General features: G+C 30.6%; 6 protein-coding genes, 2 long non-coding RNA genes and 1 pseudogene across 19 annotated transcripts; 2 read left to right on the top strand and 7 right to left on the bottom strand.

Annotated features, from left to right (window-relative positions):
* Window positions 1-2,529: 2,529 nt before the first annotated feature.
* Window positions 2,530-7,014, bottom strand: LOC149885867 (uncharacterized). The gene is made up of 2 exons (XM_090094465.1): window positions 6,550-7,014; window positions 2,530-4,881 (listed from the first exon to the last, which is right to left on the bottom strand). Exon 2 carries the CDS (start codon window positions 3,491-3,493, stop codon window positions 2,993-2,995), a length of 501 nt encoding a protein of 166 aa, XP_089950591.1. The 5' UTR covers window positions 3,494-4,881; window positions 6,550-7,014; the 3' UTR covers window positions 2,530-2,992.
* Window positions 7,015-7,220: 206 nt separating this feature from the next.
* LOC149885866 (uncharacterized) lies at window positions 7,221-9,012 on the bottom strand (annotated as a pseudogene).
* Window positions 9,013-12,547: 3,535 nt separating this feature from the next.
* LOC149885865 (uncharacterized) lies at window positions 12,548-17,690 on the bottom strand. The gene is made up of 2 exons (XR_016454614.1): window positions 17,432-17,690; window positions 12,548-12,887 (listed from the first exon to the last, which is right to left on the bottom strand). It is a non-coding gene; the product is annotated as an uncharacterized LOC149885865 (long non-coding RNA).
* Window positions 17,691-23,910: 6,220 nt separating this feature from the next.
* LOC145183994 (kinesin-like protein KIF19) lies at window positions 23,911-39,753 on the top strand. Of its 4 annotated transcripts, none has more exons than XM_090094461.1 (18): window positions 23,911-24,145; window positions 26,486-26,566; window positions 26,761-26,868; window positions 34,373-34,460; window positions 34,575-34,711; window positions 34,793-35,008; window positions 35,189-35,296; window positions 35,418-35,496; window positions 35,693-35,757; window positions 35,905-36,160; window positions 36,359-36,443; window positions 36,579-36,656; window positions 36,810-37,291; window positions 38,075-38,166; window positions 38,313-38,346; window positions 38,441-38,552; window positions 38,660-39,087; window positions 39,279-39,753. In XM_090094461.1, exons 1-18 carry the CDS (start codon window positions 24,071-24,073, stop codon window positions 39,548-39,550), a joined length of 2,796 nt encoding a protein of 931 aa, XP_089950587.1. In that variant the 5' UTR covers window positions 23,911-24,070; the 3' UTR covers window positions 39,551-39,753. The 4 variants fall into 4 exon arrangements, with proteins under 4 accessions (XP_089950587.1, XP_089950588.1, XP_089950586.1 ...); XM_090094462.1 differs by having other exon boundaries at window positions 24,056-24,145; window positions 26,490-26,566; XM_090094460.1 differs by lacking the exon at window positions 23,911-24,145 and adding an exon at window positions 25,198-26,393.
* Window positions 39,754-44,843: 5,090 nt separating this feature from the next.
* On the bottom strand, window positions 44,844-76,857 carry LOC145184810 (unconventional myosin-XV-like). Of its 6 annotated transcripts, none has more exons than XM_090092392.1 (61): window positions 76,582-76,857; window positions 75,931-76,035; window positions 75,682-75,761; window positions 75,393-75,456; window positions 75,085-75,194; window positions 74,853-74,927; window positions 74,311-74,407; window positions 74,004-74,107; window positions 73,753-73,816; window positions 73,545-73,658; window positions 71,837-71,920; window positions 71,508-71,585; window positions 71,257-71,370; window positions 70,889-71,080; window positions 68,921-69,016; window positions 68,635-68,766; window positions 67,831-67,956; window positions 67,671-67,748; window positions 67,203-67,393; window positions 67,022-67,067; window positions 66,745-66,869; window positions 66,387-66,519; window positions 66,141-66,227; window positions 65,893-65,981; window positions 64,475-64,637; window positions 64,211-64,286; window positions 63,970-64,103; window positions 63,471-63,569; window positions 63,141-63,215; window positions 62,851-63,011; window positions 62,464-62,627; window positions 60,158-60,230; window positions 59,848-60,057; window positions 58,630-59,602; window positions 58,353-58,536; window positions 58,050-58,234; window positions 57,387-57,584; window positions 57,088-57,144; window positions 56,393-56,468; window positions 55,996-56,114; window positions 55,271-55,380; window positions 54,763-54,850; window positions 54,548-54,598; window positions 54,280-54,459; window positions 53,869-54,002; window positions 53,416-53,518; window positions 53,226-53,298; window positions 53,028-53,104; window positions 52,334-52,416; window positions 50,177-50,304; window positions 49,712-49,806; window positions 49,547-49,624; window positions 49,291-49,387; window positions 48,959-49,119; window positions 48,722-48,796; window positions 46,519-46,589; window positions 46,217-46,350; window positions 46,085-46,134; window positions 45,584-45,667; window positions 45,343-45,477; window positions 44,844-45,244 (listed from the first exon to the last, which is right to left on the bottom strand). In XM_090092392.1, the coding sequence occupies exons 1-61, from the start codon at window positions 76,588-76,590 to the stop codon at window positions 45,170-45,172; spliced, it is 7,422 nt and encodes a 2,473-aa protein (XP_089948518.1). In that variant the 5' UTR covers window positions 76,591-76,857; the 3' UTR covers window positions 44,844-45,169. The 6 variants fall into 6 exon arrangements, 5 of the variants coding, with proteins under 5 accessions (XP_089948518.1, XP_089948519.1, XP_089948520.1 ...); XM_090092393.1 differs by lacking the exon at window positions 55,996-56,114 and adding an exon at window positions 55,590-55,669; XR_016453952.1 differs by lacking the exons at window positions 44,844-45,244; window positions 45,343-45,477; window positions 45,584-45,667; ... (13 more) ...; window positions 53,869-54,002; window positions 54,280-54,459 and adding an exon at window positions 55,590-55,669 and having other exon boundaries at window positions 54,560-54,598.
* A 3,766-nt stretch (window positions 76,858-80,623) lies between these two features.
* Window positions 80,624-118,586, bottom strand: LOC145184698 (uncharacterized). Its single transcript, XM_090094283.1, has 10 exons — window positions 118,474-118,586; window positions 118,022-118,306; window positions 117,751-117,915; window positions 117,235-117,473; window positions 90,542-90,841; window positions 83,823-84,122; window positions 81,882-82,023; window positions 81,430-81,714; window positions 81,161-81,325; window positions 80,624-80,880 (listed from the first exon to the last, which is right to left on the bottom strand). The coding sequence occupies exons 1-10, from the start codon at window positions 118,508-118,510 to the stop codon at window positions 80,624-80,626; spliced, it is 2,175 nt and encodes a 724-aa protein (XP_089950409.1). The 5' UTR covers window positions 118,511-118,586.
* LOC149885864 (uncharacterized) lies at window positions 83,559-84,921 on the top strand. The gene is made up of 4 exons (XM_090092629.1): window positions 83,559-83,663; window positions 83,831-84,115; window positions 84,220-84,384; window positions 84,665-84,921. The coding sequence occupies exons 1-4, from the start codon at window positions 83,627-83,629 to the stop codon at window positions 84,919-84,921; spliced, it is 744 nt and encodes a 247-aa protein (XP_089948755.1). The 5' UTR covers window positions 83,559-83,626.
* On the bottom strand, window positions 89,604-110,230 carry LOC145184811 (uncharacterized). Of its 3 annotated transcripts, XR_016454014.1 has the most exons (9): window positions 109,955-110,230; window positions 109,747-109,818; window positions 109,119-109,154; window positions 108,949-109,023; window positions 108,793-108,860; window positions 108,562-108,635; window positions 107,955-108,440; window positions 107,201-107,327; window positions 89,604-91,853 (listed from the first exon to the last, which is right to left on the bottom strand). XR_016454014.1 is itself a non-coding variant. In XM_090092627.1 (8 exons), the coding sequence occupies exons 1-8, from the start codon at window positions 110,009-110,011 to the stop codon at window positions 107,314-107,316; spliced, it is 882 nt and encodes a 293-aa protein (XP_089948753.1). In that variant the 5' UTR covers window positions 110,012-110,230; the 3' UTR covers window positions 107,142-107,313. The 3 variants fall into 3 exon arrangements, 2 of the variants coding, with proteins under 2 accessions (XP_089948753.1, XP_089948754.1); XM_090092627.1 differs by lacking the exon at window positions 89,604-91,853 and having other exon boundaries at window positions 107,142-107,327; XM_090092628.1 differs by lacking the exon at window positions 89,604-91,853 and having other exon boundaries at window positions 107,142-107,327; window positions 108,565-108,635; window positions 109,955-110,229.
* Window positions 113,869-115,925, bottom strand: LOC149885863 (uncharacterized). 2 transcript variants are annotated; one of them, XR_016454016.1, is made up of 4 exons: window positions 114,931-115,925; window positions 114,378-114,435; window positions 114,152-114,220; window positions 113,869-114,061 (listed from the first exon to the last, which is right to left on the bottom strand). It is a non-coding gene; the product is annotated as an uncharacterized LOC149885863 (long non-coding RNA). The 2 variants fall into 2 exon arrangements; XR_016454015.1 differs by having other exon boundaries at window positions 114,378-115,925.
* Window positions 118,587-121,892: the final 3,306 nt, after the last annotated feature.

The following is a 121,892-nucleotide window of genomic DNA, read 5'->3' as shown; positions in this document are numbered from 1 at the left end:
ATTGCGTTATGTTAAATTAAAAATAAAAATCTGCTTTTTTCAAAAACAAATTAAAAAATGCTAGTTGATAATTACAATTACTGTTCTCTGAAGCTTCTTTAAGTTGAAGAACAGCTCCAGTGAACCGTTATTATTGTGATTGTCAACATTTTTGTCTAAGTCATTCGAACGTTCAACACAAAGTAAGGTTTTAAATTAATCAACATCACTCTTTTCGTTTTCTTTTTTTTTTTTTTTTTCGGTTTGAATCTATTTTTTAAGTTAATTTCTAAAAAAATACAGGACAAATATGAAAAAACTCAAAAATTTATTGGTGAAGTTTATCAAATGTTAAATTTGAACTTGAACAGTTCTAAAACTGTTTGTATTTTTTGTCGATAGCATTATTACTTTAAAGGCTTCGACACGCTAGAAAACTTTTTCAACTTCATGTAGACATGTTGAAAAACTTCGTAATGTCCGTCATAACATTGATTAAAAAAAAAAAAAAAAAAAATAGTAATTCAAATTTTTTAGGTTTATTCTTGTTTTTGTTCGGAAAATAAAATTAATTATTCTTGTAAGAGTAATTAAAAGTAGGAAAACAGAACTTTTTAACAATAAAAAAAAAAAAAAAAATTTGAAAAACTCGAAAAACTCAATGAACTTGATTAAAACACATATCAATTAAAATGGTATAAAACTTGAGAGTCAAATTTATGGAGTTTTTAAAAAACAATTAACTTTTTTTTCAAGTTTTGCGAGTTCAAATATTTCAAATATTTGATAGTCAAATAATTCAGGTTTACTCGAGTTTTTCAAATTTATCAAGTTTTAAACTCGAATTCGCACGTCCCTTATCTTTAACTCGAATCAAAAGACGTAAACAAAAGGCTTTTAAGTTATATCGCTCAACATTCCTTCAAAATTTTCTCTATTTATTTTGTTAAATCCACTTAACATTGATTGTTAAAATACGCACAATATTATTATTATTATTATTATTATTATTATTATTATTATTATTATTATTATTGTTGTTGCTGTTGTTATTATTATTATTATTATTATTATTATTATTATTATTATTATTATTATTATTATTATTATTATTATTATTATTATTATTATTATTATTATTATTATTATTATTATTATTATTATTATTATTATTATTACTATTATTATTAGTACGCACGAGTAAGCAATTTTAAAATGAATTAAAACTTGAATAGTGATAACTGAATAAAAGTAATGCAAATAGCTTGAGTTTAAATCATTTACATATTTCATTCCTTATAATATATATCATATTTTTTATATTTATCATAACTTTTTATTTTTTTTATTTTTTTATTTTATATATACTGATTATACTATTCGTGATATTATATCATTTGTTATTGTATTTTATATTTATGATTATATGTATCATTATTATATTTAGAGATTATCAGGTAATTGTTTTAATTCTTACTTTTTTAATTACTTGTTGTAATAATTTTTAATTGAGTTATTAAAATCAAACAATAACAAAACATTGATAAATGTTAGTATTAACTATATGCTCGTTTTAATAACAAAATGACATGCAAGCTGGGCAATTTTTAGACGCCCTGCTTTGAAATATGTTTTAACTTTATAATTTTTAAATGTTCAGTTAATATATATATATATATATATATATATATATATATATATATATATATATATATATATATATATATATATATATATATATATATATACTGTATATACATAGCAGCCGAGAGAAATTTCGAGGAGCCCTGGTTAATGATCAATTATATACCCAGGACCAAAAGAAGCGTGCTCTGGTCATTGAAAATTAAAAATAGAAGTTAATTAAATCTTTTAAAAGTCAAAGCTATTTAAATATTTTGAAAATTATTTTAAAAAACACACGGCCCCGGGAATCTTCCCCGTCCACCCCCTCCCCCTTCTCGGCGGCCATGCGTATATATATATACACTGCCGCTCATGGAAGTTAGGACAAAAAATTATTTTTCAAAAGAACAATATTAAAATGTAATTGCGTTATAAGATTTTTAAATTATATTAGTAAAATTTATGTTTATATAAAAACAAATCAAGTTATATAAAATTTCTATAAAAAAATTCTAAATTAAGTTGTTTTAATGTAAATACATTAAAGTAACATAAATTGTACACGCAAGTGAAAGTCTCATCATTTTAAATTAATAAACAGAGAACCCAGAAACATACTAAAGGTATGAACTTATGAAAAAAACGTATGAAAAAAAAACAGAGAACCCAGAAACATATTGTATGAGCCTGTATTTTACATTTTCGATTCAAATTTTTTGAGTTTGTCATTTAACAAGTATTTCTATTGTTTACTGTGTTTTTATATGCAGATATTTTGTGTATTTTGTACTAGTGTTTTAAAAATTTCAAGTGCAGAAGTTAAAAGGTAAAATTAAAATTTTTTTTAGAGTAAATTCAAAATATTGAAAAAAATATGCCTAAAGGTAAGCCAATAAATGTAGAAAAAAGGGGAGCAATACTCACTTTGCTTCAAGAAGACTAAACAGTTAGAAAAGTAGCTGAAAACTTAAATCTGAGTAAATCAACAGTTAGCTATACAATTCGTTGATATCGAGAATCTGGAAGTTTAGAAGACAGAAACCGTTCAGGTCCTTCTCGCATAACAACAAAAACTGATGACCGACGTATAAAATTTATCAGTAAACGTAATCGAATGTTAAATTAGGGCTGCCAATTCGAACTTTTTTTTAGAAGTTCCAACTTGAACATGTTTGAACTATTTGTGAAAAAAGTTCGAACATTTTCGAACTTTTTTTAAAGTACTAAAAGACGCAAAATAAATGAGTACAAGTTATAAACAAAACCGTTTATTTATCTATTAACAAAACTGTTTATTTATAAAAACAAAACTTTTTATTATTGAGACCCGCTTCTCATTTTCACTACATTTAACTTGAAAAAATTGTCTATTTTAGAATAAACAACATCACACAGTATTTTTAAGTGTTTGTTTTAAAAAAGTTAATACATCTAATGTATCATCCCGAAACGAGCTCCTTATTTTTGTTGCAAATAATCCTAGGCTAGAGAAAGCCCTTTCAGCCTCCACAGATGTCGGAGGAATAGTTTTAAGAGCATTAAAAAGCATTTTTAAATTTTTGGGTCTTGATTCGCTGGCTCCAAAAAGAGCCACTTCCTTTTTAATGAGGTTAGATCCAAGTTCACCTTTGTCTACTGTCATTTGAAAATCAGATGTTTTAATTAAAAAATTATGTTCTTGAGCTAAAGTCAATTTAATGTAAGTATTTTTCGTATCATCAGTTATATCACTGTTATTGACTTCTCTATCAGCATCAGAGTCTTCCTCATTTGACTGGAATAATCTTTGGATAAGATTGGTAGCAAAATTTGCTATAGAGTTTCTTTTTATTTTATTCCCAAACTGATTATCTTGGTTCAAAACATCTGGGTTTGATAAATATTTCATTAGATGTATTAACTTTATGTTTCTCCTTTCAACAATTCTTTTTTCAAATTGCTGTTTTACAATTTGACTAATTGGTTATTAACTTTTTCAAGTTCATTCTTAGAAAGAGGAAAATCAGTGTTTTTGCTAATTAAATCTATTTTTATTTCTTTTTGGACTTCCAAAAACCGTTCTAACATAGCAGGGGCGGATCTAGCTTTTTTTTTGAGGGGTGCTGAGCAAGTATGTACTGCGAAGATATGTTCATTACCCCCCCCTACCCGCAAGCTTTGCGAAGGGGGGGGGGGGTCATTAAAAAAAGTACGGGGGAGAGAGTCACCCAAAAGTGTACAAGTTTGTTTAAGAGGTGTTCAAGGCAACGAATACGTACGTAGTTTGACTATATTTTTCATCAATTTTTTAAATTTTCAACCTATTTTTTAACAAAAGAAAAGGCTATATCCCTCTGGCTCTTTTACCTGTCTGCCCATCTTTTTATACCCTTTAAACTGCCTGTATTTTGATTAAATAATCAGATAAGAAAGGTTACAATTCTTATAAACATATCTATTTTATTTCCATAATAGTATTTTGTATGCAAAATAATGCAGCAACTTAATTTTATTAGCAGTAATTGACTTTTATATCATTAACAATTCAATAACAGAGTTACAGCTAATAAAAATGATGATAAAAATAATTACTCTCGCCTGCCGAATAAACGGGGTTTAATTTCGTGAACCCAAACATTGAATACACAATTATTATCATGGCATATAACATAAACTAGGAATGACATAAGAATTGAACAATAAAACCCAGTTTTGAAATGTTAAAAGTAAACAAATTTCTTACCATAACTGTGCTAAATTTCTTTTTCTAAACTGTTAGCTTATGACTAATATAGTAAATTTCAAATCATGAAACTTTACTAAATTAAAACCATATTTCAACAGTAGGAAAACTAAAATAAACTAGTAGAATAGTTACAAAATGTAGAACTGATAAAAGAAACTTTTAATAAAAATCTAGTTTCAATGGAACTATCCAAATTTTGCTTCTAATATGATTTTTAAACAGAAACTTAGAAATATATAAAGTAACCATCTAGTTTAACTTCTAAAAACATCTGCGCCATGCACATTATATTGCAATTATAACACAATTGTATTACAACTCACTATTAAAAATAATTATTAATACTATGATATAACATATTTGTGTTTTCATCAGTTCTTCGAAATTTGGTAACATCAGTTTGAGAAAAAATAATTTGATGGTTTGAATAAAAATCTGCATTTGTATATAATTCGATACTGGTCAAATATCTAAAGTATTCTGACAAAGATTCGTTTCCAATTAATGATATAGAACAAGCATTAAATAAACAGTTTCCGTTTGGAGAAGTTCTAATAAAAAAACAAAAAATTAACATGAGCGAGGTAACATAATTTAATAATGTTATGCCACAAAATAATTATTACACAATTTTAAGTCATAAAATAACTTACTGGTAAATCATTTACTAAATGTAATTTTGGTATTATTTAAACATAAAATAAGTTATAACATAATTGATTATTTTCTCCTTGAAGTATGATATAAATATATTATACTTAAGCATGAACAAAATTTTACTAGAAAAATATATTTTTAAATTTTAAGCACCTAGGACAAAATTTTACATATCTTTCAGCTTAAAATAAAAATAAGTTTGTAGTAAAATGTTTAAGCCAAAAAAGTTATATATGATTTCTTTATTTGCTATTATTTTAACTATTAATCAACACACACACACACACACACACACACACACACACACACACACACACACACACACACACACACACACACACACACACACACACACACACACACACACACACACACACACACACACACACACACACACACACACACACACACACACACACACACACACACACACACACACACACACACACACACACACACACACACACACACACACACACACACACACACACACACACACACACACACACACACACACACACACACACACACACACACACACACACACACACACACACACACACACACACACACACACACACACACACACACACACACACACACACACACACACACACACACACACACACACACACACACACACACACACACACACACACACACACACACACACACACACACACACACACACACACACACACACACACACACACACACACACACACACACACACACACACACACACACACACACACACACACACACACACACACACACACACACACACACACACACACACACACACACACACACACACACACACACACACACACACACACACACACACACACACACACACACACACACACACACACACACACACACACACACACACACACACACACACACACACACACACACACACACACACACACACACACACACACACACACACACACACACACACACACACACACACACACACACACACACACACACACACACACACACACACACACACACACACACACACACACACACACACACACACACACACACACACACACACACACACACACACACACACACACACACACACACACACACACACACACACACACACACACACACACACACACACACACACACACACACACACACACACACACACACACACACACACACACACACACACACACACACACACACACACACACACACACACACACACACACACACACACACACACACACACACACACACACACACACACACACACACACACACACACACACACACACACACACACACACACACACACACACACACACATAAATATTTCGTTTGTTTTTTTATTTTTAAATAAATATAATTATTTAAGAAACAAATTATTACCTCACTGGTTGAAAATCGCTTTCTGCTCGAAATCATTGAGATGGGAAACTGTATATTTGAAACTTTGCATATTTTATGCAATACACTTAGTTTAGATTTTTATTAAACAAAAATTTTTCTCTAATAGTATTATGAGCTTTGACAATAACATTAGATAAAAACGATACCTTTTTTGATTGAACCCTATTTTCATCTAAAATACATTTTAAAATAATTTGAAGAATTGAATCCGCCATTTTCATCTAAAATACATTTTAAAATAATTTGAAGCATTGAATCCGCCATGTGTAGAACACTTAACCTACGAGTTAACCAAAAGCTTAGTGAAAATCCATTTTTCTGATTTATGCGTGATTGGCTTGCACCCTTCAGAGATCTTTCTGATTGGGTCAGCACCCCTCAGAACCAGTTTTGATTAGCTTAAGAAACCAAGCCAATCAAAAATAGCTTCTGAGGGGTGCAGGCCAATCAGAAATAATTCTGAGGGGAGCAGGCCAATCAGAAAGCGACTATACTGGAGTTTCCTAGTCGAAACATAAATATATATAAAATACGCTAGCGCTAACTAAGGGTCTGCGTATCGTTATTATTTTGAACCGATAACGATATGAAACGATAACGATATGAAACGATATGAGTTTGTCTATGAAACGATAATATCGGTTTAGTTATCGTTTGAACCGATAACCAACCGATAACTTATCGGTTGAAACGATATTATCGGCTTTTTTTATCGGTTTATCGGAATACATAAAAATAACGAGAATACCGATATTTATCGGTATAATAACGATATTTTTCACAATATTCCAATTTATTTTTTTTTTTAAATGCCAAATTTTAGTTCAAATATTTAATAAATCTTCAAGTCGAGTCAAGATGTCGTTTTGCCTATCTTTACCGGTTTTACAAGTTAATCCTTCCCAATTGTATATATTATCTAGATGTCTAACTTCACAAAAATTCTGTAAAGAAAAAGTGAAGCAACACTGTTCTCCAAAATGAACCCCAGGTTGAAACTCTCCCCACTCCTGATTTTTTTACATTTAATCAATCATATGCATTAGTAAACACAATATATGTTGTCAAAAAAATCTGAACTAAGTGCTAAATATGTATACTTCCAAAATTAAAACGCATAATTTTTGGCTTTTTTTCTTCCAAAGTTTTAATAAAGTCAGCCATTATGGTAGTCAAAATAACCCATTAATATTTATTTATTTCATTTACAAAAAAACCATAAAATAAATACATTTGTATCACAAATGATATTTAAGTTAATGCTTGTTTAAATTAAAATTTACCACAGCAGATTTTAGCTTTTCTCCATAACTTTTTTTGTCCTATGTTTCTTTTATAGTTCATCCAAGGTTTTTTTAAATTTGTGATGAACTGATTCACCAAATTGTTCTGTATAGCTACCTAAGCTAATATTATTGCAATCTACTAAGGTGAGAATGTGACACACTAAAATATGTATTTTCCATTAAACTGTTAAGTCATAGCCAAATACATCTTGTATATAGTTAAGAAAATGAACTTTTGAAATCTTCAATTTTAACAGAAATATCTGTACCCATTTCCAAACCAAACACAGCTGATTTCACTAGTGAAAACTTACGCAAACAATTATTGGTAAAATATTGATTGTTAAGGTAAAACCCCTCTCCAAAATATCTAACAGGGGCATAAATCAATTATCATTGTTTCCATCTAAACCTACACCATGATACCCACTCATTAATATGTAATGTGTTTTCAACCAGCTTTGAAAAGCTGACCAAACATATTAAAGCAAAGTACAAAGTTTATCCACAACTCCCATCATAATGTGAAGCTCAGGTGGAGGAACAATTTGTTGAAGAAAAGTTTCTTGATCTTCTTTTAAGTAAATGAAATGAGGATTTCTTACATTTTTGTATTCCTGCATTTTCAATCTTTTTTTTCCACAATATACATATTGATCATAACAGCCCAACATTCTTAGTTTCCCTGCTTCAAGGGAGCCCAACATTCTTAGTTTCCCTGCTTCAAGGGAGCATTCCCCTTCACAATACAGACAGGCATATTTACCAGAGTGACTTGAAAGTTCTAAAAACACTATTTGCACACTTTAGGTCAAATGCCATACTGAAGTTTACTTCAAGTTGAAGAAGTGCCAATAATTTTTGGAGATTGCCATTATCCTCTAAGACCATCTCCACAATGGCAAGAATATAGCATTCCTTGACACCAGAATCTTCATATATTTCAAAGGAAGAATAATGATTTTTTGGATTGAAAACATTAATAATAACTTTTAAGAAGTTTTGACCACCATTTAAAGATATTCAGAGTTTCCTGCAATTCAGTCATTTTAACATTAATAATTGGTTCTACAGTACTTGTTAGATTCCTGTGTAAAGTAGAACATGATTTTTTGGTTTTATTTTTAGAGAGTTCTAATGCATTTGATAGCTCCATAATATTTTGGAACAAAATATGATTTTCTTTCTTTTTTTTTGACTTAATTTCATTTACTCCAACTGTAACAGAGAGAAGGTTTCCACCTGTAGACATCTTGAACTGCTCTACACTTAAAATGCTTTCACTCTCCATTTTATGCTTTAACAATCCAGATGCTACTTGTTCCGCATGTTTATTTCTAAGTGATTCACTAATATCTACGATATTGGTTACAGCTTTACTTTTGCAACAATCATGAGAAACTCCTCTAAAATTAATAGTAAGAATTTTATAACAGTTTTTGAAATAAGTAAAAACAGTAAAAAATATATTGAATCAAACTAGAAAATAACATAAAGAGAAAAAATGTTTTAACTGATCTTATTTTAAACCTTATTTTTAAATTATAAAATCATAAATATAAATAATCTATACTAAGATTTAAATAGCAGAGTCCACACATTTTTTCAGCTACATTTAAAGTATTTGACCCTGGCTAATTATTTGTCTGGATACATATCAGAGGTTCGCCTAATAGTACTCCTATTTACCTGAAATACATTCTTTTTATCAAATACATTATTCTACCTGAAGTATATTATATAATACCAATATGTATGTGTTTGTGTTATAGCCATATATATATATATATATATATATATATATATATATATATATATATATATATATATATATATATATATATATATATATATATATATATATATATATATATATATATATATATATACATATACACACACACACACACACACACACACACACACACACACACACACTGGCTAGAGAGTATATCAAAGGTACTTTGATCTATACATATATTAATGGGTTATTTTGACTACCATAATGGCTGACTTTATTAAAACTTTGGAAGAAAAAAAGCCAAAAATTATGCGTTTTAATTTTGGAAGTATACATATTTAGCACTTAGTTCAGATTTTTTTGACAACATATATTGTGTTTACTAATGCATATGATTGATTAAATGTAAAAAAATCAGGAGTGGGGAGAGTTTCAACCTGGGGTTCATTTTGGAGAACAGTGTTGCTTCACTTTTTCTTTACAGAATTTTTGTGAAGTTAGACATCTAGATAATATATACAATTGGGAAGGATTAACTTGTAAAACCGGTAAAGATAGGCAAAACGACATCTTGACTCGACTTGAAGATTTATTAAATATTTGAACTAAAATTTGGCATTTAAAAAAAAAAATAAATTGGAATATTGTGAAAAATATCGTTATTATACCGATAAATATCGGTATTCTCGTTATTTTTATGTATTCCGATAAACCGATAAAAAAAGCCGATAATATCGTTTCAACCGATAAGTTATCGGTTGGTTATCGGTTCAAACGATAACTAAACCGATATTATCGTTTCATAGACAAACTCATATCGTTTCATATCGTTATCATTTTATATCGTTATCGGTTCAAAATATCGGTTCATACCGATATACCGATAACGATACGCAGACCCTTAGCGCTAACACAACAAAGATAATTATTTTCGACATCCTTCACAAAAAATTAAATCGCAAATTTTGAGTTGAATAAAATATTTTAACAATTTAATTTTTATATATAAAAAAAATGCAACAAAATAGTAAACTTTGATTGTTGAAAGTTGACGGGTGCTGGAGCACACTTTGAACCCCTCTGGATCCGCCCCTGCATAGCAATTGTGCTGCTCCACCTTGTCCTGGAGTCACAAATCAAAGCTGTCTAACGATCAGTGGTCTAACGATCAACAGTGGTCTAACGATCACTGTTTGTTTAATTTTTAACGCGAAAAAACTGACACATTATGAAAAGTGCAGCAGATTAGCATTAAAAATGACTGAAATTGTGCACAAGTGGATAAAAGTATAAATTTTCACCAAAAACTCAGAAAATTATGCTGATCATTTTAAGATATAGTGGCATAGCATGACCAGAATTATCTTGAATCCATGATGGCAGTTACCGCCATCTTTAATTTATAAAAACCTTATTAAATTTTAATCCATTTAACTAATCTTGGCCAAAATTTAAGGGATGGTAGATCATTCGAAGTATATATTTATCGCATTTGCGCCAATGAGGGAGAAAGGGGCTTGGGTACGGCCCTCTTTCCCAAGAAATAACCCCTCATTTATCAGCTTCAGGAAGCGTCATCCATATTGGATGCCAATCACTTTCTTCTAGCTTCCAACCCCATTCACTTGGGCTATGTAAAGTTGGGGATACTATCAATGCTTGACTCCAAATACGCTGCACGCTTCACATGCTGCATTAGTGCGTCACGCGTGGGTGAAATGTTGTCAATCTGCCAGTTCTTTTGACTAAAGAAATACTGCCTTGCAGAATTTACACTTTTTTGCTCAGCAGTTTAGAGTTTTAATGGTTGAAAAATACTCTGATGAACAAGCAGTTTTATTAGTGAATAAAAGAGAAAAAGTAGAAGGAGTTTTTAACAAACAGAAGAAGTAAAGATTTAAATAGAATTCAGAAGAAATATTGGTAAAAGAAGAATAACTAGAAGTTTCAAATAAAGAAGAGATATTAAAAAGAAGAACCAAAAACAGGAGTTATTGACAAAAACAGTGTTGAACACTACTAGGAGAGTAAGAGAGCATTATTTGTATTTTTAAACTTAATGAATAAACGAGTGCTAACCATTACACACTAATAGAACGGTTATTGAAATATATTGTGAGGTAAAATATATTAAAGACGGCAAACATAACCTTAACCTTTTAGATTAAATCTTGCCCATCCCTAACCAAACTATCCACAAACCTTGCCTTTCCTAACCAAGTAATCTCCAGACCATCAACCTTGATCTCAATCTTCCAAATACCCCTTCCACATAACCTTTGAACCAACCTCGCTAATCCCTTGCCTTCATCATTTTACTCATATTCACACAAATGAAAATTAAATAAAATAAATATTATTGATAAAATAAAAAACGCCGCCTTCACCATACACACAGTCTTAACTTGTTTGTCGTCAATTCTTGCTTTGCGAACGTTTGCAACGGCTCACCATCCTTTATCCACAATACTTTACGCTTCTGTTAATTTGGTTAAAGTTAATTTGGTCGTGTTTTTCACGCTCAAATGATGAGGAATCCGTATCAGCTTCTTTTTGTAGGGAGTTTTCCGTAACTGGTTTAAAGCAGTTTTATGGTCAATGCCTAGCTCCATACCAACATCGACACTTATAATATATCTATTTTGCCGGACTTTTTTAAAAACTTCATCAGATTTTTATCTGATTGGATAACCTGAGCGTAAGTCGTCTTTTATATTAAAGATTATATCCGCGCAGCAGATATAATCTTTAATATTAAACTCCGATTAATATAAGCAAAGGAGGATATCAATAAGACAACGTACGGACGATGCATGCCCATTGTGTATCAAGGTAATCGAAGAGATTTCAAAAAATCACTTATACAAAAATTTAACAAAGTTTTCATAATTTATATTGTTAATTTTATGTTCGATAATAAAATTTTTGTTCAAACACATTTCAAGTCTTTTTTTGTGTGTAAGGAAAGAATCTCATTAGTGCTAAAGTTGAGACTTGGTTTAGTTAAAAGTGTTAATAGTAAATTTTTTAAAACAAAAGATTTTTTTTAACAATACAAACTTCTTTCGTTTTGTTAATTATGAAAAAAATTTACTTTAAATAAAACCAAACACCGTGTACATGCAGAAAAAACTTAATATAATGTGAGTTACAGGAGTAATTAAGAAAATAGTTTCATGACAAACGCACTTGCTTTCATTTTAAGGGGTAGGTGACAACCCAGCTGCTACACAAGCTGCCATGCATGTTCCTTGAGCAACGTTACAGGCAATAATTGCTGCAGGAACTGCAGCACCACCAGTTGACACTCCTGCAACTCCGCCTGCAGCTGATACACATGCTACCCACAAGGCATTGCAACCTGATTGGCATACCGCGTATCCAAGTAATCCAGATTCAGTAGAGGAAAAGGAGATCAGAAATACGAACATAGTTAGAAGAAAAAATCCCATGATGTCTGAAATAAAAAATCCAATACTGTATTTGATATTTCAATGGAGGATGGTGCTATTTGATTGTTGCACTTTTCTATGTATATAGGAAAATAATGTTTAAAATAGAGAAAAGTTTAACACATTTAAAGTTAAGTTCTCATATTTTACTTTTTGTAATAAAAAAGTAATAGTTTTCGAGAGTTAAGTTTTATAACTGAAGCTGACTTTTTTTGTGTATGTGTATGTGTAGCTTTACTTGTTCGTTTTGTGAGGAAGCTAATTCTAATCGGAAATATAGAGAAGATGCCATTTGTTGCAATCTGATCACCGAAAATGGACATTTAATATTTTAGACACTAACAAACCAAAATTAAAGATCTCAACGTCCAAAAAAAAAGTATCTATTTTAAAATGGTGAAACCAATGGTATTTATAAAAATTATAAGATTTTAAAAAGTCAAATCATATTAAAATGAAAGAGAGAATGGGCACTGTGGCCAGAAAACCTCTGATGTGTGAATTTAGAAAAAATCATAGAATAAATTTATTTTTCATGTATCCCTATTGACTTTGTATAAAATAATAAAACGATAACAGAAATGAATTTTAACTAAATTACAACATTTCTGCGCTACTTTGATGATTTATGAAATTAGATAAAAAAATTTAGAGTGAAATTTGCCATTATTTCAACAAACATGTAAAATCTAAAAACTTTTTAACATTTTTCAGTGAGGACGATGCTTAAAAGGTTTTAAATCAAATATTATTTAACTTTGAAAAAATTTGGCAACAGTGGTATGCGCAAGTCATGACTGTCAGATGTTAAGAACTAAATTATAACAAAAGATCTGAGAAAGTAGAAAACATTAAACTGTCACCATTTGCCAAAAAATGTTTATAAAGGGCAAAAAATGATAAGCTTTCGAAAACAGCATTAAATTGTAATATTTTTTGAAAAGCTTTATGTCCATTTAGTATCTTTTGTTCGAGGTTATGAATATTAGTTGGAATATTAAAAAAAATTATAAAATAAAATTTACTTCATGAAAACAGTCAAATCATCAAATTTTTTGTTTTGAGATGAAAAACTACTTAATGTTTAAAAGATTGATTTGAAATTTTGCGTAAAGTTTGCGCTTTTTTCAAAAAATTTAAATTTAAAATTGTTTTGGAAAAACTTGAGAAATTAAATGGCGCTGCAACTGGCAATCAAAAAGTTAGCGCACGATATGTTGCCAATAAATGAATATTTTACTAATGAAAAATATCTTCAAAGCTGGAAAAATACTGTAAAAATGATGCTCTAAGATGAAGCTCAAGTTAAGAACCTAGGAAAAGAAACAATAAATTTCTAAGAAACATTCCTCAAAATCATACTAGAAAATCATCATGGTAGAGGATTTATATGGTAAGTTAATGAGTAATCCAAAGATTCATGAAGTTTCTAGTCAAGAAAGAAAAAAGCGCAAAAAACAAATTAAAAACTTTCACCAGAAATCAGTGCACTTTTAAAGGAACCATCAATCCATCGTTTGGAGAACAAGGTCATTCAGAAAGTTCATCGATTATGAACTATAACAAAATTGTTTATTACTTCATTTTAAATTTGTGTTAACTATTTTGTTTGAACTTAAATAAGTTTGTGCTGTTTTTAATAAATAAATTGGTTTTTGAGCGAAATCCACAAAAAGTAACCAGTGTGAGAAGGAGGGGGTGGGGGGGGGGGGGAAGAGTTTCGAAGGAGAGGTTAAGAGTCAAATTACGAGGAGGTTACACTGATCTCTATAATAACTTGATAGAGTATCTTAAGTGAAATTATAGAAAAAATTGATGTCAAACGACGCAATGTTGGAATAGCCCAGAAAGGGTTCAATAAATATAGCATAAAGCTTCAAAAAATATACCCATATTTCAAATATATATAGGTTTCAGTAAATAATTTTTAAAAAAACATCAAAAAATTATGACGTAGTAAAAGAAATTTACAAAAAAATTTTCAATAAAAATTCTACAAATGCAATTTTATTTGATTGATGGGTACATAGCTGGCCTTAAACATTAAAATGGAAAAGAAATCCACACAACAAAAAGAAAAACTTCCTTTATTGGATTTCTTGTTATCATAGAAAACACAACGCAAGTACGCACATTAAAGGACTCATGCATACTTACACAAACATACTTGTATATATTTTTTAATACAAACTCATATAAAATTTTTAGTGTTCTTTTTTCTTTGTTTTTCACATAAATAATTGAAGCAAATTAATTATTAAAATAACTTTTATCAAAGAAAAACTGATAAGTGAGAGCTGAATTAATAATAACTTACTGTTTTTAATTCTTCTCTTTTAACTGCAATTAAACCATACCTGTTTGCATCTGTTTGAAGTGATTCCCTCATCTAGTGGGTTTAACAACAATCCAACTGCTCAACATTTTACTGCTGCATACAAGACTTTTTCTTAGAAGCAGCATTGAGGGTGGGAGGGTTTAATGTGAAAAAAGAAACCCAATTCATATAACTCATGTGTTAGATGATGTCAACATTAAAAGCAATAAGACTATTGGTACTATTGTAAGAAAGTATGATCTGTTAGAAAACATGAAATCAGCGATTACTGAATATAATTTTTTCGAAGCACCAGATAAATATATTATCAGAATGTAAAAAAGCTGTTTTTGTCACAAGTTATGTGGCAAAAAGACAGCAAATATGTGTGCTTTTGGGTCTAATAGATTTCATTATAAATCTGCTTTTCTTGCTCTAAACTTTCACTAGGTGTAATCAAAGATTGCGAAATAGCAGAACAAAAACTTGTTAGAATAAGAGATGGTATAATTGATGCTATTGCTATTTCAGTTTTGGAAGAAATAAATTTGTCTTCAGTATATTAGAACTTAGAATACCATATTTTTGATACAACAACTTTATGAAAATCATGTTTTTATAATAACCGATAAAACTTTCTCAGTGCTATTGTAAAATAAAATTGTATCTGCTAGGGAAAAAAAAATCTGTTAAATTATCCAGAGCAAATGTAAGAAAGACTCTAAGCAAAGTTTTGGTTTTGTAAAAATTAAATAAATGAAATAAATACATCTTCCGGCGCAACCCCTAATTTGTTTAATTGCATTAAGAGTTTTGAGTCTTTCCAATATGGCATCTGACAAAAGTGTTTACTTTACTTTCTATATATGACTTATCTAGTTATCGAGTTATTATAGAGATAAGGGGGTAGTTTAAAAAGAGTCATTCCGATGCTAACTTACTGTTTTTAAGCGAAATATATATTTCACATTTGGTGAAAATATGCAACTGACCCTTTTAATCAGAAGTATATCATGTTCCTGATACCATCAGATCAGCTTATAAAGGTGAGCGCAGGGGTACGGTTTTTGTCAGAGACTTGAGAATGGGCGCTAAAGAGTATCTAGACCAAATCTTAAAGATTCATGCCCTTCCCTAGATTTTTGCCACCTTCCCTGACAGCAAAAAGCTCTCTCAACTGTGGGTACTCATGATGGCACTTCCTGTAACAGAGACAAGACTGTGCAAACTTAGCTATCTAAGACAATGATTTTTTGACTAAACCACTTGAAGACTCCACGGGAAGAAACGGCAGGGTCACATTTTGAAAGTTTCGACTTTTCACACTTTCTAGCTTTACTAACCATGATAGCATATTTTGTATTTGAATTCAAATCAAATAAACGATTTGATGCATATTTAAAGTTTTTCTAAATTTTCCTAAAACTTTGAAACTTATAAAGGTTTAAAAGTTTAACAATGATTTATCTCAAAATGAAAAAATGTGACCCTGCCGTTTCTTCCCGTGGAGTCTTCACTTCTAACCACTCTTCGACTAATTTGAACCATCTCAGTTTCTCAGTATTGGCGTACATTGACATCAAGGCCCTGACATCGTCACCATCCCAAGATTGGTAATCCATAAGACTGCCATCACTAATCACTATTTTGAAATGCCAAAGTCATATTTAAGGCTTTTTTGGTCAATTATCTGGGCCAGGATTAAAGCTATGATCACAGCTAATGGCTGTTAAAAGATTTACAAAATGCGAAAGCCTAATTTACATGTTTAAGAAAAGTTACCAAAATAATAAAAAATTCTTTTGATAGGTGATTATGAAAATAAATACTCAGGAAAATTAAAAAACGGTTATTTTTTATAACGCAATCAGTACAAAAAGTAAATTTTCTTAAAATTGAGAGTTTATAAATTAAACCTATAGGTCTAATTTATAAACTCTTAATTATAAACTCTTAATTTTAAGAGAATTTACTTTTGGCACTGTATACAATCAAAACCTCATAAGCACGAATTTATAAAGAACGTCAAAATATTTATAAGATTATATGAGTTCTTATGGTTAAATCAAGACTTACGATGTTATGTGAAGCAAAAAACTTTGCAATTTTTCAGAGATCATCGCTTGATTGATTTCTAACGACAATTTTAAGCGTTTTTGAATTCATGCTTGTGATGTTTTGTTGTAATTACCTATCCAAAAAGAATCCAAGAAACCGCTATTAAAAATATACCTTTATCCAGCTAGAAGAGTCTTTTAAGCGCTTTTCAACGCGTTGGAATTGCTATAACAAGTTGGTAAAACGCTCGGAAGTTTTTCTCTAAAAAAAAAAATTCTTTAAATAATTGCACTTGACATTCCTTTTAATTTTTAATTACTTTAATTCCTATATCCGCTCAATAATGTTTGTTAAAAAATCGATTGTGAAAAGAAAATACTAAAAAAAAATGGTGGCTTAAATTTTTGAAAAAGGTAAATCTTCGTAAAGTGTGGTAAAGTGAGTAAAATAAGAAAAGTGAGGAAAGTAATTAATTTATATAGTGTAGAAACAGCCTGGAGAGTAAAGAAGTTCATTTATATAGTAAGCATCCCAGCAAACATAAGACGTCTTAAGACCGTTTTATTCAGGTCTTTGAATGGTCTCGTCTTCGAATGACGTCTTTTAAAAGACTACATCATCATGAAAAATTCCGCGTCTTCGTAAGACGTCTTTACTTTTCGAATAATTTCAGCAAACAAAAAGACATCTTTTAGTCTTAAAGACATTTTTAAAAAGAATTTCGGCGTGAATAAATTTCATGTCATTTAAAGAGTTGAAATTTTTCATATGAAGTTTTACCTCGACCAATGTAAATTCGGCGCTACTGCAGTTTCTCCCTCCCTCCCTCCCCCCCCCCCCCTTTTTTTTTTTTTTTTAATGATTGATTATGATAGAGAATTTTATGCTGATTCAGAAAAATCTAAAAACATAGACCTGAAAATTAACGGAAAGTGCCCTAATTCGAAGTAAAAGTTTTGAAAAATCCCACTAAAAACCCGAACAATCCCACTAAAAACCCGAATATTTTGAGAACAACAATGATCTTTTAGCTTACAAAAGCAATACTTTAACAGCATGATTTTTACGTTAAAAAAGTCGTTAAAGTATGTTTATCTTGCGCAATTTTTTGTGTCTATGAAAATAGCCATTTTTTGATTTATTAGAGAATAAATTGAATGCAAGTAATGTACTTTTGTAATGAATTTTAAAAAAGAATTCAACCGTTTTGTTTTCTAAAAAGAAGAATTTTTGAAATTTAGTTCACAATCGTTTTATCACGTTTAAAATTTATTAAACATAACCCTCAAACCGTTTTCTTAATAAAAAAAACCGCGTACAATACGATGATAGTTATTCATCAATTTGTCTACATTCTCATATTCTACATTCAACCTTTATTTGAATTCTTCCATTAATTTTATTTCGTTATAACACTTTCGTTATAATACTTTTAAAATAATAATGCTAAGGCTGATGGAAACCAGCTCTGCTTCTTGCGCAATCTAATGGTAATTAGTTTTAGTTAAAAAAAAGCATTTTGAAAGATTTTTAAAAAATTGGATTTTTTAAAACTTTGACTTCGAATTAGAGCACTTTCCGTTAATTTTCAGGTCTATGTTCTTATATTTTTCTGAATCAACATAAAATTTTCTAGCATAATCAATCATAAAAAAAAAAAAAAAAAAGGGGGGGGGGGGAGAGGGGAGGGGGGAGAAACTGCAGTAGCGCCAGTATGTTGAATTTTATTATAACATTAGAAGATGAAGATATTAAATTAGTACATCAGATTTGAATTATGAATTTTATGCTTCTCAGGCTGAGTCTGAAAATCCTTGTAAAGCTCTAAATAATGTTTTAATGTTTGAAAACAAAAAGTCTTCGAGTTGTAACTATGATTAATTAAAAAAGTTGCATCATAATTAAATGTTATGATGCAACACCACTATTGACAACAGAAAAATTATCCGAAGATTTGTCTAAGATTATCTATAACTGATAATGTTAATGGGATACCTCTTTTTAAATCTTCTAATCTTCAATTATGGTCAATACTTGGTCTAATATAGAACTATATTTTCATCATTGCACTTTTCTGTGGAAATGGTAAACCAAACTGCTTAGATAATTTTCTCAAAAATTTTCTCAAAAAAAACTTTATTGCTAAGTAAAGAAGGTTTATAATATAATAATATAAAAAATAGATGGTACAGATAAAGAATTCATATGTGATGCACCTTTTCGCTCTTTTCTTAAATGTATACAAAGTCATACAAGATATTACTCCTGTAAACGATGCCTAGTTAAAGAATTTTACAAGATACATAGAGTGATTTTCATCGATAACAACTCGTCAACTCCAAGATAAACTGAGGAGTTAATACCTATTTTTCACTGATCATCAGAAATCTCTTACTCCTTTAGCTCAACTTAAAATATCTTGTGTTTCTGATTTTATTTTGGATTATATTCACATGGTTTATCTTGGTGTAGTAAGACCCATGCTTACTTTTTCAGTCAAGTTCAAAACATTGTAGACTTTTAAATGCCAAAATAAAAAAAATATCTGATAATCTATTAAGCTTAGTTTTAAAGGGTTTTGTTACCAAAGATATTTACAACCATTTTCTAACATTGCATGTTGCAATTGTGATTCTCTTTAATGAAGTCAATTTATGAAACATTAACTAATCAATTATTTTGTTATCAATTCGAAACATATACAAGTTCATTCTTTGTTTATAATGTTCACTGTTTACTTCATATTTGTGACGATGTTGTTTAATTTGATTGTTCACTAAATGACATATCTTATTTTCCCATTTAAAATTATACGTAGATACTAAAAAAAGCAGTAAAAAATTCAAATACTCCTACTGTTTAAATAAGTTAAAATCAGTAAATTAAATACCTGATTACCTGATTTTCCTTTGCCTCAGTCAGTTTTTAAATCTGTGCTGAAAAAACTATTAAAGAGATCTTTTGACTCTAATTTGTCAGTTGGAAGCAAGCTCTTTTGCATTTACTTGGTCTTTTTTATTTGGAGTAAATAAAATGTGGGGAGTTTTTGTACTCACATTCAGATTTTTTTTCGGTATAAAAGTAATTGTTGTAGATAATCTTGAAATTGTTTTAACTAATGTTATGCATTCTATATATTTCTTTTTTTATTTTTTTAATATAATTTAGAATACCAGCATACGATGTTCAAGATAGTTTCAAAGGTTCTTGAAAACCAGGAGCTCATTTTAGCAATAAAGAAACAACCCCATAGTAATTTTGCAATCAAGAAATTAGAACTGTATTATATGTACATTTTTAAATTATTTGCGTTTTTTTCTTTTACTAGTTTTCTTTTTCTTTAACAACAATGTTTGTGTAAAACACAATAAGAACTTGAACTTGCTTAATGGTGTGTTTAATGTTGTTAACACCCATTATAATCGGTAGTTGCAACGTAAATATATCATTACTTAAAGTATAATTAAATAAACATTTTCTTAAAGTATAATTAAATAAACCTTTAGGCCCTCTTGAGTTCGACATCTTTAATCATTTTAAGCAGTTTTTTGTAAAACGTCTTTTCGATGGACAACGTAGACCATTTTAAGACATCTTTAAGACGTCTTTTTTCATCTTGAAAAGACGTCGTTTTGTTTACTGGGATGAGTGAGCAATTTTGAAAATGAACTGAAGCTTGAAAGTTTGTAGTTTATTAATGTTTTCTTTAAAAAAATATAAATAGACTTACTGATGCTTTGAGAGCGTACCAGAAACACTCGATAATTTTTTTCCCTTCATAAACTCGATGTTTGACATTTTCAAAGTTTTTATAATGACATTCAAACATTATCGCATTTGTAAATCATTTAAATTGAAAGTAATATTAGAATATAGTGTTCCTAAAATTATATTTTTATTTGTGAATTTCTGTTTATAAAATTGTAATAAACTTTCTACCGATTGTTCTCTATTTGTCCAAATAACATTCCCAAGCCTGGCCATACACACACAATAGTGATCATAGAAATAGCGCACCCTATAATATTTTCTTTTAAATGCAGATTTTAAAGTGTTTCTACGTATTTAACATTAATGGTATATCTTATGATGATTTACAAGTTGGAACTTGCATTATTGTTTAGACGTATTACAAAAACGTGACAATAAAAAGTTTTATTTTTAAAATTCGTTATGTAGACTGCTCAAAGAAAAAAGCACATGTGTAGAATCCCATTGTTATTAAATATTGAAGTTTTTCAAAAAAAAAGAAAGAACTGGAACAAGGCATTGTAGTTATTATTTGTAATGTACATATAATTTTCTTGTAGCAACTGAACGTGGAACGAAACAAACATTGGTCTGTAGAAAAAAGAAAATAATCTTATGTAAGTTGTTAAATGGGTTTAACACTTTTAAATTGGTTCTTGAAAATTGGTTAAAAACTGTCGCCAACATATTGTGAGAGCGGCGTTTTTTTGTTAAATAATTTTTTACTAGTAGTGTTTGTGTTAGTACTTGCTTTGAAGAAGTATTACAACCTTTTCTTCGCTTACTTCTATCATGGCCTACTTTACACACGGCCGGATATGTTGCATAAATAAGCCGAAAATTAGAAGGCCATGGACGTCGCACAGTGACTCAGGATGATCAAAAACACCAAAAACTCAATAAAATTTGATAAAAATTGTAAATAAACATATTGTATGTAAAAATAATGGTTTTTTGGGTAAAAAAACTCAAATTTGTTAATGAAATCATTTTTTACGCACGCCTTTGATGCGTATAACGCGTGCATACGCGTTCACGCGCGCGTAAGGTTTGGCTGCACGCGTAAAAAATAGTTTTATTTAAAGTTTTAGAATTTTCAAGCCAATACGTAACATCTTGGAACTTTACTCTACTTGTTATTTTCATGATTCAGACAGAATTACCTTCACTTATTTCAGCTACTACTATTGGTATTGTTATACCATCTACATAAACACAGCTTTAACAATATTAATGGTAACAACTGAAATCAGTGAAAAAAAAAAATTTTTGGATTGTATTTGAATTCTTCCACTAAAATTTTGTGCAAGAAGGGGATAAATATGTGTCCAAAGGATTAAGTTTTTGATGATTTAATATTGTTTATCACTGAGGTCAGTATTCACTTTTAAATCAAGAGCTTGCTTTACACTCATATTTAAAGGAAAGGTTTTATCCAAAGCATCTTTAAACTTTTTGAATTTTCTTTAAAAAATTTAACTTTTTTTTTAAAAATGTACTTCTTGCAGAGACTAAAAATAGAGGATGATATTCAACACCTAGTTCTTTGATCTTTTTCTCTATTGCTTCGCTCTCCAAGTACCACCCATCGGTTATGGGATTTTCCAGAACCAAAGCGGCTTCTTTTATTAGTCATGAAATTTTCTTGAAGCCATTGATATACTTTTTCTATAAATGAATCATAATTTCTACCACATTGTTTTAGTTTTGTCTACACTTTTGAAATAAATATAGCTAAAGTAGCCTTTACTTTATTCATATTCTTTTTGCTAATTTCTTCAGTTTTATATGATTTCGTTAAGTAAATCCTTCCATAATCCAAATTTATCCACTCCTAATTCATGTATATTCGGGATAAGATCTAACCACTGATCTCTATAATAACTGGATAGCGCATCTCTAATATCAAAATTAACGCCAAAATCGCCATATTGGAAAGCCCCAGAACGCTGAAATCTGATATGTGCGATAAAGCGATAAGCCGGAAAACAGAACTTAAAGCTTACGGGATTAAAATTTTTGGGGCTTTCCAATATGGCGATTTTGGCGTCAAAAAATAAGAAGTTTTGCTCGGAGTTTCGCTACACTAAATAATGAAATGGGAGTAAAAAATGTTGGTAACACTGTTCAAATTACTTAAGGGAAGTGCCGAATTTTATATACGAACATATCTAGATTTGTAGGTTAAAATAACATATCTGTTGTTTCCTATCAATTTATTTATATTAGCTTTTTGTTTATTTGGTTTTAGTAAGACTAATTAAAGGTAAGATTAATTTTAGTGTTAATTTAATGAAATATATAAAATAATCGCCTAAATTTATTTTATAAATAGAAGTTATAGGTCATGCAAAGCATTGTAGTGCAGAAAAGAGACAACTAATTATTAAATTAAAACGAGAAGGGAATTTTAGTCAATAGTTTTACATACTTTGAAAGCTTGTATGGTGTTTTATTGGTTTACTTTTCTGATTAAAGATAAATCTTAGTCAGCACAATTTATCAAAAGCTTTTTTCTGGAAGGCTCCCTGAAAAGTTTCCCTTAAATAGTGCTTACTCTAAACAGAAAAGTTTTCTGTCAGTGGAAAAATTTTCCTGACTTGAGATTAATAAATACTGATTACGAGGACGGATGGTTATTAATAATAATCGCTTTTTTCATGCGGACTACAGTAAAACCAATTTTATATCTAAAGTTCTTTTAAAAAACAACTTTCATAGCAACATTTTAATTGAAATAATCATAAATTATAGATCTCTCAGTCAGAATACATTCATTATATGGCGATTCAGCGACTCTAAAATATCCATTAATTATTCTATTAATTTAAGTTGCTACAGAAAAATACCAAAACAAAAACACTTTGACGCTCTTTCTTCAGGGTTTTTTCTAAATCTTTCTTAGTTCAAGCTTTTTCTAAATCTCACAGCTTGTGGGGAATAATGTCGACATGGGAGGGATACGTTTTGTTATATATTTTGTAGAATAAAAACGTTTGAACACGTAATTACTAATTTGCGATACGCAACTTTTTCGCGTAGCGTTCTTCTTTTAAATAATGCATGCCAAGCGCATATGTTTTTCTTCACATGAATAAGAGATCTATGAAAGGAAACATGACGTCCGAAAATCTTATGGTAAGAACTTTCTAAGACCCTTTAGTACGTATGCACTTAAAACTTTCATTTTTATGTTGATATATAGAGAATGCTATATTCTAATAAGACCTGGGCGATACACATGTCGTAATATTGTATTACAAGGCTTAATAGATATCAAACGATTATTATGAACTCAATGAAAGATATTTAACATAACCGGTTCAGTGATGCGAAGCAGATGAGTGTGAGTCAAAATAAGTGTATAGGAGAAAAACGTGGGCATACAAAAACAAAACCACTATTATACACAAATTTAAACAAAAAAACACGATGTTATTTGCTTTGAAGTATGAAACTAAACGTTAACTATCATAACCAGAAGAAAGGTAGTATAGATATTTACTTAATTAACCCTTTCAACCTAATAAGTTTTCTAAAAAATTGACCTTTTATCCCGGGCGTTGCCATTTGGCAATATACTGTCATTTATGATAATTTGTGGTTGAAAATGGCTAAAGTTGTTGTGGTCAAAAATGGCTTAAAATAGCCTAGATTTTCAAAAAGAATTTCAGGTTTTTCAGGAAATTTATTTCTAAAACAATGTTATACCTAGATTTAAATAAGTTAATATATATTTGAATAAAATAAGATCTACCTTTTTTAACAGTTATCGTTTTTTAGGGTGATGTTTCCTAATGGCAACAGTTGTAAAAAGATATCAAAAAATCTTTATTGTATTTATAGAATATGTTGCCATATGGCCTTATCGGGGTGAAAGGGTTAACGTCAATAGGCGCAATAAAATTATTTTTTTTTGTTGCATCTTTACTTAACTTATATAAACACATACAAACCGAAATTAACACATAAAAACCGGAACTTAATTTAATGATTCTTTTGCAAACTAGCCTAAAGAATGAAATTTTTTGCATCAGAACTATTTTTAAAAAATAAATCTTATATATACTTTAAGTATTAATTGATTGTTTGAGGTCTTAAAGTTCAAGCTAAATATGAAAAGTTTTTTCAACTTAAAAAAATTTCCGATTCAAAATCACAATTTTAGTTTTGTTAAAAACACTCTGTAGGAGAAAAGTTCAAGTTTAACAAATGCGATGTACATAAGATGATTGGCGAAAGGTCATGCTCTGAACGTGATCCATTATCTCCTGATTACATTTGGTCGTGGTGGCTATTTACAATATTGTTTTTAAACAATCTTTCAAATGCACGCAATATCTAATCTACATAAAATCACTTTCTTTACTAATTCACTTTTTCTTCAGTCACAAGTCATTTGTGATTATTCTACTTGAGCCTAAAGTAGGATTGTAAAGATCAGCTTGGGATTCAGTACAATCATTAAGAAACCTTCTGAACAAACGAGTCAATACTATTAGTAATTATCATTAAGATTCTCGAAGTTCTCGAAGCTGGTAGTTGAACTTTAAAACTTCCTCCAGCAAAATCTTGCATTCAGAGAAAAAAAATTTTTCTGCTTGCATATACATTTAAAATCAAACAAACTTAAATAAATATCAGTGATTTTAAAGAGCTAATGGCTCCCTCAGAAAAGAAAAAAAGACCACCCAAAAATGGAATAGCAATTGAACTGGCTCAATAGCGCAGCTAAAAACTGCGTTAATAACCTTTGTGGAATCTTTAGTAAGTAATGAATATATGCCAAAGAGTCTACATAACTACGGTCCTAATAACAAAAATGAATTACTTTACTTGGAATGTACCCTGTCTGCAGAGTCTGATGATTGGGTGTCCACACCGTAGGTCTTGCAGGTACTTTGCACCATAATCAGAACTTGTTAAATTTTTATCATTAAAAAAGTTAAATATCCATACTTCCTTAGCTTCAAAAATTTGATTTATTAACTACAATCATGTGTGCGCGTGTACGTCATCAATAAACAATTTTTTGAATCTCTGGTACTTTTTTCTTGATAGTATTGCCGAACTTTGAAAAACCGAATGTAACTTGTTACATGTTAAATGGCAGGAATTAATAACTGAGGCTTTCAATAACATTAAAAAGAAAAGTCATGGAAACCATTTTGATGTAATTTTGTCGCATATTTTATTTAAAACGTTGCTACACGACTAAAAATCCAAAATCTGCTTTCGTATTCAAAGCATTCCGGGTTTCAGATGTGTATTTGGCATTACTTTTAAGGTAGTTGCATATTGGCTAAAAAACCAAATGAACTTTTAGATCTTCATTAACGAAACATACTATTACTTTAAAATGGAAAACATCGAATCAAATATCAAAGTAAGACCCTTCAAATACTATTTCCGCATTCTTCTGTTCTAAGCTTGTAATTTCTCTTTTTCAACATTTCTTTAATTTTTCTATTTTAAAAGGTAGCAGTTCGCGTGCGTCCAGCAAGCATATTCGAGATAACTAATGGATGCAAAACAATAGTTACTGTTCTCGAAGAAAACGTAAGTATGGTTACACACAAGTTATCTGAATTTTGATTTGCTTTTAACGTAACTTCTTTAAGTTTTTGTTTACAGCTAATTACTTAGACTACTGAAAAATGCGAACCTTTTGTAAGAGATCTGCCTCATTATTGTACTGCTAGGCGGAGCTAATAATAAAATTTCAGCAATCCTAATATTTTTTTGTCAATTAGATGGTCTGCCTGGAAGATCCATTCGAAAACGATGAATTGCTACGCGGAAACCGGTCTCGAGGAAAATCTTACGTATTTGATTATGTATTTGGTCCCAACACCACACAGGTACCAGTTTAAAACTATTTCTAAAAAAAAGTCAACAAAAGGAGTTGTATTATTGCTGTCTTTTTTGGGTCATCGATTGATATTTGAGGTTGAGTAAAATTTTTTTGATTTTAAGCTGATTTTAAAAATCATGACTAACTGATTGAAAAATTGATTTTAAAAATTATCATCAATCAAAACCTTTCCTCTCTCATTCTCTCGAAAATTTTCAAATTCAGCTGTTAGTTTTGAATTGTATATATGTTTCAAATACTCTTAAACAATGCAAATACTATACAAATACTGCTCTTAATTCTATTATTTTCAATCAGTTACAAGATATTCTCTTCCTCTTCTCACTTATGATGTTCCATCGTATTGTTCCTTTTGTTGCTTTTTTGTTTGTTTTTTTTTGTTTTTTTTTTTGTTATAATTGTTTTTATTATTCTTGTTGTCATCGTTATTGTTGCTGTTTTAAAAAACTATTCTTGTTTTTCTGATTTTTCTTGTCACTTCTTTTCTTCATGTTCCAGTCTTTTTCTTATCATTCCGATGTTTTTCTAGTGTTTCTCAACTTTTGTCTTCGTCTCGCTTTTGCCTCTCTATTCTTAATTCTTTTTTGACGAGCTTTGATACCAACATTTTCTGTAATAGAAATTTGTCTTTTAAGATTTTTAATCATTTTAATACTAAGATAACTATATGCTGTTAAAGCAAATTAATTTACTGGTGCATTCTTTGATCCTATTTTTATATCCTATTTATATCCTATGCCCTATTTTTTAATACTGAAATTTAATGACCCTAATACTAACTACTGTCCCAAAGTGCCATTGCTATAAACTTCTTTTCTAAACACTCGAACAGTTAAATGTTTTTATTCATTGACAATTTTTTAAAACAAGTCAATCAAAAATTTGTGCCTATAAAAAAACGATCTTCTCAATACGCACCACTTGAAAAAAACAAAATTACACAAAGATCTTCTTAGAAAAACACCTGAAAAAATTAACTTAGATTTTGTTTATCTATACTTTATTTTATGTAATCAAGTTAACTTCTGGAACATTCGCTATCTACTCCCTACCTACTTTAATTAATCCTCTAGCTGCTTTAATTATTCCTTTACTGCTGTTTCCTTACGTTACAGCCATCTATACCTCATAATATTTATTAAGAAAAATCTGTTGTATGGGAACTTTAATGTTATTAAAAGCGATATCAATGCTCAGAAGTAGTGAAACATCTTGGTTGGTACATGTCTTTAACTAAACAAGGAATGCGCTGAGGAAACAGCTTGACTAAAAACTTTAGTGCAGTCTAGTTATTTTTAGGGATTGCAATCCTGCATAAATTTAAGGCATGCGAGATCCCGCAAAAACTACTGCGGGATCCGCGGGATTGGCGGGATTTTGAAACTATTGCTTTTAAACAAAAAAGGTCAATTCTTTTAAACTAAAAAGACAAAAAAAATATCAAATTAAAAGTGTTTAATGTATTTGCGAAACAAATCCATTTAAAAATTTATCTTCAGCTATTAAAATATTTTTCTTAGCTATAAATATAAAAAAATCATTCAAAAATAAATAATTATTTAGCAAAACATTGGTCGAACTCGTTCAAATTTTTTTTTGTTTAATTAATGATTATGTTGAAATTTTCGCTAATGAGTATGTTGAAATTTTTGTTAATGAGTATGCTGAAAACATGAAATTGAAAACGTGCGTGCATAATTATAAAAAATATACTTTTAAAAACTACTTTTTAAAAAGTCTTTAAAAATTATTTACATTAAGATTTTAATACAAAAGTACTAAGCATGTCGCAAATTAAAACTATATGGAATATTTTAAAAAAAGTGATAAAGAAAATGCGAAGTGCATGCTATGTTCGGCTTTACATTTAATAGTTTTTGCACATCTTCAGATTTACGGTTCTTGTTTTCAAAGAGTGGTTTCCGGCTTCCTACTTCACCTAATACTATAAGATCGATGGTAGTTAAATTCTCAGATTCTGTAAAAGTCAATATAATGAAAAAATTCACATCACTAAAAAAGCAAAATCAAAAGTTTTCAATAACGTTTGACGAATGGACATCACAAAATAGTCAGAGATACTTAAACTTAAATTTACATATGGAGGCGAAACACTTTAATCTTGGATTGATTCGAATCCATGGATCGTGTAATGCAGAATATTGCGTCAAGTTAGTTGCTATCAACAACTATGTTATGCTCATGGAATACAACTTGCAGTTATTGATATCTTATACAAGAAAAACAGCGGAGAAGTCGAAGAATCGTTTACTACATATGAAAATTGTAAAGAAGAAGATGAATATGGTAAAACTGAGGATGATGAAGTTATAAATAAAGAATATGGTTTGACAATGATTTTGACCGACCATCTGCTGATTGGTATTTGGTATTGTATTGAAAAAGCCTTAATTGATATTGGGTCAGAAATTCGTTTCACCCAAGAAGAGTGGTCCCAAATCAATGACTTAATTATTTCCCTAGCACCACTAAAACTTGGTCTCGAACTTTTATGCAGGAGAGAATCGAACCTTGTCACGGCGGAAACAACTTGACAAACAACGAAACAAACTGCTAGATAAATTGCAAAAGCAATCATCACTTTTGAGCATAGATTTAGCCGCGGCACTTCGTGTGAGGTTTACACAACGTCGTAATAAGAATTTAAATGGACTACTAGTTTACTTACAAAATCCGACGAAGAAAATGAACTCAAAGAAAAAGAAGCTGTAGATTTTATTAACAGTTCCCAAATACTTACTCCTACAATTCTATCGCTGAAAAAAGAATTGGAAAATCAAACACAGAAAGACAAGAAAAGCTGGACAGAAAATGTAAAGGAGAGACCAAATTTAGATTCTTTAGACTTTGATAAATTATTGAAGCCGGAAATGTCTGCCTATAAAAGTAATGGAGTAAGAGGCAAGCTTCAAGATATAGCGCATAGTTACTTGATGACCATACCACCAACAAGCGAGAGGCCGAGCGAGCTTTTTCAGCAGCTGGTTACATATGCAGTCCTTTGAGGAATAGATTAAGTGATGATACCTTAAGTAGGGTCTGTTTCTTAAGAGCGCATTTCTTACAATGATTTTCTCATTTTGATATTTAAAAAAAAAAATAAAGCTAATAGACGTTCTACGTAAAGCTAAAAGATGTCCTATGTACTTTGGCTTGTCTTTTTGTTCATTAAATGTTAAGAATTATATTGATTTACAAATGAATTGTGTTTTTTGGCTTTATTTACCTTATTTTATCAATTTCATAAGTTGAGTATATTTTTTCTGAAATACTTGAAAGAAAAATACAATTATCATTTTGCCTTTTATAATGTGCATAAGAAACCTTCTAATCCCGCGCGGGATCCCGCGGGATCCGCACAAAAATTAAAAAATTCCGCGCGGATCCCGCGGGATTGAAAAGTGTGCGGGATTGCAATCCCTAGTTATTTTCTGTAGACATTGCGGATCGGTAGATTTTAGTTGTGCTCGGCCACCGAATTTATTTATTGAGAGGGGATTAAATTTATTACACATGGGTAATTTATTATTTTGTTACACCAATTTTCACACTTTTGGAATATTATGTTCAACACATAAGTTTTACTTGATAAATTTTCAAACTTTCATGACTTTCAAAAAAAAGTAGTTGAACGTGAATCTTTGCCGGCTCGAAATATAATGGTTTTTAATTTTTAGAAATTTTAGAAATAGGTATTTTAGAAACTTTCAAATTATTCTTAAATTTTCTTTAGAACCATTTTCTAACAACCATCTGATACCCAATAAAGTTAAATCGTTCGCCGTGTCAAAAACAATTTAAAACAGGCTCGCCTCCTTTTAAAAAAATATTCTTGCAAAACTGTCAGACGGCAATATTATCATAGACATTTAAAATTGGATTTGATGATACTGACTCCCATACAACCAGCCGCCTAATATCGACTAAATTTTGATTTAAATTAGAAGCAGATCATAAAAGAAGAACAGATCTTTTATAGCCCTTGGAGATTTTCTGTGAAACTCGACAGCCAGATAAACGAATTAAGACAAGAACATTTGTGCTGTAGTGCGTTTTATTGTTTTTTAAAAGAGTTTATATATTTGCTTACCCCCTGCAAATGCTAAAGTTCGGCTGAACTGGTCATAGTTATAAATATTAAAAAGCATTTTACTTCCGCTTACTTTCTTATCAATCATTTAAATCGGAATATTTTAGACAAAATTACTTTTCACAAGGCTTACTCTAAACCCGCCCCTCGTTAATTATTCTCTGTTTTAAAAACGTCGCGTGCAAAAACCAACACAAAGACGTTGATTTCACTGATCAAGAACAGTTTAACTCCCTGTTACCAAACAAAGTTCAAAGATGGTCCCAAATTTTTCCATCAAGATGCAAATCAGATGAGATGAGAGTGAACTAGATTTTCTCTAAGTTGGAGTTAGAGACATCTAAAAGCGGATTATACTTAGATGATTTCGTAGATTCCAAAAACTCTCTCTCCTATGGTTTGACTTATCAGTCCAAATATAAAAAAGTTTGTGTACATATGGTTGGGGCCAGGGTCACATAAAAATTTAAAAATTTCATAAGAGTTCTTTTAATAACACTTGTTTCTTTTTTGAGTTTGATTTAATTTAATAATGTCAACTAGCAAAAGCTTGATAAAAATGTCTCGTTGTGAAGTTTTACTTATCAGAAAAAGAATTGAAATAGTTCCAGTGACCCGATTACCATCTATGAAAATTGTTTTACAATACAGCTATTCACGAAAGTTTAAACGACTGCAGAATTTTCAAATCTAATCTTCGGTTTTTCTTGAATAAAAATCTAACGGAAACAGATATCAAAATAGTTATTTTTCCAAATTGGTAAATAGGTTATTTGTTAATAGAATAAAAAAAAGTAGGTTTTGTCTCATTACCGTTTACTCAGAAATTTCATTAAAAGGTAGGTGATACAAATTAAGAGGTTTCACAAAAGTTTAAACGATTTTATTTAGGATCAATTATTTGCTAATTAATTAATAAATCCGCTGCGAAATTTTTTTTCACAGCGAATTTATTAATTAATTAGCAAATAATTAAGTAGTTTTTCAATCAAAAAATTCATCACAGCATCATCAGGGAGCTTTTAATTCATTAAAAATCAACTTAAAATATTGTGAATTTCAAATTAGTTTCCATTGCGTGCAAATGGGTCGAAAATCAGTTTCTAGTGACATCAAATGGCAGATTATTGGTATGGCGCGGACAAAAAATCACACAAACGTTCAAACAGGCAAAATACTTAACATTTCTGAATATTGCGTTAGAAAAACCATCAAAATCTAGGAAATTACCAAGGACGTCTCCGACATGCCGCGTACTGGGAGACCATCCAAACTCAGCAACCGTGACAAAAATGGTATATTCAGAATGAGCAGAGAAAACCCCAGACTCAGCTACAAAAAGCTAGCACAAATCTTCAATGAGTCAAAAAATAATCCAAAAGTTAGCAGAGAGCTCGTGAGACGAACATTATCGGACAAAGGTATTGGAACGTACATAGCTGCTAAAAAACCTATTCTTTCAATCACGGATAAACATAAACGACGAGTGTGGTCCAAAGAAAGGCTGGACTGGTCTGTAGAACAGTGGGCAAAAGTTATTTGCAGTGATGAAGCTAACTTTCAAGTTGTAAACCGCAAGGGAAGAATCTATGTCAAAAGATTTGCAACTAAGAAATATTCAGACAGGTTTTTGCAACATCGTCGACAAGGCGATGGAGGTTCGGTTAGCATCTGGTGATGTTTTTCTCACAAAGGTATAGGCTTCTGTGAGCTGTATGAAGGCCGAATTAATCAATACACCTACAAGAACACATTGGAAACGTGTTTAGTTCCATCAATCAGACACTTGTATGGCAGAAGCAAGCAATTCATCTTTCAACAAGACGGGGCTTCAGCTCATACAGCACACTCAATCAAAGAATATTTTTTGAAAAAAAAGTTCAATGTGATGCCCTGGTGCCCTAGATCACCAGATCTCAACTCAATCAAAAATATTTGGTCTTGAATCGACAATCAACTGACATGCCATGAAATTCAATCAACTCAGCATTTAAAGCAACTTTTGAATGAGTACTGATGTGCATGAAATTAGTTGAATCAATGCATAAACGAGTTTATCTTTGCTATAAAAACAAAGGAGGACACTTCAAATATTAATTTTGCTTTTTTTTTCATTTTTTGTTCAAATGTTGCAATTCATTTAAACTTTTGTGCTTCTTATTCTTCCTATAAGATTTTTTGTAATAGCTTTTTTCTAACTAAATATCAAAATTTTTATAATGTGTTCATATTCATTTTAAAGCTAATTACTTTTTCTTTAATAAATAAAAAAAAATAAGTTGATATCATTTTACAGTTTTTCTTTATTAAACAAAAACCAAACATACTTGATAAAAATTCTGCAATCGTTTAAACTTTCGTAAATAGCTGTATTATCAGTACATGGGCCATATGTTTAGAGTTGGTTTTCCCAATATTTTTTCAGTTAATAGAGCTTTTTGTCCATTTGATAAATTACTGCTTAATGAATTGATATAATAAGATGTCTCCAAAATATTATTCCATGCATCCTTTTTTAGGTGAAAAAAGTTTGGCAAAAACATTTTACATAATGTTTTTATATGTTAATCTATAATTTTTTTTTGATAGTTCTGTGTAGAGGAAAGTGGCAACAAGGGATTTGCATATCAACAAAAATTGCACTTTCTCCCTTCCATTAATCTAGAAATAATCCCAAACTCCTCCAATAAATTAAGCATTTTACTCTTAATGGTTATATGTTTAAGTTAACCCTTATGACATACTTTATTGTAATAATTTACAAAACAAGCATCTCATATTTAGTGGTGAGAGGTGGGATAGCCAAAGGGAGAAGTGGAAAAGTCAGGGAAGAAGTGGGACAGCCATAGAAAAAAGACTAAAAATTGACACGAAGAAATTAAGGATCAACATGTTTTTTATCTGGTTGTAGCTTAACTATTTTTAGCGTGTTCCACTTTTTACTGCAGCCAGTGTGTTATAAATTTCTTGCTTTGACCACAAATCAAAAACTAATTATCTTATTACATTCATAAATGAATAAACAAAACTTATCTTAACAATAAGCTAATCAATATCAAAGTAAAAGTAATGATAGTTGATAGTAAAGATGCAAAATGATGTTTTTTTTTGGTAACTTTTCAATCCAGACGAATCTGATAATTAGTACAGATCAAAATGAAGTAAAATGTGGAACTCTGATAAAAGTATGTTTCTTCATTTTGGTACACATAAATTTGGTTCAAATATCACATAAAAATAAGCTGTCCCACTTCTTACCACTCTCCTCTATATAAGTGAATGAAAATATTTCTAAAATATAATACTTTTAATTGTTAAAAGCTTTTAACAAAAATTTTTGCAAGAAAAAACAGTAAAAGATTTTTATTTAATATCTAAGGTTGAAGTTTATAATCGCACTGCAAAACCATTGATTGAATCTGTACTAGAAGGATATAATGCTACCATTTTTGCTTATGGACCTACAGGTAAAAGTTAATGTTAGGTTAAATAAAGTGTTTGTATATTATGGCATGATATAGTTCTAATTTTGTTTATTTTCACACAAGTATTTTTGTACAATCTAATTTAAAATGTCCTAGGAACTGGTAAAACATTTACAATGCTTGGAACAGATTATTCTCCTGGCATTATGGTGCTCACTCTTAACGATTTATATAAGCAAATTGACCATACAAGGCATGATCAAAAGTATAAAGTAAAGCTGTCCTATCTTGAGGTATTTATGTTGTTTTACATTTGATATTGATCTTCTGCAACTCTCAAATAGTTTTCTATTAAAAAAAAATCATTTTTTTAGCTTTACAATGAAATGATACGTGATCTTTTAAACCCATCATCAGACTATCTAGATCTCAGAGAAAATAGCAAAGGTGTTCAAGTTGCTGGCCTTACAGAGTATGAAGTTCTTAATACTTCACAAGTAATGGAGATGCTTTCACGTGGTAATCAGCAACGCATGTGTGAGCCAACAGCTGTTAACACAACCTCATCTAGATCCCATGCAATATTGCAGGTAAAATGTGGGTATAAAACTAAAATCTCTTGTAGTGCAACACAACTATTATTTCTTATTACAGAAGATTTTTTCAAAATCCCAGGTTTTACAAGTTTTAATCATCTTAATTAATAATTTTTATAAATGCTTTGTCAATAATTTTTGTTTAGTATTTTGCCAGTACTTTTGATTTACTAGGTGACTGTAGAGCAGCAAAGTCGCATACATGATATAAACAATGAATTAAAAATTGGTAAACTGTTCATGATTGACTTGGCTGGTTCAGAAAGAGCAGCTGATACTCAGGTGTTGTTTTAGTTTGCTTTTACATATTTTTTTTACATAAAGATAAACTAAACTTATTTAATTTTTGATTCATTTATAGATTTATTTCAGTTACAGTAATTGTATTATTTATATTCACTAGAATACTGGTAAAAGACTTATTGAAGGAGCTCATATTAATAGATCACTGTTGGCTTTGGGTAATTGCATCAATGCACTCAGTATGATTGTTCTTTTCATATATTTTCAAGTTACTACTTGCAAAACTTGCTTTTTGATTCTTTTTAATATTGAGAATTAGAAAATTGCATAACATTAGCAAATTTAAAAATATATCCTAATGATATATCTACAGAACTTAAGCTTATATTAAGTAAAACTCTTAAGAAAAACTTTTAAAAAAATATTTTCTTTTAGGTGAAAAAGGTGGAAAAGGCATGTATATAAACTACAGAGACAGTAAACTAACACGCTTGTTGAAGGTGTTATTCACATAAAATAATTTATAATTGAATAAGGATTTTTAAACACCTTACAAATCTGTTATTATATGTGGCTATAAACCTAACAATTATTTGTGAAACTTTTTATAAAGATTCACTAGGATTTACTTTTTATTTTTTCATTAGGATTCACTTGGAGGAAATTGTAAGACAGTAATGATAACTCATGTAAGTCCAGTGGATAAAAACTTTGAAGAAACAAGGAATACCTTATCATATGCTGATCGAGCAAAATGCATTAAAGTAAAACCAAAAGTCAATCAATATAATGTAAATTACCATGTGGCCCAGTATCAGTCCATCATTACTGAATTAAAAGAAGAACTCATCAGATTAAAAGCACAAATCGTTATTAAATCAGCTTCAAATCAAAAATCTGCAGGTAAATTACAATGCTATTTTAACTTTGGAAAGTGAGAAAATGTAAATGGAAAATTTTAGTAACTGATTTTTTTTTTTTTTTTTTTTTTTTTTTTATATATAAAAAAAAGGGAAATTGAAAGTTTTAGTAATTTGTTAGTTTGGTAATTTTGTTTATCAAAACTAGTAGTATAAATATTTTTAAGCTCATCTTTTTAAGGTGCTACACGAAGTAAAAGTGCAGACATCAAAGAAAAGTTAAAAGAAGAATTAAAGTTATGTTTTCAAGAACAACTTGAGCTCAAGTAAGTTTCGCTCCTGCAAAAAATTACACATTACTCACATTAAAATGGCGGCTGTACTTCATCTTTTGTCTACATACTTTAAAGATGTTGTAAAAAGTCCTTAAACTTGTATTTAATTTAATTATTATTTTTTAGAAAAGAAATAATTGACTTGGAAATGTCTTGCATACAATATCTTGTTGAATATCAAAGACAACTTTTAATCATTGATGAGTGAGTTACTTAAGTATATAAAAATTTGAAGACAGTTGATGCCTTCAGATTTAGATTTAGCATTTAAAAAGTTATTATGGTTGAGATAAATAATTCTGTGATAAAAAATACTCTTATAGATAATTAAAATTTCTGTTATTCAAATATTTTTAGATGGGAACATGAACAAGCAAGGCATTTAATACATGAAAGGAAAGGAAAAAATGACAACTATTCACGTTCCTCTAAAAATCATATTGGGGCATTCCACTTAAAGGAGCTTAGTAGGTATCAACAGAATACTAGAGAACCTGCTGATGTGACTATTGCTCGAGAAGAACTGCAAAATAATAAAAAATTTCAGATAGAGTTAGAAATTAGGAAAAAGCAACTCTTAGAAAAACTTGATGAGCAAAAAAAAGAACTTGCATTTTTAGAAGAATCTTGCCAAAAAAAAATTACAAATGAAGAGCATAGAGAAGTTTTGAATATGTTATGTAAGCTTCATGAGTTTGAAATAACAAATATAGAGTTTCAATCCATTAAACTAATGCAAGAGTATTTGCTAGAGCAAAAAGATTTAAAAAAACAGAGAGAAGTAATGCGGCAAAACATGGTGCAGGAGATTATTGAGCTGCAAAAGAATATCATAAAAGGTATTTGGTTCCTTTACCACTTTAACCACTTGGTTTAAATTTCTCATAAAACAAAAGTTTGAATAATCAATTTTTTAAAGCTTGCTGCTTCATACAATTTTATTGAGGTAAAATTTTTCAGGTAGATAAGCAATTCCTATTATTAAATTTAATTCTATAATATTGTTAAAGATATGACCAAAACAATCTCCTGTCGATTTGAATGGCAGTTTTTGGTATTATGATATTTGATTAATTACTTTCAAAATAAGAGGATAAAGATATAAAACCACCAAATTTCAGAAGTTTTTAATAGAATCTAGTGCAAAAGCCTTCTTTAAAAATTTAATGATAGTGCAAGAATAGCTGTATAACTATGATAACCACTTTGCTAAAGACAAATCCTGCTGCATAAATATGGTTTTGTTGTACTTTGAGTCAGTTAGTTAAAAAAATAAACAAAAATGTTACTGACCTTGCTTAATGCAAGTATTTTTTCTCTTTTATTCCATTTTTTTCTCCTGATGAAACCTTGATAGTTAGTTGATTAATTGTATTTTTTTGTTTAATGGATTGTTTGTTTGGTTTTATTAGCCGCATGACTAGTTCCATTTGGTTGGCTTTATAAGTCACAGTTTGATTGCTTGTTTTCTTTATTTAGTTATAAAAGTAGCTCATTGGCAACAAGAGCTTCTTGCTTTTCTAAAACTTATATCATAAATATTTTAGTAGCATTTTAATATCTTACACTAATCATTATTTTAAGTTGTAATGTTAAGTTTTATACTGTAAAATTTTTTATAGAAAATAACATCAAGTATCCTTTAAACCTGGACACCTTGTATGAAATTTACAAACAAGAAATTTCTAAAGACATGGACGTGGACATCATGATGGTAATAATTTCATTGACATTTATTAGGCATGTCATCAATATTTTTTTTTAAATTTTACTTATTAGAACTTTACTTTTTACGTTTTTGTTTTATACCCGAGATTTGATAAGTTGAAAAAATTCAGGAGGCCTTTTTTTTTTATTTAGGATGTTGGACGACTAGGGATGCGACAAAATAATGGTAAAGAATTTAATTTTTATAAACAGCGGAGAGAAAAATGTAAAAAGACACGAAAGATTTTAATGAAAGTTGATTTCTTTGATTTTTATTTTAGAGTTTAAGTTGCCATTACTGAACCCAGCTCCTACTAAAGCAACTGTTTTCGCACAAGGAGAATATAAAAGCAAAAGGTGGCTTGACCCCGACATATCTGATCTGGAAATCAAGCAAGTTATTTTCGGTTTCTTTGTTTTATTAAGCTCTTTTTTCTTTTCTTTCTTTCTTTTTTTTTTTCTCTCTCTCTCTTCGACGATTGAAATTTTTTTCTATTTAGTGATTCAGATACAAGAATGAGTAGAGACAATCGGATATCGGTAACTTCGGTAGCATCAGATAATTCTTCGATTACGTATCGAGTACAAAATAAAAAATTAGCTTCATTGCCTGAAGCTTCTTCAAATGCGAGAAGAAAATTAACTAGTACGCTGACGCAAAAAAACCTAATACAAGCCGCTCTAGAAAACAACGCACGTCTGGCAGTGTCTAATAAAAAAATAGCCGACTTGAATCCAGGCCGAACTTATAACGAAGATGCCGGTAGTGTGTTGTCGCTGGACACTCGACAAATGCTCGAAAGAAAAAGATCTGCTTCTGCAGAAATCACAGTTGATAGATTTAATGCAAGTAGGTTGGAAGAAATTTCTTTAAAAGCGAAAAAAGCCAATTGGAACAATAATTTCAACAGAAAGTACAACATCGGAAGTAAAAAATTTTATTTGAAACAAGTTTTTTTTTTTCTTTACTCTTTTTAAATGTTAATAAAAAGTCTCCCTGTAACCTATAATCGTTGAATTTGCGCACTGATTTGTTATCTTTTCTCTGCTTAAATAATTTAATTTCTGTTGAAAAGCTTAACCTGTTAGCTAAATTTTTAATGATGATTTTATTTTAAGGCGACCCTGGGTTGGAAACGCTAGCTCTGGGAAACAATCGTTCTTACGGTCTTTCAAATAGAGAAGAGAGAAATACAGATTTTAGATATTTAAAGCTGCACCAGAGGAACCCTCCTGCTTTGACGCAGGGTCGATTGAATAAACCTGCTTTTACACCATATAAACTAAATTCGAATATTTACACGAGTGGAAAAGGAACCAATGGGAGTCTAGCTGTAAACGGAACTTCGTTTGCTCCGAAAACGACATTGCCGGGGTTCGGTAGAATATAGGTTCAGCATATGTAAAGGTGCCGTCATGAATGAACGAAGCTTTTCGAAAATATCGTTAATTTGATAAAAAGAATCATAAGTAAAGGACATCGGATACAAAATATGTGTCCATAACGACATAACCATTATGACATCGCATACAAAATATGTGTTCATAACGACGAGATGCAATTTTATTTTTTTGAAACAAGTGCTTTTCTAAATATCTATTTTATTATATTTAAACTGTGTTTCTTATCTAGTTTCAGTTAGTGCTCGCTAAACTGTTAACTCTTCGAGTCCAATGGCAATAAATCAAATCTTTCTAAAACAATTCACAAATGCATCTTCTTTATGATTAGCTGTACATAATCTTAAGCATCTTCTTCATGACTAACTGCAGAATACCCATTGTTTTAAAACAATTTCACAATAAAATTTTGAGAATTTATTTGAATTTCTCAACACATCCGTTCAACCGTTCAAAACTTTAAATATGTTTTGATTTTACCTGTGATAAATATATTTTGACATTGCCTGTGATAGTGGCTTCATTCGAAAGTTCGTATTCTAATTATTAATTATATAACATCCTCGCAACTATGAGTTTATAACGTCTTAGTGATTAGCCATCTTGAGAATTTGTCACGTGGACAAAAGTTATGGAAGTTAGTTAGCTAATTGACTAATTTTCGAAAAAATAGTTTTAAATCTTTAAAATCATTTGGCTTCATCAAAAGATTGCTTTCTTCTTTTTCATAAACAAAACTTTTAATTGCAACTAAAAAAGTCCACCAAAAAAGTTACAACGACCAATTTTTTTGAAAATCAATTTTTTTGCATAAAAATTGGAAATATAATAATAAAAAAAATAATCAGAAAGAAAAAAAATGTTAGTTAAAACATTCGTTACAAAAACTTAAATTCAACGAAGGTATTTTTTAAAATTTTCTCTTTCATAAACCTGCTTATGTCTAAAGTTAAATTTCTTTCTTTCCTATCAGATCGAGAGGTCGTATTTATAAAGTAGATTTTTTGCTTCGATTTTTATTGCTCTATGAACACTGCCAAAATCTTACAAAAGTTAACTGTAAGACTTCAGACCTCAACTTTAAGAACAGAAACAAGATATACCTATTTTGACTTAGATTAGGTTTCTACTCAATTTCTTCTTTTAATTTTCAAATTTTAAGAATCTTATTGACAACATTATTTTGTTTGTCATTCTGTCTTCTGAGATCAATTTCTTGATTTTCACCAATAGCATGCAGTCCAAGAGAACTCGCTTTACGATATAGGTCTACTCTGTGCTTTAAAAGTTAGATGATCTTCTTCGATTGAAGCAACAACAATCACAGTATCTTCATTTCTATAACACCTGATGAAAAGTAAAAAAATTATAACTACTTTTTTACATCTAATTTTAACTTTCAGTTCAGCAACTTCATCCCTGTGTTTAAAGCTTGTGATGCTAACAAATTATTTTTCTTTTTTTTTAGTTATGATCTGCTTTCAATGCAGCTATTGTTACATCACGTACTTAAAATAATATAAACTAAAATTTATTTTAAATTGGGAAAAGAAATTAAAGAAAACTTAATCGAAAAACTATTGGTTTGTTCAAGTTAGAAAATTATAGCAATGGTGATATTGTCAAACTGTAATCGTTTGACAATAAAATGTTTTTTTTTTTGTTAATTTTATATAAGACCATGCAGAGTTTTACATAACCTTAGTAAATCAATAATTTACAAACTGAAAATCTATTGGTTTAATTTGGAAATGAGATCAGTTTGAGATTTTGCAGAAAATGGTAGAGAAATTAAATAAAATTTGATTTACACTTGGACGTAGAGTATTGCAAGAATTCTACATTTAAAATCTTCTATTTTTTAAAGAATTCTATTTTTAAATTTTTAAACCAAGACAATATTGAGACTTAACTTGCTAAAATGAGTTTAATGCATTTCACTTCACTAACAAATTAGATTTTGCCTACCAGCTTAATACTTTTAGCCTGCTTTTAAAAATTTTAAACCCTAACTGTCGCTTCAAACTGCATTAACTTCAGAGAAGGTGCAAATTTATTTACAGAGAAGAAGCAGTTTTAATGAAAGAAGAAGATATGTTGTATTATATACATTATCAAGATCTTAACCTCACTTATGAATTGCGCAATAATATGCAAGAAAAGTTTACTTTTTTTTATATATAAAGTAAGGAAAGCAAAGAAAGACTTATTTTAAAAAACTGTACAACTTCAATAAGAATCTATGTGTATGTAATCAGTTTGATGCTTTGATATCCTTGATCGTCAGATCTCAATCCAATCAAAATTTTTAATTGTAGATTGACACTCCAATAGCAAACCATCAAATTTGACCAATTGACCACTTGAAGCTTTTGATTAAGTTAGATTTGTGTTGCTACCAAAAGGGGCCACTAAATTTGTTAGAGTTATCGCTACCAAAGCAAAGCCAATGCATACTATATTTGCTTTTTTATAACTTTTTATATAATAACTCGAAACTTTTGTGTGTGGGTTTTTTTTTTTTGTAATGCACTAAAAAATTTAAGTTAACTTAAAAGCTGAATAATTATCCTTTAAAAAATAAGTTTTTTTAGGGGAGAGGCAGCAAGCCCCGGACACTTTACGTATAACTGAAACTAAAGAAGTTATTTAATCTTAAGTACCATAAAAATACTTGTTTCAATAAAGCTGTGCCTTGTGCAAAATATCTGTCCCAATGCACCAGAGCAATCGGTTGGGAGTGTGAAATATGGTTTAGTACTATCAGAAGAACTACGTATCATCATAATTTTACTAATTTGTGATCAAATTTACTTTACAATACTTATTTAAAAAAATTTTTTTTTCATATTCTTAAAATATTTTTACTTAAACAGTTATTTGTAAATGAGGTATGATTGTGTGAAACCGGACATGTGTATGGAGGGTACCTCAAGACAACTTTTCACAAAATGAAAATTTACTAATTTTTCACATAATGAAACAAATTACAACTTCCCACATAAAGAAATTTATGAAGTGATGAAGTATGATTTTGTAAGAGAAAGATTTATGTGTATGTCTCTACTATATTCAACTTATTATCACATAAATCACAAATATTGCATTTCGCCATTTTTTTTATTTAGTTAACTTAGAAAGCGGCATTCACTTATAAACAACAAAATTTCGTGCTCACGATTTTTCAATTTGTTTTCAATTAGTAAATGGCTAATATATATAGTTCTAAATGATGGCGGTTTGAAAATGGATGCATCCCCAAATAATATGCCAATCTTGTATAGCAGAGAACTGAGAGGGGATTTCTTGAAAAAAAAAAAAAAAATTACTGTCAAAAATTGTTAAAAATATAAATCTTACAATTTTGGACACAGATTCAACGTTACATTTGAAAAAGATTAAGCTAAATGTTTCGCATATTCATGATTTTTATAGTTCCGAAACCCTGAATATGAAAATATTCCCATAATCCTGTGGGATTAGGTACAAAAACTGAGTTAAAATTTTTTGTGCCAAGATTACGATCATTGGGATGTCTGTGTGCCATTATGTGGTTTAAATATTCTATGAAATATGTGCCCATATAAAAAAAAGAATTATGTATAAAAGATTTTGTCAGGGAGGCAACCCTCCAATTTTGAAAGTTTTTGATTTTCTTATATAATTTTAAGTTTTGCGCTTTTCTTAAGTCCCTCTGTTTGTACCCATTTTTTATTTGTTTTTAATTCAATAAATGTTTCTACTTTCATTAAAATGGTTTTTTCTCTTTATCTTCCGTTTGCATATTACCCACCTCCCCCCTTGTAAAAAAAAAATTGTTTGTAAAGAAAAAAGGTTCCACATCCTTTTTGCTATTATAAATTTTGAAACATTTATTTTTGAAAAAATTAAATCATAGGCAATTAATCAAAATTAATTAAAAAAATTAAATTCCGGTTAGGAAAATAGCAAATGAATTTGACGTCAGATCAAAGACCTATATACTCTTGTTTTAGACATCTACCATGCTTAACATTTTATTAGTTTGGTAGATATGCCACATCGTCACGATCTTGCGCGCTTGTTTCAGTCCAATGAATATCGAGTATTTGTGCCACATAATAACTTTAACTGTAAAAATGATGGCATAACCTTTTACATAAAAAGACACGCCAACCCCGCAGTTGCGCGCAATATCGTGTCATCAAAAAGGAAAATAACTTTATTAAAAGCAGCGGGTGTACTAGCCCATCTGGAATATAGCGCCGGACTTTTAGAAGACGCGGAATATTACAATACAGATTCGCAGCTCTTTTGTTTACCCAAAGAAACACTTTTACAGGCACTGAACTTTTTACCGGTAAAAGATTTATGTTCTTTTGCTCAGACAAGTCGCTATTCGCGATTTATCAGTTACGATAACCACCTTTGGAAGATAATATGCAAAAGAATTTGGCACGATCCTTCTTTCATGTTTGTTGATATTGCTTCAGCAAGGTTGAGTCTTCGGCTTTGGTATAATTGGAAACTAAAACCTGCCCAACACCTCAGTACGGCTAAAGTTTTTGATATTTTTGAAGCTAACTTTTGGCGCGTAGTTTTTATCGCTATAAACACATTAAACTCGATTCCGAGTATAATTATCTCATCTGAACCACACGTTAATCCTCGAACCACGGAATGTTTTCCAACAACTCGTACTATTCACTACAAATGCTCAAAAGGAAACTATATATTAAAAGGAATCAATCAAGTTGGTCAAGTAGAGTACATTGTTTTTAACAGCGTTCTTCAACCGTGGCACAAGCGTGAATTTTTAAATATTGCTCCTCTGTCTATTTTTTGTTTAAAGGACTTCGGATTAAAACAAACAAGAAACGTTAGAAGGCAGCAAGGTGCTGCATTCTTTCGACGGCGCGGTTATTACATCAAGACAGACGAGAACCGAAAAGTTCACATAACCTACCGATACTTTCCAACAGTGAGGTTTAGATTGTACAAGCAGAGGGAAAACGCTTTTATTCTTTGCCACGACATTTTTATCAACGCTGGAGAGACCACAAACTGCTACACAATGTACCAAATTCTTCGTCATTCTGGCAATCATTTTTCAAATGGACAGAATTCTTCCGTTTTTAACTCAGAGTATGTCGAAGGTGATCACTTTGATATTTTAGATAAGCAATTCGAAGATAATGGTGGTTCATCTCTTTTTGAAGAAAATGAGCAACAGAATGACTTTGAAATAATTACTTAGGATTATAATTAAATGGAGCGCCATTATTTAAAAAATTAAAAACAACGTTTGTTTCTTTGATTGTGAATCAGTTTCTACTTTAAACTGCAATAAAAATGTTCTAAAATATATTAGAAAAAACCGCAATCCTAAATTTAAACAGTTTGCAGGTGTACAAATTTACATATAAATATCTCACCTGAATATACTTTCAATAAATATTTTCAATTCAAGTATTTTCAAAAAAAAAAAAAAAGTAATTAAATTTTGGACAAATAACGATTCATATTTTTATAAAACATAAAAATTATAAAAAAATACAAAAAAGAAAAAAACTAAGCAAAAAACATAAACAAAATTTTCGATCGCTTGGTAACGAGTTTTAGGAAACAAGCTATTCCTTATCTTGGTTGTTGTCTAGAGACAAGCTTCTAATGTATCTTGCTATCAAATTAGAAATCTCTTTTCCCTTTAAGAAAGAAAAAGACGGTGGAAATTAAATAGATTTCCATTATTGTAAAAACGATTTTAGAAAGGCGGAAATTATTAGAACCGAGGCTAACTTACCCGAGGTGTTTCGAGTCTTGTAACTCTTTGCACCATCAAGTTACCAGTTTTCAAATCTACAAATAAACGACCGGAATCCGTTCGAAGATGTCGCGTTGAAATTATCTCAGAATAGGAGAACGATAGCAAAGTATCCTTAAAAATATAAATACCATTAATATATTTAAACAAATACAAAGTGAAAATAAAGTAAAACTTTAGTAAAAAAAAATCATTTTTTTCGAGGAAGAAAAAATGTTACCCGCGTGTATCTTGACAAAATATGAACTCCGTTTTTGTTAATAGCAAGTATACCGTCACCGTCGACAGCAGCGTGTTCACAATTCTTAAACACAGATCAAGAATTTACATTTATATATATAAATATAAATAAAGTGCAATAGAATGCAAGTGCATTTTCATGCGACTTTTATATATATAAGTTGCATTAAAATGCATTTGCAAGAGCTGGTTTTTAAAGAAATAAGAAACGCTTTGGATTCAACTTTATTTGTAATAACTGTTAAACTATACTCGCCTTCGCCAAATAGAAATATGCCTTCATCTCTGTGCAGGTAAATTTAAAAACGAATCAAATACAAGGAAAAGAGTTATTCATTTGTACGTATTTTATGATACAAGGAATTTAGGAAAAAAGCCACAATTCCTGTTCGCTTTACTTTTTTTTGATAGGAATCGAAGAGAGTAGTTAAAATTATTGTTAAAAAAAAATTAACAACTTGTTCAAAAAATTAAACATTACCTGAATATAGAAAAAAGATGAACCAAAATACACCCATGCTGAAATGAGCTCTACAAAATATAAATAAAAAATATTCTTCAACAACTTTTGTTAATTTTTCCATGTAAAGAAGACTCTATTATGAAGAGTTACCTAAATACTTGGTTCTTGCATTTGATACTGTAAAATGCCTGATCAGCCTGTAGTGATCATCTACAATATGCAACCATTGCATTGGAGTGAGAAAATTTGCAACAAGTGGGGGAATCAACGACATTATTTCTTCACTTTATGTAAAAAAAAAAAAAAAAAAAAAAATTATTTTATTAGAAAATAAAAGTGAAATTATTTTAATATTTAATCATTTTCAAAACTTTCTGCAATTGAAAATTGAAAACCTAAAAGTCTAAAACTTCACAGGTCTAATTTGAAGTTAAAAAACAAAGACTTCTTACGCCACTGGGCTAGCATGCTTGTTACTTATGCGGTGCTGAAGAGCAGCCAGCAAAGATATTTCATTTTGTGTCTAAAGCCAAACAAATTATAACTAACAAAAATATCATTTATAAAAATAATGTAAACTATAGTTAAAAAGATTTTATGAGCTTGAATTGATTTTTCATTTTTCAGAATTATCAGGAATAAAATTTCACAATGTACACTGCAGGCCAAAAGTTTCCGGACACTTGGATTTTGTTTAATCCAAGTGTCCGGAAATTTAATTATATTCAAAAAAATTCAAATATCATATTTATTTTATAAAAGATACGTATAGTTACTATTTAAGAAAAAAAAAAGACAAAAATGAAATAAAAAAAGTACTAACAACACTATTATTATTAAACTGTTTTTTCGTCAAAAAGTAACCCATGAGTTTTTATCACTTTTTTTGCAATCCGTGGCATCCAATTTATTAATTTATTTATTATTTCGGGTGTAATTGATAACCAGGATTCTTCTAATATCTGCTACAGGTGCTATTTGGATGTTGGGCATTTTTGTCTGACCTTTCTGGCCAATTTTTCCCACAGTAACTCTATTGAGTTCAAATCTGGTGATTGGGCCGGCCAGGTCATGTTTTTGAGGACACCATTATCCTCTTGTTCCTTTATATAGTTCTTACATAATTTTGAGGTGTGTTTAGGGTCATTTTCCTACATAAAAACAAAACCACGACCAATAGTTGTTAAGCCAGAAGGTATGGCATTGTTTTCTAGAATTGTTTTATATTGTTCTTTTTTCATAATACCCTCATTTTTAGCTAGGTCACCTATACCAGCTGAAGAAAAACATCCCCACACCATAACTGACCCACCACCATGCTTGATTGTTGGCACTAAACACTCTGGGATCATTTTTTCTTTTGTTATTCTTCTGATGTAAATTCTACGTCTTTGCCCAAAGAGTTCAAATTTGAACTCGTCGGTCTATAGTACTTTTCCCCAGTCTTCTTTTGTCCAATTTTGGTGGTCTATAGCCCATTGTAACCTTTTCTTTTTCTTTCCAATCGGTAGCAACGGTTTATTGACCGCTATACGGCCAGAAAGTCCTGCTTGTCTAAGACGTCGTTTCGTAGTGGTAAATGAAATAGATTTTGAATGACTCCTATTAAAGCCTGAAGTTATTTCCGGGGCCGGAAGTCTTCGATTTCTTTTACTCATCAATATTATACTACTATCTTCTGCTTTTGTTGTCTTCCGTGGTCTACCAGATCTTTTTTTGTCTTCAAAAATACCTGTTTCTTTCCATCGTTTGATGGTATCTTGTACAGTACTTCTGTACAAGATACCATCAACTTTTAATTTTTTGCAAATTTTAAGAACTGAATAACTTTCTTTATGTAATGTAACTATTTCATTTATGTAATGTAACTATTTCAAAACGTTTTGCAACCGTTAAAGAAGGTTTTTTACCCATATTTTTAATTAAATAGTCCAATTATAAAATTTTAAAATTTTTTTCAAGATTTTTTAATGCAACCATCATTAATACCAAATGAAAACTAAACAAATCTAAATATTCTTAATCATTTTAGTCGGATATCGTTAAATTGTAAATATTTACTTCATATTTCAACAAATAAATAACTTTAAGAAGACCAAACTCTTAAGAGTAATGTAACGCTATATATCAAGTAAAAATAAACAATTAAAAAAACAAACTTATTTATGTAAGTTTGAAGTCAGTACTGACCTAAAACTTACATAAACACTTAAAATTAGTAAGTTTAAGTATTACAAATTAACATTATTGATTAATTTAATGATACAGGATAGATTTTAGCTTTTAATATAAAAATATCAAGTGTCCGGAAACTTTTGGCCTGCAGTGTATATATTTTTTCTGTGATGCACTTACACTGATCAATTAAATTTCTATTTAAGTGATTTGCATTATCATATGCCATTGCGTTTACAAATCATGAAGTTTATTTAGAGGTAAGATATTTATTGTATATTTTAATTGTAATTCATAAAGCATACTTTTTATGTAACAAAAACTGTAAGAAAGAAACACTTGTGATCCTAATTGAGCTTATAGGGTGTTGGATATTTTTATTTGCAAAGAATGTCCCTTTAACGTTTTATTTATGATTAACAACTCAAAGATACTACATTTATTCACTATGTGAAATCTTATTATCAAAGATACACTCACTTGTTGATCTCGTATATGACTTGCTCTGTTTCCTTTAAAATGGAGAATATTACCATTGTATACATCAGGCAGAACCTATCAATGAAAACAACAACAAAACTTTTAAAAAAATAAACTTTGCTTATAAAAGTTCTACAGGAAAAAAAAAGGAACATTCTGCATGAAAAATACCTAAAAGTTTTAATTCTAATTGGAAAATCAAAAATACTTTTCATACAAATTATTTTAAACATTTACTTGATTATAAATGACTTCAGTGAACAAGTTGTTTCCGAACCTCATTGTATGATACCAAATTACTTTCCTGAAGGCGACAGAAAATTTTAAGTTCTCTTTTTCAATCTGAGCAAATATGTCAAACACATAATCAGTGTCTTGAATAGGGACCAACAATTTTTCTAAAATAATTGCATTAACATCATTAAATGCTTTTCAATGAACAGCTTTTGAAAAACCAAATCCTTTCTAAAATCAAAACAAATTTTATTGTTTTTAGAGATCAAATCATTTCAATTTAATTTTTCTAGTTAAATTATTTATGAAATCTATTTTGAAGAAAAAAAACTTACGCTCTTCAAAAAAAATGTAAACGCCATATTCCTCATGCTCTTGCTCTGAATAAAGTCCCATTTCCTGACAAATGTCTTTTACCAGATCATATGCAGTCTATAAATATATATTTTTAAAAGTGAAAATAGTAATAGTAGTTGTAAATAATAAGTAAATGCTAAAAAGAAAAAAATACATAAATACTATAGAAACTTTAAAACTTTAAAGAAGTTTCTACAAAGACATATTAAAAGCAAAAGTAAATTTGAGCCTTACTGTACTAGTTTGCACTTTACAAAGCTTCTGTATTCCACCAGGAAGGTCAACAATCTGATGCTTTGAGTTCTTGCCTTGCTAAGAATTTAAAAGCATTAAGAAATTAAGGTAATAATGAAATTTAAATAAAATGAAAAAGAAAAAGAGCCTGAAAAAAGAATTTACCATAAACATAAATAATTCATTTTCACTAGGCATTTGCTTTCGTCCACCATACTTAAAGGAGCGAGACAAATTTAATTCACAAATACTAGCAGCAGCTAAAATTAAAGAAAATTTTATTACAAAAGTTAATTGGAGTGATGAATAACATTATCAACAGTATTTATAATACACAATGAAGCATTTTTCTTTAGAGAGTAATAGAAATTCTATGCTGTTGTATCATGTTTTGCCTTTCACACACATAAGCTTTTGCTTCAAACTATTGCAAAATAAACCTACTGCATTTTTAAATCTCAGATCTATTTTGTAATCTCATGCTCATTTTGTAATCTCATACTGTAATCTCAGGTTTCTTTGTGGTAATAGTAATGGTTAAATCAGCATCTCGTAAACTTGATAAGCTTTTGATGGTTAATTTTATATTACTTAATTATATCATTATAAAATATAAAAATAATATCTTACAAGAAAATTCTCGGCTGGAGTCAGAAGCACTGTGGAAGAACTTGTTTAGGAAGGGTCGAAGTAATTCTGAACAGTCAAAATAAGCAGTGCACAGCATCAGCAATTTCCAACCACGTCCACAGCTTTCACTATTATTATTTTTAATACACAATGAGCTTTTATTATCATTTATATAAAAAATTTAAAAATTGTATTAAAAAAATCCTACTTTTATTTTATTTCAAGAATAAGAAATAAAAACCTGTGTGGTGTAGTGAGGGAGAAAAGAGGGCTATCATTCCCTGGGCAATACTTGCAGAGGGGCACCAAATGGTGCCCAAAACAAGCAAAACTTAATAGAAAATTAAAGTTTTTATTTTGATAGAATTTTGAAATTACATTTAGAAATATATCATGTAATATTGTTTGCAATTTGAAATGAAGTAAGTTCAAGTTTTTATATTTTATTTACAGTTTTGTGTTCTTAAAAAGTTTATACTATACTAATGTTTTTTGAGGAGGGGGTGTTAAATAGGAATTTTGCCCCAGGTACCAGTTATGCTATCTACGTCACTGTAAAGTTTGAGAACAATTTGTAGAATATCTATATAATTACTTTTTTATAAAAATCTCCGGTCAATTTCAGTTAATATTTGAAATAAGTTTTCTTTAAATCAATCGATGTAGCCAATAAAAGACAACTTCTCCGGTAAAAAAATTGATTATTAGCTCTCACCAAAATTAGCATCTCAATTTGAAATATTAAAGTCCTGAGTTTGTAAAATGTAGAATAAATATTTTTGAGGAGTGTGAAATGAAGAAAGAAATTGAATTTGCCAAGCGACTTGAAATTGGACACCAGAGCAAACAGTCACTGGATCAACAAATCATAATTCATACCATTCATATTATATGGAAATTGGTATGTTTGTCCTCCAGGCCAACATTTAAATCTGAAATATCAATCGCCAACTATGAGACATAAAGAAAATGGAATTGTATGTTGACACATTTTAGTTGATGTTCAACCAGCCCAATTCACCTCATTGAAAATAATATTGATGAAAACAACTACAAAAACATAGTTAAAGATTTTATTTTATCAATGTCTTAGTACTTGCTTTGATCAACATAAAAAACTGGACAAAGAAACTTTTGCATATACTGTAGGGTTATACTATATACTGTATATGCATAAATTAGTACTTAAAGTTTCATACTTATGTACCAGCAAACTTCAGGAAAAAAAAAATCTGGATTGCCAGCATAACTTTGAGCACAAAAATTTCATTATTTGCTTTACATAATTACTCTAGCAAATACTCAAAATTTAAACAACTATTCTTAAAAATCATCACTAACTACAAACTCTTGTTTAACATTATAAGAAATGGTTGATTACCAATTAACAAATATTGCCTGATTTATTTACACAAGTAATGTCATTTATACCAACAATTAGACATCAGATTTTTACAACTATGACCACAAGACTGCTGCAAAATGTCTAAACCTTTTGAAAAGCAAAAAACAAAACTTTAGCAATCAAGTCAAATAATTGTATACTAACAAGTGATATAATAAGATTTTCACTGATAAAATGAATACTTAAGTAAATTGCAGAAATCAGAAGAATAATACATAAAAATTTCAATGTAGATTTGATTTGCTCAAAGAATCTAGCAAAGATCAAGTTCAACTAGGCTCACATGAATAACAACATGGGTTTTCTTCAGCTTTATATTTATTATCTCAATTTATTGTCAGAGACATTGAAAATATAAATGATGAACTTTAGAGTTCATTAGAACATCAACTTTCATGAGCCTTAGGATTCATTTCAATTAACAGATGAGCACATGTTTTAACAAGGTAATGCTCCATGGCAACTATACAAAGAATTGCAAAAGAGGAAACTCATTCAACACACAGATTGAAGATCAAAAAGAAGTTAAGAAGTGTACTGCTTGATATGATTCAAAACTAAGATGATTTAATGCCAAAACATACTAACAAATATTTGAGAAAGTTGAAAGTTACTTCTATTTGTTTTTTTTTTTTTTTGAATATCACTTTTGAAGAAACTTTGTATACTTTTTTTTAAACCTTTGCTATGATTTTTTTAAAGCTAAAAATTAGAAATTAATACTGTAAACTGGTCTTCTTTACTTTTCATACCTGTTCTCGCTTTTGTTGTTTGTTGTCTGTTTAGCTAATTGGCAGTATATCTCATCTCTCATATCCAAGTTTTCAATCCCATTCTAAACACATCAAAACAAATACTATTTCAATAATTCTCAATGTTATGTAGTAACTCTTTTATAGTGAATTTTAATTCTTACATTTTACTATAGTATTTAACAACTTAGATTAATTTTCATACTTTTAACTTCACTTTTTGATATTAACTAGAGCATTTAATATCTCATTACAAAAAAAGCGAAACTCATTTTTTTTTTTAAATAATGTAAAATTTTAAGGCAAAGAAAGTAAATTCCTAAATTAAATAAAAAAAAATCTACTATCTTATTTTTTTAAAACTTATTTTATAATTATATTTTAAGTAAGTTCTATTAATACTTTCTAAATTATTATAAATGAAATACAATTTTTAAAAATAAAAAATATGTAAAAACTGTAATATTTTACTAAAATACAAAAAAATATTATAAAATTAAAGTTACTTTTACAGAGAAAATTAAGATGTATTAAGATGACTCATGGATAATTTAATTTTTTTCTTATAAGAATAATGCTTATTCAAAAAATAATCAAGTATATACAAAAGGGAGACAGAAAGCTCAACCAATAAAATCGATAATTAAGTTATTCTTACTTTTTAAAACAACTGCAAACAGAATTTTGTACTTACTCTTAGCACTGCAGCTATAAGTTCATTGTTTGTTTCTTGTCGATCTCTTTTTAAATCACCCATAAACTTCATAATTACTATAAATTAAATTTTACATATAATTCCATGAGCTTTAATTTTGCTAGCAAGCCTTGCAACTGCACACTTTTCAAACACTTTTTTCACCATAAAAAGTAACAACACAACAACAAAAAATACCTTTGTAAATATCAGCAGCTTGTCTACTAAGAGATTTATTGTTAAAATTTATCAATGAACCAGTAATGGGCTCCTGAAATTTAAATTTATTTTAATGTTTTAAATTATAAAAATATTTGTTTTTAAACTAATGCTTTAATAGTCAGGAAATATTTAACTAAAAAGTATTTCATAAAATGTCAATTTCTACCTTTCCAAATACAACTAAACTGTTGATGTAGTTCCACATCCAGTCATCGTCCTTGGCTGAAAGGTTTTTACGAAGCGAGCTAAGTTTACCAGCTTCTGAAATTCTAGCCAAAAAAAAACAAACTGAAGTTAAACTAAATCACCATTTACAATTCCTCAAAAAAGACAAGTATAAGAAAGATTTAGCCTCTAAAAGCTTCCTAATTGAAAACTTCTTGCAAAAAATTGAAATTTAGTGTCCAGAATTCTGTATTTCCATTACAAAAAAGTATTTTTATACAGCATTTTAAGTTAATGATGGTAACTTAAGCAATTAGAAACTTTAAGCAATTAGTGGTATAATGATTTTGAATCTTCATGCAACTTTTAGAAACTCATAAGAAAATTGAATAGAAAAGTCATCAAAAAAGAATGACTATTAGCCTTAAAGATTAACAATATACTAGTAACCTACTCTGGTAAGCTGTAATATCTCATGGCAAACTCCATCATAGAATATGGTTCTGATTCAGGTGTAACACTTTCATTTTTTTTTATTGAACTTTTTCCAGGTGCTGTTACTGTCAAAACATTCTCACCTTGCACTTTCTAAACATTAAGAAAATCACTAAACTTTTTTTCAAAGTTTAAACTAAAATAGTAACTTTAACTTGTGAGAAACCTTTTAGCTATTTATAACTTTCTATTTTTATAAAATGCTTTCTAGTCAAAATTCAAAGATAAAAGCAACCATCTTATTTGTTATTTTATCATGTTAACAGTTTTTTAAAAGAACCAGAAATATCTTTATTTTATTTAATAAGTAATATTTTTAATGTCAAAAACATATCTTTTTAAATGTTTCTTTTTTTGTGCAAAGTAATACCTCATATTCCTTGACTATAGTAACAGGAAATTTTCCTCTGTAATCATTAATAGTTCCCCACATCATCCCTGCCTCAATATCTTTCTTGTTGTAAACTTTGATTATTGCTCCTTTTTTAAACGACAAATGTTCTTGGGTAGGTGCAGTGTAGTCACTTAATGCTTGGACATATTTTTCTTGCTAAAGTAATAACAATTTAAAATTATGAGACACTTATGAAAAATTAAAAAATACGTTTTTGGTGTTGTTATTGCAACCATTTACTTACCTTTTCAGCAGCTTTTAGATAAATATCAATTAACTTTTTGATTGATGCAGCCTACAAAATTAAAAAATTTACAAAACTATAATTTAGATTACAGAATTTCAGAATAAAGATCTATTTAGAAGAAATAATAACAGCATAAACTTAAAATCTAAAATATTAAAATATCAAATTTAAAATCTAAAAGATTCTTAAACTTCTTAATTTCAAAAAACAACCTTGACTGTATGCAGTACGATTTTTCTATCAGGTGTTTCCAGAGTCACTTTGTCATTAATTGCTTTTACTTCAATCAAATCATTGTATCTAAATACAGTTGCATTCTAAATGCTTAAATACCTTTTCACTTTATGGTGTTAAAGGGATATTTATTTTGATTTTAAAAAATGTTTACTTTTAACAAAAAAAAAAAAAAATTTAATTTTATGACTTTATTTTTTTTAAAATAGTTTATTTGTAAACATTTCTATTATAGAGAAAAGATGAAAAAAAGTATCAATCCATTATCACCACCTAAAAAAAACTTCTGTAAAAAGTAAAAAGCTCAATGTTTCAGAAGTATGAATTTATACAAATCTTAAAGAAGATTCACATATCAGGTTCACAAAAATGCTGTAGGCTTCGTAATGAGCATTTTATCTTGGCTATACATACATTGTAATAAAAAAACAACTGCATAGGTCACAATTTTTAGAAATAAAGAAACTAAAAAACTTAATCACCCACTTTAAATGACCAGTTGTTGTTAATTCATCTTCAACAGACTCTCTTGTCACAAATCTTATTCCTGAATGTGAAACAGCCAGGTAAGTACTAATACTTCTTTCAGCATAACCCTAAAAATATATATATATTAAACAACCATTATATTGCACACAATTGTTAATCAAAAATTATCTGTAACATAATTTAACTAAAAATATTTACTTAGTTGAATAGTATTAGACACCAAAAAGAGATAAATTAACACACAACTACAGAAATCAGAAAGACTATTACAACTATGTTATAACATTTCACATAATTTTCTGTAAAATGTTCATACATTTACTCTGTATAATCGGGAGAAATATAATGGCAGCTCTTTGGCAGCAAAGATTACTGACTCTTGAGTCATTGTTTTTGCTAGTAAGAAGGAAAAAAATTTGACATAAAAACAAGCAACTTCACATGATAGAACTATTTTCCTTAAAAATCTTCAAATAATTTTTCCATTTATTATTTTCAAGAATCACTTTTCAAAATTGTTTTTCTTGTAAGTAATAAAAAGTAACTTAATTTTTTTGCACAACATTTTTGTTTCTAACAGTCACTTTGTAAGCAATTTGTAAGCAATTTGTAAGCAATTTATAAGCAATTTGTAAGCAATTTATAAGCATTTTGTAAGCAATTTGGTATGAAAAGACTCTTAGTTTTATCATGCAAAGTTGCATAATTAAAAATCAACTTACATTAACCATATACAATCTTGAAAAATATAATGGAAGATCTTTTGTAAAATCTATGATCTGCGTAAGAATTCTGTCAGGTGGTGTTGGTGCATTTACATGACGTGTAAGATTTATATTTCCTGAAAGTTAGGTGTTTATGCATAATGTATTGCAGTGTTTTTTTAAATTTGTTTAAAAAAGTTAGTAAAATTAATTAGATATATTCGATAAATATGCTTGAATTCGAAAATGATAACAAATAACAAACATTCAAATTAAATTACAACTTTTCTTAGATAAAAAACCAATTAAAAAACATAATTATGAAATATAATAAAAAAATATATTGACTTAAGCAAAAGTAGAATCAAATCTAACAATCTGTTTCAATGGATTAAAAAAGTACTGCAATATTTACCTAATAATCTCTGCATTTTATAGCGGTCCTCTAATGAAAGCCTACAACAAGTTCTACTTCCCAAGTCATCCAAAATCTAAAAATATGACAAAGATGTTGATAAAGAAATAAATAAGTAGTTTGTAAAAATTTAAATAATTTCTATAACTTGTTTAATAGAAAATTACTTAAAACTAAGAATTAAAACAGCTGTCACACTTTAGCAGTTATAGTTAATCAATTTTAGAAAATGAGCTAAAATTATTTTCCGACTGTTTATTGGGTTATTTCTTTTAAAGTTCACTTTTGGATCATTCTATCACTTAAAACTTGATTGAAAACTTAGATTCTACCAAATTATTTTTTAATTATCTCTGAGACAGAGACAACAAATTAAACATTTTAAAAGTTTTTTCCACTGAGGTTTTTCAATTTTTTTTTTAATTTTTTTTTTTTTTTTTTTTTTATAAATTACAACAGTAACTCTCAACAACAAAAAATATCCACATAAAAAAAGCCACAAAACAAGTAATTAAATTTTGTAAAAGTCATAAAAGCACAACCCCTTCTGAGCAAAAGGAAGTGTCCCACTTTTTAAAATGCTGTGGTTCTATTGTCAAACTGTTCCTGTACTTCTTTTCCTTACTGAAGGGAAATTATCAAGTTATTTTTATATGAAATGCTATTTTTTATCAAAGAAATAAAATAAAATTTACTTGTCGGTAAATTAAATGCTTCAGCGTGGCATTCATAATTTCATTGGGGAAAAAAATCTAAAGTATTTAATAACAAATTAAGTTTAATATTTTTATATTTATTTTTATTTAATATTATATTTTAATATTTATTATATTTTATTGTATTTTAATAATGTATATTTAATATAAATATTTTAATAATTTATTAACAAACTATTTAAATTCTCTCTCTCAAAATATATATATTTTTTATGTTTCTAATATTATAAAAAATAAATCAAATTTTTTTCAAATAACTAAAATCTAAGAAAACATACTTCCTTTTTTAAAAAGATCTTCCAACGAGTATTAGTGTAGGTCAAGAAGGGCAGGTTTTGGCGAGGGTAAAGAACTGAATGAGTAAGTTGGTCACTATCAACAAAATCTTTTTTTGGATTATGCAGTTTATTGCTATTATGTATTAACACCCCATTAACCATTGCTTCATATTCAGGATTGGAATTTTCTTCAAAGCCCTAATTAATTTCAAAACAATTCTTTTGGGTTAAAAATTTTTCACTATTCAGTTTAAAAACAAAAATTTCATTGAAAAAAATACAAACTAGTTAAGCTAGTTAAGCTAGCTTAAAAATAATTGCTTGAAAGTTTCTAGATATATTTACATGCACAATAATAAACTTATAAATTGATTTTTTTTTTCTTTAAGTTAAGTTTTTAAAGCTAAGTAAGGAAAATCTTTACTTTTAACTAAAATTTTTTGCACAAAAGAAAATTAAACAAATGAAGTTAAAACATAAAAACAGAGTTTTGTTGACCATAATCTATAGCTTAATATTACCATTGTTAAACATAATATCACCATTGTTAAAGTATATGCATTGTTAAAGTATACAGATTTTTCAAACAAGTCTCAAACGTTGAAGCATACCTAAATATTTGATGGACCGTTAAATGATGTGTATAATTAAACTCTACTGTACCTTTATGACTCCTTGTATTCCAACAGGGAGTCTCCTTATAGATTTAACAGAACTAGCTGACTGAGGTGGGATGTTGTATGATTTAGGAGGGGGAGGAGGAGGAGAAGAAGAAGGATATAGTAAGTAAGGTGTTGGAGGTATATCTGTTTGATCTTCATAACGTCTCTGTGGCACATAAGGATAACCTAAAAAATGATTAAGCCAAATGCAATATGAAGTAAAAAAATCAATTTGCCATACCAAACTCATAAGATTAAGTTTTGATTTTAAAACTTTATCAAAACAAAAGTTAAATAAACTAACTATTTCTTTTTATGTTATAAAGCTCATTCTGAACATATTGCTGTTGCTGTGAAAGTTGATTCATAAGCATTAGTTGTGGGTCAGTTGAATGTACATTAGAATATATATGATTATTATTGTATGCAATTTCATTTGGTATGCGATTTGGATAAAAGTCCATTTGACCACCACCTTTTATTTGGTTCTAATAATTTAAAAATAGTTTAAGAAAAAAAATATTAAAAAAAAAACACTAAAGTAATTTAAGAAATAAAATTTTAAATTTATCATAACTTACCAAAAGTTTTCTATTTTGAAACAGCTCTTCATCTTCATCTGCAAAGACTGGAGAAAAAATATTGTCAACATATGCAGATACTCCAGAGCCATGTGTTCCATAAGATGCAGGATGTCTATCATAGCCTTTCTGGTGTTCAAATCGATTAGCAATGCTTGCAAAACGATTCTTTGTAGACCGTGAAAGGGAAGCACTTAAAGGACTGAGTATAGAAGGTTGGACTTTTTTAGTTCCTCTAGGCAAAGTGTGATCATTAGCACGAAAATCTTCAGACATGTCAATAACTTCTTGATTTTGAGCAATTATCTCAGCAACAGTTTTGGTCTGATTTTTAGAGTTGGCAGCTTTTTCTGCTAAATTCCTATTTTTTGCTAAATCATTTTTTGAGCTTTTTTGATCACGCTTAAACTTTAGTTCAGTAGACCGTTGTAAAACTTCCTCCATATCCCATGGTGGTCTTGGAATGTTTTTTTTTTGTAATGTATTAGCTCTAGAGGAAGCAGCAGAGTTAGGCTGAGAAGCTGATGGCATAATAGGTGGAGGTGGAGGTGCTGGTGGGGGAGGAGCTGACTTTTTTCTGTTAATGACGCGCTGCATAAAAACCTCTTCTAGCTCATTAGGCTGATGGTTTTGATAAATATGAGATTCATAGTTAGGATAACGCTGATATGGATCATGAAAATGAGATTCTGGATTGAAATATCTAACCTTTTGAAATTCATCCCTTCTGAGCTGACGCAACTTTAACTGGTTTTCTGCACTAACATAAGGTGGTATATGTAAAGGTGTTTTATTTAGAAATCTGTCATCAGAAGAAAAGTAATCTTCATGAAAACTTGCTCTTCTTGGTGGGATAAAAGGTGCTTCAGCTTTTTCTTCCTGTTGGTAAACTAGAGGCTGCATTGACAACTCTTCTGAATATGCTTGACGCAAACGCTCTAACCGTGTTCGGTGAGTGTATGATTTGTGAGCTCTATTAACAATGTTTTGAAATAAAAACTATTTTTAATTGTAAAAAATTTAAACTATTCTTTTTGCAATAATTCACAGGAATGTTAAGATATAAAACAGATGTTGCTAGCAAATTTGATAAGAGAAAATTTGAACAATTTTGAAAATATTTTTGAAGAGTCTTAAAACATGTTTATTTACATTCCAATTTTTTTAAATTTTGAAACTCATTAAAAATTTTGTAAAACATTTATAAAGAAAACTTACTCTATGATGGTTTCTTTTCGCCCTTGAGGCATTGGATTAGCTCTGTCTAATGAAATGCATGTGTGTGCCATGCTGCAAGGAAATCCCTGAGGTTGCTCTAGCGTGGAAATAAGGTCAAGAATTGTATCATCTCCACAAAGATCAAGACGACATGATCTTTCAAACTGCAAGTAGAATGACCAACCAGAAACAGCTGGATCAGCAACATCCCTTAAGTATTAAGTAATGATGTTTGTGATTGAAAAACATTCTGGTCAATTTGGCATTTTAAATATGCTTTCTAAAGATGATCAACGTAACTATATTATACCTGACATGTAAAAATGATTTAGCAACATTTTCTCCTGAAGCACTTGACTCTACTTCAACAACCTGTTGGTATCCTATTTTTCAAGAAAGAGTAAATTCTATTTTACAATAGCTTTTACTTGCTATCAGCTTATTTAGTTATATTAAGAACTATATGCATGCATGGATAAATGGAAGGATAGTATGTAATGTATGTAATGTATGTAATATATGTAATGTATGTAACGTATGTAACATATGTAATGTATGTAATGTATGTAACGTTTGTAATGTATGTAATCTATGTAACGTATGTAATGTATGTAATGCATGTAATGTATGTAACGTATGTAACGTATGTAACATATGTAACGTATGTAACGTATGTAACTTATGTAATGTATGTAATGTATGTAATGTATGTAATGTATGTAATGTATGTAATGTATGTAATGTATGTAATGTATGTAATGTATGTAATGTATGTAATGTACACTACCGTGCAAAAGTCTCCGCTCATGTGTAATATTTGCAAGGAACAGTAAATGCAATACATTTTAGGATGATTTTAAATATATAAAAAGAAAAAAATGTTAATATAAAAAGTTGATGAGGCCAAATCATAATTTTGCATACTTTTTCCTTTTCTTTTTGTTTCAAATAATTTTGTTTACCTTTGTTTTGTTGAGTTCTGCTGCTAAAAACATGGCAGAAATTTTTCTATATGAATAACCTTTTTCACGTAAAATACATATAAAGTTCTTCAGTATTCTTTATTAAATTTAAAACTGCACAAAAGTTTTAACCAAAATATTTTTTGTAAGCTTAGGTTTGACAGTAGCATGATACTTTCCGGCATGGTAAGGATAATTTCAGTAATTTTAATTGGTTGCTTTTAATAGACTTATGTTTATATTTATACTTGAAAATGGCATTAGTGTGCGCATTTAATGTCTTGAATTTAATAAAGAATTTGAGAAATGGTGAAAGTAAAGAAAGAATATTGTGAAGAACTTCGTGGCAAAATATGTATTTTACGTGAAGAAGGTTATTCATATAGAAAAATTGCTTCCAGGTTAAAAATATCCGAATCAGGTGTGAGATATGCTCTACAACGATTGCATGATATTGGTTCCAACAGTGACAGATCACGTTCTGGAAGACCAAGAGTTACATCACGGCAAGAAGATACATTTATTGTTGTGTCCAGCAAAAGAAATAGAAAAATTCCAGCCACAATTTTAACAGCAGAACTCAACAAAACAAGGGTAAAGCCAGTATCAACTGATACTGTAAAAAGAAGACTAAGATCAGTCAACTTAATTGGACGCATTGCTGCACGTAAACCTTTGTTGAGGGCAGTAAATAAGAAGAAAAGATTGGAATGGGCAAAAATGCATAAAAATTGGGGATTAGAAGATTGGAAGAAAGTTCTATGGACAGACGAGAGTAGGTTCGAACTTTTTGGTACCCGACGTCGCGTGCATGTTAGGCGTTTACCTAATGAAAGAGTGCTTCCTCAATGTATACAAAGTACTGTAAAACATGGAGGTGGTAATATTATGCTTTGGGGATGTTTTGGCAATGGGTTAACTGGAGATTTAGTTAAAATCACATCTACCATGGATAAACACATGTACCATAATATTTTGGTTAAGCACGCGATTCCATCTGGTATTCATATAATTGGGAAAGGATTCATCATGCAGCAGGACAACGATCCAAAACATGCATCTGGATTATGCAAAAATTATTTGAAACTAAAAGAAAGGGGAAAAGTTTGCAAAATTATGACTTGGCCTCCTCAATCACCAGATCTATCACCCATCGAAAAGTTGTGGGATGAACTGGATCGGAAGATCAGAGAAGCAGGTGAAACATCTTTTATTAATCAGCAAATGCTATGGGAACGTTTGCAAAAAGCTTGGAATGAGATAACAGCGGAAACCATGAATAAATTATTAGCCCGAATGCCAAGATTATGTGCTGCTGTTATACGCCCCAAGGGGTCTCATATTGATGAAAATAAAATTTAACATTTACAACTTTGTATATTAACATTTTCTTGATTTTATATATTTAAAATCATCCTAAAATGTATTGTATTTAGTGTCTAATTCATTGTTTAATAAACAATTAAAAATAAACGCAATTTTCTTGCAAACTTTTGTTACTTTATTGAAATATTACAAATGAGCGGAGACTTTTGCACGGTAGTGTATGTAATGTATGTATCTATCTATGTATCTATCTATGAATACATACATATATATATATGTAAAAAAAATTTTATATGACATAAACAAAAATAATTTTATAAAGAAATACCATCAGCCATTTCACACATTAATGATATATTTGACAGTTCTGACAGTGCTTTCCATTCTAATAAAGTAGGTGGAAATACCCTACCAGTTGAGTTAACATGCCAGCATAACAACTTTCGTTGACAATAAGCTTTATACTCATCATACCCATGGTCAGAGACATATCTTAAAGAAATATATTTCAAACACTAATACTATGAAACTAATTGTTTCTTTAGATACCTGATTAATTTTTTAACAAAAACACATTTTATTTTATTACAATTAAGTGCACACTAATAAGTTAATTTATATTATTGGCAAAAAAAAAAATTTCTTCATTTAGCACATATTTATTAGCAGAATATTTCTTACTTTAGCACATATTTATTGGCAAAATATTTCTTACTTTAACACATATTTATTCATTCGAGGAGATGGAGGGAAACAACATAAACATAACCCAAAAAGAAGCCAACCACGATGGAGACTTTGCTCAGAAGGATTATTTTGAGTTTGGAGAACCAGTTGTGAAAATATTTCATCCCGAAGTTCTGGTTGTCGAATTCCCTAAAATAAATTTTAACAAAAGGAATTGATTTATATTACTTTAAAAGGAGTCTGAATAAAAAAAACAGCATTTATTAGAAATATTTAGAACAGATTTAAAAGTAACACAATCCTTTATTAAAAACTAACTTTATTCACAATATAATTTCCCAAAACAACTTGTCTCAAACCATTCATAGAAACATCATCCATAAATCGCATTATCTAAGGATAAATGCAAAGCAAACTTTAAAAAATAAAAGAAACAAAAAAGCAAACATTTTTTACTACAAAGTTATGCTCTGAACTTAAAAGTAAACTTTTTGGAGTCACAATAGGTATTTTAAACAAACCAGAATTAAAAAAATTTTAAAAGAATTCTATTAAATTAAGTAATATCTTTGTTAAATTTTTATCACCAATATTATAGATCTGCAATTTAAAAGTGGTGGTAAAGTAGAGAAAAAGCAGATTCCTTACAAGTTTGAAAGTTAAGACAGCATCAACAATTTCAGTGTATTTTTGCTTGAGAAGTGAAGTTCGAAGAGGAACTTTTCTATAAGATATACTGACGTTATCCTAAAAATAATTGTAGTATACTATTTCAATAAAACAAAATCCCATTTATAGAACTTTTAAAATATCCTCCACCATCAATAAAGCACCACTTAACAACCAGGTGGTATTATATGCCATAAAAAAAATTTTCTGAACTGTTTTAAAAAAGTTATAATTGTAATAAAATTTAACTAAACAATTTTATAATATTTCAGTTTACAAAACTCACATAAAAAAATGTAAATAATAAATAAATAACTATTTATAGAATACAAATATTTGTACAGCTATTTCATCAGATCTAATATTAATATTACTTATATTTATTGTTAGGAATAAACAAAAATGATTTAGTTTATAACCAGTAAACTTATAAAGAATAGTAAAATGTATTTCATTATTTTTTTTACTTATTTTTTACCTGAAAAAATAATCGTGCAAATTTTGAGAAATAACACAAATCAATATCCCCAGGAAGAGTGTTTTCAGCATAATCCCAAGGTGCTACTTTTTCAACAGCTATAATATTGTAATCTAAGTGAATTGGTTCCCAGTCTAAAATTTGCAATAAAATTAAAATAACATTTTAAAATGCTTTTATGAAGTTGATGAAAATTTATCTGAAAGTTTTTTTAGATTTTAAAAATACAAAATCAACATACGCTTCAATCTGACTAATACAGCTGCAAGATCTGGAGGAATGTCAAACCGAGTAACATCAACAACCTTTTCATATTCCTGAAAAAATCTCTCTTTTTTTAGTTAAAAATAATTAAATAGTCTAAAAAATATATTAAAAGAAATTCTAAAAAGAAAGTTAAAAAAATAATAAAGTGTTAAATAGATAAATGTTTAAATTATCTTGTGAAACCATAAGTAATTAACTCAGTGAAACAAAAAAAAAACTAATAATAATTTTTGCTTACTAGTTTATCTGCATAATGCACTTGTGAGAGGAACTCTCTTTGTCGCTTTGATATCCTGTTAAGCTCATTCGTCTTATTGTGGATAAAGAACTTTCGACTTTTATACATTCTGTATAATGCTTGAAATTTAATGATTCCACGAAGAGAACGTGCAACTTGCTTCCTAAGACATTAACCAACTTTTAACTTATAAAATAAAACATATTTTATATTTCTCATTTTCCAAGTTCATCTTTCATAAACATTTTCAAATAAATAAGTTAAAAAAACTGCAATTTTAAATAATGTAGTTCCTTCAACAGTATTATTGAAGAGCTACTATTTTTACAACTTCAAAGAACACAAAATGTAGAGATATTTTTTGAATTGTAAAAGCAACCTCAATTACAGAAAATATCTTCTGGAAAATAATTTCAACACCTCACTTAAGGAAGCAGAACTGCATTCAAATAGATCCTTTTTTTTCATGAAAAAATTATAAGATTCCAGCATGACATGAATAATTAACTAATTAGTCAAAAGAACCTGACAAATCACAAAAATCTTAATTATTAATAAAATCTAAATCAAACTAAATATGAAAAAGAATACTTAATTTGTTTTAAAAACAATTTCTTGCTTAAAATCTTTTTAGTTTAAAATCTTTAAACCAGAGAATCTTTAAACAAGAAAATATCTTTAAAAGAAAAATGACTACTTTTATAAATCTGAAACTTTTATTTAAAAATTTACTTATAAAAGTTTAAGATTTTACTTTTAGAATTTTATTCAAATATTTCTATATTTATGGTACTTTGTATTATTACTGTTGTTGCTATTATTATGATTATCTGTAATATTCTTATAATTTCAATTATAAAGAAATAAAGTGTGTAAAAGAAAAAATAAATCTACACCAATAAATCATTATATAACACACCAACAACACTACACACTAATGTTACACTTAAATAGAATCACAAAACAGTCAAAAAATAATTATATCAATATCAATAACAAATAAAGTCACAGCTTTTTTAAAAATTAATTTGTTCTCATATTTCCCATCAACTTTCTATAAATCAATAACAAAAAAACCATTTCCAGCCCAAGTTCTATCCAAAATAATTTTAGAGTTATATTTTCTATATTAGTTATGCTTTTTAAAAAAGACACTAGGGAGTTATTACAGTAAAGGCTAATTAAAAACTTAATTACTTAAAAGATAAACTTACAACATCTCAAAATGACAAAATGTGACTTGTGACAATATGGTATTTAAGTTGCAATTAGTAAACAAGTGATTACAAATATACATGTTATATAATGTTTAAATATATTTATTTTTCATTATGTTATATAATATGAATGCTTCATTATATTTGTAATTAATTGTTTACTAATTGCACCTTCATGAATGAAATTTTACAATCACTTACCTTGCTAAGAACCCTCGTGTGTGACTCTGGAGAATAACAACAGCTTCTTTTTCACGTTGAAAAGCTTTTTTTTTTAACCAACCCCGTACCTAAATTATAAAAAGCAATTAACTGTAAGAAAGGTAAATAAAAAGACAAAAATAAGCAGTTATTCTAGCTTAGTCCAATTCCTGCTTAATTTTAATGTTTTAAAATTTTTAAGAAATTTAAATGGTAAATTTTGTAATAAAAAATGCATAAGCTTTTACATGCTTCTGAACCATGACGACATTTTTTTTTATTATTCGTGTCCGTGCATCTTCTAAGTACCACTGAAATGCCTCACATAGAAAAATCTATAAAAAAATATATAAAAAACAATTTATTCATTTAGAAAATGGGCTGATTTTTTTAAATTTAAAAGTTGTTTAATGATTCTTGTTCAGATTTATTTTAATGCTTTTTTTTTCATTTAATAAAAAGAATAAAAAATTGCAGCAAAAAATGACACTTTCTTTACTCTCTCCCATGACAAAATCATGAGAACGTTCAGGAGCAGACTTTAGAATTTGATCACAAATTTTCTTGGTATTTTCTTTTGGAGGATTCTTTAAAATTATCTTTGGCTTTCCACACAATAAAAAGTATCTAAAAGAAAAGTAATTACAGTTCTGAAAAATTTTATGCAACTTGAATGAAAATAAATCTTAAACCATTTCAAAAAAAAAAAAAAACTATACTTAAAAACTCTGTATTTCCTAATGGGAAATCCTATTGGCTTCACAAGTAATGAAAATATTTTGTTTAAACTATGTAAAATTTAAATTTACAACTTTACTTATATTTGTATCAACAAAAAACACTAGAAAAAACCTTTTAACAAAATCATCATAAATCATTTGAATGGGATAACCAGTCTGTCTCAATTTTATAGTTTCAACAATGGCATATGCTTGAATCTGAGACATAACTAGCACATCATCAAAAATAGCTGGTGACTAGAAAAAAAAATATATATATATATATATATATATATATAGAGAGAGAGAGAGAGAGAGAGAGAGAGAGAGAGAGAGAGTGAGAGAGTCAGACAGAGAGATAATAGTTCCACATGGTTATATTGGTTAAAATTACTTCAAACCATTCTTACCTTATCAATATTTGGACGGATGCAATTAACAAAAAAAGTTTCTGATCTTAAAATAAAAAAATTCTGCAATTTCATGCTTAAAATTATGCTTAACTTATTTTCAATGGAATAACATCAACAACAGCTATAGACTTAAATTAACATCTAATACTACACAAATAAAACTCAAAATTAATTATACTTGAACATTTTCTGAAGCAAATTTTGTAAAGATTCATTATAAGAAGAAATAATATTTGAGCCCAAATGATGAGTCTTTTTTCCTTTTTCAGAAGCAAAAAGACTTCGATGAGAATCAAGAGTTAAAAACGTTGGCTGGCTCATATGAATGTTGGGGTTGTCAAGGAATTCTGGAAACAAGCTTGCAATAAACTAAAATCCATTTAAAAATTAATTGATAAAAAATGTAATAAAAAAAATATCAAAACAAATGAAAGCAGAGGTGTTGACAGAAAAAATGATAATCATGATAAAAATGCATACTTAAACTGATTAAACACCTCCTAAAGTTGAAATACTAAATAAAAGTTTTGCAACTTTTTAAAGTTTTGATATTATGAATGTGTTCTTCAAAGTTTATTATGCAATATTTAAATTTTACTACCATTTCAACATCACACACACACAAAAAATCAAAATTGAAGCTCACCATCGATCTACTGTATATAAGAAGTTCAAAAAATTCTGGACGTACAAAGTCACGATTCTTTTGTAAAAACATATCCACCTTTAAAAAAAAATTTTAATTTAAATCAAAAAAATTTAGATATATTAAATTAAAATTTTTGTAGAATAAATTTTTAAGTTACCTGGTAATGGACAACCCCAGCATAATGATGTATACCAAATTCTGGAGTGCCATATTTAGGTTTCAGATAATGTTCATTGCGTGCATGATGCTGATGACATTTGTCAAGAAATGAACGATCTGTAGCCTTAATTAAATTTACTGAATGTATATATTACTTCTTACCAAAAGGAGATTTAAAAAACTTCCATTTATTTTAAATAAAATTGCTATATATATAACAATTGTATCAAAAAAATAATTGTTATATATATAATTGCTATAATTGCTATTTATAGTAATTGTATCAAAAATAAATGGCAGCTTTTTTAATCTCCTTTTGCTAAGAAGATTAAATGAATTTCCTCTCTTTTTTTTGTTAAATGAAGATTCGAAATTATCAAAAAAAAAAAAAAGAAAAAGAAAAAGAAAAAGAAGGAAACTTTAAAAAAGTGTTAAAGCCATGGAATGATAAAAGCAGGTATTTATAATCAATATTTAGCTTAAAAATTTTCTGTTATTTGTAAAATATGAAATAAACATATTCGTCTTAAAGGTTGTGTTTGACCTATTAATTATGGTCAAACTCTCCTAAAATAAACATTTTTGCTGATAAACATTTTTTTTGACACTCAAGCTTCCTTTCAATTTTATATGGTTTTCTACTAATAAAACACCATTTAAAATGTAACAAAATCTAGATCAGAATTACAAATAAAATAAAATTGAAATTAATTACTGAACTAAATATTCAAATGATCAATTCAAGAATAAGATGGCCAAATCAACCTTCTATTAATGAAAATAATAAAAAAAACAAAAATACTTGAAAAACTTTGCTTTCTTCAGAAAGTAAATGAATTATTCCGACTGGTGGTTTTGCAATTAACTCCATGCATACATCATTATCATGAAATTCAACTGGTGAAATACGAAGACGTTCTTCAGAATACAGTTCCTAAAGATATTTTAGTAGATTAAAGGGGGTAAAAGATGAAAAAAATAATATTTGAAAAGCAACAACAAAACAAAAAACAATTTTATTATTTGAGTTGAAAGAATTTAAAACTAATTAGTTATATTAACAAATATACAAGCTAAAAAAAACACACCTGTTCATCTATAAATACATATCTAATAAAGTATGAATGAAGACATTCATTAGCAAAGTTTATACAAAACTGTTCAAAGCCATTAATTCTATATGTCTAAAAATAATGTAGAACTTCAAATTAAACTCTAACTCTATGCATGTATCCTTCAAAATCAATCTTGTGGTCAGCATATTTATGATGATATTAAAATGTTCAATGGAATATTCAATGATACAGTATGCGACAAAAGTGTTTACATGTTTTTGAAAAATATTCTTTTTTAAAATAAATGATTGAAATACATGTTTATATATCAATATATATACCAAAATAAAGGTAATTCATTGTAGTTTCATGTTTTGAGCCTGAATTTAAATGAATGAGAAGTGTTTATAGCAAATTATTTATTGAAACAAAATGTCAGATGTAAACAGTTTTGTCGCGATTTATGCTATTATTAATTTTAATGCGAAATTAATACTTTGTGTAGCCTCCACGACTTCTAATGACTGCTGCAATTCTCACAGGCATGCTACCAATCAACTTGTTGCATTCTTTAACAGTTATCGAACTCCAAACATACTCAACTCGTTCCCATAATTCTTGTCAACTGGCTGCTCTTGTTTCATAATTATAAACTCGATTCTTCACAATAGACCAAAGATTCTCGATCGGGTTAAGATCGGGACTTTGCGCAGGCCACTCTAGAATCTTAAATTTCTTCGAATTTAGGAATTCTAATGTAATTTTTGCCTTGTGCTTTGAATCATTGTCTTACATAAAAAGTGTCGAACGAATTTGCTTTCGCCATCCTCGTAAACTAGGCAAATAGCCATTGTTTAAAATGTCAATATAATGTTTCGCGTCCATTATTCCATCAATTTTTACGATTTTACCAACACCAGACGAAGAGAAACATCCCCAAAACAACAACTTTCCGCCGCCATATTTTACTGTTGGAATAAAGTCACGATCAGAAATTCCTTCTCCAGCTTTTTTCCATACATATGGAATGCCATCAGAGCCAATCAAGTTAATCTTGCTTTCGTCTGTCCAAATCACCTTACTCCACTCAGCAAAAGTCCAGTTTTCATACTTCTTTGCAAATTCCAATCGTTGTTTACGATGTTTCGGTGTTAGTAGTGGTTTCTTGATCTTCTTTTTTGCCTTGAATCCAATTCTCTTGAGTTCTCTCTGCACTGTTCGAGTACTTACCACTGTACCTTGAGCATTATTTAATTGTTTCTTTACATCATGTGCTGATTTTGCTTTATTTGTCATGATTAATCTAGAAATTGTTCTCTGATCTCGAGTAGTGAAAATTTTCTTGCGTCCATTTTTGTTGCATTTCTCCTCTATATCGTTTCGCTTCTTAATTTTATAGACTAAACAATAAGATATATTAAGTTCTCGTCCTGTCTCACGAAGAGACAATCCTGATTTAAGCTTCTGAACAGCTAAATTTTCAATTTCTTTCGACACTTTCTTCATTCTTTCAATTATAATTTTTCTGTTGTTTACATTACGAATTTTAAGTTTAAATAAACTGTTTATTACTAATTGAGATATGTTTTATTTAAACAAATTAAAAATATAGCCACAAAGTATTAATTTCGCATTAAAATTAATAATAGCATAAATCGCGACAAAACTGTTTACATCTGACATTTTGTTTCAATAAATAATTTGCTATAAACACTTCTCATTCATTTAAATTCAGGCTCAAAACATGAAACTACAATGAATTACCTTTATTTTGGTATATATATATTGATATATAAACATGTATTTCAATCATTTATTTTAAAAAAGAATATTTTTCAAAAACATGTTAACACTTTTGTCGCATACTGTATATATATATATATATATATATATATATATATATATATATATATATATATATATATATATATATATATATATATATATATATATATATATATATATATATATATATATATATATATATATATATAAACATACCTCAAAACCAAAAATATCAAGAAAAGCTATTTTTAAATGGTCTATGCTTTCATTTTTAACAGCACAGATGCTATTAATACGAGACACTAGCCATGTAAATAAACGGGAATATAAAGCATGAGCAAGTGCATCTCGTGCATCTAAAGCTTCTTCCACATTAAATGGTAAACGAAAATGTTCTCCTCCAGTATTCTAAGTAATAAAGTTAAGTATAAGTAAAATGAAAGAAAAAATTTTTTTTAAAAATAAAAAAATAACTTATGAAAATTTCTTCTTATATTTAATTGAAAGTTATAAAGGGTTTTATGTTGTATATTTTAAACTACTCAGCAAAATTATAAAAGAACAAATCTTAATATTCTACATACCGTTACTTTTTGTGTAAGTGACTTTGCAACACCTACCACATCAACTTGCAATAACTTTGATATAAAATCCACTTCTACATTGTTCATGATAACAGCTGCTTCTTCTCCATTTCTCTGAAAAGTATGCTTAAAAAGCTATATAACTAGTATCATAAAATTTGTTCCGGTTTCTAACACTAAATATTTTTTAAAAAGTTTTTTCAATAAATTTAGGAGATAATTGAAAGGAGGGAAAAAGAAGATAAACTTACTTGGGTTCTACCATAATAAATATTTCCAATATGGAGTATGGCTGATAATATACAAAATATGCCATGCCTTTCTTCAGACTGAATTTTAAAAATTTTTGATTTTAAAATGTGACTTTCCTCATTAAAAAATAAAATGACTAAAAAAAAAAACAAAAACTGAGGTATTGCCTCAATAATCCAATTATTAATATTCTACCTTTTATAAGTTATGCAAAAATCATATTTTAGTTTCTTTTTTTAAGTCCAATTATCAAAAAACACATTAAGCAAAAAAACATTTCAAATTTAGCTAAAGGTTAAAAAACCAGCTACAACAAAAATCTTCTCACATTTATTCCTAATACTTCCATTGAGGCAATAACATTTTGAAAATCTTGCTTCTCATTTTTGGAAACAATTCTTGAACTTGCCCCCTGAAAAAAAATCAAAAATGAACAAGCCATGTCTTAAAAAATATTTATTTCATAATATAGTGGGTCTCTTAAGTGAGCAAACAGAAAAAAGTGATTAAAACTAATTGCAAATTATACAAATTGCAATGAACACTAAAGTGATTTAAACATTCATATGACCAAGCCAACTTTTTTAAACCTTTATGGCCATGTTTTACTAAGATGAGGTTTTATGTAAAACTCAAGAAAATAAAATTTACCTGTGATCTTATTAAAAAAACATTCCCCTCAAAAGTAAAATAAAAAAACATTTGTAATGTATAAGTCTAATAAAATTGCTCAATAAAAAATAAAAAATGCATGCTAGTCTCTGAACTTAATAAATCATTGTAGAGTAGGAACTTTTTATTGATACTTTGTGAGAGTTTTGTATGTTTCATGAAATCCTGTACAAATTTTAAGGCCCATTCTGCTCCTATATTTGATTGCATATTATCAATATTTTGTGCCATCATCTTTTCAATATTAAAAAAAATATTTATAGGTTATTTAATAATTCTGAACAGCAACAGGGAGAGTTATATGTTTGATATGGGAATATTGATCAGAAAACAAAAAATATCCATCCATCCATCAATGTCCATCTATCCCTATTATAAAATCATATATTTTTTGAATAATTGGTCTGCATTTTGGAATCAGAATCAAAGCAAATAATGCCAATATGGCCCTGGAATTCCACCTGGCATTACTATATATATATATATATATATATATATATATATATATATATATATATATATATATATATACATATATATACATATACATATATATATATATATATATATATATATATATATATATATATATATATATATATATATATATATATATATATATATATATATTAAATGTAGCTATAGTTATAATATATTAAATATTTTATTAAATTCTTCAACATCTTTTTTCTTGGTTTCAATGTTTTTTTCTGATAATTTGAAACAAAATTTTGCACTTTTCTAGTAGCTGACTTAATATACCTAGTAGCTTATCTAATATAAACAGCCTTTTCATTTTAGGCTAAGTATCAATATCTTCTGAGAAAAATAGTTACTTTTGAAATTCTAACCAATTCATGTGATGATTTGTCTCAGGATAAAGACTTTGCTTCAAGTTAGAATTTTCAAAATGAATCAAAGTATTTTTCACATATTATAATTAGTCCACATCTGAACATATCTTTTTGGTTGCAATTTTATTGCTTACCTTTATTTTAGTCTCTGTCATAATTTCAAATATAGTTTATAACAAAGTTTTATGTATTAAACAAAATGATTTCCACTGCATTTCAGAAAACTTTGTTTATGTAGGATATTTTTTTACCAAAGACACTAAACAACTACATATTTTTTTAAAATGTGAGTAAAACTTCATCTAATGATTCCACGACCATTCAAATATAATTTATAAAACTGGAAAAAGAATCACCTTAATGTACACATTTGTTTAAAATATCTGCAAAAAAAATTAATAATAAATTGTTACAATATACCAATAATTATAATTTTTATTAGGCACTGAATGTTTTGTGGATTTATCCATTAACAAACATCTTCAGCATATCAACAAAAAATCAAAATACCTGATTTAAGTAAAAGAAGACATCAGGTATATCGAGACCCATAGCTTTTTGATCCTCCATAGGAAGGCCTGCGAGCATTTCATAAAATATATGAAAATTTCTATCTCCAGGATGCTGAAGAAACAAATTAATAAGAATAAAATAAAATATCAGTATGTTATACTAAAAAACTGTTACTTTACTTATACAGTTATTTTAAAATTATTACCTGATATGCTATTCTTGATTTTTCCAACAAGTAATCAGAAAATATTGCACCAGAAATTCTTCCACTGAAAATAAGTTTAATTCATCAGTTTTATTCATCTCATAAGTACCAATATGTAATTTAAAACTATACAGTATACACAATATAAAGCATATAAACTGCTAACATTAATTATTTTTTGAATTTCTTTTTTTGCTTTTACTTTTGAAAACACTTTTTAATTGAAATATATACAAAGATTACAAACATACTTCTCAAATAGTATTTCTATATACTCTCCAAATCGACTGGAGTTGTCATTGATTACTGTTTTTGCATTTCCGAAAGACTCCAATAATGAGAGACTTTCTAAGATCTAAAAGAATAATATCATTGTAAACACTATCATAGAGTTTAGAAAAAAACAGTAAAATGGTACATGGATATTTCAACTAAAAAATTATTATTTTAACTTTTTTACTATTACTGAGAAAGTTAAGCAGTTACAAACCTGAAAAATATTCACCTATATTTTTCAAGCTCTTCATAAAATAAACCAAAAATGTTAATCAAACAGACCTGTTCTGTGATCAAATTGTTTCCCATAACATTTGTAGTAGCCAAGTAACGGATAGCAAGTTTTATTAACTCTGTTTTTCCACTTCCAGATTCTCCTCTAAAACAAAACTTTTTCTCAAAACTTTTTCTTATCTTTTTCTCCATGCATAACTATTTTATTTTTGATACACATTGAGACCTAATAAATCTATTCAGCTGCATTTAACTAACTATATTTTATAGGCACATTCATTTACTCAGTGAGTGCAGGGCTGGATCTCACCACTGTCAATGTCTAACTAAATCTTTGTCTAGCTTTTGTTCAAATAAAGTCCAACAGCACTACCAATTATTATTGGTTTGATAATTGTTCTCTGATTGCATTAACATATTTTTTTTAAAAAATAATAACTTTTAAATGTGACTGATAAAATTTTTGCTAGATTCTAATCTGCTAAAAAAGTATTATTTTTAGCAATGATGTACAAAAAGAAAAAAAACTTTTTTTAGAAAATGAAAATTTCAAACATCCACTAAAATTTCTTTTTTAAAGGCTATATTACCTTGGAATAAGGACTTGATCTTTATTGTCTTTCTGCATGTTATAATAACAGGCATTTGCAATGGCAAAAATATGTCTGAAAAAAAAAAAAAGATTTTGAAAAAGCATCTTACAGTGCACTAAGTCTACATTTGCAAAACATATGGGTTAAATTATTCAAAGGAATTGAAATAGAATACAAAGAGATAATGAAAACATAGAAATATATAACTTAACGGTTATAAGTAACTCACGGTGGCAATTTTCCAATCAATTTGTTTTCATATTGGTGCAAAATATCCAATGAGTAAATGTCATGCAGTTTATATGGGTTTACAGAACATATCATGTTTCCAATATATGTCTAGAATATTACATCAAATAATATCAAAAATTTTTATGATTCAAAGTATTAACACTAATTATATTGGTCATACTTTGGTAGATAATTAGAAATTGTATTAAAACCCAAATAAAAAGAGAAATTTCTTCAAGGAAATTTTTTATTTCTTACAAAATCAAATTCAAAAAGAAAAAAAAAAGAACAATTAAATTCACTAACATAAATGATGCCTCTATGAAACCTCTTCTTTAGGTTAAAAATCACTGAACCTTCATGCAGATCACTTCAAAAACAAAGTTTTAAATATAAATATAAATATAAATATATATGTGTGTGTGTGTGTGTGTGTGTGTGTGTGTGTGTGTGTGTGTGTGTGTGTGTGTGTGTGTGTGTGTGTGTGTGTGTGTGTGTGTGTGTGTGTGTGTGTGTGTGTGTGTGTGTGTGTGTGTGTGTGTGTGTGTGTGTGTGTGTGTGTGCTTACCATACACAAATATACATAGAGCAGTACCTTAGCTTAATCATATCATCTTCTCCATCAGCACCAGTGTCTTCTCTTTGCTTTAAGTACTTAACTTCTATCTCATGAGACTATAAATATTTTTACAAAATTACTTATTGTAGCAACAAAAAATGTTCTTTCTTCATTATAGAAAAACCTTCAAGTGAACCTTCAGCCTCCAACCTACAGGAATGCTTAAGTGATATACTAGCACTAAGGTTTAAAACATTTTTTTAATATTAAATTTATATATCAAACCTGTCCTTGAGCGTGAACAACTGCTGTAGAGTTACGTATTTCAACAACGGTTCCAGCAGTTAAAAAGTTATTCCCAGAACCATTATCAAACCAAACTAAATCATCCTGGGGAAAAGAAAAAAATGTGTTTGATTCTTTCAAAACGATTTAAAGACATCGACTCAGTTGAGCACCTCTGTGAGTATTTTTTTTTTTTTTACAAGTTTAGAAATCTGAAAGTCCAGAGAATAACCACGTGGAGTTTGTTTATTGCGATGCTGCAATTTTAAATATATTTCCCATATTTCTGAAATAGTATTTGTTATTTAAAAATTGTTTCAAACATTTTTTAAAAGATTTATATTTAAAAGTAATAGAATTTTACAATTCTCCTCCCAATCCTCTGAACCTTCATTTTTGATACTGTTTTCAAAGGACTTTTAATTGTTAATTATAATTGATTGATAATTAGCGCGGCATCGGATAAAAAAACCCAGATAAAATAAACCTTGAAGTTGTTAACGTTGAAATAAAATTTTCTCTGATCAACTGAAACAAATCGAGTGTACAAAAAATTGTATAGTTTGGTAATATTTTAAAGTGAAGTTAATTTTCATCGTCAATAATTTCAGCAGGTTTATTCAATTTTAATAAAACTAGTTATTCCCTCACCACTTTCATTTCTAGTGGCAGTGATGCAAATTGCAATTGTCAGGACGAAGAATCAGCAGTCGAATTTTCAACTATTAATTAAAGTGCAAAAAAGAAAATCTAAACTATGCTTATGAAGCTTTAGATTTTTTGCTGAGTTAAGTTTGTTCCATGTCACAATAAATAATTTCATTTGAAGTCTGAAAAAAGATCTGTAAAATTCGTTTTAAAATCTAGCCACTTTCCTTACGTAATCCTTCTTGATTTGTCAAACATTTTTATTTCTATTGACATTTTAGTTAAATAATACAGCATGGTTGAATCACTAGCACATTTTGAATGGATGCATCAATTATGCAAATTTCTCAGGCTCAGCTGAACTCATCATTTTTTAGCGTCTCTTCATAGGGTGCCTTCGGTCGATCATTTAAAGCTACATACATGCTATATATACTAAATTAGAACATAGAACTGATTTTTTCATTAACTCATTTTTTCTAGGTTGTTCATTTGTAGCGTTGATCAATTAACTGTTTTTCACCTTCAGAACTAATGAATGGGATATTTGGAAAAGAAGAAAAGGGAGAGCTTTTAAATCAAAAGAGCAATAACGGGTGTTTATTAAAAGTTTTTTTGTTTTTTTTTTGTTAAATAAATGTTCTTGTTAATTCTCCCGCAGTCATTTTATAAGTTGAAAGTATCTACGTAAAGATTAAAAATGCTTAAAATATTTTCTGCATTTTAATTGCCGATATTTTTTTCAGAAGACACACTTGTCATAAACGAAACGCAGCGTCGTTAAAACAGAAATAGTAATCTCCGTCTTTATGGCGCCAATCGATTTACTCAAAATTCAACGAAATTTACTTTTAAGCAAATACTCTTTTTAGCAAAATTGCTTGAAGCAGTTTTCAAAAAGCATGTAGAAAAACATTTTCACCTAATTTACTTTTAATTTTATATGGATCTGCATTTGTGTTAGAAATATTTTTTATATATCTGCATTTGTGTTAGGTTATTTTAATATTTCAAAAAGTTTATTATTTTTTTATCTGAATTTTTGAACAAAGTTTGAGCGCCGTATTTTATGATTTCTTTCATGTAATTTCTTTTAAAAATTAAAATAGTTTTTACTATTATGATACTGAAAGTTAGCGCCATAGTATTTAAAACAGGGAGAATAATCTATGCAACAGGTTTTAAGTTTAACTGCTGCAGAATACAGCACGCATGCGCAGTTGATTTTAAACATTTGATAATTACGACAGCTAATTACACGATCTGAGACGAAAAATTTAAATAGCGTTCACTTACTTTTGTACTTTAAGCCCATAACCTAAACTTTTTTTAAAATGAAATTATGTTTCTAATTGATAACTTAGTTGCATAAACAAAGGTGTAAAATAACAGAAGGAACATCTTAACGCCTTTAAATGTCGCTGTCAGAAGGAAAATGAATCTGAGCATGGTTTAAAAGTTTAGATAGGCCTTATCCTCTTTTAATTTATTACTTTCTTTTTTTTCTTCTGCTCGAACCATTCAATTTATGGCGTTACATAAAAAAGACACTCATCTTTGTTTTTAAAATATCTTTCTCTGTTTCCCAAGAAATTTATTTTTTTCAAGATTTTTGAAGAAATACTTCAATAATTGTTACTCGGGATAAACTTACATAAATATATACATCAAATACTCCGAATAAATTCTATTTAAACAGAATAAATTCTCTCTCTTAAATTGTGTTCTTAGTAAATTATATCATTCGTGCCAAATTTGTATCATTCATAGGAAGGGTTACTGAAATTAAATTATTATTAAATGTATATATTAAATTCATATATTTCTTTGTAAAAAAAGTTCCTTTAAATAATCATTTACTGTGTAATGTACCAAAAATTTATAAGTTCTAAATTCATATTCAGGTGTGTAGACGGGCAAGAGAAATTTGTTTTAATTTTTTCAAAACAACAGTATTTGTTTCTTGGATGCAACAATGTGGCTTGGCACGAATGATATAATTTACTTAGAACACAATTTAAGAGAGAGAATTCATTCTGCTTATGCAAACAAATTTATTGAGGTTTCAATACCATTTACAGGATTCCAGTTTCGGTTCAATCACGTAATTACCTCACAGCTTATTGAAATTGCCATTGTGAAGTGATAAACTCGGGATTTATAGGTATTTTGTAAAACTATTTTGAATTGTAAATCGATTGGCTTTATATTCTTGGCAATTACCAATTTATTTTAGTCTTGTCTATTACCAATAAATTTCATCAATCAGGATTTATTTTGCGTCTGGTTTTAAGTGAACAGAATAAAATTAAAAAATAAAAATTTTTAAAAGATGAAGATGAAAGATCGCTAAGCGTTTGAGAGGAGCCCTCTGAAAAGATACAAAAATAAGTGGTGAGCTTGTGGATAGTTTTACAACCTTTAACTCTTACAAATATAATGAAATAAAAGAAGAATGAAACATTAACAAATGTAAAAGTATGAATAACATTAAAGGTAACGATGGAAAACTCTAAAAATACTTTGATTCCAAATATGGAGAAATAAAAGATGAGATATCATAGGAATGCGGTTAAAAAAGAGATTTATGCACCAAATTCTGACTGGATGTTTAAGAATCGAAAGATTAAACTCCTAATGGGTGTGAAACCACGTTAAGTATGAGATCATGCAAAGTGTGAGTCCAGGTAATGGATTTCGTAAATGCACAAAAAAATGACGTCTTCAAGGTGTGTGAAACTTCCGTTTATTTGAAGGTAAAAAATTTTGCTTCAAATAAACGGAGGTTTCACACACATCAAAACAAAACGTCGGAACATAAAAATCCACGATAAGAAGACACAATAGAAAAAATTTCACTTAGCAGAAAATGTCTTTCGAAAAAACATTAAATATATTTTAAAACCTAATTTAAAAGCTTCTATGAAAAGACCACGCGGAAAATGTATCTTACATGTAATAAGTCGGTATGCTGCAATTAATAAGGGAATGAGATAATGCGTGTGAGTGCCCGCGCACGTGGTAATACATACATCACACAAAGAATTAACAAGTATCAGATTTCGAAAGGAAAACACCCTTTCTTAGATAAGATAATTGATAAAAAAAAAAAAAAAAGATGATCGTATTTGAAAAAATCCAAAATTATATTTAACTTTTAAAAACTTCTTTGCATTTTGCAGACTTGTCAAGTAAAAAAATCTTGGTCTAATGACTAAGGATAATTGAGACTTGAAGATAAGTGTAGGAAAGTTTCTCCGAAATCTTGGTCTAATGACTAAGGATAATTGAGACTTGAAGATAAGTGTAGGAAAGCTTCTTAAAATTCATATTTGTTTAACAATCATCATCTATTTAATTTATTTTGTCTTTTAAAATCTAAAAAAAAAAAAACGATGCTCTAAAGAATTCAAATAAAGTTCCTTGAACGTTTTTTCATCTTTCATGCGAGACTTTTCAGTTGCTATATAAGTATTTAAATGTTTCAATACGTTGATTAAATGAAAGAGCCTTGATTTAATCATTTAATGAAAGCTTGATGGATCCTATGTGTTGCATTACTTATTAATGCAACGAACTATTTGTGATGGCTTTTTGTTTTTAAAGAATGCGTTTCTCGCAACCGCTTCTTGTATTATAGGGAAGCGAAAGCATGCGATCTTTGTAATTGATTTTGTTAAATATTATATTTACTTCTTGATCAAGAGCTGTCATTTTTACTTGTACTTAACTGCTTATTTTAAAAGGTAGTTAAACACTATGAATCAACTTTTGCTTGGAACTTTTTTATCTCAAAAGCTAATAAACAAAACTTTAAATCGAGTGGATGAAGTTAAATTCAGTAGATGGAGTTTTGATCTACTGAACATATCGACATATACAGCAGTATTGAAAATGGGAACACGGAAAAATAAATAACAAGAGGTTTTTTAGAAGAATTTTCTCTTGCCAGAAAATGTCTTTCGGAAAAACATTAAATACATTTTAAAATCCTAATTTAAAAGCTTCTATGAAAAGACGACGCGGTGAACGCATCTTGAAGATCTCAGCTAGCCTCGGTTATATTGAGTCCATCAAACAAGCACGCGTTCAATTGTTCGTTAAACTTCAAACCTGCCGGGCACACCACGCATCCTTGAGTAACGCCTTTCCAGCAACCGATGTAGTGGTACGGATTTCCTGCACCACCGTTTGAAACCTTGTCGGCTATGTTCCCAGAAAAGTCCGGCCCTTTACTGGGGCAGACGTCTGGACATGGGTAAGTAGATTGCGGCTTCCACGACTTTGTTGTGTAACAAGAATCTGAAATAAGGAATATTAAGTTATGAAACTAACTGAGATACATACTTTTAGAATATAAAAAACGAACATCTTTTAAAAGCTTGTCTGGTGAAACATCATCCTAGTTCATTCAGTATCAAATGCCTGAGTGTTTTTCATTTTTTTGTTATTTTTTTTTTTTTTCTGTTTTTGTATTTTGGTTGTTTTTTTTTTGTTTGTTTTTTTTATCATTTTTGCGTAACTAAACTTTTTTCGAGATTTTAAAAAGCGCCTGTAAACAACAAAAAACGCCACTCGCTACCTTCTTTTTTGTATAAACATTGGTTGCAAACTTGACTGAAGAACAAGCTTTGAGGCCAGCAGGATTGACAAGAAGCAATTCCGTTTGAGCATTGGACGAAGTCGTGCGGATAGCCAGCCATCTCGTAGTTTCCGTTGGATTTCCCTTTGCAAAGACTTTGCGCACCTAAAGAGATGATAAACAATTTTAGTGCTTGTTTCTTTCAAACGAGCGTTTTGAAGCATTGTCTTAAAGTGCAACGGTTTACTCGTTTGTACTAAAGTACGCACATGGGGGTGCAACGGGTGTAGGTCCGCGTTTTGACGGAGCTGGGTTTGAGCTGCCTTGCTCTTCAGCGGGTGTAGTTTCAACGGCATTTGAAATCGCTTCTGTGTTGCTCTCAGTCACAGCAGGTGCGCTTGAAGGCAAACCTTTAGTAGTCTCAACTGCTTCTGGCGTTGATTCGATCGAGGGTGGCGACGTTTCGTCTGGTCCTGGTATGGGCTCGGTGGTGCTTTCAGGTGCTGCTTCGGTGACATCGACTGCACTTGATGCAGTTGGAAGAGCGTTCAATCCTGAAAATGTAAAGCAGTCATGAGGCTCATTGAAATCAAGATAGCAGTCGCAAGTTTTTGAAATCGGAGAAAGATGAAAGAGCTACCAGTGAGAAAGAAAGCTTAAGAATTTGAGATATTTAGAAAAGATCTATCGCAATTTGTATTTGCAATAACAATCTAATTACCTGAGCAAAAGATTAAGGCGGTAAGTATAACGATCATTTTTGGTGATTTCTTCTCTTGTTTTTTTTTAGCTTTTTTATTGCAGTTGAGCAGAAGTTGCTTCGCTTTCCAACTTTGGTTTGTTAAAGAATGTTGATGTCGAGCCTATTTATGCAAAGTGTTTCATAACAGTTAATTTCTCTGTTTGTTCTTATTTTCTAAAGTTTTAAATTACATACGAAACTCTCCATCTAATTATTTTATAATTATATTTACAATTAAACTTAAAACATTTGATGTTTAGACGTGCGTCAGTTCCTGGAACTACGACGATGAGATTTCTATTGATTTTATGAACTTAAAAAAGATTAAGCTTGTTTAAACCAACTTGTTTTATAAATGTAAAGAACTTATTTATTCATTTTAAGTATGCATGCCTCTGATTTTAAAGTAATTTTGTGTTTTTGGAAAATTATGGTATAGTCACTATAAAAGAAATTACTTTCCACTAAAAAATCAGACCTAATATTTTGTTGATATGGGTATTTTTATTTTATACACCTCATTTGTTCATTCATTATACCCAATGTAATTCGTTAATTCATTTGTTCGTTCATTCGCTCATTATTCCTTTATTCATTTTTTTTAGTTTTTTTTCTTCCTTCAATCATTCATTCGTTTATGCATTCATTTACAAATGAGACAAACACTTATTTTGAATGTATAATAAACTTTTAAACATGAAATTAAGAGTGCCATTGAGAAAAGTTTTCTAGTTTTATGTTTGACAATTGGTATCTTGAAACTAGTAAACTAATTTTAAAAACGTAGAAAGGCAGCAGTTTTTTCTTTTTTAAAGAAATGTTTTTGTCTCGACGAAAAAAAATCTTACTTAAAACTCTAATTCATTTTTTAAAACTTTTAAAATTTAAATAAAATTTCCTAAAAATATTTTTGTACGTTTTGCAATTGTGGCTTGTGTTGCCCAAAGAAGCATCAAATAAAAATGATTCATTAAAGAAAAAAGATTCAAAGAAAACGTTCAGCTAAATCTTTAGTTAAATCTTTCGACCATGTGTAATGACAACTTTTTAAATCTTTATGACATGAAATACCTATGGATTTTTCTATAAATATTTAAACTTTAAATTTTCTAAAATTTATTTTCATATCTGACCTAATTTCCCTGAATGCCAAAGCGAGCTTTTATAATAAAAAAAAAATTTTTTAGTCAACATGTAACGTCATTAATATTAATAAAAATATTATACATGAGATGAAAGATAATGATGATATATATTTAGAAATGACAAGCAATTATTAAAACTTTACGATATTTCTATTTTAAAACGGCTTAGAAAATACGTTAACCACAAACGGGTTTGTCGGATAAGATTATCTTTTGTCTTGTTTTTTAAAATTATTAGACAAATTACACGCGTGAGACAGCTGAAAAAAAAGCATAAAACAACCACAATTCTAGCAAGTGTATTTTGTTTTCAATGAAATATAATTACAGGATTGCGTCTACCATTCCAAAAACTAATTTATAATTATTTGGAATTAGTCTATAGATGGCTCTTCACAAACTATTGCTTTAATATAATAATCAATTAACTGGATTGAAAAATATTAACTGTTATGAAACACTTTGCATAAATAGGCTCGACATCAACATTCTTTAACAAACCAAAGTTGGAAAGCGAAGCAACTTCTGCTCAACTGCAATAAAAAAGCTAAAAAAAAACAAGAGAAGAAATCACCAAAAATGATCGTTATACTTACCGCCTTAATCTTTTGCTCAGGTAATTAGATTGTTATTGCAAATACAAATTGCGATAGATCTTTTCTAAATATCTCAAATTCTTAAGCTTTCTTTCTCACTGGTAGCTCTTTCATCTTTCTCCGATTTCAAAAACTTGCGACTGCTATCTTGATTTCAATGAGCCTCATGACTGCTTTACATTTTCAGGATTGAACGCTCTTCCAACTGCATCAAGTGCAGTCGATGTCACCGAAGCAGCACCTGAAAGCACCACCGAGCCCATACCAGGACCAGACGAAACGTCGCCACCCTCGATCGAATCAACGCCAGAAGCAGTTGAGACTACTAAAGGTTTGCCTTCAAGCGCACCTGCTGTGACTGAGAGCAACACAGAAGCGATTTCAAATGCCGTTGAAACTACACCCGCTGAAGAGCAAGGCAGCTCAAACCCAGCTCCGTCAAAACGCGGACCTACACCCGTTGCACCCCCATGTGCGTACTTTAGTACAAACGAGTAAACCGTTGCACTTTAAGACAATGCTTCAAAACGCTCGTTTGAAAGAAACAAGCACTAAAATTGTTTATCATCTCTTTAGGTGCGCAAAGTCTTTGCAAAGGGAAATCCAACGGAAACTACGAGATGGCTGGCTATCCGCACGACTTCGTCCAATGCTCAAACGGAATTGCTTCTTGTCAATCCTGCTGGCCTCAAAGCTTGTTCTTCAGTCAAGTTTGCAACCAATGTTTATACAAAAAAGAAGGTAGCGAGTGGCGTTTTTTGTTGTTTACAGGCGCTTTTTAAAATCTCGAAAAAAGTTTAGTTACGCAAAAATGATAAAAAAAACAAACAAAAAAAAAACAACCAAAATACAAAAACAGAAAAAAAAAAAAAATAACAAAAAAATGAAAAACACTCAGGCATTTGATACTGAATGAACTAGGATGATGTTTCACCAGACAAGCTTTTAAAAGATGTTCGTTTTTTATATTCTAAAAGTATGTATCTCAGTTAGTTTCATAACTTAATATTGCTTATTTCAGATTCTTGTTACACAACAAAGTCGTGGAAGCCGCAATCTACTTACCCATGTCCAGACGTCTGCCCCAGTAAAGGGCCGGACTTTTCTGGGAACATAGCCGACAAGGTTTCAAACGGTGGTGCAGGAAATCCGTACCACTACATCGGTTGCTGGAAAGGCGTTACTCAAGGATGCGTGGTGTGCCCGGCAGGTTTGAAGTTTAACGAACAATTGAACGCGTGCTTGTTTGATGGACTCAATATAACCGAGGCTAGCTGAGATCTTCAAGATGCGTTCACCGCGTCGTCTTTTCATAGAAGCTTTTAAATTAGGATTTTAAAATGTATTTAATGTTTTTCCGAAAGACATTTTCTGGCAAGAGAAAATTCTTCTAAAAAACCTCTTGTTATTTATTTTTCCGTGTTCCCATTTTCAATACTGCTGTATATGTCGATATGTTCAGTAGATCAAAACTCCATCTACTGAATTTAACTTCATCCACTCGATTTAAAGTTTTGTTTATTAGCTTTTGAGATAAAAAAGTTCCAAGCAAAAGTTGATTCATAGTGTTTAACTACCTTTTAAAATAAGCAGTTAAGTACAAGTAAAAATGACAGCTCTTGATCAAGAAGTAAATATAATATTTAACAAAATCAATTACAAAGATCGCATGCTTTCGCTTCCCTATAATACAAGAAGCGGTTGCGAGAAACGCATTCTTTAAAAACAAAAAGCCATCACAAATAGTTCGTTGCATTAATAAGTAATGCAACACATAGGATCCATCAAGCTTTCATTAAATGATTAAATCAAGGCTCTTTCATTTAATCAACGTATTGAAACATTTAAATACTTATATAGCAACTGAAAAGTCTCGCATGAAAGATGAAAAAACGTTCAAGGAACTTTATTTGAATTCTTTAGAGCATCGTTTTTTTTTTTTTAGATTTTAAAAGACAAAATAAATTAAATAGATGATGATTGTTAAACAAATATGAATTTTAAGAAGCTTTCCTACACTTATCTTCAAGTCTCAATTATCCTTAGTCATTAGACCAAGATTTCGGAGAAACTTTCCTACACTTATCTTCAAGTCTCAATTATCCTTAGTCATTAGACCAAGATTTTTTTACTTGACAAGTCTGCAAAATGCAAAGAAGTTTTTAAAAGTTAAATATAATTTTGGATTTTTTCAAATACGATCATCTTTTTTTTTTTTTTTTTATCAATTATCTTATCTAAGAAAGGGTGTTTTCCTTTCGAAATCTGATACTTGTTAATTCTTTGTGTGATGTATGTATTACCACGTGCGCGGGCACTCACACGCATTATCTCATTCCCTTATTAATTGCATCATACCGACTTATTACATCGTGCTAACTTACTTTCATCGCAATATCGACACCCAACCAACATTACTACATAGCAACGGCAGTTAATAAAAATGCGCAATGAAAATGTTTTTGGGCCACATTTAATATGCAATGTAAGGAATTTTATTAGCTAATTAAAGCATAAAACTTCAATTGATTTTAATAAATTAAATCCGAGTTCCCTCAGGTGGTTTTTAATTGAACATGTTCTAGTTTAAAAAATAGAGAAAAAAAATTTTCTTTACGTACGAAATAATTTATATATATAAGAAATATATTCATAATGTTTGTTTAAAAAAAACAAAAAAAAAAGAAAGTTTATGTATATATATTCAAATACAATAAAGTTTATGTATATATATGTAAATGTAATAAATGTATGACAAAATGTTAAAATGTATATGAAATCAATTATAGAAATATCACAAAATAATAGTTAAATGCAGTGATGTTACACGAGGGCTGTCTGAGTCACATATGATTTTTATGGTCAAACTCTCCCCATCGTCTGAATCAAGAGCTTTTTAGCTTAACAAAATAAATACAGTTTTAAAACATATACTTACTACTCTAAGAACAATGAAGTTTAAGCTGTGCTGACTTTCTTGTGAGAGCAAATAATAAAAATCGAATCATCGAATATTTTCAAGTTTTTTTCTAGAAGTAAGAAATTTTTTTTTAATTTCTTAAACAAAAACTACATCTTCGTTTTTTTGGTACATACTTATCAATATCGATATTTGATATTATCGATACCGATAATTTGATATTAAAAATGGTTTCTAGATGTGCTTCTATTAATATGGATTGTTTATAATTTTTATATTTTTCTCACTTTCCTTAGATATGCTGTGGGGTGCAAAAAAAAAGCCACACTAACATTTTTTCTTGATTTTAAGTATAAAATGTGGCAGTGAAAAATTCAGAACAGAAGATGTATGTTTATATATGTTAATATTTATAAAAAAATCTTTAAAAATACGGAATAATAGGGACACATTTAATATTTTAGAAGACAACTTTCGGATATAGAACGAACTATTTGGACGAACTATTGAAATTGATGACCAGGGAGAGTCTCATAGAAGCATTGGAAAACGATTTAAACGGCTAAACTCAACAAATAGTAGATTGGTGAAGAAATATAAACGCACTGGTAAAACTGAAAGGTCTATTGGATCGGGGAAAAAGTCTAAAACTTTAAAAAAGGAAGATCGCTACTTTTTTGACGCTGTCAAAAAAGATCGTAAAATCACATGTTCTGAGATAAAACTAGAGTTGAACCTTACTAATATCTCAAAGTGGACAATATTTTGTCAAATAAAAGTATTAAGTGAATTTTTTTCTGGAAAGCAAATAAAAAACCATTTGTTAGTTGCAAGAAATTGCAAGAAAAGATTAAAGTGGTGCATTGAGAACAAAAATTGGACAGGTGAACAATAGGCTAAAGTTATATGTTACTTTCTTCTTGTTTTATAATGGTCGATCTCACTGTTGGAAATTAGTTGGGGAAATGTTCCACCACCAAACATGCCACAAAACCATTAAACATGACAAAAAGACTAATGTTTGGGGTTGTTTTAGTGCATACTAAGTTGGAAAACTTTACCGAGTGAAAGGCCAGCATGGACTAGCATTTGTATCACAAAACCTTAGTTAATCAACTTGGACCAAGTATAAAAGAACTTTTTCCTAATGGTGACTATATCTTTCAACAGGATAACGATCCCAAACATACAGCATGGTTAAATAAATAACATCTTGAACCTAATTTGATTCCAGTTATGTCTTGGCCAGCACAGACTCCTGATTTAAATCCAATAGAATACCTTTGGTCTATATTGGATAGAAAATTGAAAGATCATACGGCAACAAATGAAGATGAACTATTACTAATTCTTCTTGTTGGTTTGAATGCTTTGCCAAATGACTTATTAAAAAGATTTGTAGATAATATGCTTTCTAAATGCACAAGTCATAAAAAACAAATGGTGGCCAATTAAGTACTAACACAGCTAAAACTTGACAATTAATTCAGAAACCCTAATTTTTTTTTATTATATGTAATATACAATAATATCATATGTATTTCTATCAAAGTTGTCTTGTATTACTTTTATTACATGAGTTTAAGAAATTTTTTGTTGTTGTTTTTTTAATTGAAAAATTGAGTTTGACATTGATATTCTTAGATTTCTGTTTTGTTTCTGCCATAAAAAAATTTATCAAAAATAAATGATCTAAACGATCTAAACCTAGTCAGGCTATAAACCACAAAGAAAAATAATTTTTGAAGATGATAAGAATAATAACGTTAGTATATGACGCTAAAAAAATAACGGATCTTTGGAAGTAGGAGGCTTAGAATGAAATCCCCGTCAACCTCCCCCTCTCTCAACGGGTCTGGATACAAGAATACAATCTAGAATGTTGAGGATTGAATTTCATGGCTTTTCAAACGCGAGTATGAATTCTTTTTCTTATGAATTCTGAAAAAAAAAGTCTCAAAAATAAAATAAAAACCTTCAATAAAGATGTCTATGCCTCATTTAGAGTTACTAGCCTGCTAATACCCGTCAACTGGCCCGCTAGGACAGGAAATCTGTAACGGCTAAATATAGTCAATACCAGTAATGGTAAAAGAATGGGATCAAACGTCGAATCGAGTAACGAAAAAAACTTGAGTTTTACGGAAAGTTTTACACTTCAGACAAAAAAAATGCAACTTAGCAAAAAATAGTTTTAACGAAACTTCGTTCATATACTCATGATTACAAACTTGATTTTAATTGCAATTACCTATTTAAAGCTTTAAAAGAATAAATTATTAATTTTATTCAAATTAAGACAAATGAATTAAATTTTTTAAAATTAGAATTAGAAGCAGTCCATTAATAAATGCTCTACCAAGTTACCTGGAATGTGCCCAGTTATAGAGAATTAATCTTGAAAGTGACTATGTTTATGTATAAAACGAGTGTTGTATTATGTGCAAGTACCCTAATCAATCAACCTTCATTTAGTACCAGGCAGCTTTTTTGCTCATTAGTACGCAATAAAAAAAGTCTTTTGGGAACGCTTTATTTTGTCTGTGAAACGATTAATGCGAAAACCATTTAAAAAAATCGTTTCTAATGATGAACTTCAGTTAAGGCCAAAACCTGGAAACAATAAATAAGATTTTAGAAGACAAAAATAGCATTTACAAAAAGAGACTTTAATTTGATATAGTGGACATAAAGCATTAAATAGAGAACTTTGAAGAAGTTATTTACATCGGGTGGAGTCAAACAAAACCATTCGGAACGCTCCTTCAAAATTATGCCAGGGCTTTAATAACAAAATTTTAATGCAATTAATAGTAATGACTCTAGATTCGAAATAGTAATACTTATTTCTGTTCTTGTGTCTTTTACAGAGCTTAACAAATATTTCCAAACTTTTAACTTCAATACAAACTTCAGATATATTTTCTAATACTTTTCAAATGCAAATATTAACACGCAATATCTTCTCCTAACATCGTTGAAGTTCTTTCCCAAAATAACTCTGGAACCCGATATCTTAAAACGCGTATCCAAAAAAATATTTTCTTTTCTTTTTCTCTTCCAAAACTGATTGCTCAATGAGTAGTAAAAACTGATTGCTCGATGAGTAAAATCTTTGAGTTGAGTGAAAACTAAAACTTATGTTTAAAATTTCCATCGTTTTCCTTCCACGATACAAAAACCTTTTTTTTTTTTTTGCCTAATACTGATAAAGTGATAAAAATACTGATAAGAGAAACATTTAAATATATATGAAAGTATAGCTAAACAAACAAACAAAAAAACTGAAAGAGCGAAACATTTTATTTATTTTCGTACTCAAAATTTTGTTTCTCTACATTAAAACTATTTATGTACATCAAGTACATAAGTAGTTTTATTTTGCTTAAATTTAAAATCATTAAAATGGTTTTTAATGATTTTATTTACAGCATGTAATTCAAACGCAGTCTAAGTTTATTGTTGCTTTTTGTATAAAAAATTTTTCTCTTTTTTAAATGAAAATAGTAAAAGAAATAATATCTGGGCACTGACAGTCCGAGAGCTGACGCAAGATTAATTTCCTGGATTATAAAGTCAGACGGAAGCTATTGGAAGGCGCAAGACGAATTAAGTTTTAAATACTAAAAAATTATATGGTAATTAACTGTTATGAAACACTTTACATAAATAGGTTTGAGATCAGCATTCATCAAAAAGTCAAAGTTAGAAGGAAAAGCAACTTCTGCATAACTACAGTTTATTGAAAAAATAAAAAAAAAAAAGAGAAGAAATCACCAAAAATGATCATTATACTTACCGCCTTAATCTTTTGCTCAGGTAACTAGATTGTTATTGCAAATACAAATTGCGATAGATCTTTTCTAAATATCTCAAATTCTTAAGCTTTCTTTCTCACTGGTAGCTCTTTCATCTTTCTCCGATTTCAAAAACTTGCGACTGCTATCTTGATTTAAATGAGCCTCATGACTGCTTTACATTTTCAGGATTGAACGCTCTTCCAACTGCATCAAGTGCAGTCGATGTCACCGAAGCAGCACCTGAAAGCACCACCGAGCCCATACCAGGACCAGACGAAACGTCGCCACCCTCGATCGAATCAACGCCAGAAGCAGTTGAGACTACTAAAGGTTTGCCTTCAAGCGCACCTGCTGTGACTGAGAGCAACACAGAAGCAATTTCAAATGCCGTTGAAACTACACCCGCTGAAGAGCAAGGCAGCTCAAACCCAGCTCCGTCAAAACGCGGACCTACACCCGTTGCACCCCCATGTGCGTACTTTAGTACAAACGAGTAAACCGTTGCACTTTAGGACAACGCTTCAAAACGCTCTTTTAAAAGAAACAAGCACTAAAATTGTTTATCATCTCTTTAGGTGCGCAAAGTCTTTGCAAAGGGAAATCCAACGGAAACTACGAGATGGCTGGTTATCCGCACGACTTCGTCCAATGCTCAAACGGAATTGCTTCTTGTCAATCCTGCTGGCCTCAAAGCTTGTTCTTCAGTCAAGTTTGCAACCAATGTTTATACAAAAAAGAAGGTAGCGAGTGGCGTTTTTTGTTGTTTACATGGCGCTTTTTAAAATCTCGAAAAAAGTTTAGTTACGCAAAAATGAAAAAAAACAAAAACAAAAACAAACAAAAAAAAAAACAAAAACAGAAAAAAAAAAAACAGAAAAAAAAAAACAAAAAAAAAACAGACAAAAAAAAAAACAACAAAAAAAAGAAAAACACTCAGGCATTTGATACTGAATGAACTAGGATGATGTTTCACCAGACAAGATTTTAAAAGATGTTCGTTTTTTTTTATTCTAAAAGTATGTATCTTAGTTAGTTTCATAACTTAATATTCCTTATTTCAGATTCTTGTTACACAACAAAGTCGTGGAAGCCGCAATCTACTTACCCATGTCCAGACGTCTGCCCCAGTAAAGGGCCGGACTTTTCTGGGAACATAGCCGACAAGGTTTCAAACGGTGGTGCAGGAAATCCGTACCACTACATTGGTTGCTGGAAAGGCGTTACTCAAGGATGCGTTGTGTGCCCGGCAGGTTTGAAGTTTAACGAACAATTGAACGCGTGCTTGTTTGATGGACTCAATATAACCGAGGCTAGCTGAGATCTTCAAGATGCGTTCTCCGCGTCGTCTTTTCATAGAAGCTTTTAAATTAGGATTTTAAAATGTATTTAATGTTTTTCCGAAAGACATTTTCTGCCAAGAGAAAATTCTTATAACGTGTTTTCTTATCGTGGATTTTTATGTTCCCACCTTTTATTTCGATGTTGCTTTGCTTTAAGAAAACAGAAAAAAAAAAAAAAAAAAGAAAAACATTTTTAAAAAATAGTTTTTAACTTTAAAAAAAAGATTGAAAAAGTTTAGTTTGAATCTGCAAATAAACCTTTCCATCGCAAGCATCAAATTTTCACAAACCTTAAAGACGTCATCATTATTTTGTGCATTTACGGAATCCATTACTTGGACTCACACTTTGTATCTCACACATTACGTAGTCTCACACTTATTAGTAGCAAAACTTTCGAATCTTCCACGTTCTGTCAAATTTATTTTTATTAATCGCTCTAAAACTTTCCGTACGTTCATCACTTGTTTCTATATCGGTCTTTTCAGAGTAGTCCTCTAAATGCCTATCGATCTTTCACCTTCATTTTCATCTTTTTGGATTTTTTCTTCATTTTTTTTTGTTTATATAAAATAAAACGCAAAAAAAACCTAATTGATGAAATTTAAATAAATTGGTAATAGATAAGAATGTCAAGCCAATTGGTTTACAATTCGTAAGAGCTTTACGACTTCTCATTGAATGTCGAATTTAACTCTCCACAACGATAATTTCGATATTGCTGTGAGGTAACTACGGCAAAGAACCAATATTAGAATACAGGTAAATGGGCATTATTTTTGTTGGTAAAAACAGAATGGCTAAGTAGACCTTATGTCTCTTTTAAAGTTTGTCCAAAAAAATGTTTTAGAATTCATTGGAAGGAATTCACTGAAATAACATCCACTGAAACAGTATCAGAAGGACAAACAACCACACAAGCCTTGATTGAGACAACACCAGAAGCAGTCGTTATTACAAAAGCCTTAGCTGAAACTAAAGTTAAAAATGTTAAAAAAATCCCTAAAACAAGGTCTTGATTGTTTTTGTATTGAGGTTTTCTCCCTAGGCTCACGATCAATTTTGCAATAACATTCACTTTCATCAAAAGTTTCTTTGTTCGATAACTAAGCTTACAGTATAACATATATGTGGTGCAAATTCAATATAATATGTTACAAACGATCTAGATAATTCTAAATCAATTAAGCAGTTATTTTTCACGCGATGAAGCCAAAAATAACCGCTCCTACCTAAGATACCTAAAGATATTGAGCTCATTACATTTTTAGACCTCTATCTAACCAAAACATTAAAAAAAAAAAAAAAATTCGTGAGGAAGCATAAGCTGATTCACTTTTAACTAAAGGAATAAAGAAATAAATTCTCCTTAACAAAGTATTTTAATATTAGACTGAAAAATGACAAAATATATATAAAATTAGGCAATATATAAAAATAAACTAATTATGAACATGTAATCTTTTTAAATCATAAATAGCTTTCTGTAGCAGTCAGACAATTAAATTAAAATGCTGTATATGTTTTATAGTGTAATATGCAAAAAAAACTTCAAACGCAATAATCTACAATTCTTTAAATTTTTATTATTATAATTATTACTATTATTATTATTATTACTATTATTATTATTATTATTATTATTATTATTATTATTATTATTATTATTATTATTATTATTATTATTATTATTATTATTATTTTAATATAAAATGCTAAGTCTTTCTATGTAAAATAACTCTTACATTTAAATAATCATTTTAAATCAAATTATTTTTATAATAATTTATATGATATATCATGATATCATATATATATTATAAAATCATTGTTTTAATATATTTTAAGAATCCCTATCAATTAAAATGCAATAAGCCATAAAATCATCCTGATATTTTAATTCAAACGCTTATTTCAGCATACCTAAAGAATTGCATTTAATACTGACGTATTTTGACGAGCTAAAAAGTTGATGTGCTTAAAATGCCTAAACCATCTATTTATAAAAGACTATGGATTTTCCCGAATCCGTAATTTCCTCTTACTGAAACAAAAGTTAATTAACAAGTCAAAACGTCTAAGTAATTTAGAACCACTAAGAACAACTAATCAATTGAAAATTTATGATTTCCTCTTTAGGAGCCATAGTAAATTACTGTACCGTCTATTATCCCAAAAAACAATTAGGAATTATCAACTAACGGTATAAAATAAGCTAAAAAAAATACTCAAAAAAAATTATCACAAACAAAAGGTAGAAATAAAAGTTAAAGTTCATCAGAAATAGGTAATAACTCATTATAATCACAGAAAAGACACATCATAATCACAAAAAGAAAAATCATGAATATAATTCTTGCAATCTCAGTTTTTATAGCAGGTAAGACAGAGTTTATTAACAAGGGAGGAACATTAACCAAAAAATTAAATGGGTGTTGTAGAACTGTGATCATTCAAACTAAAAAAAAAAATCTTTATACACAGGTCAATATGCGCTTCCAATTATCAACATTTCAAATTCAACAACTAACTCAATTCAAACAACAATAGATGCACTTCTAAACTCTATTAACATAACAGACCAAGAATCGGATGCGATAACAACTACAAAGAGCTCAGAAACAGTCGTTACTACAAAAGCCTCAGCTGAAACAACATCCAATGAAGTAACATCACAAGCAGAAACATCAACTCAGGCCTCGATTGAGACAACACAAGAAGCAGTAGTTACGACAAAAGCCTCAGCTGAAACAACATCCACTGAAAAAGTATCACAGGGGGAAACATCAACTCAGGCCTCGATTGAGACAACACCAGAAGCAGTCGTTACTACAAAAGCCTCAGCTGAAACAACATCCAATGAAGTAACATCACAAGCAGAAACATCAACTCAGGTCTCGATTGAGACAACACCAGAAGCAGTCGTTACGACAAAAGCCTCAGCTGAAACAACATCCAATGAAGTAACATCACAAGCAGAAACATCAACTCAGGCCTCGATTGAGACAACACCAGAAGCAGTCGTTACTACAAAAGCCTCAGCTGAAACAACATCCAATGAAGTAACATCACAAGCAGAAACATCAACTCAGGCCTCGATTGAGACAACACCAGAAGCAGTCGTTACGACAAAAGCCTCAGCTGAAACAACATCCACTGAAAAAGAATCACAGGGGGAAACATCAACTCAGGCCTCGATTGAGACAACACCAGAAGCAGTCGTTACTACAAAAGCCTCAGCTGAAACAACATCCAATGAAGTAACATCACAAGCAGAAACATCAACTCAGGCCTCGATTGAGACAACACCAGAAGCAGTCGTTACGACAAAAGCCTCAGCTGAAACAACATCCAATGAAGTAACATCACAAGCAGAAACATCAACTCAGGCCTCGATTGAGACAACATCAGAAGCAGTCGTTACTACAAAAGCCTCAGCTGAAACAACATCCAATGAAGTAATATCACAAGCAGAAACATCAACTCAGGCCTCGATTGAGACAACACCAGAAGCAGTCGTTACGACAAAAGCCTCAGCTGAAACAACATCCAATGAAGTAACATCACAAGCAGAAACATCAACTCAGGCCTCGATTGAGACAACACCAGAAGCAGTCGTTACGACAAAAGCCTCAGCTGAAACAACATCCAATGAAGTAACATCACAAGCAGAAACATCAACTCAGGCCTCGATTGAGACAACACCAGAAGCAGTCGTTACTACAAAAGCCTCAGCTGAAACAACATCCAATGAAGTAACATCACAAGCAGAAACATCAACTCAGGCCTCGATTGAGACAACACCAGAAGCAGTAGTTACGACAAAAGCCTCAGCTGAAACAACATCAACTGAAAAAGTATCACAGGGGGAAACATCAACTCAGGCCTCGATTGAGACAACACCAGAAGCAGTCGTTACGACAAAAGCCTCAGCTGAAACAACATCCACTGAAAAAGTATCACAGGGGGAAACATCAACTCAGGCCTCGATTGAGACAACACCAGAAGCAGTCGTTACTACAAAAGCCTCAGCTGAAACAACATCCAATGAAGTAACATCACAAGCAGAAACATCAACTCAGGCCTCGATTGAGACAACACCAGAAGCAGTCGTTACGACAAAAGCCTCAGCTGAAACAACATCCACTGAAAAAGTATCACAGGGGGAAACATCAACTCAGGCCTCGATTGAGACAACACCAGAAGCAGTCGTTACGACAAAAGCCTCAGCTGAAACAACATCCAATGAAGTAACATCACAAGCAGAAACATCAACTCAGGCCTCGATTGAGACAACACCAAAAGCAGTCGTTACGACAAAAGCCTCAGCTGAAACAACATCCACTGAAAAAGTATCACAGGGGGAAACATCAACTCAGGCCTCGATTGAGACAACACCAGAAGCAGTCGTTACTACAAAAGCCTCAGCTGAAACAACATCCAATGAAGTAACATCACAAGCAGAAACATCAACTCAGGCCTCGATTGAGACAACACCAGAAGCAGTCGTTACGACAAAAGCCTCAGCTGAAACAACATCCACTGAACAAGTATCACAGGGGGAAACAACAACTCAGGCCTCGATTGAGACAACACCAGAAGCAGTAGTTACGACAAAAGCCTCAGCTGAAACAACATCCACTGAAAAAGTATCACAGGGGGAAACATCAACTCAGGCCTCGATTGAGACAACACCAGAAGCAGTCGTTACTACAAAAGCCTCAGCTGAAACAACATCCAATGAAGTAACATCACAAGCAGAAACATCAACTCAGGCCTCGATTGAGACAACACCAGAAGCAGTCGTTACGACAAAAGCCTCAGCTGAAACAACATCCAATGAAGTAACATCACAAGCAGAAACATCAACTCAGGCCTCGATTGAGACAACACCAAAAGCAGTCGTTACGACAAAAGCCTCAGCTGAAACAACATCCACTGAAAAAGTATCACAGGGGGAAACATCAACTCAGGCCTCGATTGAGACAACACCAGAAGCAGTCGTTACTACAAAAGCCTCAGCTGAAACAACATCCAATGAAGTAACATCACAAGCAGAAACATCAACTCAGGCCTCGATTGAGACAACACCAGAAGCAGTCGTTACGACAAAAGCCTCAGCTGAAACAACATCCACTGAACAAGTATCACAGGGGGAAACAACAACTCAGGCCTCGATTGAGACAACACCAGAAGCAGTAGTTACGACAAAAGCCTCAGCTGAAACAACATCCACTGAAAAAGTATCACAGGGGGAAACATCAACTCAGGCCTCGATTGAGACAACACCAGAAGCAGTCGTTACTACAAAAGCCTCAGCTGAAACAACATCCAATGAAGTAACATCACAAGCAGAAACATCAACTCAGGCCTCGATTGAGACAACACCAGAAGCAGTCGTTACGACAAAAGCCTCAGCTGAAACAACATCCACTGAAAAAGTATCACAGGGGGAAACATCAACTCAGGCCTCGATTGAGACAACACCAGAAGCAGTCGTTACTACAAAAGCCTCAGCTGAAACAACATCCAATGAAGTAACATCACAAGCAGAAACATCAACTCAGGCCTCGATTGAGACAACACCAGAAGCAGTCGTTACTACAAAAGCCTCAGCTGAAACAACATCCAATGAAGTAACATCACAAGCAGAAACATCAACTCAGGCCTCGATTGAGACAACATCAGAAGCAGTCGTTACTACAAAAGCCTCAGCTGAAACAACATCCAATGAAGTAATATCACAAGCAGAAACATCAACTCAGGCCTCGATTGAGACAACACCAGAAGCAGTCGTTACGACAAAAGCCTCAGCTGAAACAACATCCAATGAAGTAACATCACAAGCAGAAACATCAACTCAGGCCTCGATTGAGACAACACCAGAAGCAGTCGTTACGACAAAAGCCTCAGCTGAAACAACATCCAATGAAGTAACATCACAAGCAGAAACATCAACTCAGGCCTCGATTGAGACAACACCAGAAGCAGTCGTTACGACAAAAGCCTCAGCTGAAACAACATCCAATGAAGTAACATCACAAGCAGAAACATCAACTCAGGCCTCGATTGAGACAACACCAGAAGCAGTCGTTACTACAAAAGCCTCAGCTGAAACAACATCCAATGAAGTAACATCACAAGCAGAAACATCAACTCAGGCCTCGATTGAGACAACACCAGAAGCAGTCGTTACGACAAAAGCCTCAGCTGAAACAACATCCACTGAACAAGTATCACAGGGGGAAACATCAACTCAGGCCTCGATTGAGACAACACCAGAAGCAGTAGTTACGACAAAAGCCTCAGCTAAAACAACATCCACTGAAAAAGTATCACAGGGGGAAACATCAACTCAGGCCTCGATTGAGACAACACCAGAAGCAGTCGTTACTACAAAAGCCTCAGCTGAAACAACATCCAATGAAGTAACATCACAAGCAGAAACATCAACTCAGGCCTCGATTGAGACAACACCAGAAGCAGTCGTTACGACAAAAGCCTCAGCTGAAACAACATCCACTGAAAAAGTATCACAGGGGGAAACATCAACTCAGGCCTCGATTGAGACAACACCAGAAGCAGTCGTTACTACAAAAGCCTCAGCTGAAACAACATCCAATGAAGTAACATCACAAGCAGAAACATCAACTCAGGCCTCGATTGAGACAACACCAGAAGCAGTCGTTACGACAAAAGCCTCAGCTGAAACAACATCCAATGAAGTAACATCACAAGCAGAAACATCAACTCAGGCCTCGATTGAGACAACATCAGAAGCAGTCGTTACTACAAAAGCCTCAGCTGAAACAACATCCAATGAAGTAATATCACAAGCAGAAACATCAACTCAGGCCTCGATTGAGACAACACCAGAAGCAGTCGTTACGACAAAAGCCTCAGCTGAAACAACATCCAATGAAGTAACATCACAAGCAGAAACATCAACTCAGGCCTCGATTGAGACAACACCAGAAGCAGTCGTTACGACAAAAGCCTCAGCTGAAACAACATCCAATGAAGTAACATCACAAGCAGAAACATCAACTCAGGCCTCGATTGAGACAACACCAGAAGCAGTCGTTACTACAAAAGCCTCAGCTGAAACAACATCCAATGAAGTAACATCACAAGCAGAAACATCAACTCAGGCCTCGATTGAGACAACACCAGAAGCAGTCGTTACGACAAAAGCCTCAGCTGAAACAACATCCACTGAACAAGTATCACAGGGGGAAACATCAACTCAGGCCTCGATTGAGACAACACCAGAAGCAGTAGTTACGACAAAAGCCTCAGCTAAAACAACATCCACTGAAAAAGTATCACAGGGGGAAACATCAACTCAGGCCTCGATTGAGACAACACCAGAAGCAGTCGTTACTACAAAAGCCTCAGCTGAAACAACATCCAATGAAGTAACATCACAAGCAGAAACATCAACTCAGGCCTCGATTGAGACAACACCAGAAGCAGTCGTTACGACAAAAGCCTCAGCTGAAACAACATCCACTGAAAAAGTATCACAGGGGGAAACATCAACTCAGGCCTCGATTGAGACAACACCAGAAGCAGTCGTTACTACAAAAGCCTCAGCTGAAACAACATCCAATGAAGTAACATCACAAGCAGAAACATCAACTCAGGCCTCGATTGAGACAACACCAGAAGCAGTCGTTACGACAAAAGCCTCAGCTGAAACAACATCCAATGAAGTAACATCACAAGCAGAAACATCAACTCAGGCCTCGATTGAGACAACATCAGAAGCAGTCGTTACTACAAAAGCCTCAGCTGAAACAACATCCAATGAAGTAATATCACAAGCAGAAACATCAACTCAGGCCTCGATTGAGACAACACCAGAAGCAGTCGTTACGACAAAAGCCTCAGCTGAAACAACATCCAATGAAGTAACATCACAAGCAGAAACATCAACTCAGGCCTCGATTGAGACAACACCAGAAGCAGTCGTTACGACAAAAGCCTCAGCTGAAACAACATCCAATGAAGTAACATCACAAGCAGAAACATCAACTCAGGCCTCGATTGAGACAACACCAGAAGCAGTCGTTACTACAAAAGCCTCAGCTGAAACAACATCCAATGAAGTAACATCACAAGCAGAAACATCAACTCAGGCCTCGATTGAGACAACACCAGAAGCAGTCGTTACGACAAAAGCCTCAGCTGAAACAACATCCAATGAAGTAACATCACAAGCAGAAACATCAACTCAGGCCTCGATTGAGACAACATCAGAAGCAGTCGTTACTACAAAAGCCTCAGCTGAAACAACATCCAATGAAGTAATATCACAAGCAGAAACATCAACTCAGGCCTCGATTGAGACAACACCAGAAGCAGTCGTTACGACAAAAGCCTCAGCTGAAACAACATCCAATGAAGTAACATCACAAGCAGAAACATCAACTCAGGCCTCGATTGAGACAACACCAGAAGCAGTCGTTACGACAAAAGCCTCAGCTGAAACAACATCCAATGAAGTAACATCACAAGCAGAAACATCAACTCAGGCCTCGATTGAGACAACACCAGAAGCAGTCGTTACTACAAAAGCCTCAGCTGAAACAACATCCAATGAAGTAACATCACAAGCAGAAACATCAACTCAGGCCTCGATTGAGACAACACCAGAAGCAGTCGTTACGACAAAAGCCTCAGCTGAAACAACATCCACTGAACAAGTATCACAGGGGGAAACATCAACTCAGGCCTCGATTGAGACAACACCAGAAGCAGTTGTTACGACAAAAGCCTCAGCTAAAGCAACATCCACTGAAAAAGTATCACAGGGGGAAACATCAACTCAGGCCTCGATTGAGACAACACCAGAAGCAGTCGTTACTACAAAAGCCTCAGCTGAAACAACATCCAATGAAGTAACATCACAAGCAGAAACATCAACTCAGGCCTCGATTGAGACAACACCAGAAGCAGTCGTTACGACAAAAGCCTCAGCTGAAACAACATCCACTGAAAAAGTATCACAGGGGGAAACATCAACTCAGGCCTCGATTGAGACAACACCAGAAGCAGTCGTTACTACAAAAGCCTCAGCTGAAACAACATCCAATGAAGTAACATCACAAGCAGAAACATCAACTCAGGCCTCGATTGAGACAACACCAGAAGCAGTCGTTACGACAAAAGCCTCAGCTGAAACAACATCCAATGAAGTAACATCACAAGCAGAAACATCAACTCAGGCCTCGATTGAGACAACATCAGAAGCAGTCGTTACTACAAAAGCCTCAGCTGAAACAACATCCAATGAAGTAATATCACAAGCAGAAACATCAACTCAGGCCTCGATTGAGACAACACCAGAAGCAGTCGTTACGACAAAAGCCTCAGCTGAAACAACATCCAATGAAGTAACATCACAAGCAGAAACATCAACTCAGGCCTCGATTGAGACAACACCAGAAGCAGTCGTTACGACAAAAGCCTCAGCTGAAACAACATCCAATGAAGTAACATCACAAGCAGAAACATCAACTCAGGCCTCGATTGAGACAACACCAGAAGCAGTCGTTACTACAAAAGCCTCAGCTGAAACAACATCCAATGAAGTAACATCACAAGCAGAAACATCAACTCAGGCCTCGATTGAGACAACACCAGAAGCAGTCGTTACGACAAAAGCCTCAGCTGAAACAACATCCAATGAAGTAACATCACAAGCAGAAACATCAACTCAGGCCTCGATTGAGACAACATCAGAAGCAGTCGTTACTACAAAAGCCTCAGCTGAAACAACATCCAATGAAGTAATATCACAAGCAGAAACATCAACTCAGGCCTCGATTGAGACAACACCAGAAGCAGTCGTTACGACAAAAGCCTCAGCTGAAACAACATCCAATGAAGTAACATCACAAGCAGAAACATCAACTCAGGCCTCGATTGAGACAACACCAGAAGCAGTCGTTACGACAAAAGCCTCAGCTGAAACAACATCCAATGAAGTAACATCACAAGCAGAAACATCAACTCAGGCCTCGATTGAGACAACACCAGAAGCAGTCGTTACTACAAAAGCCTCAGCTGAAACAACATCCAATGAAGTAACATCACAAGCAGAAACATCAACTCAGGCCTCGATTGAGACAACACCAGAAGCAGTCGTTACGACAAAAGCCTCAGCTGAAACAACATCCACTGAACAAGTATCACAGGGGGAAACATCAACTCAGGCCTCGATTGAGACAACACCAGAAGCAGTTGTTACGACAAAAGCCTCAGCTAAAGCAACATCCACTGAAAAAGTATCACAGGGGGAAACATCAACTCAGGCCTCGATTGAGACAACACCAGAAGCAGTCGTTACTACAAAAGCCTCAGCTGAAACAACATCCAATGAAGTAACATCACAAGCAGAAACATCAACTCAGGCCTCGATTGAGACAACACCAGAAGCAGTAGTTACGACAAAAGCCTCAGCTGAAACAACATCCACTGAAAAAGTATCACAGGGGGAAACATCAACTCAGGCCTCGATTGAGACAACACCAGAAGCAGTCGTTACTACAAAAGCCTCAGCTGAAACAACATCCAATGAAGTAACATCACAAGCAGAAACATCAACTCAGGCCTCGATTGAGACAACACCAGAAGCAGTCGTTACGACAAAAGCCTCAGCTGAAACAACATCCACTGAAAAAGTATCACAGGGGGAAACATCAACTCAGGCCTCGATTGAGACAACACCAGAAGCAGTCGTTACTACAAAAGCCTCAGCTGAAACAACATCCAATGAAGTAACATCACAAGCAGAAACATCAACTCAGGCCTCGATTGAGACAACACCAGAAGCAGTAGTTACGACAAAAGCCTCAGCTGAAACAACATCCAATGAAGTAACATCACAAGCAGAAACATCAACTCAGGCCTCGATTGAGACAACACCAGAAGCAGTCGTTACGACAAAAGCCTCAGCTGAAACAACATCCAATGAAGTAACATCACAAGCAGAAACATCAACTCAGGCCTCGATTGAGACAACACCAGAAGCAGTCGTTACGACAAAAGCCTCAGCTGAAACAACATCCAATGAAGTAACATCACAAGCAGAAACATCAACTCAGGCCTCGATTGAGACAACACCAGAAGCAGTCGTTACTACAAAAGCCTCAGCTGAAACAACATCCAATGAAGTAACATCACAAGCAGAAACATCAACTCAGGCCTCGATTGAGACAACACCAGAAGCAGTAGTTACGACAAAAGCCTCAGCTAAAACAACATCCACTGAAAAAGTATCACAGGGGGAAACATCAACTCAGGCCTCGATTGAGACAACACCAGAAGCAGTCGTTACGACAAAAGCCTCAGCTGAAACAACATCCACTGAAAAAGTATCACAGGGGGAAACATCAACTCAGGCCTCGATTGAGACAACACCAGAAGCAGTAGTTACGACAAAAGCCTCAGCTGAAACAACATCCAATGAAGTAACATCACAAGCAGAAACATCAACTCAGGCCTCGATTGAGACAACACCAGAAGCAGTCGTTACGACAAAAGCCTCAGCTGAAACAACATCCACTGAAAAAGTATCACAGGGGGAAACATCAACTCAGGCCTCGATTGAGACAACACCAGAAGCAGTCGTTACTACAAAAGCCTCAGCTGAAACAACATCCAATGAAGTAACATCACAAGCAGAAACATCAACTCAGGCCTCGATTGAGACAACACCAGAAGCAGTCGTTACGACAAAAGCCTCAGCTGAAACAACATCCAATGAAGCAACATCACAAGCAGAAACATCAACTCAGGCCTCGATTGAGACAACACCAGAAGCAGTCGTTACGACAAAAGCCTCAGCTGAAACAACATCCAATGAAGTAACATCACAAGCAGAAACATCAACTCAGGCCTCGATTGAGACAACATCAGAAGCAGTCGTTACTACAAAAGCCTCAGCTGAAACAACATCCAATGAAGTAACATCACAAGCAGAAACATCAACTCAGGCCTCGATTGAGACAACACCAGAAGCAGTCGTTACGACAAAAGCCTCAGCTGAAACAACATCCAATGAAGTAACATCACAAGCAGAAACATCAACTCAGGCCTCGATTGAGACAACACCAGAAGCAGTCGTTACGACAAAAGCCTCAGCTGAAACAACATCCAATGAAGTAACATCACAAGCAGAAACATCAACTCAGGCCTCGATTGAGACAACACCAGAAGCAGTCGTTACTACAAAAGCCTCAGCTGAAACAACATCCAATGAAGTAACATCACAAGCAGAAACATCAACTCAGGCCTCGATTGAGACAACACAAGAAGCAGTAGTTACGACAAAAGCCTCAGCTGAAACAACATCCACTGAAAAAGTATCACAGGGGGAAACATCAACTCAGGCCTCGATTGAGACAACACCAGAAGCAGTCGTTACTACAAAAGCCTCAGCTGAAACAACATCCAATGAAGTAACATCACAAGCAGAAACATCAACTCAGGCCTCGATTGAGACAACACCAGAAGCAGTCGTTACTACAAAAGCCTCAGCTGAAACAACATCCAATGAAGTAACATCACAAGCAGAAACATCAACTCAGGCCTCGATTGAGACAACACCAGAAGCAGTCGTTACGACAAAAGCCTCAGCTGAAACAACATCCACTGAAAAAGTATCACAGGGGGAAACATCAACTCAGGCCTCGATTGAGACAACACCAGAAGCAGTCGTTACTACAAAAGCCTCAGCTGAAACAACATCCAATGAAGTAACATCACAAGCAGAAACATCAACTCAGGCCTCGATTGAGACAACACCAGAAGCAGTCGTTACGACAAAAGCCTCAGCTGAAACAACATCCAATGAAGTAACATCACAAGCAGAAACATCAACTCAGGTCTCGATTGAGACAACACCAGAAGCAGTCGTTACGACAAAAGCCTCAGCTGAAACAACATCCAATGAAGTAACATCACAAGCAGAAACATCAACTCAGGCCTCGATTGAGACAACACCAGAAGCAGTCGTTACTACAAAAGCCTCAGCTGAAACAACATCCAATGAAGTAACATCACAAGCAGAAACATCAACTCAGGCCTCGATTGAGACAACACCAGAAGCAGTCGTTACGACAAAAGCCTCAGCTGAAACAACATCCACTGAAAAAGTATCACAGGGGGAAACATCAACTCAGGCCTCGATTGAGACAACACCAGAAGCAGTCGTTACTACAAAAGCCTCAGCTGAAACAACATCCAATGAAGTAACATCACAAGCAGAAACATCAACTCAGGCCTCGATTGAGACAACACCAGAAGCAGTCGTTACTACAAAAGCCTCAGCTGAAACAACATCCAATGAAGTAACATCACAAGCAGAAACATCAACTCAGGCCTCGATTGAGACAACACCAGAAGCAGTCGTTACTACAAAAGCCTCAGCTGAAACAACATCCAATGAAGTAACATCACAAGCAGAAACATCAACTCAGGCCTCGATTGAGACAACACAAGAAGCAGTAGTTACGACAAAAGCCTCAGCTGAAACAACATCCACTGAAAAAGTATCACAGGGGGAAACATCAACTCAGGCCTCGATTGAGACAACACCAGAAGCAGTCGTTACTACAAAAGCCTCAGCTGAAACAACATCCAATGAAGTAACATCACAAGCAGAAACATCAACTCAGGCCTCGATTGAGACAACACCAGAAGCAGTCGTTACTACAAAAGCCTCAGCTGAAACAACATCCAATGAAGTAACATCACAAGCAGAAACATCAACTCAGGCCTCGATTGAGACAACACCAGAAGCAGTCGTTACGACAAAAGCCTCAGCTGAAACAACATCCACTGAAAAAGTATCACAGGGGGAAACATCAACTCAGGCCTCGATTGAGACAACACCAGAAGCAGTCGTTACTACAAAAGCCTCAGCTGAAACAACATCCAATGAAGTAACATCACAAGCAGAAACATCAACTCAGGCCTCGATTGAGACAACACCAGAAGCAGTCGTTACGACAAAAGCCTCAGCTGAAACAACATCCAATGAAGTAACATCACAAGCAGAAACATCAACTCAGGTCTCGATTGAGACAACACCAGAAGCAGTCGTTACGACAAAAGCCTCAGCTGAAACAACATCCAATGAAGTAACATCACAAGCAGAAACATCAACTCAGGCCTCGATTGAGACAACACCAGAAGCAGTCGTTACTACAAAAGCCTCAGCTGAAACAACATCCAATGAAGTAACATCACAAGCAGAAACATCAACTCAGGCCTCGATTGAGACAACACCAGAAGCAGTCGTTACGACAAAAGCCTCAGCTGAAACAACATCCACTGAACAAGTATCACAGGGGGAAACATCAACTCAGGCCTCGATTGAGACAACACCAGAAGCAGTAGTTACGACAAAAGCCTCAGCTGAAACAACACTTATTTATTCTTTTTCATCTAAAGGTGGACCTACACCTTCACCACCTCCGTGTATGTTTTTAGGTCTTGTTTGATTATCTTTTAGGATGTTTGAATTATACATAGTTTTCAAAATTTTATTGCATTACTTCTTTAGGTCCGCCAAGTCTGTGTAGCAATAAAGTTGACGGAAATTACGAAATTGCTGGATATCCTCATGATTTTGTGCAGTGCTCAAACGGAATTCCTTCTTGTCAGTCTTGCTGGCCTCAGAACCTATTCTTTAGCCCAGCTTGTAACCAATGTTTATACAAAAAAGAAGGTTTATTTCTTGCGATTAAATTTTAAAATTAGCTTTAAAATGATTTTTTTCAGTTTAATGTTATAATTATTCAAATTTTGACTTTAAAAATCAGGTTCAAAATCTAATATTAAACTAATGGAGTTATAATAGATATAAGATTTATTTTTATGACGAACACGTTTTTAACATTCTAATTTTATGTTACCTACAGATTCGTGTTACACAACAGAATCCTGGAAACCACACACTACCTATTTATGCCCAGACATTTGTCACATTAGAGGACCTAACTTTTCGGGAAATATGGCTGACAAAGTCTCAAATGGAGGTGCAGGAAATCCGTTTCACTATATTGCATGTTGGGAAGGTGTTACTCAAGGATGTGTTACTTGTCCAGCAGGTTTAGTATTTAATGAGCAACTCAACGCATGTGTGTTCAATTAACTCTAATAAAGACCTGTTACTTTCATAACATAAATATTGATATTTGATCTGGAAATTTAGCTTCAATCTGTGGAAAAAAACTTAATTTTTGATTTGTTTTAATTACGTAAAAGTCATAAACATTTGTAAAGTTACTATTAATACAATAATGACTAAAAATCGTTTTTCAAACTAGCTTTTATCAATTAAAAAGGTGTTTAATATATTTTTGAATTTACTAGCGTTGTAACATTTTATCTCTATCTTATGTCATCATTTATCGGACTCTATTATTTTTGGTGCTAAACTTCAAAAATGTTAACACAAAAGAAACTTAAATCAATTCTCTTACCACTGTAATTAAAAAAGTTACAAATTCCAAGCATTTTACGAATCTGTTTCTCCCACACTCCCAAATCAACATTCTCTTAAATTCCCTTCTTGTCCTGAACTTTCCTTTTTCGATTATAAACAACTGCCTAAACACAATACCGTTAGTATAAAACAATACCATTAGTATAAAACACAATACCGTTAGTATAAAGCATAATACCGTTAGAATAAAGCACAATACCGTTAGTATAAAACACAACACCGTTAGTAAAAACACGAAACCGTTAGTAAAAACACAATACCGTTAGTACAAAATAAAATAACGTTAGTGTAAAACACAATAACGTTAGTTTAAAACCTACATAAAGAAACTCAAAAATATTTAAGTTTTTATTTTGTTATAATTACTCTTTTCCAGGATAATTTTTACAAACTCAGATGAAAATATATAGTCGGTGTCGAAGTTGTGAACAAATTTTCATGTAGTATTAGTCTGATATATTCAGTGTGCGCACCTCTCAGTAAAGAAAGATGCTTTTAAAACACAATTACACCTTGATAAATAAATAAAAAATCAAATCAAATCCTTTAAAAATAGGCATGCATAAAAGACAGTTGAAATATCAAATTTAACATGAAAAAAACGATAAAAAAAAACAACCAACAACTAAGTTACAACTTTTTCAAAATTTTAAGGTAACACAATCAAAGAAAACTTTTTTTTTTACATATTTAATATTTTATAAGTTTTAGTTTAAGACACTACATATTACCATGCTGTTCTAAAAATGCCTTTAATAATGTTATAGCGTGGCCATTTTCTTTATCACACTCAAGTAAGGAGGAAGTTGTTTCACCAAGAATATCAATTTCATTTTCCAAACAATTAATTTTCAGTAAGTCTTTGATAATATAAAATGCATAAGAAGGACCATCTCTTGGGTCAGGGAGTTTAAATCCCTCAGTGGATAGTGCTTCAACTTCATCATCTTCATCTTCGTCTGAATAACATTTGGTAATTTCACTGTCTAACTCTTCATACATTCCTTTAATTGTTCCTTCAGAACTTTCGCTTTGTGCAGGATTTAGAAAACTAACAGGTGTTTTTACAAAACTGTTCATGCTGTTATCATCATAGTCACTTTCCCTCAGGGAGATAGACCTGAGTTTGAAAATAATATCACTTTCGTTACCACTATCAATTGAAGAGAATCGAAAACGCTTGCTTTCAGAAAACCAATCATTATTGTCTTTAGAACCTAATAAATAAGAAATGATACAACAAATGATCAAAACTAGTATAAAAAAAAAAGTGTAACAAAAAAAGTCTATCAGTTAAAATAACATTTTGAAATATTGTTTAAAAGAAAAATTAAAAACCACTTTTATCAGGTTTATTCTTGGAAAATTCAGTCAAGTCAAATTTAGGATTTAACACATCAGTTGATTTGTCTCTGAAAAAAAAAAAAAAAAAAAAAAGCTAAAGACAGATTGAATTTTGTAAATAATACTCAGACATAATCATTTTTACATTTCTTAATCTTCAGTGTTTCAAAAACACAATATTTTTGGGCTAAGAAGTATATTCTTTAAAATAGTACAATAGACAACCTTTTATCTTGATAAACTCTTTGCAAAGTTATTATCCAACCATCTCTTTCAGTACCTGTTTTTGCAGCCTAGAAACAAACAGCAACCAAATATAGGACCTCCCAAAAATAATAACTTTATGAAAATGAAAAAATAAAAAATTTGCAAAACATGTACCAAGTAATAGGAACGAGTTCGTGCAATAACTTCAAAACCATGCTTTATTCCTTTAGAAGGAGCTACTGAAAGAACCTTACAAAAAAAAATTAAGAGAAAAACTATTATTTCAAAATAAAGATTGCACAAGACTTATAGTTCTTAAAAGTAAATGAAAAAAGTGAACATACATCAACCAATGGAATTGTTCCGAGCAGATTTGATTCCTTCAAAAGTATATTTTAAAAATTTAAAAAAGTTACTTGTTTTACCGTAATATGAATTTATATTTAAATAAAATTCTTTATAAAGAACAATAGATATTACAGAAATTTTAAATAATAATTTATCTGATACTTATCTAATAAAATTTGTTTTACACTATATAGTCAAAGTAAAAGCATTTAGAGCCATACTTACTTTCAAAAAATAAATGTTAATCAGACTGTGGCACAATTAGTTCATTAAGAATTCATAAAATATTATGAAACTAATGATAATTAGTTAGAGTTCATGAAAAGTAGCTGTTAAAATTTATACTTACTGAGAGACAACAAAAAAGTTGCTAAACATTTTCTAGATGACAAGAATTAAATTGGTATAAAAACATTAGTACATTAAGATATAATTGGTATTAAAAACATTTTTACACACAAAACTTAATTATTGTTAAAATCATTAGACAGTTATATACATTTAATTAGTAACTTCTTAGATAATTATAAATTATTATCATCAATTTAAACTTTTATCATTAATTATTATCATTTGCATGATAAACATAAAATAATAACAAAACTTTATCCGAAAATGACTTACATTAAACTCGGATGATGAGCTGTAATATTTTAAAAATGAATCAGTTAATATGAACCATTTTTTACGTCGGGCCTAAAATAAGTATTTCATAATAAGATTAAACTTTTTATTTACATAAATATAACTGTAAGATCATTCCAGATATATTTGTTATAATATAAACATATCTATTACATTATTTTAAAGAGTAGCACTTAAATTGACCTGCCTGATACGATTTTTTCCCACATTTATAAAGATAACCTTCTTTAATGACTGTATTCATTTTTCGATTTTTGCAACAAAAAAAACCTTATAAAATTTTTTTAAGGTACTGTTTATTCGACCGAATTCAGTTAAAGTTATTTTGTTCTCATTTTTGAAAAGCCAAAATCGTATTGCATCAAAAGTTTTTTTTTTGCCTCGTTCGTATTTTTAGTATCGTTGTTATCGTTTTCCGCATATTAAGCCATTAAGGTGAGTTTCCACTCATCCGTTTTAGCTACGGGAAAGGGAAAGGGATGGGAAAATTAATCATGTGAGCATGCGCAATGATTAATTTTCAAAATTAAATAACAAATTACGTATGCTCACGTGATTAATTTTCCTATCCCTTTCCCTTTCCCGTAGCTAAAACGGATGAGTGGAAACTCACCTTTACGGTGCATAGGAACATGCTCTAAGACCTTGCAAAACATTATAAGAAATTTTTTTTTGATTTTCATCAAGAAATAATTCTTCATTCAAAGAATATTAAAGTGTAAAGGAGCGTGCCCAGGAATTTTGTTGTTCAAGATAGGTAACTAAGAAGCATGTGGCGTACTAAACTTTTAAGTATGTCGTTACTGGTGTCGAATAAGGATGACTAGCAAAAAATTCTGGTAGTTGGAGCCAAACAAAACCCACCCAATTCCTAACTTCCCCCTTCCTAGAACTAGGTTTCTTTTAATCATAATTTTTTTTTTCTATTACAAACTAGATCAAAGTTCATCGACAAATTTTTAATTTCTTCAAAATATCTCTCTTTGTTTCAGATTTATAACGATGCAAAGCTTAAAATTACCTCCGAATACCCCCTGAAATAACTTTAAATTCATTAAAATCATTATTATTAAAATCATGGCACATTGTGCTATGACTTTAATGAAGATTTTGACCAATCACGTTCAAAATCTGAACAATAATAAGATTTTAAGTTTTTGCTCAATAGAACTTAGCGATAGACTGATTTTAAATGAAGCCAAGAGTGAAAAATAAATTATATTTAGCAATTTTATTCCATTGAAACATGGCCATTAAAAAAATTGGAGTAGAAGGAGACCATGGAAGGTTCAAGTTGCTTGAGCTTAGTGTGTTTATGCGAGGGGAAATATATATATACACACACACAAGAGCAAGATACAAAAACTGATAGTTACAAAAGGTGGAAATTAAAACTAAACGAGTTGAATTAAAAAAAGGCTTTATAAAAATTGATATTTTAAACAATCTTTTTGTTTTATGCATTTTTTGATTCAACAAGTCATGGATTAAATCAATCTCGTGCAATAATCCTTTCGAAATTCCTTCCAAATCTTATAACTATTGCTTAAGATTCTCATCTTACATTTGGCAAGTTTTCCATCAATTCAGCTCCATGCATACTTTATAGAATTTAAATTAGAAGTCCGAGCACAACAAGGAATAACTTTGTAACCTTTCATACTAAACCAGTCTTGAATGGAATGGGCTGCCTGAGTTGGGGCGCCATCATGCTAACTTATCCAATTTTTACTCCTTTAGTAAATATCTTTACAGCTTTATTGACTGATTCTTTCGGTTTACTTAGACCTGGATCTTTGTGAAGAATACATCCTCATATTCCAGCCGAGCCTCCACCTCCTTGTAATATTGGTATAAAATTGCGAGATAAATACTTCTCGTATTTTTATCTTTTAACATAGAGATGAGGCAGATATTACAAAATGCGGCATTATTACAAAAATCATTTATTATTTCATGAAAATCTTTTTGGTATCAAACTTTAAATAGATATAAATCATTATCATTTTAAGTGAAAACGGAAGTCGTATTGAATATATAAATCAAAAATAAAACGATTCGTTTCCACTTAATAGATATTTTTATTCAAATGTGAAAAATCGGTAAACAATTGATTATCAATTGAAAAGAGGAAAGTGTTGCCTATCCACAAAAAAGTGTTGCCTATCCACAAAAAAGGTGTCAATAAATAGAGACACTTTTACTCTAATTAATAAAAAAAAAAAAAAAGTTCTAAAAGAATCTTTTGTTTTGAGAGCTTTATCATCAAAAAACTAGACCAATATCATCAAAGAATTTCCCTCATACAAACTTCCTGAACACACAGTAATTGCTACATCGATGATTTTCAATAATATCGAGATGGCGGTACTAAACTTTTTTATAAATTAGTAAACTTAGGTATAACAGTAATACAAACCTTGAATAATAAAATGGAGTAAAAAGATTGGTAATGCTGTTAAAATTACTCAAAGGAAATTCCGAAACTTTACATTAGCACATATTTAAATTTATTGGTTAAAATAGCCAATTTATTGTTTCTTATTAATCTATTTATATTACCTGTTTCTTTATTCGTTTTTAATAACGTTAACTAAAAGAAAAATTAACTTTAGAGTAAATGAAATATATAAAATAATTTAATTCATTTTATAAATAGAAATTGTATGTTATACAAAGCATTGTGGTATAGAAAAAAAAAAAAATCATCAAATTAAAACAAGAAGGAAAAACATATGCATTTTATTCATGAGACTTTAAGTTGCTCTCCTATAATAATGAAAAATGGTTTAAAACAGAAAAATATAGGCGAAACAAGTCCAAGAGAACTTACCCTTATGAAAAAAGGCATGTAGAAGCAAGATTGCGGTTTGCGAAAATACATGTAGATTAGCCTACTTCAAAATGGCATATTATTTTGTGGATTGAGAGCAAATTTATTTGCAGGATAATGACCCAACAGTCGCAGAGTGAAATATTAGATTTAATGAATATGATTGTGGTTATGAATTAGCCTGCGCAGTCACTTGATCTTCGATCTGATTGAAATATTTAGGACGAATGTAAAAGAAGTTGTTAATAATGAATAATCAAAAATCAACAAGAGTTATGGAATGTTGTCCAGAATACTTGGAAAAACATTCCTTTAAAACGTTAAAATCTGATTAATTCCATGCCGAATCGGTGCAAAGCTGTAATGAAAAACTAGGGGTAGGTAGTTAAATGTAGTTAAATATTAATTATGAAGTTAAATATTAATTTTTGTTGTTAACAAAATAAGTTATTTGTAATATAGTATTATTTTGTCCAACCTATTGCTAATACTTTAAAAATATTTTTTAATTTTTTTTATCACCCAACATCTATTAAATTCATAATTCAGTATTACAATTTCAATTGCAGCAATTGTTTAACAAAAATAAGATAGTTTGTTAATTTTGATACAACTACCATAATTTTATCTACAAATGTCCTAGCAAGCACGCATACGTCGGGCCAACGTCGGGCCGACGTCGGAAAATTGGTTGACCGATGGTCGGTAACCGACGTTGGCTTAACGTCGATTTGGTAGTCAGCGCGACGTCCAAACCAACCGTTGGGCTAACGTTGGCCCAACGTCGAAATCCGACGTTGGGCGAGCGTCGCATTCTGACGTTGGCCCAACTTAATATTTTAATAATAATAATTATCAAAAAACTACGTTAAATATTACTATTAATAGTTTTAACTTGTTTGCAAAATCATTGCTTTTGATTCAAAAGATGTGCATACCTTCTGAATCAATAGAAAAGATTTTGCAAACAAATTAAAACTAATTCTTTAATTAATAAACTATTTCTTTAACTAAGGTGGAACTATTTCTTTAGAGGAAACAGCTATTTCTTTAAATAAAGTGCAACTATTAATTTAAATAAAACGCAACTATTTCTTTGTAATGTTTATTAAAATGTCCAAATAAGCTAAAATAAAATTTGGCGCTAAGAGACTAAAGTAAACATTGATGCTGATTAATGAACCAACTTTAATTTAATAATTACACAGAGAAAATCAAAATTTGTTATAATAATCATTATAATTAAGTTAAAATAATCGTATAAATTATACACATGTCTAAACATAGTAATGTTCTTTCTAACTGCTTGGCATCCTAACCAATCTTGCATCTTCACTTGAGAGCAACTACAAGGTTCGAATGCTCCTCCTTATACAATTTGATAGTCTTTGATAATCTTTACTTTGATAATCTCTGATTTTGTATCTTTCATTTGATGAGCTTTAGGCATTGCCATAACTACTGTTAAAATTATAAGTATTATGTTATATATATTTGTGTGAGTGTAAAATGCACATAAATAAAACCATAATAATTTTTTTTATATATTACCTGCACAAAAATGGTTAAAAAATAATAGGTTCATTTGTTGATACTGCATTCATTTTTTCAAGTCATGGTCTATACAGAAAATTTTCGAATAATAGTATCAGTATTTCACTGCAATAATTAGAGACAACAAGTTTCAAAACTCTACTATAAAAATACCAAAAGAATTCCAATTATCATTAAAATGCCACAAATATATATAATTAATACACTCCCAAAAAATTGTTACCTTCTTCCTCTTTAACAGCTGCCAAATGAATTAAAAAATAAACGCCCCTTTGAACAAACTGAAAAAAAAGAACAATTTAAACAAAACCTTCATTGAGTAAATAATTATAAATGTCAATAAATAGTAATGAAACAATAAATAATAAAAACATACAATACAAAAACTATACAGAAACAAGAAGTTATATAATATATTATAACTTTAGGACATTTTAACAACATACAATTATAATGCAGATAAGAATTATAATACAGAAATGAGGTAGACATATATTTACTACTAATATCTTATCTTTGTAAAACACATGCATTTACTAACATCTTTGTAAAACAAAACCATCTACAAAAAATATGTTATCTTTGCTAAACACATGGATTTACTTATAAATAAATATTTAACATTAATACTGATCAAAGAAGCATCTTTAACTTTGTAACACCGAGAAAAATCAAAATTTGTTGTAACAATAATTATAATTATATCAAAATATTTGTACAAATTATACACATATTCAAACATAATAATGTTCTTTCTAACTGCTTAGCATTCTTACAAATCTTTCATATTGATTTTGCTTGAGAGCAACTTAAACTTTTGAATGCTCCTCATTATACAACTTTATATAAACATTTGAACTTGCATCTTTCATTTGATGAGCTTTAGACATAACTACTGCTAAAATTATAGGTAATAGGTTATATATATTTGTGTTTGTAGATAACATTAACATAATTTACATATTTTTATATTCAATAAATAATCTATATCAAAATAAAAATCTATATTTGAAGTAAAAAAATAGTTAATGACAAACACATGCAAAAAATATTTAGTTTATACAAATAAAATGCATATAAAACATAATAAAATAATTTTTTCAATCTACCTGCATAAACATGGCAAAAAAATGAGATTTAAAAAATACTAATCAGTACATTTGTTGGCATTGCATTCATTTCGTAGAATACCACAAACGCATATAATAAAATGCAACACTTAATTGATAATACTTATTAAGTATTACCAAGTAATGAACTACTAAAGACTTAAGTGGTTAATAACTATTTAGACTGCATAGTTATTAACTACTTAAGTCTTTAGTAATAAATAACTCTTTACTTGTATATATCATACTATATGATACTGACTGTATCATATTTTATGATACAGACTGTATCATACAGTGTTTGACATGCAGTAGTTGTCTAAATAGTATAGACAGTATTATGCTTTGTATGTGCTACATACATTATGTTTATGTACTACATACACTATTATTTATAATGTGTGTACTACATGCATTAGTACTGTATGTGGTACATACATTATTAGATATTGTTTAACTAGATAAATTCACTAGATAAAACTGAGGGATGATACAATTAACTACATTGTAGTTGATTGTATCATACATCAGTTTTAAAAATCCTACAGTTTGTATCAATAACATTATGACAATTTTATTGATACAAACAACATGATTTTTAAAACTAATGCATGATACGATTAATTTATGAGTATGTACAGTACATTATTAATGTATGTGGTAGTTTATAATGTCATTATAAACTAAAAACATTATAATTTATATATAATGACATTAACATTATAAACATTATAATTATACATAATGACATTATAAACATAATTTAAATAAACTCTTGTTTTAAAGAAAAATTAAAAACTGCATCTTAATAGATATAAAAATTAGCATGTTTGTATGTTTTTTTTAATGATTTGTTATTAAATTCGAAATTACTCAATACTCAATTACTACGAAATTATTGTAAAATCATGAAATTCAAAGCAATAAAATTACTCTAATAAAAAGTTGCGCCTCAACAGCTTTTAAAAACGTGAACTAAAACTTTTTTAACGCTAAACCCGGTATCACACTGTACACATTTAAAAATTGCCGTATTTCGACGTTGGTTCAACTTCAGCGCTAAGTTAATAAAATTGGTCAACGCTTCCGACGTTAGTCCGACGTCGGCCCAACATATGTGTCCTAGCTGGGATTGCTGTCTATAGAGATGAGTTGTGAAATTAAATAAGAGAAGATTGGAGGTTTAAGGGAGTAGGGGAGGATAAAGAAAGGAAGGGTGATTTAAAACAGAAGGGGAAGATAAAGAAAGGAGGGGTGATTTAAAACAGAAAGGGAGGTTTAGAGATGCTAAAGTAAATTAAATCTAAAATTAAAAAAATTTTAAAATTTCAGTTCATTTTATTTACTTACGAATAAAAAAGTTAATATTCAAATTGCTTTTGATATACAAACTTTATGAGTTTTTGTCCGAAAACTACATTGGTCCGTGCAAAAAAAGGAAACCAATATCCTTAGTTTTAAACAATAAACTTGCATAACCTAAAAAAAAAATATTTAAAAAATGAGGAGGGGGAAGTACGAAAGAGTCGGAACAAACTCTTAAGCAACTTAAATTCCAATGCTTTAGACATGGCAATCTATTACTATGCCTACAGTTTGTTATTTTTATTAATTCAAGTTTAGGTATCACAAAATTCCTAATCATAGATCAAATTTTATAATACGCCACTATTTAAACACTCTCATTATTTCATCAACTCCAACGGAGTTTAAAAAAGGTTTGCAGTGAAGTGAACAAGCGCTGTACATTTAATCATCAAAGAAAAAAGCACATTTCATCAGGATGCAGTTTTTATTTATCCAAAAATATAAAACTTAGAAAATGATTTTCAAAAAAATCATCGTTTAAAATGCGAATAAGCGTTTGGTTTTGTTTTTACAAAACATTAAATAATTTGGAAATTTCTATGCTAAAATGTTCTATGAAACTCAAATCACTATGAAAAACAACTGTTGCAGATATTAGTTAGCTTCGGTCCCGTCAAACAAGCACGCGTTCAATTGTTCGTTAAACTTCAAACCTGCCGGGCACACAACGCATCCTTGAGTAACGCCTTTCCAGCAACCAATGTAGTGGTACGGATTTCCTGCACCACCGTTTGAAACCTTGTCGGCTATGTTCCCAGAAAAGTCCGGCCCTTTACTGGGGCAGACGTCTGGACATGGGTAAGTTGATTGTGGCTTCCACGACTTTGTTGTGTAACAAGAATCTGAAATAAGCAATATTAAGTTATGAAACTAACTGAGATACATACTTTTAGAATATAAAAAACGAACATCTTTTAAAAGCTTGTCTGGTGAAACATCATCCTAGTTCATTCAGTATCAAATCCCTGAGTGTTTTTCATTTTCTTTTCTCCTTTTTTTTTTTTTTCTGTTTTTGTTTTTTGTTTTTTTTGTTTTTGTTTTTTTTCATTTTTACGTAACTAAACTTTTTTCGAGATTTTAAAAAGCGCCATGTAAACAACAAAAAACGCCACTCGCTACCTTCTTTTTTGTATAAACATTGGTTGCAAACTTGACTGAAGAACAAGCTTTGAGGCCAGCAGGATTGACAAGAAGCAATTCCGTTTGAGCATTGGACGAAGTCGTGCGGATAGCCAGCCATCTCGTAGTTTCCGTTGGATTTCCCTTTGCAAAGACTTTGCGCACCTAAAAAGAGATGATAAGCAATTTTAGTGCTTGTTTCTTTTAAAAGAGCGTTTTAAAGCGTTGTCTTAAAGTGCAACGGTTTACTCGTTTGTACTAAAGTACGCACATGGGGGTGCAACGGGTGTAGGTCCGCGTTTTGACGGAGCTGGGTTTGAGCTGAATTGCTCTTCAGCCGGTGTAGTTTCAACGGCATTTGAAATCGCTTCTGTGTTGCTCTCAGTCACAGCAGGTGCGCTTGAAGGCAAACCTTTAGTAGTCTCAACTGCTTCTGGCGTTGATTCAATCGAGGGTGGCGACGTTTCGTCTGGTCCTGGTATGGGCTCGGTGGTGCTTTCAGGTGCTGCTTCGGTGACATCGACTGCACTTGATGCAGTTGGAAGAGCGTTCAATCCTGAAAATGTAAAGCAGTCATGAGGCTCATTTAAATCAAGATAGCAGTCGCAAGTTTTTGAAAACGGAGAAAGATGAAAGAGTTACCAGTGAGAAAGAAAGCTTAAGAGTTTGAGATATTTAGAAAAGATCTATCGCAATTTGTATTTGCAATAACAATCTAATTACCTGAGCAAAAGATTAAGGCGGTAAGTATAACGATCATTTTTGGTGATTTCTTCTCTTGTTTTTTTAGGTTTTCTATTGCAGTTGAGCAGAAGTTGCTACGCTTTCAACTTTGGTTTGTTAAAGAATGTTGATGTCGAGCGTATTTATGCAAAGTGTTTCATAACAGTTAATTATTTTTCTATTCATCAGCATTAAAAACTTATTTTATTTAATGCCTATAAATTAAGAGCAGTAGGATTTGAGTAATTGGAACTCAAATTTTTAAGTAATTGCAGAAGTGCAATCCGGAGTCGCGACGTAACCGGTCTAATTACTCATTTAAAATGAAATAAGTTTACTTTACTTTTCTACGCTCGTAATTTTATTTAATGAAAAATTCTAATTTTTACCGTGTAACAAAAAAAAAGTTAATTATTCGGATTATTCACCGGATATCGCAGAGGATCACTCATATTTAATCAATAAAGAATCGACGTCAATTCGAATTTTTTAAAACAACCTTACCTTTCATCTCATTCTACCTTCATACTGCCAATTTAATAAACATTCTTTATTCTAGCAAACTGTAAAAATTTCTTACTAGATGGCTGTTCAAATTTAAATGATTTTTTTTTTTTTTTTTACATTTGATTGTGTGATGTGCTAAGTCGAATTTGGTTTGAAAGTATGAAAATTCTTTTTCCTAAAACCCGATCGCTCAATTTATTATTTGATTAAATTTTATGTGCTTTAGAAAAACCCCTTTTTGTTTACTAAAAATTACCTAAACGTTAGAGCTTTAAAGTTCTAACCTTTAAAATAGAAATCATGCCGTTTTTTAAAAATTTTTTCAAAATTGGGAAAGTGAATGCATCATATTTTAGAGTGTTATTAAAAATTTTAATTTAGATTCAATTCAATTAAAAAAAAAACAAACATTAACTTCTACAGCTTGGTCTGGATTTGAAAAACGTAAATTATATTTCGTATCAACACTTTAATTATATCATGATAATCATCCTAAATTTTAACAGTTTACGACAAGACCTTTTGACCACTCTTACGTCAACTTGGTCAAGGCAACTTAATGTTAAAACAAAGGTTGATGAACAAAGAATGAAATTTTGTTAACGTGGAGGCTTGAATGGAAATAAAATCAACTAGAGAACTTTTCTCGATCATTGAGAAATGAGAATTTCATTGGCTTTCCTTAACGTTAAGATACATCAGTAATGATGATGTATTAATGCATATTAGTGGCTGAGGTAATAGAAATTGAATTAACGTTTTATCTTTAAGCTATATTAAAAGGGGGATCAGCTGCTGTTTTTAAAAACTTCTGTCAATCTTTATAAGTTCATTTGCTAGTTGTTTTTTACAAGCAGTTAAAACACTAGTGTTTTTTTTGTTTTTTCTCATTAAAAACTTTATTACCAACATGTGCTGATGACAAATCTGTGAAATTATTTTGGAGATGTCTGTTTTGGTCACATTTGTTGTTGTTTAAGTGGGAACTTTTAACACCACTTTTTTTATTACTCCTCTGGTTTTTTATAACTCCTCTGATTTTATTTGGTACAAACCAAGACAATTAAAAAAACTTTGTAGCAGAACAATAAAATCTTTTGGTAATCATCTTCTCGTCTTCATGATCATCTTCATATTCATATCTTTATAAGTCGTCATTGATTAGGAGAGTAAGACTTATCATCAAAAAAAAACTAAAAGTATAGAAAATGTTTCACAAAAAATCAGAATGTCAAAGAAGAATCTACTTAGGTTAATGATCATAAATCATTTACCTACAAACTATCCTTATAATTTTTATGGAAAAAAAAAAGATTCTACGCTAAACATATAGACCTCTTATTTACCTCAAGACCTCTTATTTACCTCAAGCAATATTTTACTTATAAGGTTTTACATATATTTAGTGTAATGCATAATGTGTGATTTTAATAAAAAGATCACATATTTTACAGATGTGATATAGTTAATAACAAAAAGAGAACTGCTTTGCATCAAATCAAAGTTAACAATGAAAAAACAAAACCTACTTATATTAGGTTAGTCATTTAAATAACAAAACGCAACTTGTTATGTAAATAACACTTTGTACGAGACATGTAGGTTACAGTTTTGCTTTTTCAAAATTCAATGATTTCTATTAAAATTCCAAATTTGAATAGAAAATCATTGAAAACGCGATCGTTGCAATTTAGATTTTTTTATACATTTTAGGAAGAAAAATTTTTTGGGTTTTTAGCAGTCGGATGTCGAATGAAAAACACTTCTCTATAACAAAAATATTTTTAATAAAACGTATAAAGATCTTAATTATTTTTAATAAAACGTATAAAGATCTTTATTATTTTTAATAAAACGTATAAAGATCTTTATTATTCAGCGCTATTCAAAACCATTGCTTCGTGAATCTCCGTTGTGAGCTACATTTGTTACATTAAGTTTTTTAGATAAAAAGCTAAAATTGCTTAAAGTCATCTATCAGCTGGAGCATCAACTACTACTCAAAATGGTCAATCCACCTTCTTTTTATGTGAATTAACACTATTAATAAAAATATGAGAACAAAAGTTTTAATAAATCATTTTATGTGATAATTGGTAACATTATTAAGGACAGTAGAAAATCACTATTAAAAAAAAAAAAAATAACAAAACATAAAAAAGAAAACTGCAAAAAGCAAAGCCACCAAATATCACATTCTTTTTAAGAATTCCTAAGAATAGGAACTCTTAGTTCTAAAGAATTAGGATTAAGAATTCTTAATAAAAAAAGGGGCATTTGGTTGTTTTGCTTTCCCTAGTTTACTTTTTTTTACAATGATTTTCCCTTAGCATTATAAAAGTTGTTTTATGAATCTTATAATTGAAAAATCTATAAAAATCTTGTTATCATTTACTTTTTGAAGCTACACAGAAATTGAGGCTCCATGCGAACTGCGCAAATTAACTAAAAATACATAACTACCAATCAGAAAAGTATTAAAAGACCTCGCGTGACCACAGCACTAAAAGACATACTATTTTTACAGTGCATTCGAAAATGACGCTTGATTGCGTGAGAACTGACAGTATAGGCTGGGTCAAATCGAACTAAGCACATGTGTATTGCGACTCTTGAAAGACTCTTACAAAAGCTAAGAATTTATGGATTAAATGATCGAATTGCTTTAAAAAAAACGCCTACAAAAAAAAAAACGCCTACAAAAAAAAAGTCAAAAATTTAGGTTAGCTACAAAACAAAAAAATATTGGACGATTAAATGACGGCAGAAAGTCCTTTCGATTGATGACAGAATTTCAATATTTGGGTGACGAGTCTTTATTTGTTGACGTCGACGTAAATGCCACGTTTATGCACGACACTACAGTGAGAGGAAGATATTTTGAACATTTAAATTATTTTTATTTTTGAACA

The sequence above is a fragment of the Hydra viridissima genome, unplaced genomic scaffold (genome assembly GCF_058129835.1).
Source record: "Hydra viridissima isolate aposymbiotic clone 2 unplaced genomic scaffold, HvirCarnegie_v1 scaffold_7, whole genome shotgun sequence".
NCBI lineage: Eukaryota > Metazoa > Cnidaria > Hydrozoa > Anthoathecata > Hydridae > Hydra > Hydra viridissima.
Note: the sequence above shows the minus strand (reverse complement) of the source record. Positions and strands in the feature narration are given on the sequence as shown.

Coding starts and splice junctions, on each gene's coding strand:
- LOC145184810 (XM_090092392.1), bottom strand. Junction 75,457..75,681: donor GATGATATGATTAAGCTAAG/GTACTGCTCTAT, acceptor TTGTTTTTGAAG/TGATCTGCATGAAGGTTCAG. Junction 64,104..64,210: donor TGTATTAGTCAGATTGAAGC/GTATGTTGATTT, acceptor TGCAAATTTTAG/ACTGGGAACCAATTCACTTA.
- LOC145183994 (XM_090094461.1), top strand. CDS start 24,071: ATGCCAAGCGCATATGTTTTTCTTCACATGAATAAGAGATCTATGAAA. Junction 34,461..34,574: donor TTTTGCTTATGGACCTACAG/GTAAAAGTTAAT, acceptor AAAATGTCCTAG/GAACTGGTAAAACATTTACA. Junction 38,553..38,659: donor ATATCTGATCTGGAAATCAA/GCAAGTTATTTT, acceptor TTTTCTATTTAG/TGATTCAGATACAAGAATGA.
- LOC145184811 (XM_090092627.1), bottom strand. CDS start 110,011: ATGAATACAGTCATTAAAGAAGGTTATCTTTATAAATGTGGGAAAAAA. Junction 109,819..109,954: donor GTGGGAAAAAATCGTATCAG/GCAGGTCAATTT, acceptor TACTTATTTTAG/GCCCGACGTAAAAAATGGTT. Junction 108,636..108,792: donor AGAGTTTATCAAGATAAAAG/GTTGTCTATTGT, acceptor TTTTTTTTTCAG/AGACAAATCAACTGATGTGT.
- LOC149885864 (XM_090092629.1), top strand. CDS start 83,627: ATGATCGTTATACTTACCGCCTTAATCTTTTGCTCAG. Junction 83,664..83,830: donor CGCCTTAATCTTTTGCTCAG/GTAATTAGATTG, acceptor TTACATTTTCAG/GATTGAACGCTCTTCCAACT. Junction 84,116..84,219: donor TACACCCGTTGCACCCCCAT/GTGCGTACTTTA, acceptor TCATCTCTTTAG/GTGCGCAAAGTCTTTGCAAA.
- LOC145184698 (XM_090094283.1), bottom strand. CDS start 118,510: ATGATCGTTATACTTACCGCCTTAATCTTTTGCTCAG. Junction 84,123..90,541: donor GAGCGTTCAATCCTGAAAAT/GTAAAGCAGTCA, acceptor TTTGTACTAAAG/TACGCACATGGGGGTGCAAC. Junction 80,881..81,160: donor ATGTTTATACAAAAAAGAAG/GTAGCGAGTGGC, acceptor TCCTTATTTCAG/ATTCTTGTTACACAACAAAG.
- LOC149885867 (XM_090094465.1), bottom strand. CDS start 3,493: ATGAAATATTTATCAAACCCAGATGTTTTGAACCAAGATAATCAGTTT.